The 143,088-nt window shown below is 50.9% G+C and overlaps 1 protein-coding gene and 1 long non-coding RNA gene across 3 annotated transcripts; one reads left to right on the top strand and one right to left on the bottom strand.

The window, feature by feature from the left end:
- Positions 1–41,775: 41,775 nt before the first annotated feature.
- On the bottom strand, positions 41,776–142,575 carry EPHX2 (epoxide hydrolase 2). Of its 2 annotated transcripts, XM_075923324.1 has the most exons (19): positions 142,409–142,575; positions 122,637–122,721; positions 121,928–122,087; positions 115,206–115,396; positions 114,322–114,444; positions 109,687–109,761; positions 109,069–109,164; positions 106,776–106,854; positions 102,147–102,181; positions 101,183–101,209; positions 75,519–75,604; positions 74,658–74,769; positions 60,306–60,380; positions 56,401–56,446; positions 54,099–54,201; positions 51,184–51,253; positions 50,078–50,158; positions 49,561–49,619; positions 41,776–42,230 (listed from the first exon to the last, which is right to left on the bottom strand). In XM_075923324.1, exons 1-19 carry the CDS (start codon positions 142,507–142,509, stop codon positions 42,146–42,148), a joined length of 1,689 nt encoding a protein of 562 aa, XP_075779439.1. In that variant the 5' UTR covers positions 142,510–142,575; the 3' UTR covers positions 41,776–42,145. The 2 variants fall into 2 exon arrangements, with proteins under 2 accessions (XP_075779439.1, XP_075779440.1); XM_075923325.1 differs by lacking the exons at positions 74,658–74,769; positions 75,519–75,604.
- Positions 112,960–121,920, top strand: LOC142827730 (uncharacterized). The gene is made up of 4 exons (XR_012902434.1): positions 112,960–113,255; positions 116,038–116,135; positions 116,702–116,823; positions 121,392–121,920. It is a non-coding gene; the product is annotated as an uncharacterized LOC142827730 (long non-coding RNA).
- Positions 142,576–143,088: the final 513 nt, after the last annotated feature.

Raw genomic sequence — 143,088 nt, 5'->3', positions numbered from 1 at the left:
TCTTTTGAAATAACAGGCACATGGTCAAGATGCGGAATAGCTATTTCAAGATCCTGGGAGTATCCCGAAATAGAGCTGCAGTGTAGATATACCCATACGACCTAAGATAAAAGAGTGTGCCGGGTTTAATTTGTAGCTCACTCGGACAAATTTTTGGGGGTCTAAGGCGGAACTAGTGTCTGCACTAAAGAAGCCCGTTTGCGCCATCTGCTTCTGGGTCACTTGTTCTTTTCTAACACCCAGGAATGCTCTAATAATACCTTCGGCTCTAGGAAACTGAAATCCCCTCCTACAGCGAGGCCACCCCCAATAATCATGTATACAACCATAACAGGCATTGAGGGTTTCGGCTCCCTCAGTAAGTGCTCTCAAAGGAAGCAACAATCAAGACAAAAGCAGGAAGTAGCGTCTACTGCTTTATTTCATGTTCTGGCAGTCTCTTAAACATTTCTTCCCTAGACAATCTGGTTCTGGACAACTCAGACTCATAGGCTATGTCTAGACTGAAAGCCTCTTTCGAAAGAGCGCGTCTAGACTACAATACGCGGATCGGAAAATCAATCTGCTTTTTCGAAAAAGAGCGTCCTGACTGCTGGACGCTCTTTCGAAATTAAAAGCCACCCGGAACCACTTCTGCCAGGGTATGGGGGCAGCATTTCCTTCCGGGTGCTGCTGCCTGCCTGCCCTTTGCAGAGACGCGTGGTTAAAGGGACGTCCCTGAACACCCGTTGCTCTGCTCCTGCAGCTGCCTTTGCTGTCCCTCTAGGAGGTAAGCAAGGCATTGCAGTGCTGGTTTGGAGTGCTCAGCTTCCTGGGACACCGCAGCAGGTTTTTTGTGTGGAGGTTTTTCTGTTTTAGACCCATTTTTTTTGGCATGGAGCCAGAGCTGCCCCTGGGCAGGCGATGGCCCCACGCCATCATACTGCAATTGTTGCTGCATCTGCATGACACAGTCATGAGGCTACTTCCCCATCTGGACCCAGACCAGAGGTACGAAGGGATCGTCCGTCATGCAGCCGCACTGCCCTTGCCTCCAAACTTCTTTGTGGACAGGCGTTTTTGGAGGCTTGACACCAACTCTGACTGGTGGGACCGGCTCGTTATACAGCTCTGGTATGACCAAGAGTGGCTACGCAACTTCCGGATGCAAAAGACCACTTTCCAGGAGCTGTGTACCTGGCTCGCCCCTGCTCTGCAATGGCAAGACACCCACCTGCGGCCCGCTATCCCCGTGGAAAAGAGGGTCGCCATTGCCCTCTGGAAGCTGGCAACCCCCGACAGCTACCGCTCCGTGGGACACCAATTTGGAGTGGGCAGGTCTACTGTTGGATCCATCCTGATGGAGGTAAGTCATTGTCTGGGGACAGTCACAGTTTGGGGTGGGGGGAAGGGAGACTGTCAGGAAGGGCAAAGTGGAGTGTGAGTGGGAGGGAGCTCCTCCACTCACCCTGAATTGTTGGGGGGGAGTTCTGAGGAAAGGATTCCCGGGGTGTTTGAGAGGGACGGTGGGTGGTGGGTTCTCCTCCTAAGAGATAAGGCACCCCTTCTAACATTTTGTTGTCTGTCTCGTTCTGCAGGTGGTGAGGGCCATCAATTCAGAGCTGCTCAACAGGCTCGTCTGTCTACCAGATCTGGACAGCGTCATGGCCGGCTTTGCTGCCCTTGGCTTCCCGAATTGTGGAGGAGCGCTCGATGGGACACACATTCCAATCCGTGCACCACCCCATCGAGCAGCCCAATTCATTAACAGACAGGGCTACTTTTCTATGGTCCTCCAGGCCCTGGTCGACCATCGTGGCCAGTTTTCTGACATTTGTGTTGGGTGGTCAGGGAGGGCACATGATGCCCGCATCTTCAGGAACTCGTACCTCTACCGGAGGCTTCAGGCAGCAACATTTTTCCCGCATCACAACTTTGCGGTTGGGGATGTGCACATGCCGGTGTGCATAGTGGCTGATGTGGCCTACCCCCTGATGCCGTGGCTGATGAAGCCCTACACCGGCCACCTGGATGCGAGCAAGGAGCAGTTTAATGCTCACCTTAACCGGGCTCGCAACCAGGTGGAATGTGCGTTCGGACGTTTAAAAGGCAGATTCCGGTGCTTGCTCACACGCCTAGACATGGGGGAGAGCAACATCCCTGAGGTGGTGGCGCATGTTGCGTTCTCCATAACCTGGTGGAGAGGAAAGGGGAGGCCTTCCTTGTTAACGGTTCTAAATCCTGCTGGAAAGGGATAACAAGTGGAGTTCCTCAAGGGTCTGTTTTGGGACCCGTACTGTTCAATATCTTCATCAATGATGTAGATATTGGGATAGAGAGTACGCTTATTAAGTTGGCAGATGATACCAAACCGGGTGGGGTTGCGACTTCTTTGGAGGATAGGGACATAATTCAAAATGACCTTAGCAAGTTAGAGAAATGGTCAGAGGTAAACAGGATGAGGTTTAATAAAGAGAAATGCAAAGTGCTCCACTTAGGAAGGAACAATCAGTTCCATACATACAAGATGGGAAGCAACTGTCTAGGCAGGAGCATGGCGGAAAGGGATCTAGGGGTCATTGTGGACCACAAGTTGAATATGAGTAGACACAGCCTTCAGGTATTTCATTTGCCTTTTGGCATAAGCTTTCCCTGTAATAGTCTCATAAGGATAGGATACCTGGTACATGCCACTATACATGGCTTCTTGATCGTTATTTACATCAGCTAACAGTTCATATGGCACATTAGAGAAATCTTCTGAAGTCATGCGTTCGCTTAGTAAGGTTACGAAATCATCATGAGTCATCTCAGGAGTTATTGAGGCTTCTGTTAATCAATTGAGCACAATTATCCTTATCGCATTCCCCAAACTGCTTCCTGTTACACTTTGGTTCTGTGATGTGATGGGATCCTCAAGGGTTCAAGCTGACTACCCAGTGAAAACTACTGGATGATGGTGAAACAAATTATTTTTATTAAGTGGAATGATTTTTTTTTAAATCAAAACTAACAATTAGCAAATGGGTTTTTTTTAAATTAGCAATTGCCCAATGCTTTTACAGGGTAGAAAACCCTAAACTTAGCTGTACTTAACTAATTACAAACTTCTTTGATTACAATTAACTATACCAAATCACTGTCTCTGATTTGCTTAACAAAAAATACAAAAACAAATACAATATAATGATAATAAAAACTTTGTCCAAAGCCAGCCCCTCTATGGTTATTTTAGGGCAGCTGGTGGAGTTAGTCATAAATCTACTTTTACAACTTAACAACTCCTGGGCTTCTATTTCTAACACTTATACTTAGCCTAAATACAACACTACTATACAACACAAGATTATACAATGTATACAATGTGGTTAACAGAACTTAGATACATTTTACAGAATTACACAGTGAAATTAACACAATTTAACTATTAATTAAACCAATAACTAATACATTTAAGCAATACTTACAAATCCAGAAACAATAACAACAGAAAGACACACTAGAACTCGGAGCATGCTCAGGACTTGTGCACCCCTATATTTGACTCGAAGGGTGGGGAGGCAGACTCAGGGTGATCAATCCTTTAGCCGGGCAAAAAATAGACACGTGCCCTCAATACACGGAACCTCCATCGAAGAAAGGGTAGAGGGTCTTTTATACAAAAATTCGGTGTCTGATGCCATGCTGGGGTCTGCATTTGGCAGGGCCTGATAGGCTAGTGATGAGGTAGTATGACAATACTGCCCTATAGGAATATTCGTGATGTATGCGTGATCCCCTCGTGGACAGGACCAGATGGGGCATAGTTAGTGTAAGACAACTGTGTTTTATTACCCTATGTTTACTTTTTCCCCTTGCCCCTAAGACTGGTCAAGCTACGGTCAAATAAGGCTTATCTGTAAATTCAGCTAGGCGTTATCTAGTTATGCTTACCTTCCTATTTTCTTGGTGCCTTTGAGTTCCAGGATGCCTATAAGGTCAAATTCCATTCACAAAAATTGCATTGTGCTTCCCATGCTCCTCTGAGTATCTGGGTTTTGTGGGAGGGGCCTTGTGTGGCAGGATGGGCTATACGCGAAGGCCGTGGACAGAAAAAGCCTGATTTACAACACTTCCCAAGTGTTTGAGCCTGATCAGGCCTCAGAGTCTTGTTTTCATGTTTTATTGTTGTCTTGTTGCTTTACCTCCTTGTAGCATGTGACTGAGGTAACCAGCAGTGAAAGTGGGAAGGCTTGCTGAGTTTCCACCTTTTGTGTATGCAAACCGGGGAGTTTGGGGGATATAATTTGGATTTTAGGCTCACTTAATCTGACCCCAGAAAGTTTACTAGGTTTGTCCCCCACCCCGGTCACAAAGTTAAGAGCTACCGAGTTCTACGTCAGTCGGGGAGTTTCGGGACCCACAACAGCCATGCTCAAAAGGTGTCTGGTGCAAACTTAAACCAGCCTTAGTTGCAATAAGTATTACAAATACACACAGTAAAATGCTTAAGGCAATAACTACATGCATTGATGCGATCAGCCCAGGTAGTACCATGAATACAGCCTGGCTACGTCTAGACTGGCATGATTTTCCGGAAATGCTTTTAATGGAAAAGTTTTCCGTTAAAAGCATTTTCGGAACACAGCATCTAGATTGGCATAGTATTTCTGCAAAAAGCACTGATTTCTTACAGTAGGAAGTCAGTACTTTTGTGGAAATTCAAGCTGCCAGTGTAGACAGCTGGCAAGTTTTTCCAGAAAAGCGGTCCTTCTGCGTGCTTGCCTACCTCACTGAGGGACAGCAAAGCCTTTCCTCTGTGTGCTTTGGTTGTCCTGTTTCAGGACACCTCAGTACTCCCTGCCATGGGCATGCGATGGCCCCTGACTGCCTTGCAGGTTATGAGGCAGTTTGTGCAAGCTGCCTTCATGGCCCTGCATGAGCTCGACTCTGAGCTCATCATTAGGGTTGCCAGGTGTCCGGTATTGACCAGGACAGTCCAGTATTTTCACCTCCTGTCCGGTAAAAAAAATTCAGAAAATACCAGACACCTAAAATGGCCACTATTTTCTGGGGTTTTTTCCCTGACAGGAGGCAAAAATACCGGACAACCCTACGACACACTCACCCAGCTCCCAGACCTCTCCCCTCCCCCATCCTGGGCCCCTGCCCCCGGATCCCTCTGCTTACCTATTTCCACAAGGAAGCTGCTTTCTGGCTTGACCAAGAAAACAAGATGGCCACCAGCAAAAAGCCTAAAGATCCCAAGCAAGGGGAAGCAATGCCTTCCCTGGGTCTTAGTGCTCAACCTCTCCCTATCCCTATTTTGACTCTGCACACACATAAAGGGGCCATGCTGTTTTATTTTTTTATTTATTTTCTTCTTTTTTTTTTTTTTTTGCTTAATTCGTGGGGTCCTTGTTTTTGTCTCTCCCTTTTTCCCCCCTCAACAGAATTTTTTCCCCAGTGTTTTTTTGGGGGGGGGGTTCAGTATTTTTGGTTAAACCATCTGGCAACCCTACTCATCATTAAGAGGGAGCAAGGCCTTTGTGACCACACCCCACAGTGGAGCAACACATCTAGAGATTGGACACCAGTTCCGACTGGTGGGACTGGCTGGTGATGCGGTGGCTCCAAAGCTTCCAAATGAGGCAGGATGTCACTCTTGACTTCTCTGCCGGCAGGTCTGTTAGAGCAGGGTTCTCAGCAGCAGTTAACTGGCTTTTCACTTCTTGGACCTGATGATTTTGTATTTTTAGTAAGGAGACATGCTGGTTTAATTCCCTGCTTATCATTGCTAACCCATAAAGGAAGGCACTTTGCTGGTCACTTTTCTTTGAGGAAAGCTTACTGATAGAATATCACTCCTATACGTTATTAAATTTATTCAGAGAGTCTACCTCTGACATAGACACTTGTGTCCTGGAGGTCTGGACTTTGCTGAATACTTTGAGCCATTTGTCCATGGTGTGTTTATTATACTGGTTCTCCCATCCATGCAGGTTGAACTTGGTCCGTGTCCATACCTGCAGGGCTGGCTTTAGGAAGTGCGGGGCCCAATTCGAACAACATCGACAGGTCCCCGCAGCAATTTTGGTTGACCCCCCCCAAAAAAACCCCGCAAAAAGCCCCGGAGGTAGCTAACACCCTCCACCTCCCACAGCGCAGAAAAACCCTGCGCTCAACTCACACCTCCTGTGATGCAGGCAGATGCCGCACTCCTCCTCCAGGGCCGACGCTCCCTCCCACGGCGCTCCCAGCACATTTCTGGATTCAGGGCGTGGGGCCCCTTCAGGCATGGGGCCTGATTCGGGGGAATTGGATGAGTTGGCCTAAGGCTGGCCCTGCATACCTGCCTAAGAACTGCTTACCTCACATCTTCAAAAGAAATGGAAAAGGCCTTTGTATGAGAGAAGGAAGAGTAAGAAGCACAGTTGGTGAGACAGAGACGGCTGATCCAGAGAGTGCCAGTCGGGTGGGAGTAGACTAGGACCAAAATCTAAGCGGTCAGTGCAGCTCCACCACCAATTTAAAACTGCAGCTCTCAGCACAATTTGACTTATGGCCGGCTACCCTCGTCCAGGCAGTTCCACAGCTTAGAGAATGACTGAGGCCAAATCATCCATAAAAGAAGCACCGCTCCACTCAAAATGGTGGTCACTCCCCCAAAGAGGCTGACACTAACAGCCCCGCTTGGGGTCAGCAGTTGCTGTGGCCTACTTCCGGCCTGGTGCGCCGGGTCAGTCACTTCTTCTTCTGTCTCCTCTTCATGGGCAAGGCGGAGAAAGTCAACCCCAGTTACAAGATATTCAACTACGCGTTCCGCTTACGGGAGCATGTCCACGCTTAGGCCATCCCCATGTAAGCCGCGTTGCGGCCCCCACACCCAGACTGAGCTCACAAAAATGGGGCGAAGGAGGGGGGAACCCAGAACCAGTCCCAGGCACTAGTGATGTTTGTGATGGACCGGGCCGTGTCTGGGCACAGCTGAGGGCGTCCGCTCAGGGCGAATTGCTCAAATCCGGGGCTCCTTACAGCCCCCAGACTGGTGACCTTTCCAAACAGGCCACAAACCAGTCCCACAGAGCGCTTCAGCAGCCTGCCTGAAGCCTCATGAGCAAAACCCCTCCGACACCCCAGCAATATCCGTGCCCCAGATGGCCCCGGGCCTATACACAGGTGGGGGGTCCTAGCACCCAATCCCACCTACCCCGAACAAGTTCTTTCCGGTTCCAAGAAACCAGCCACAGATCTCTGGCCAATTTATCCTCTGGACCTTGCCCACAAATCACGCTGGGCCAATCCTTTAGCATCTAACAACTAAAGGTTTATTAACATAAGAAAGAAAAGCATGAGAGTAAGGTTATTAAAGTACAGTACATTACATGCACCGAATCTCCTAGTTCTCGATGCAGGCTCTAGCAGAGATGTTGCAGCTGCTGGTTTAAAAGTTCTTATTGCACATCCTAAGATCAGGATGGGTTCACAGGTCTTCCGGGCTCTTCGATCCCTGCAATGCTGCCTCTGGGATGAAGTGCTGAGCTGAGAACAAAATGGCATCGACCTCATGGCCTCTTTATACCTCCTTCCTGGCCTCTTCTGGTATGCAGCAGATCACCTGGTCCTCAGCCTCTCTGTGTTCCCTGCTGGCTGCTCTCAGGTGACAGCCCCTATTCTTTGGGTGTGTCCATAGCCCATTGAGAGCCATTGTTCCACAGGGCCTCGGTAATTAGCATGTCCACAGGCTCGGCCCTGCCCAATGCTTAACCACATGCAGGGAAATCTTCAGTGTCCATACAAGTACATGCTCATAATTGCACACACAGACATTATACAAACACCAGAACAGCATACATAGGATTATCAGATAATAAGCTTCTATTCAATACCTCACATGGCCCCCTTCTATACCATTTTTGGGGCCAACCCCCCCACCTATGGGTGCATCAGGGATCTGGCTGCTCCCCTCAAGCTCCAGCAACGTGACAATGTTTTAATAATGTTCCCCACAGCATCAGTGGCAGAGATTGAGGGAGGCCCTATCAGGTGTCCCAAAGCCCAGCGGTCAGAGCGCTCCTCTTAGCGGTGGCAGAGCCCAGTTCAAACTCTTCTTCCCTCCGCTGAGGGATTTTTCCATCTGTCTCTCTGGCAGGCGCCAGAAATATAACGTTCGATGACAAGGAATTTATATCCCACCCGTGTCCAGCGCTCCCATTGCCTGAACTTGAAAGTGAACCAATCAGCATGAGGTTTCACTTCCCCTAGAGCAGGGGTGGAGAACTACAGGCCTGGGGGCCGAATGTGGCCCCTGGCTTGTCTGGATCCGGCCCCTGAGGCTCAGGGCTCCCTCCAGCATTGGGGAACCCATGTTGGTGCCCCAGCTCCCCCGCCATCCCCCCATGGGGCTGGAGCACATCTGATCTACTAGCCTGGCCCCCCTGTGTGAAGGGAATGAGGAGAGTGTTTTTCTCCTTCTCAGTCAGTCAGGGGGGTGGTTGTTTGTTGTTTTTTTCTTTGCTTCTCCCTTGTGTGTGGACCCTGTCTGAGTTTTTTGTGTGAGTCAGCAGCTGCCGACCCAGAAACGATTCCCCACCCCCACCCTAAAGTCACAGGCTGACTGACTGCTGGCGTGGCTCCTGGACTAGCTAGCTGGAGAAAGAGGAACAAGGGACTCAAGACCTATTGGCAGGTCCGGGACGTGCAATTGCTGCCAGGAGCACTGTGCAAACCGAGCCTAAGCAGAGACTGATTGCAGGCAAACAACTTAGCCTGCCTTGAGGGTTTGTAGCCAGCAGAGGGGGGCCACGTACCAGGAACGGCGCGTGTATGCACACAGCTGGCGGAGGCGAGGAGGAGCCCTGTGGCACCTTAGAGCAGCTGTTTTCAAACTTTTTCTCATGGGCCAATTGAAAATAATTGTTGCCCGTGACTCAACATCATTTGACTGGAGTGTGGGCTCCAGGGTGGGGCTGAGGAGAAGAGGGGTCACCAAACTAAATGAATAGGCAGCAGGTTTGAAACAAACAAAAGGAAGTTTTTCTTCACTCGGTGCACAGTTAACCTGTGGAACTCCTTGCCAGAGGATGTGGTGAAGGCTAGGACTTTAACAGGGCTCAAAAAAGAGCTAGATAGATTCATGGAGGTTAGGCCCATCAATGACTATTAGCCAAGATAGGTCGGAATGGTGTCCCTAGTCTCTGTTTGTCTGGAGTGGGTGACAGGGGAGGGATCACATGAGGATTCCCTGTTGTGTTTCCTCCCTCTGTGGGATCTGGTATTGGCCACTGTCAGCAGACAGGATACTGGGCTAGATGGACCTCAGAAGTGTAGTGTTGACAGGCCCTAAGATGCCACCGGACTCCTCCTTGGTTAACCTGGCTGCCCCTGTGAGACCTTTCCTCTGGCAGAGTGTCATGGAGCCTCTGGCTGCCCTCACACACACATTTCCCTGCATTTACAGCAGAGGGATGTAAAATGAGCCTGAGCCCTGTGAAGAGTGGCTAGCTGCGACTAGCACAAAATCCGTCTCTCGTCAGCTTTACAAACCCTTCCTATTAATGAGTGCTACATTTGTGCTCCGAGGTAAAGTGGCCAGCAGGAGGCGCTGTTTCCCCATGCCAGGTCTGGCCTCAGCAGAGGAAGCAATTCCAGTTGTGCGTATCCATAGAAAGTGATCGGCTGCTCCTAACCTTTGCCTCGCTAAGACTGGCGTCCTGGGCAGGGAAAGCCTATGATTCTATGATTCTATATTTAAGAACAGGTTAGATAGACATCTGTCAGGGATGGTGTAGACGGAGCTTGGTCCTGCCTTGAGGGCAGGGGGCTGGACTCGATGACCTCTCGAGGTCCCTTCCAGTCCTATGATTCTATGATTCTATGATTCTATGATTCTAAAGCCACTTTCTGCTGCTTCTGCCCAGGCGTGTCAAAGAGGTTCCTTTGAGCCAGGTCTAGGAAAAGTGTCAGGGAGTGCCACAACCTAGCTCCAGCCCCTCCGGCCTTGTACAATCAGACCTCTTTCACTGTGTGTCATAGGCCACATACTGCAGTGCTAAGCGAATCTCCTTTGGCTCACGTGGAATCTGCAGTTTGGAGGACCTGCTTGCTGAAAGCCTCCTTCCCCACTGAGATGTGCAAAAGTTTGTGCAGGGCTACAGAGTTTGGCACACAGCCCGAGCAGCTGTGGGATTGACCTTCTAGTTTCCCTTTGCCCAGCAAGCTCTTGAACAAGGGTTCTCCAAGGCCCTTTCGCTGCCCCTCACATCTGGGACCCATCCTCCATCAGCGAGGCACTGAGAGCTGACAGGCAGAGTTGCTCCTCTGTCAACATCCATGCCCTGCCCTCATCACCCACGCACAGCTGAACGGAAGCCAGTCCTACCCGGACTTCTGGCTTCTCACCCAGATTGCTCTGTATGTGAGTTTAGCCTTGATGAACGGGGCCTGATTAACAGCCTGAATCTTTTACTTGCCTCTCACGTGACCTTCTTCCAGTAAGGTGGGATGGATGGACTAGTAGTTAGAGCACTGGAGTGGGGCTCTAAAGATTTGGGTTGAATGCCTGGTTCTGCCACAGTTTCCCAGTACAGCCTTGGGCAAGTTTCTTAGTCTCTGTGTGCATCAGTCCCCAACCTAAAACAGAGATGATACCACCACCTTCCTGGGATGTGTGCGTGCGGCTAGGGGAAAATAAATCTTTTAATGATAGTAAGTGGCTCAGATAATATAGCGAAAGGCGCATAGGGGTGTAGCCTCAAGTCTCTAAACAGTAGATGACTCTCCAGTCTTGGGCTGTGTTTGAGGAGTCACCTAAGAGGAGGTTCAGTTGCAAGAAAGTTTTAAGGAAATATGAAAACCTGCTCATTAGGAAAAAGGCAGAAGCCCATTTTCCCTTCCATCTTGACCTGAACAGCAGCCAGGTGGCGCTAACGAGGCTCAGCAGGGTGAGCTCAGTAAATGTTGACACCTCGATTTTACGGCTCCCACACAAACTGATGACAAACATCTGTAAGATCTACAATTTATGTCTAGGCAACAGATGCAAAATGCTGTCTGAGCATTTTTGCATTGGACGTAAGGTGATTTACTTGGTATATTTGGACACGTGATGTTGACAGGTCACGTGTTAACAATTTAGAAAGCTGTAACTTTTTGAATCTCCGCATCTCCTGCCATTAAATTACTGTTTGATCCCTCACCCAGGACTTTCTAAACTGGGAACATTAAAAATGGATACAAATGTGAAGGAAAATGCTTAAAATAGACACGGATATTATCCATCAATTATTTAAAAAAAAGTATTGTGCCAAGCCTAGCAAAGGCTAAGCAAACAGAGCCCTATTTCAACCTTCTGCTAAAGTGTTGTGTGCTTTCTCGAGACCCTCCCTCCCTTCCAGCCCAGGAATCCGGACAAACTCTTTGGAAATTGCTTAAATGAGAAGGCTGCTGGTACTAGGGGTGCTGGAGGCTTCCTTCATGTGCAAGGTTTACAATTTAACATAAGAATGGCCGTACTGGGTCAGACCAAAGGTCCATCTAGCCCAGGAGCCTGTCTGCCGACAGTGGCCAGCACCAGGTGCCCCAGAGAGAGTGGACCGAAGACAATGATCAAGCGATTAGTCTCTTGCCATCCTTCTCCAGCCTCCGACAAACAGAGGCCAGGGACACCATTTCTATCCCCTGGCTAATAGCCTTTTATGGACCTAACCTCCATGAAATTATCTAGCTTCTCTTTAAACTCTGTTATAGTCCTATCCGTCACAGCCTCCTCTGGCAAGGAGTTCCACAGCTCTCAACACCAAGGTTCCATGGCTCTCAACACCTCCACTAAAAACACAGCCAGACTGGGCCAGGCCAAATGTCCATCTAGCCTAGTGTCCTGTCTTCTGACAGTGGCCAATGCCAGGTGGTTTGATGGTCAAAGCCAGGTGAAAGTGAACAGATCGGGTGATCCAAACCCTGTTTTCCCATTCCCAACTTCTGGCAAACAGAGGCTAGGGAGAGAGGCTAGTGGTAACACCAATGTTAACAAGGAGCACTCAAAGGCACTAATAAACCAGCAAGAAAATGTAAGGGACTGGCCCTTCCGTTGGCCGATCGGTTTTGACAGCTCTGGTCATTTGGAGCAGGAAGAGCTGCTGAGGCGAGCGGACAGAATTGACAGGGTGCTTTGAAAAATGAAATCGATACCACATCCTGTGTGTCACAAAGAGCGATGAGAGTGGCTCAGAAGATCTGAGCAGACGAGTGAGAGAGCGGGGAATGTGTATTACTAAACAGAAATCAATCGTCTCCTTTCTTCTCCCCCTGATTTTTGTATGTTGCCAGGGTGTGACGACAAATCTTTTATGTCTCCCGTTGCTGTGGGTTTTGTCACCTGCCTTGACTCCCAAATACGACCATGCTGCTGCAGAGCTGGAAAAGTCACCTAACAGGATGCTGATGTCCCAATTCCCCAGTGCGATGCTGTGACCAAGAGAGCAAATGTGCCCCTCATGCACCAACAGTTATCGAGCAAACTTGGGAGCGTCTTAAAAAATGCTTCCTTAATTTGGCAAGCCCTACTGCCCATAAACCCCATAGTCACTGATCAAGCCAAAAGGGACCACTGTGATCATCTCATTGGCCCTGCGTAGCACAGGCTGTGTAAGACGTCCCTGAATTTATTACTGTTTGAACTAGTGCCGCTCTTTGATAAAGGCATCCAGGCTTGATTTCCAATGAAGGAGGATCCTCCATAGCCCTTGGTAAGTTTTGAAATGCGTGCACCTTCTTTCTAGCCAGAGGAGGCTGTGAAGGCCAAGATTATAATGGAGTTCGAAAAAGACTTCGAAAAAATCAGGAAGGACGGGTAGAGTTGCCAGATACTCTCACAAAAAATCCCAAACATGGCAGGAAAAAAAATTGGTTGAGCAAAAAAAAAGGGGCGGAGGGAGCCAAAGTTGTTGAATTGTTGACATGTTACATGTCCGGTATTTTCTGTTTTGTTTTTTTTACTGGACAGGGACCAGAAATAATGGACTGTCTGGGCGAAAACCGGACACCTGGCAACCCTAAGGATGGCTATTAGCTAGGATGGGCAGAGATGGTGTCCCTAGGCTGCTGTTTGTCAAAAGCTGGGAATGAGCAACAGGGAATGGATCACTTGTTCCGTTCACTGCCTCTGTGGCTCTTAGTGCTGACTAGCTGGCAGACAGGACACTGGGAGTGTGTCTAGACAACTGGGTTTTGTCAACAGAAGTGGACTTTTGTCAACAAAACTATACCTGCGTCTACACTGCCACTGAGTTCTGTAGACATAATGTCGACAGAACTCGGCAGTTTTGTCAATGGCGGTAAACCTCATTCTACAAGGAATAACACCTTATATCGACAGAGTTCTGTCGACAGAAGGCGTTATTGCATCTCATAGACTCATAGGGTATGTCTACACTACCACCCTAGTTCGAACTAGGGTGGTTAATGTAGTCATACGAACTTGCAAATGACACCCGGGATTTGAATTTCCCGGGCTTCATTTGCATGTTGCCGGCTGCCGCCATTTTTAACTGTCCGCTAGTGCGGACTCCGTGCCCGCGGCTACACGCGGCACGAACTAGCTAGTTCAGACTAGGCTTCCTATTCCGAACTAGCTGTACGTCTCGTGCAACCCCTCCTACAATCCAGTCTGCGACGGCGACGGTTCACCCCCTCGCCCGGTACGTCAGGGTCTTGGATGGCAGATACCGCCGCTTGGGAGCGTCACGCGCTCGCTTTCGCAGCAGCCACGCCCTCGGTGCTCGGCGGTGGGTTCTCAGCCAAGGGAGGGAGTAGGGGGGCCCGCGCCCGCCCTCACTCACGGGCCCCAGCCCAGGGCCCTAGGAGCAGGTCCCACCAGACCCACTCAGCCGGCAGGGGAATCTAACCCTGAAACCCTCCGGCTCGCCGGGCCAACTCCAGCCCCTGCCCTGGGCTGCTTCCTACTCCCTACCTGCTCTGTTCCTCTGCCTCTGACTCTCCCTCTGTCTCTCCCTGCTCTCCTCCCTCCCCCTCTCCCCCCAGGGCTTTTCTCCTTCCCTTTTAAACTACCCGCCCTTGGCGCGCCCCTGATGTCATCCCCCCGACATCACTACGCTGGACCTGCCCCTGCGCTCGGCGGTGTGCTGCCCGGCAGGGGCTGTGCAAGCCACGCAGACCGGCCGCAGCTTCCCGGCGGCGCTGAGAAGCGCAAGCGCCACCACTGGCTCAGTGCGGGGTGGGTTCACCTCGGCTGGGCAGAGGCGTCCCGCCCCGTCACACAGGGCAAAGCCCAGCCTCCGACAAGCTGGGATGGGACGGGTTTGTGAGTCCTTTACGTCTCATGGATTTTAGCCCAGGGTTCCTGGAAATCAGTACCAAGTGGTAGTTGTATAGCAGACAATTAAAGAGCAGCACCAAGCCCTGAAGGCCGCCGGGGCTCACTTGTTCCGCACTCAGACCTGTAATTAAGATCCACAGGCCAAAGCCAGCTGTCAATATTGCTAATGACACCCAGGTCAAGCGGGATTCCTCCTCTGCAGTGCAGAATCCGGGAGCTGCGGACGTGAGCCTCAGAAGGGGACATTCCCGCAGTCAGTTCTCTGCTCAGAACTACATCCCAAGGGAGATAAGGGGTAATCCTCTTTCTGAGAGGAAGAAGCCTTTTTATGAAAGAGCTCTCTGGGAAAAAGGTGTGTGTGGTTGGGGAAGAGGGAGTTCTTTCGAAAGAAGAGGAAAGAGGAAAAAGCGCAGGTGCCCTGGTGGCCTCTCCATCCATAGTAATCCCAGCTTACATGGGAGAGAGTATCCAATCAGTGTGGACGCTATCTTTCCAAGGGAGCAGTGTGCATTTCTCTGGCCGGATTCTGAAGGCCTTCTCTCTGGTTCCTTAAAGGAGCAAAACTGCCTTTGATATGAGTAAAGCTTGGGCCAAGGCGACAGGAAAGAAGGAGTTCAAAGTGGGGCTCATTGGTTGTTGACTAAGGTAAATCACAGTCTCCTGGAACATGAGTGTGAGGTATCTCCTGCTCCTGCTTGGCCCCCGCAGCCTCAGTCTCTATCCAGCCATCAACAGGAGACATCTATGATTTAAGCTCACAACAGCAAACAAGCTAGATCTCCGGAGATCTGGGCCCAGAGTTCAAGAACTTATCCATCAGACAGGGAGCAACTAGTAATGCCTCCTTCTTGCCACTGGCCTGGCCTGCATTTCACTCAGCCTTTTGATTTTTCATGGCAAAATGGGTTTTGTTTCAACATTTCCTCCAATTCTAGTTTAAAAATTTTAAAGCACTAAAAAAAGTTCAGACCTGAAACAAAAATGTCACAGTTCAGGTCAAAGGAAACATTTTACTTTGACAAAAACTTTTTTTTTTTACATCCAGTTGTCAAAAATGCGGAAAATGTCGGTTTTCGTTTTGAGCCAAACTGGGCTTTCGGCAGCAATTGCCGGCAAACTGAGAAATCTGCTTTTTGCAACCTCTAGCAGGGGGCGCTGGGCAGTGCTACCTTCCTCTCACAGGGTATGCCAACACTAGAGAGTGTTGTCAGAAAAATAGCCGTTTTTCCGACAAAACCTGAGTTACATCCGCACTGCAATTGCATTCTTCCTCAAGTAAATCAAAAGGACAGAGGGGTTATTCCGGCATTGGTAATCCTTTTTCTGCGAGGAAGAAGCCTTCTTATGAAAGAGCTCTTTCTGGAAAAGGCGTGTGTGGATGGGCAAGAGGGAGGTCTTTCTAAAGAAGAGGAAAGAGGAAAAAGCACAAGTGCCCTGGTGGCCACTCCGTCCACAGCAATCACAGCTTAAATGCGACAGCGGGTCCATTCAGTGTGGACTTTTATCTTTCGAAAAAGCAGATTGCTTTTTCAATGCACTTTGGGGCTGTGTCTAGAGTGGCATGATTTTCCGGAAATGCTTTTAACAGAAAAGTTTTCCGTTAAAAGCATTTTCGGAACGGCGCATCTAGATCGGCACGGACACTTTTCCACAAAAACGCTTTTTGCGGAAAAGCGTCCGTGCCAATCTAGATGCACTTTTGCACAAAAAAGCCCCAATTGCCATTTTTGCGATCGGGGCTTTTTTGCGGAAAACAAATCTGAGCTGTCTACTCTGAGCTTTGCGCAAAAGGGACTTTTGCCCGAACGGGAGCAGCACAGTATTTCCACAAGAAGCACTGATTTCTTACATGAGATCGTCAGTGCTTTTGCGGAAATTCAAGCGGCCAGTGTAGACAGCTGGCAAGTTTTTCCGGAAAAGCGGCTGATTTTCTGGAAAAACTGGCCAGTCTAGACACAGCCTGGCAGTATGGACACTCTCTTTCAGAAGAAGTTTTTTTGGAAGATCCCTTCCGAAAAAAGGTTCTTCCCAAAGAAGCCTGCAGTCTAGACATAGCCCCAGTATTCCCAATGCAGGTCAGAGCTTCTACTACTGTCATCAAGGGTGTGCCTGGCCCGTGCTACACAAGAGGCACACGGCAAAGCATTCCCATGGGACAGATTTCCCTGTCAGTCTCCATAAACAGCCCTGCCCTGCCTGAATGGCGTACTGGGGGGAGAAATGCAATCAAAACAGCGTTCAGATAGACTGATAGTGGAAGCAATACAGGTACCTAGTAGGTAACTAAATCTAGCTCTCGGTCCCCAAAGCTGGGCACCCACATTTGAAGATACTGGCCAAGATACCCAGCGGGGTTCCCAGCTCATGTAAAGGACCAACCAGGAGCTTTCTCTTGGAGCAGCAGACTGCTGGTGTGAGGCCGTGATAAAGGAATCCCCTCCCCCCCGCCGCCCTACACAAAGCTCATTAAAGGACAAGCTATAACTCTCCATCATACCCCCAGGGAGCACTGAGCGCTGACCGCAGGAGGGGCGATAAATCTGGGCCAGGCCATTGTTAGGAAGTGGGGAGGGGGCGGGGGGGCTGATAAATGACTGATCTATGGCAAAATAAATGGCAGGTGTTGAAAGGGGTCTGGCTGCTCACAGGTCTGTCATTAACCTCGTAATCAGCCGCGCAGAGGCTGGAAGAAGAGCCAGCCAGCCACAGGAGTGCATGTGGGGTGTTCCTTAGGTGAATTTATGAAAGAGTGGGTCGGGGACAAGGGAATTGCTTTTAACTCTAGGCTGGGATGTATCTGTGTCACAGGGCAGAAGGGGCCAGCAGGTCATCTAGTGTATCACAGGCCAGCCACGCAGCCCAGATCCTACCTAAGAGACGACTCAGCTCCGGCACAGGCATCTCCTGCTGTCTGCTTCGCAGCCTGCTCAGAAATTTCTGCGTCCCAGGAGTTGCCAGCTTGTGCTGAGCCAGACCAGTTTGTTGGTAGCTAAGGGTGTGTCTACACTACAGGCATAGCTCGAGGTAAGCTACACAGCGCTACATTTCGAAACAGAGCGCTGTGCCGACAAGTCCCTTAATCCTCGTGGAATGAGGTTCGCCAGGATGTCGGAACAGCATGCCTGATATTTCAATTGCATTTCAAAATAACGGGCGTGCTGTTAAGATGCAGAAAATGCTATTTTGGGATACCTCTAAATAGCGCCACTGTCTAGACGTACCCTAACAGTCCCGCGTCTCTTTCCTGTATTAGGGATGAGAAGGGCAGTCAGTCTCGGAAGCTGACCAGTGGATGGGCTGCCAACAAAGGGTTAAACCGGCGTCCAATGTGATGGTGGCTTTTCTGAGCTAGAAACCTGCCTCCCAGGAATTGGACTGCAACTGGGATCATTTCTTGCTCCTTTCTTTTTGAATCCCTTCAGAGAGCCTGGGTCAATCATTGCAACATTGGCCTCTCTAACAACTCATCAGCTTGGGTTCTAAGCACCAGCTGGCAGGAGCAAAGGTCACGAGAAGCTACAAAACGTGCCCCTGGCATATCCTGGTGCATGATCACCAGGCTGAGGGCAAAGTGCGACCAACTGAAATCACGGGTTAAGAGAGGCTGGTTGATAGATTTGCAAAGCCCCAGTGAGTTAATTCTTGCATGGCTCCTTCCCAAATTGCCAAAGGCCTTCCAGGAGACTCAGCTGATGCAAATTCTCAGCTATGCATCAGACCCCTTGGCATTCCTAGAAGTGAACTTACTAAACAAGGTGAAGGCTGGTGACCACTCTCTTCTACTCACAGAGGGCACATGGCAGCAGTGGGATAGTTCCATGTGGACTATCATCCCTTATCAATGTCCTTCAGCCATCACCCAGAGGGACTCATGGGGAGAGACAATGGTTCAGAGTTTATGTTCTCTCAGCCCTGGGTAGACTGAAACATGACTGAGACCACCCCCTCATGTCACACAGGGTACTAAGCAGCCATGAGAAGGCAATCAACACCCCTGACCCTCCTGGTTGAACGGTCGGCATGTCAACATTTTAATTAAAACCTGTGACTAGCGTGTGCCAGCTGACAAGCTTGCTAGGCTGTTTAATTGCAGTGGAGCCTTTCCAGCTCTGGCTGGAGCCCACATATTGCTATGTCTATCCTCGCGGCTTCTTGCGTGAGTAATATGCAAATGAGGCTAAGCGTGGAATATCGCTGAGCTTCATTTACATACCTAATGAGCCACCATTTCTTTCAGAAGAGGCTCTTGCACAAGAAGGAGCATCTACACTGCCCCGTCTTGCGCAAGAAAAACCCTCTTGTGCAATGCCGTTACACCTATTACTTTTCAGGAAGAACGGCATTGCGCAAGAGGGTTTTTCTTGTGCAAGAAGGGGCAGTGTAGATGCTCCTTCTTGCACAAGAGCTTCTTCTGAAAAAATGGTGGCTCATTAGGTATGCAAATGAGGCTCAGCGATATTCCACGCTTAGCCTCATTTGCATATTACTCGCGCAAGAAGCCGCGCGTGTGGACATAGCCATTGAAACCTTGCCATGCAGTCAGCATCACGGTACCTATATTCCTTGTGGGTGTAGCTCTTAGTCGCTCTGGGCCTCAGTTTCCCCATCTCTACAGTAGGGATTATAGCATCACCCTGCCATGCAGGGGTGCTGTGTGGAGAAATACATCCAAGGTTGTGAGGAGCTGAAAAATGGGGCCCTGTCAGGACCAGCGAGAGCGAGAGAACACAGAGATGCCTTCCCCCAAACAGGAATTTTCCGTATCTCTGGGCAAAGCTTCCGTAACCGATCCCTGCTCTGTGCTCATTAGCCGCTGCCTGACATAACGACCTTTCCCACGTTCCACCCTTCCCCCGTGCTCATGCTTCTCCGGGCACAGCACACTTGACGCACGCAGCTCGCAGGAAAGGAAAACAAGAGATGGAGCTAAATTGGACAAAGGAGACGTCCTTGCTGCCCAGGGCCGGGCAGAGAGATAGGCCTCAGCGGGAGACAGGGCTTGTGCTGATCACCACGTCTGCGGATCAGGCCATGCCAAGGAGCGAATGAACCCAGCACATCCCTTCTGCGCTGCCGTTCTCTGGCATGACGGGGAAGCTGCTGCCTGAGCTCCAGCGCTGCCAGAGGTGCAGACTAGCAGCTCCCTTGGAGCGGTCACTTTACATGGTGACTCTCACCTCTCCGGGACCTTTGCGGTAGCTTCCTAGGCAGGCCTGGGCCGCACGGGCTCTTGCTATGGAAAGAGGCTGCAGAGCAGCATTGTGAGTGTACGGAGCCGGACTCTCTGGGGGTAAAAGCAGCCGAGTTCCATCAGTGTGACTGCAAGTGGGTGGATTTACCCCAGCTGAGGATCCGGCCCATTCTTAGCTGGCTGGGCAGTTGCTGGTTCTGATCCACATTCGCCTGGCAGGGAAGAGCATCTTGGCTCCACAGTGGCCACCGGTTGGGGGGCTTCTCCTTTCTCCACCCAGCTGAGATTCCAGCAGGCAGCAGCTGCTGTCGGGGCCATGTGGCGCTGTGGCTTACGTGTGACCAGCACCTCCGCCACTAGGCCAAAGACGCCTCAGGCTGGATGCCCAGAAACAGGAATGCCCACAAAGAGGGAGCTTGTGTGGGACATATAGGGCTGATGAGCTACCAGCCTGCTTCACAGAGGGGCTGAGCCCCTAGAATTCCTAGTCTGCCCCTGCCAAGGGAGCGGTCAGATGATGCCTTTCTTGTAGTTCAGCCACAGGTCAGAAGAGAGATGGGGCACTGGATGTTTGACTCGAGACCTCGATTGCCTCTCCACCTTGAAAAATTAGGCCCTTTTAAAGAGAGCCAGTCAGAGCCCTCAGCAAATGGAGGAATGGGAATGCCCAGAGAAGCAAAGAATTTGTCTACCCCTATAACACAACAGCACCATAGTGTCTACCCCAAAGCATCAACTACACCGCCAAGAGGGGTTCTCCTTCTGGCGAGTGTAACTGACCTAACTGTGTGGTGGCAGCTAGGCTGAGAGAATCTCTCTGCCATTGACCTAATACTGTCTACACAGGGACTTAGGTTGGCTTAACATTGTCACTGGAGATGCAGATTTTCCTGTTAGTCTGCCCTACTCTCCTAGGCTGTGTCTAGACTGGCAAGTTTTTCCACAAAATCATCTGCTTTTTGCGGAAAAACTTGCCAGCTGTCTACACTGGCCACTTGAATTTCCGCAAGAACACTGACGATCTCCTGTAAAATCATCAGTGTTCTTACGGAAATACTGTGCTGCTCCCGTTCGGGCAAACGCCCTCTTGCGCAAATTATTTGTGTAAGAGGGCCAGTGTAGACAGCACAGTGCTGTTTTGCGCAAAAAAGCCCCGATGGCTAAAATGGTGCTTTTGAGGAAAAGCGTCCGTGCCAATCTAGATGCTCTTTTCCGAAAATGCTTTTAACAGGAAACTTTTCCGTTAAAAGAATTTCCGGAAACTCATGCTGGTGTAGATGTAGCCCTACTGTGGATCAGGCTTCACGACCTGCCCAAAATTATCCAGGGTACCTGGTAGAACAGAGACCTGAACCTTAAAACTCCTGGGCTAGTGCTGTAACCACTGGGCCATCTTTCCCCTCATTAATAAGCCTCTTAAATCCACTGCCCACCCTCAGGCAGCCCTGGTATCTGCGTCAGCCCTGCAGCATCCTGGGAAACAGGCCTCTGTCTTTGGAAGGAGTTTATCTTTGCCAGACTTTCCTCCATAGAGACTGCCCATGTCCCCTCCTCCCCCTGCTGTAGCTGGCAGCTCAGGCTGGTGGGCTGAGAACGTGCCTGGTTCACAGAGAGGATTTCCCAGTGGGATCCTGCCAGGGAGGGAGTTCTGCTCTGAGGAAAGCAGGCAGGAGTGTGGCTTTGATTGAAGTTAATGGAAATAATTAGCTAATTGCAGAATGCCCTGCAGGTCACCATAGTTGGGTTTTTTTCTACCCAAGTTTATCTGCTAATTACCCCCTGCTGCTTATCTCTGGGGCCGCAGGCACAGATCAATGGGCATTATTCTATTTATGTAATAAAATGCAGGGACAGACACATACACAGCAAAGCACCATCTTGTCCTCCAGCATGCACAGACCCCCAGCAAGGAGTTTCAGGGAAGCCATTTGAAGTTCCCACTCTGCCGGCCAGTAAGCCGGAGTTTTGCTTCACAGCCCCCTATCTCTAGCCTCAGAGAAGGCTGCAAGAGCAGCACTTAGTGAGGCAGTGTTGTGGAGTGGTTAGAGCAGCAGCCTGAGAGTCGCATCCCCTGGGTTCTCTTCCCAGGGCTGCATTTTTTCTACTCTCAGCTATGTACATTTTGAACAGTGAAGGTAATGAACCACTGGAACAATTCACCCCGGGTGGATTCTCCAGCACTGGGCGATTTTTTAACTCAAGATTGGAGGTGTGTCTAAGAACTCTGGGAGTTACTGTGGGGAAGTTCTTTGACAGGATTATACAGGCTGGCTATGTCTAGACTGGCATGATTTTCCACAAATGCTTTTAACGGAAAAGTTTTTCCGTTAAAATCATTTGCGGAAAAGAGCATCTAGTTTGGCACGGATGCTTTTCCGCAAAAGCACTTTTTGCGGAAAAGCATCCGTGCCAATCTAGACACAGTTTTGCGCAAGAAAGCCCCGATCGCCATTTTCATGATTGAGGCTTTTTTGCACAAAACAAAAGCATTTGCGCAAGAGGGCTTTTGCCCGAACGGGAGCAGCATAGCATTTCCGCAAGAACACTCACAATCTTACATGAGATCGTCGGGTTTCTTGCGGAAATTCAAGCGGCCAGTGTAGACAGCTGGCAAGTTTTTCCACAAAAGCAGCTGCTTTTGTGGAAAAACTTGCCAGTCTAGATGCAGCTGCTGTGTCTACACTGGCGCAATCTCGCGCAAAAGCGGCCGCTCTTGCGCAAAAACTTGCTGCCTGTCTACACTGGCCACGTGTTCTTGCGCAAGTAAACTGATGTTCTAATGTATAAAATCAGGGCTTCTTGCGTCAGAACTCTGATGCTCCCGCTTAGGAAGAAGCCCTTTTATGCAAGAGCTCTTCCAGAAGAAGCCAGTGTAGACAGGCAAACATGCATTTCTTGCGCAAGAAAGCCATATGGTCAAAATGGCCATCAGAGCTCTCTTGCTCAGGAGAGCATCTACACTGGCATGGATGCTCTTGTGCAAAAGCCCATCTCTTGCACAAAAGTACGTGCCAGTGTAGACGCTCTCTTGTGGAAGAGTTTTTGCACAAGAACTCTTCCACAAAAGAGTTCTTGCGCAAGAAGCTGCCAGTGTAGCCGTAGCCAAGGTGAGCTTAGAAGATCCCTCTGACCCCTTCGAATCTACGGGTGTGTCTACACTGCACCATAACTCGAAATAAGATACACCATATGGGCTACTCAAATTGCGTATCTTCTTTCAATGCTCTTTCAAAATAGCTTATTTCATCATTTAGCGCTGCTTACAAAGCACTTATTTTGAAATAAAGCGCTATTCCAAAACGTCCTGTACTCCTCGTGGAATGAGGTTTTACAGGGATGTCGCAATAGCGAGCCTAAAATAACAGGCTTGCGGTGAAGACACTGGATAGTTATTTCGGGATACTCCGGCATCCCGAAATAGCATTGCAGAGTAGACATAGCTTATGAAACTGCTTTGAGGGCAGGAGTGACATTTCTTTCCAGCTGTAGTGGGAGGACAGGCAAGAGGGGAAGGGCCCAGGCAGAAGCTCCTTAGTGAAAGACAGAGCAGCTCAAGGGATTCTGCTGTTTTCTTTACCAGAACAAAAGTTCCTTGTTCAGTGTCAACACAAAGTGATTCCTTATCACCGGAGCTGTCCATGGTGCTGCTGCCCTTCCGCCCACAAGGAGCATTGTCTTCACTCCTCAGCCTCCTAGCAACAACTGACTGTAGGCCCCACAGCAACAGCCTGCAACCCTCTGATTGGCTATTCCCTTGCAGCCTCCCAGTGAGTGTTGGCTTCCTGTACATTTGCTCTAGGCCAGTGGTTTTTCAAACGTTTTCCCTCACGACCCAGTTGACGAAAACTGTTGATGCCCTTGCCCCAGTGTAATTATATCTTTTGACTTAGGTGGGCCATAAGAACGGCCATGCTAGGTCAAACCAAAGATCCATCTAGCCCAGTGTCCTGTCTGCCAACAGTGGCCAATGCCAGACACCCCAGAGGGAGACGGGTTAGTTTTGGGTGGGGAAGGGAGAGGGTTCCATCTGGGTGCACAGGCTCTAGGGTGGGGTAGGACAAGGGTTTTGGAGCATAATGGGAGGTTCCAGGCTGGGAGGCAGGGCAGAGGGGTTCAGGATGTGAGGAAGCACTGGGCTGGGGTGGGTTTCAGGATGGGTGAAACCCCATCAGGTTGTGCAGGTTCTGGAGTGGGATGGAACCGAGGTGGTTGGAGTGTAAGAGGGGACTCTGAATTTGGAGATGCTCAGGGTTGGGGCAGGGGGTTGGTGCTCAGGTTTTGGATAGGGGCCACCCCCTGCCAGTTCCCAGGTAGCAGCGCAGCAGGGATGCTAAGGCAATTTCCTGCCTGTCCAGGCACTAAGGACTGCAATGCACCCAGCAGCGGCCAGCCGCAGGCCTGGTTCATAGGCAGAGGTGCACCAGTGGCTCTGCACACTGCCTTTTCCCACAGGCTCTGGTCCCCAGAGCCAATGAAGGCCGTGCAGGAAGCCCCATCCAGCTTCGCCTAGAAGCTGGACCAGCATCTGGGGTGCAGTAGGGTTGACAGTGCCAGGACATGGAGGAAGCTGTTGTAGCACCCTGTGGGTCACCTGCTCCCCCTACAGCCAGGTGACCCAGTACCTGGCATTCCGCCACCCGGATCCTCATTGCAACCCTTAGTTTGAAAATCATGGCTCTAAGCATGATTGGCTCACTTAGCTCAGCTGCTCTATTCCTGGGACAGGTGTGGCAGGACCCTCAAGACTCCAGCTGGGGGGCGCTCTGGATCTACTCCCCCATCACAATAGCCCTGTGACGGCGCGTTGGGGTCCCCCGTCTCCTGCACCCCGAAATGGCACAAACAGACTGCACCAGCCGGTGGAACAGAGGAAGTTTATTGCCTCTCCAGGATACAGCACAGCACAGATGTTGTCTGGTCACAGAGCTGGGCTAGGATGCCTCAGGCCCCCTTGAGATGGGGGAGACTGGGCCCGTAAACTCCAGCCTCTTTCTCTAGGCTCTCCTCCATGCTCCCAGACAGTAACTAACTAAATTCCCTTCCAGCCCTGCCCCCCAGTCAGGGCAGCATTCCACCTTCCTTTGTTCCTCTCCATGGGGGGTGTCTGGCCACTGGTTCAACAAGTTTGGCATTACCTCTGCCTAGCGAGGTTTTCCCTGCTGGGTCTTGCTCCAGACAGCAGGGGTCACCACAGCCCAGCAAGTACCCCCACTACGTCACAGTTCTCCCCCCTCCGAGAGCGAACTGAGCAGGGTCACTCCGCTCGTGACCTAGGGAAGTTCGGGTCCTCTGCGTGGGAACCCGCCCTGGGGACATGGGTGCTCCCCTTGACTCGGGCCGACCGTGGCGAGGCCCCACATGAGCTGGCTTTCCTCCGTCCACTCGCCACCCCACTCCAGGGCGACTGGCCCAGGCCTGTCCTCGGGGGTCACACCCACCCTTCCGCTGGCCTTGATCTCTGGCCAGGGTCTCTCGGGCCGGGGCCATGAGCCCAGTGAGCCTTCTCTGGACAGCCAGGGGGGCTTCCACCCCCGAAGCTCCATCCAGGGAGGTCTTCCCCTCCCATAACTCTCTCAGCAAGCCCAGAGGGTCTATCTGGGGTAGAGACCCCCAAGCCGCTTTCCTCCTGTCTTGGGCCTTCCCGCCCCTCTGGCAGGAGTCGCAGGACCGGCAGTACCGCTGCACGGCTGTAAAGATTCCCGGCCAATAGAAGTGCTGGAGCAGCCTCAGCCGGGTGCTCCGGATCCCCCGGTGGCCCCCAACGGGGACATCGTGGGCCAAATACAGCAGCTTGAGGCGATACTTTCGGGGGACGACCAGCTGCCGCTGGACCCCCCCATGCCCTCGCCTTCGTGGGGGGAAGCCATTCACGGAACAGGAGTCCATGCCCCCGCAGGAATCTCTCCTGGCCACCTCTCCCCCGGGGCCGAGCTGCACGGAGGCCAGCCTGGTCCCTCAGCCTCTGCAAGGAGGGGTCTGCCTGCACCTCAGCCTGGAATTCAGCTGCTGAGGCAGGGATCGGGACCTGTTCCCCACCTTTGCCTAGGTCCGGAGTCCCAGCCTGGCTGGACCCCGTGTCCACTGGGATGGGACCCTGAGGACACTGCCAGGAGTCCTTCCCTGGACCCAGGTTGTCAGCCCCCTGCTGGCTCTGGCGCCGGGTAGTGACTAGAGCCCGCTGGGATTCATGGGGCCACTCCTCTAGGTCATTCCCCATCAGCACCTCGGTGGGCAAGTGCGGGTGCACCCCCACTTCCTTGAGGCCCTCCTTGGCCCCCCATTTCAGATGCACCCTGGCTACAGGCACCTTAAACGGGGACCCGTCTATGCCCTTCAGGGTCAGCTGCGCGTGGGGTAGTATCCGCTCCGGGGCCACTATGTCGGATCGGGCCAGAGTCACCTCCGCCCCCGTGTCCCAGAAGCCCGTCACCTTCCTACCATCCACCTCCAGGGGTATGAGGCACTCGCTCCGCAGGGGCCGCCCTGCCCCCACCCGGTACACGGAGAAATCCGCCTCCCGAGGGTCAGACCTCCCAGGGGAGGTGCACTGAGCATCCTTCCCCTCTCTCTGAGCTGAGGTTTGCCTGCCAGCCCCTGCCTCTGGGGCAGCCTGCCCTTCCTCCCGCCCCAGCCAGTTAACCCTGGAAAGTCCCCGGTCCTGGGACCTGGTGCACTGAGCCCTCTTGTGGCCTTTTTGCCCACAGCGATGGCAAGTTAGGCTTTGGGCTGTCTCTGTCCAGGCCCTGGCTGGTTCTCTGGGGCGCAGACGACCTGTTCCTTGGTCTCGCCCCGTAGTTGACTCCCTCCGTCGCTCAGCCGAGATCCGGTCTCTGCGCGATTCCCTTTCTCTCCGGGACTCCCGTTCACACCCGGACCGGCTCTCCGTGAACTCATCCGCCAGTCTCCCGGCCTCCTGGGGGTTCTCTGGTCTCCGGTCCTTGAGCCACAGCCTCAGTTTGGGTGGGCACACTTCATAGAACTGCTCCATCATGACCAGCTTGAGCAGCTCCTCTGCGGTCTGGGCTCCGACTCCAGACACCCACTTGCGGCAGTATTGCACCAGGCGGGAGACCAGATCCACATAGGTCTCCCGTGGCCCTTTCTGTACCCCCCGGAACTTCTTCCTGTACATCTCGGGGGTCAGCCCGAACTTGTGCAGCAGGGCCTCCTTGACTCGGTTGTAATCCCCTGGCTGTAGGTCCTCCAGCTGACTGAGCACTCCGGCCGCCTCCTGGCTCAGTGCGGGGACGAGCTCCTGCAGCCAGTCAGCTGGGGGAACCCGTTGCAGTCCACAGGCCCTCTCAAAGGAGCTGAGGAACCCGTCTATGTCGCCCATGTCCTTCAGTTGGGCCACCACAAGCCTCTCCAAGCGCCTGGCAGTCCCGGGACCCTGGGGCCCATCCGCACTTGGCGCAGCCGGTACCCCGCCGGTTCTCCGCTCTGCCATGGCCAGCTCATGCTGTCGCTGCCTCTCTCGATCTTGGCGCTCCTTCTCTCGGTCCTGGCGTTCCTTCTCTCGGTCCTCTACTTCCAATTCCCTGATCCGCAGCTGGATCTCCAGCCACCGCAGCTCCGCTGGGCTGGCCCCTGCCCTAGATGGGCTACAGCTTGCAGGCCTCCCGGGAGACGCTGTCTCATCTCTCCGGTGGGTTCCAGCGCTCCTCCCCCTCTCTGAGCCTGACACACTCTCGGGGGGGGGGTCTGGCTGCTTCCCCTGGGGACAAGATCCTGGCCCTGTGGCTGGTCATTCTCTTCCAGCTGGGCAATCAGCTGGGCCTTGGTTGCTTTCTGCACAGGCAAGCCCCTCTCTCTGCACAGCCCCACCAGCTCTGCCTTCAAGAGTCGGGCGTAGGCCATCTGCCCGCTGGGTCCCTCGGTGCAGACTCACCAGTCTAGTGCTGCAGCGCCCCACGATTCCCAGGAACCGCTTCGCTCTGTCTCCAGCACGCCTGGCTCCAGGGCTCTTGCTTCTACTGCGCCTTGTAGCTTGCTGCTGGAAGCTCCATCCACAGGGTGCAGTGCATCCTACTCCTGACACCAGTGTGACGGCGCGTTGGGGTCCCCTGTCTCCTGCACCCCGAAATGGCACAAACAGACTGCACCAGCCGGTGGAACAGAGGAAGTTTATTGCCTCTCCAGGATACAGCACAGCACAGATGTTGTCTGGTCACAGAGCTGGGCTAGGATGCCTCAGGCCCCCTTGAGATGGGGGAGACTGGGCCCGTAAACTCCAGCCTCTTTCTCTAGGCTCTCCTCCATGCTCCCAGACAGTAACTAACTAAATTCCCTTCCAGCCCTGCCCCCCAGTCAGGGCAGCATTCCACCTTCCTTTGTTCCTCTCCATGGGGGGTGTCTGGCCACTGGTTCAACAAGTTTGGCATTACCTCTGCCTAGCGAGGTTTTCCCTGCTGGGTCTTGCTCCAGACAGCAGGGGTCACCACAGCCCAGCAAGTACCCCCACTACGTCACAAGCCCTTTGAAAACATCAGCTCTGTGTGCAGCAGCAATAAAACAAAAGCTAGCTAAATGTTAGGAAGCATGGGGATGTCTACACTTGCACTCTCTTTCAAGAGAGGGATGCAAAAGAAGACATTCAAAATTGCACATGAAGCTGGGATTTAAATACCCAGTGCTTCATTTGCATATTCACGTTATGGCGCTATTTCGAAATAACAGACGCTGTTAAGATGCGGTTATTTCGAGAGAAAACTCTTCTCTCAAAATAACCCTTATTCCTCATACAATGAGATTTAACAGTTATTTCTAGAGAAGGGTTATCTCTTGAAATAACCATGTATTAACAGCGTCTGTTATTTCGAAATAGCGTCATAATGTGAATGTGCAAATGAAGCGGGATATTTAAATCCTGGCTTCACTTGCAATTTCAAATGTCTTCATTTACATCCCTCTCACAAAAGAGGGTGCAAGTGTAGACATACCCCACTGGTAAAGGCATAGAGAATAAAACAACAGATACAATGCCACTCCATAAATCCATGGTACACCCACACCTTGGATACTGCGTGCAGTTTTGGTCACCCCATCTCAGAAAAGATACATTAGAATTGGAAAAGGTACAGAGAAGGGCAACAAAAATGACTAGGAGTGTGGAACGGCTTTGTATGAAGAGAGATGAAAAGCCTGGAGCTTTTCAGCTTGGAAAGGAGATGAAGAAGAGGGGATATCATCGAGATCTATACAATGCTGACTGGTGTGGAGAAAGGGCACAAGGCAGTGTTTTGCCAATCCCTCCACACAGCGCACGAACCAATGACATTCATAGGACACAGGCTCAAAGCAAACAAAAGGAAGCATCTCTTCATACCACACGCAGCCAGCCAGCAGAAGTCACTGTCAGAGACTGATGCGGAGATCAAAACTGTAGCAGGGTTCAAACTATAATTAGATACATTCCTGGAGGGTAGGCCCATCCTCACAATGGTGAGGAACACGACCCCACCTGCTGCCCAGGACTGGGGAGGTGACGAGACCCTTCCAGAAGGGAGCTTGCAGCCTCAATGTGCATTATGCCTCACTTTACCTTCCCCAATTAATCAGGATGTTATCTGAACAACTCTTACTCCTTAATAAAGTGATGTTCCCCCACTCGTTAGATGGGGATAATAATTCTTCCCTATTTCATAGCTGGGGAAACTGAGGCACAGATCACCACCTCCATCATGGAGCATCAGCAGAGATAAAACTGAGGGTGGTGTCACCAGGGCCAGCCAGAGCCATTGCATGGCACCTGATTGACGTGTACAGGGCGCCACGCTCCTGGACACATGGCACATGCATGGCCCTGCCCCCAGGCAGCAACCTATGAGTGGCACCTGATGCGGCACCCCTTACCACTTCAATCAGGCACCCCCCCCCCATAGGTTGGCACCCCAGGCAGTTGTCTGGCCACCTCCCCCCTTAATCCGGCCCTGGGTGGCACTAAAAGCACAATCCTCTGCCACTTGAGCTAAAAGAGTGACTCCATTAGGTGGTAGCAGTAGTAGGCTGTTGCCCTTCATATGAGCCAGCTGTGTGACACACTTATAGCCAGTGCATTAGGAACGGTGAGGGTAAATGACTTGCTTGAGGCAGACTGGTTTGGGTTCCTTTGGGAGGCGAGACATGAGTTATTGTTACTATTATAGCTGGCAAGCAACATCTCCTATGAATAATGTCACCAACTAGTGTAACAAATCTGGCAACAATTTTCCAGCTGAGTGGGCAGGAAGAAGCCCTGGGCAATGGAAGAAGACAGGACTGGAAGGAGCAGCAAACAAATCAGAAATACCAGCGCAGTTCGCCACTGTCTGCTCCTAGAATGATCAATGCTGGGGGATACTATTGGGGCACACACTTGACATTTCAAAGAGAAACGTCCGAAGAAGAGCAGTGGGGCATGGCAGCTGATGTACGGTGTCAAAGAAGGTGGAAACCAGAGGGATGATGGACGAGCGAGGGAACTGGATCACAGAGCCTTTGGCTTCTGCATTCAGATCTGGCCCAGGCTGAAAAGGGTAGTCATTTGGTATCTGCAATTGTTTCAGTGAAGCTCTTTGGTGCTTTTGAATCGCTTCCTCTTGGCCCCCTCCCAGTCTCCCTCTCAGCACGAGCATGCATGGAAAGGATAATTGTGCCATGAGCACGTAGGGTGGAGAACCAGGACTCTAGGGGGGGCTACTCCTGGCAGTGCTACAGGTTGCCGGGATACCCTTTGCCAACTCACTAGCACTGTCATTTTCAAAAGCAAACTTGGCTTTTCAACTCCTCTGTGTCTTGGTGCCCAACTTCACACCCAGGGCCAGAAGCTTCAGAAGAGTTCCGCACGGCAAGAAGTTTCCAGATTTTCCTAGCGTGTGGCACTTTGGGAGCTCAGCTCCTTTGCAAACTCAGGATGCTAGGGGCTGATTCTCAGAAAGGCTAAAGAACCCCAGGCTCCACTGACATCAGTTGGGGACCATCCGCACCTCTGACAATCCAGCCTTTAACCTAGAGTTACTTGGCCTGTGGCCCATGAGTATGTGGCCCGTGGTGCTGTTTAGTTTGGTTTGGCTTTACGTGGGGCTCAACAAAAAAGTAGGCGATAGGATGGTCTTCTGTTGGTATGCGTTTTAGTAGTTAAATTCCTGGACTATCGTTGCTCATTAAAAGTGCTGTCATATGGGTGGAAATTGGGTAAATATTGCATTTTATTAATATCAGCAGAACTGACTTAAATGGGGCCTGTGTGTTATATAGTCTTGCCTTTATCTTTGTATGCATGCCATCAGTGTGAAAGACGCTATTTGCATATATTTGCATATATATGCAACCACACTTCAGCTGCAGCCTTCTGCATGTGTTAAGTACTGGGATGGGCTCCCTAGGGAGGGGGTGGAATCTCCATCCCTAGAGGTTTTTAAGTCCTGGCTTGACAAAGCCCTGGCTGGGATGATTGAGTTGGGGTTGGTCCTGCTTTGGGCAGGGGGTTGGAGTCAGTGACCTCCTGAGGTCTCTTCCCACCCTAGGCCCCGGAGGCTTCCACAGTTGAGTAGCCCTGCTTTAACTCCTAAAACTGGCCACACTATTACCTCCAATGGATGCCCTTGGTTACACCTGCAGAGCTCCAAGAATCTCCAACTGCAGGAATTTCAGGGGGCATAATTTCACCCCCGCCACGTTAATTCTTCTGAATCAGGCATGACAAGCAAAGAACCCAGCTTGGTTCTGAACCCTGGGGGGGGTATTTGCAGGGCATCACCGAGGGACAGCGCTGAGACACCATGCCACAGCCCTAGACACCTGGCAAAGCTGAGTGAACACCACAGCGATCCTACTCCCCGAGTCTTGGGCTCTGTTTCACATTGGCTCCTACAGGCTCAAACCCACTCCTGGGCACCTGTGGCTCCTTGAGAAGTCTGCAGGGAGGTTGTGACAGCAGATGGCAGCTACCGGAGACCGCCTGGGCAGGGAAGTGCGCAAAACACACAGAGCAGGGACACAGAAAGCTCTGTGTGGCCCCTCTCCTGCCTGCCTGTTAGGAGGGGAGAGAAGCGAGAGCTCCTTTCGAATGGAGAGGAGGCGAGGCACTCTTTAGGGGCACAGGGGAGAGTGTGGCGGGGTTGTCTACAACTGGAATGCTCCAGCTACAGCTCAGAGGAAGCCTGAGTTGGACTGCCCGGAGGGGCGACAGTGACACTACAAAGACAAGGGCAACACCTCTCTGGACAGGTGACAGGGTGAGGAGTACCACGTCTGTAAGCCAGAAGGCCTTGTCCAGCTTTGTCTCGTTGGCTGTACGCACCCCATGGCGCCATCGCTGAATGGGTGCTGATAGGCTATTCATCTAAGCTGGATTTTGCAATTAGACAAAATCCACCCTCGCAAGGGAAAGGTTTAAAACAAACATGAAAAGAGCTTAGTCCACTTGCATGCAATGGCTTGCAGCAAGCAAAGGTCAGGACCTGCAAAGACTCACAGACACAAGATGGAAACCTTGGAAATAACCTTCAATCATTTGAAAGAAGTTCACGGCCTTGTGTCACTTTGGGCAGGCCTCTGGCGACCTGTTCAGAAGCAAGGAGCTGTTGGAAGTTACAGAATCACCCACATTCTTGTTCTTCCTGGCTGTTAGGAGAATGAGTTTCAAAGTCATTGTGTTCCTGTGAACAGTTACCTTCCCCCTCTGAGGTGTCATCTCGCCACTTGATTTGAAAGATGCATGTGATGACGTATCAATATTCAGATGCGCCAATCAAAAGAACTAAAGTTCAGTTCTCAAAATTTCAAATTCCATGGTCATTGAGCACGTACAAAAGTGTACATGAGCTGCAGTAGTTCCAGACTTAACATGACTTGATGGAAGAAACCAGTGATGGACAAAACCAGGGGGGAAAGGATAGCTCAGTGGTTTGAGCATTGGCTTTCTAACCCCAGGATTATGAATTCAACCCTTGCAGAGTCTCTTTAGGGATTTGGGGCAAATATTTGTCAGGGATGGTATTTGGTCCTGCTATGAAGGCAGGGGACTGGACTTGATGACCTTTCAAGGTCCCTTCTAGTTCTAGGAGATAGGCAATCTCCATTATTATTATTATAAAAGAGGGTGATTGGGTTTTTTTCCTCTGAGAACTCCAAGCAATCTATTCCACCAGCCCTCTGAGAATACATCTAGATTATGTTCTTCTTTCAAAAGGAGATATACAAATTCAGCGCTAATTTGCATATCTTCTTCCGATCGCTTTTTCAAAAGCATTTTTTTTTCGAAAAAGAAAGCAGTTTAGATGCAGTTCTTTCGGGGAAAAACAACCTTTTTCGAACGAACCCTGCACACCTCATATTTCGAGGAAGAAGGGTTCTTTCGAAAAAGGGGTTTTTCGAAAGAACCATGTCTAAACTGCTTTCTTTTTTGAAAAAAAAAACACTTGCAAAAAAGCGATGGGAAGAAGATATGCAAATTTGCATAATTTTCATATCTCCTTTGAAAAAAGAACGTAGTCTAGACGTACCCTGAAAGTCTTGAAACTGGAATCACTGGGTGCTTGGATTGGTTTGCTTAGGTTCCATATTAAGAGGATGAAAGTTGAAATAGCTGTATTTAAACCATTGGCAGATAAGAGAAATGGGAAAGACTCAGAAGACATTCTAGATGCATCCAAAGAATCAAAAGAGGCTTTCCTCTCTGCATTTTTTACTTTATGTCTATGGTGGTCTTGATCTTTGGAGCACCAGCTTCAGCTTGTGAGCTCTCCTTTTCCTGTTTGGAAAGAATATTATCACGCCACCGAGTGATCATGACCCAGGAGAGAAAGGGAAACTGTGTTCTCCTGTCACATGAAAGCGATTTAGCTTCAAAACGGAACCGGGATGTCGCCTTTGTGGAGGAGTTCAGGGGGCCATCATCCAAGACGACCAGTTTTAGATCTTACCATGAAAGGGCCGTGTAGCAAAGACTGCTCACAAAACTTGACTCCAATGGTTCTGAAGCTCTGAATTTTTGGAATGCTTGAATAGTTGTTCTACTGAACAATCGCAGGCATTGGTATCGTCGTTCTTCTCGTTTCATAAAAATAAAGTTTAAAAGCTTCTGACTAAGGAAGTACATGCATTTCTGAAGGCAAGACCCCTGTTGATGTCCTAGTTACAGGGCTGAAGTTCCTGGGCTTGATTACAAACAAGGGTCTCTCTAGGAAAGCATGTGATCAGAATCAGTCTGCAACTTGCCAGCCTAGAGTAAGGCAAAGTGAGTTGGGCCTCCCTCTTTTACAGAGCAGCCTGCTTTCTCTCCTTCTGGTTTGGGGTGCCTGCGCATTATCATTCTCAAGTCTAAGAAATAAGATTGTGCAACCTTCCAGCAAGGATATTGTGAGCATGCTGTGAACAGAAGAGAGTCTGACCTGAAAAGAGGGCTCCCAACAACACGGAGTACCTAGATTGTGCTCGACAACCTCTAGCTCACAGGCTCAGATAAGTTCCTGGATTAATTGAGCTATAAAAAGGTGTCATGTTACTGGATTCTGATATGAACATGCAAAAACATTGTTGCAACCACTGTTATATGTTGACACCAAATCTTGGGCAATATGGGCCAAGTGAGATGTCTACAGAAAGCTTATGATTTGCTGATTCGGTTGATGTTGCTTGTATGCCTGTATGATTATTGTATTTAAAGTGAATAGCCGCATTTGACTGACAATGTACCTCCAGTGGTGCCAATCCACGTCTGAGGAGCTTTGCTGTGAGCGTTCACACCAGCATGTAAGTGATGGCTGCTAAGGACTGAGTCAGGCCTGGACAGGTGACTTGCTCATGTGACAAACTCCATCTGGGGCTGACTGTCACACAAGGAGAGCAACGGGATTCCCTCCACATGGGCAAAGGTATAAAGAGGGCCCTGAAGGTTCCGCCATCTTTGTTTTCATTCCAGCTCATCACTTCAGGGCAACTTTGCTATGACCTGCACCTAAAAGGACTGATGACCCATCCTAATGGACAAAGTAGTGCAAAGACTTATAAAACAGGAGACTAATCCATCTCTGCTACAAACCTGCAGCAAGGATTTTGCATTGGTGTATGTTAGGGGTGGCCAACCAGCATGCGGCTCTTCACCCCTGGAAGTGTGGCTCGCGAAGCTGCCCCATGCACCCCCTACAAATGGTGTGGCAAAATGGAGTCTTTTTAAAGGGGCAGCTTTTTTTTTTTTTTTTTTTTTTTTTTTTGTTTAAACCCAACAATTCTGGTGCATCTCTTCGCATTTTTTCCGACACTGTTCTGGCTCTCTTCTTTTAATGGGTTGGCCATCCCGGTGTATGTCACTTAATTCCTTTAATATTTTACTGTCATCTTCTCTCTCTTTTTCTGTCTCCCTCTTTCTTTTGCTTTCTTAATAAACTTTTAGATGTTAGATTCTAAAGGACTGGCACAGCGGGCTCTTTTGGGTAAGATCTGAGGTATAAGCTGACCCGGGACTGTGGCTGGTCCTTTGGGAGTGGGAGAACCTGTTTGGAGTTGATGAGATTGGTTTTCAGAACCTCCCATCTGTGTAGAGCGATGCTGATCTTGGCACAGGAGAAGCGGGAGTGTCTAAGCGGATTGCTTGGGTGACTTCTTGCTGGCCAATGTGGCAAACAGAAGAGCTCTCTGTAGCAGGTTTGGTGCTTTACAGTGGAGGAGCCCCAGTCCTGGGCTGTACATAGCCCTGTCTTTACACAATTTGCCCTGATTTGATCCTCTCGGTGGTGCCTCCAGAACCCTGCCATGTTACAAGAGATTAGCAATTCCTGGCTCATTCCTGAATATTCCTGGCCCAGATCCAAGGGGACCACAAGGCTAAGACTTAACCATCCTTGTCAGATTTCTGCCAGGCATAATGGCGTCACATGGGCTACTATGGACTCGCCCTCAAATTGGGACAAATCAGAGGCAGCAGAATAACGTACTGGTGGCCGCGTTGCTGCGGGACTGGCCCTATAATGCTAATGCCATAAGAAGAGTCTTCGCTGCAGCTAGGAACCGAGTGGGTGTGTAAATGAAGCCCTAACGGCTCTTTCCTTGGTCACTGAGCCAAGCTAATCCATCCTACAAGTATCAGGCTGGGTAGCTATTGACATATGCACTAGGGATAAATGCTTTGCAGCGGGGGAGGGACGTATGAACAGGATTCATCTGTCTAGCTCCGGCTCCTTGGCTGCACTTCCTAGTTTGGATGCTGCAGCACAGGAGTTGCTGTCGAGTGTCCAGGAGAGATTCACCCTCAGGATCTGCTCCTCTGAGGAATCAACTCCAGGCCACAGAACTTGGGCTTGGGGAGTCTTGGGAGACTTTGGAGATGGGCGCCTGTCATAGAATCATAGAACCATAGAGCTAGAAGAGACCTCAGAAGGTCATCAAGTCCAGCCTCCTGCTCTAGGCAGGACCAATCCCAACTAAATCAACCCGGCCAGGGCTCTGTCAAGCCGAGACTTAAACACCTGTAGGGATGGAGACTCCACTACTCCCTAGGGAACCCATCCCAGTGCTTCATCACCCTCCTAGTGAAATAGCTTTTCCTAATATCCAACCTGGACCTCTCCCACCACAACTTGAGACCATTGCTCCTTGTTCTGCCATCTGTCACTACTGAGAACAGCCTGTCTCCATCCTCTTTGGAACCTCCCTTCAGGAAGTCGATGGCTACTATCAAACCCCCCTCTCTTCACTTCTGCAGACTCAACCGACCCAAGTCCCTCAGCCTCTCCTCATAAGTCATATGCTCCAGCCCCCTAATCATTTTGGTTGCCCTCCGCTGGACCCTCTCCAATGCGTCCGCATCCTTTTTGTAGTGGGGGGCCCAGAACTGGACACAATACTCCAGATGTGGCCTCACCAGTACCGAATAAAGGGGACTAATGACATCTCTGGATCTGCTGGCAATGCTCCTCTTAATGCAACCTAATATGCCATTAGCCTTCTTGGCTACAAGGGCACACTGTTGACTCATATCCAGCTTCTCATCCACTGGAATCCTCAGGACCTTTTCTGCAGAACTACTACTTAACTGGTTGGTCCCCAGCTTGTAAGTATGCTTGGGATTCTTCCGTCCCAAGTGCAGGACTCTGCACTTGTCCTTGTTGAACCTCATCAGATTTCTTGTGGCCCAATCCTCCAATTAGTCTAAGTCACTCTGGACCCTCTCTCTGCCCTCAAGTCTATCTACCTCTCCCCCTAGCTTAGTGTCATCCGCAACCTTGCTGAGGGTGCAATCTATCCCCTCATCCAGGTCATTAATAAAGATATTGAACAAAACCGGTCCTAGAACCGAACCTTGACCGCCATCCTGACATCGAGCCGTTGATCACTACCTGCTGGGCCCGGCCTTCTATCCATCTTACAGTCCATTTATCCAATCCACATTTGCTTAACTTGCTGGCAAGAATATCGTGGGAGACCGTATCAAAAGCCTTGCTAAAGTCAAGGTATATCAAAGGAGAGCCTGTGCTCTCCTTCGGGCAGTGACGCCAAACCGGTACCTGGTCCTGGTAGTTCTAATGGTGCAGCTCTTGGTTTTCACCTCAGCCCCAAATCCAAGCTAGGTTGGAAATGACAAACTCAACTGCATCCAGTGGCTTCTCTGACATTGGCTGGCAGCTTTGGATCCAGCAAGGGGTTGTCAAAAAACCCACAGAACCCAGCTAGCACTGAGCGGCCATCACAGCAGAAGCCATGGAAAGGGAGCTCAACTCCAAAGTTATTCTCCCTTTTGGGGGAAGAGGTGCAGGACTCTCTCCTGGGCACACCAGCATGGAGCAATTCCTCCAGGTCTTCTGAACATCCAGCCCCACTCACTGGTTTGAATTAAAGCTGGGCAGGCCCTTGCCAGATGGGGAACCCGGGAAGTATGGATTGAGCAGGAAAAATCCCCTTCAAATTAAGGCTTCTTTCACTTACAATGTGGCAGTCACGGTGCTGGCCTTCTCCATGAGCCCGACACACTATAGAGCTTTGCGGCAGCCCAGGAATGTCAGAAAGAAGCCCTTCTCTCGCCTCTCCACCCCTTTGGCACTGCTGTATCTTGTCTTTCTTTGGGCAGGTGCTTGGGGCCTACAGCCTCAAGCAAATTTAGGTTCCCTACTTCCAGCGAAATCAGTAGCAATGAGGGGCTTAAGCATTATGTCTACACTGCAAGGCTGTTCCGGGATACCGGGGGTACATTGAAATAGCAACTCTGCGTCCAAGGAACGTGCCCGTTATTTCAAAATATTCTTCAAAATAACAGACACGACCAAGTAAACCTTGTTGCAGGAGGATTAAGGGATGGCTCAAAATAGTGCAGGGGGGAGGGATAGCTCAGTGGTTTGAGCATTAGCCTGTTAAACCCAGCGTTGTAAGTTCAATCCTTATGGAGGCCATTTAGGAATTTGGGGCAAAAATTCATCAGGGATGGTACTTGGTCCTGCTGTGTAGGCAGGGGACTGGACTTGATGACCTTTCAAGGTCCCTTCCAGTTCTAGGAGATAGGCAATCTCCATTAATAAATTAAATTTCAAAATTTGGTGTCATGTAGACACACCAACCTATTTCAATATAAAGTAGAAATAAGATACATCATTTGCACTATGCCAATGATGTATCTTATTTCAAGCTAAGGGTGCAGTGTAAACGCACCCTAAATGTCTTGGAGGAATTGAACCTTGACATCTGAAGTCACCCTGCAGTGACCCGGTCTGCCGAAGAGGTTTTTCCCCTCCAGACTACTTCAAGTCAAGTCTCCATCTGGATCAGAGACCAGGGCTGCCAATCACGACGTGTAATGTATTTCTGGCAGGTGCTTCAATACCCTAACGATGAGGAGCGTAGACAAGGAGGAGAGGAGAAAGCATGTGGGAAATGGTTTTGCAGTCAGTTATTAAACATGTGGCATTCAACAGCAAGTGGGTTGGAAAAGATAAGGGAGGGGGAAGGGAAGAGACAAAGAACTGAGCTCAAACTCCAGGGACCCTGTACGAGTTGGCATCATGCAATGGAAAAAAATTACTTCCCCGCGATGGGAGGCCATCAGCCCACGCCGCCCCCGGCTCCGACTCTACAGAACGGGTCACTTGTCTGCAGCTTACCATGAACAGCCCATCCTGTCGCCTGCCCACCATCCCCCTGCACTGATGCTAACGAAACGCAGGCTCAGTGAACCCTGGGTCTGCCTTTGCTAACGAGCTGTACATAGAAGTGAACAGCAGACGAACGAAGCCTGCAGATGTTGCGAGGCACAGCACAGGTCTTGGGGGCGAAGGCATTCAAGAGACAGGGGGGTGCCTAGAGTGGGTAGAAATGGGCAGAAGAGAGGCATCTCTCCACCTGGTGGAACAGACCCGGTGAACAGGGGCAGAGCTAGTAACCAGTCATGCTGGCGAGAGCTGGGTAGTGGATTTCTTTTACTCTTGCGCCCTAGTGAAAACAGAGGGCTCTGGATATTTCTCCACTGCAATTGGCCATGCCTAAAAGCACAGCAAGACAGACTTGCATTAGTTTTGCTCAAGCAAATGGGCTAAAAATGGCAGAATGGACGTAGTGGCTCTGGCAGAGGTTCATGCTAGCACCCATCCCAAGCCCAAAACCCACCCCACCCACCCCCTTGGTCTGAGCTTGGCTGGCTAACCCGAGTCTATGCCAGAGAGGCAGAGCACGTGTATGTTTAGCACACTAGCGCAAGTCTCTCTACCATACGGCGAGGCTTGCTTGCAGCTTCAGTGTAAACACCCCCCTCTGCAGTTGTGTGGTGCACAAACTCACAGGAACAGCAGGGGTGCGTAGCTGTGAGTGTGCCGCAGATGACCAGAGGAGGTGGTGTGATTACAGGACAGGCAGCAGGTTTAAAACAAACAAAAGCACAGCTTTTTCCACACAACCTGTGGAACTCCTTGCCAGAGGATGTTGGGAAGGTCAAGACTATAACAGGGTTAAAAAAAAGAAATCGATAAGTTCATGGAAAACAGGTCTAATGAATGGCTATTATCCAGGATGGGCAGGTTTGGTGTCCCTTATCTCTGTTTTTTGGAAGCTGGGAATGGGTGTCAAGATGGATCACATGGGCTATGTCTAGACTGCAGGCTTCTTTCGAAAGATCACGTCTAGACTGCAGGCAGATCTTTCGAAAGAGCAATCCGCTTTTTCGAAAGAGAGCACCCAGCGAGTCTGGATGCTCTCTTTCGAGGAAGCCCTATTTACATTGAAGAACGCCTTCTTTCGAAAGAGGAACTTTCGAAAGAAGGCATTCTTCCTCGTGAAACGAGGTTTACCGCCATCGAAAGAAAAGCCGCGTTCTTTCGAAATAATTTCGAAAGAACGCGGCTTGAGTCTGGACGCAGGGGAAGTTTTTTCGGCAAAAGGCTACTTTTCCCGAAAAAAACCCTGAGTCTGGACACAGCCTTAGTGATTCCCAGTTTTGTTCATTCTCTCTGGGGTACCTGGAATTAGCCTCCTTTGGCAGACAGGACACAAGGCTAGATGGACCTTTGGTCTGACCCAGTCTGGTTGCTAGGAAGGAGCTCTAGATTCCAGATCTAGATTCTAGTCAAAATCTTGTATAGTCCCTCATTTTCAGAGCACACTTACCTTGGGAGAACAGCTCTCCGCATTTTTGGCTTGCAGTGAGGCTTCCTTCTAAGAAGGATATCTCAGGATCTGGGGGGCGGGGGAAGGGGTTCTCTGTCTGCTTTCACTGTTAACCACATTGAGTGTCTTCCACAAGCACTCGGGTGACAATGCACTGCAAACACACCTTACAAAGAGTCTCTACCAGGATGAATGCAACCTGACCATATCCAGCTGCTGCCTGGAAATACATTGTAAGCTAAGTGCTTGGGCAGCTCCCCAGGAAAGACCCAAATGCCACCCAGCTGATTAACATCGCAGCCCACAGCTGTCACTATGTCTTTCTGCTGGTGGTGCACATCTGCACAGCCTCAGTGTACATAGCACAATTTATTCTGCACATGAATTGAAAAAATTAGAGGGAACATTGCTGGGTGTTGTAACATCGCTTCTATGATTTATTTCCATTCTTGATTTACAAAAGACTCTTGAAATGATAAAAGCAGAAGCTAGGTCCCCAAGCAGTTAAAAAAAAAGTTATTAGTACCCAGTAGGGAAGCGGATTCATCACAGTTAACTCAGGTGTTTAACTCAACAAAATCTAATTGCAGAGGGTCTGGGTGGTGAGCTGAGGCAGGCAATTAGGATGCAGGAGGGGGTGGGGTGCCAGGTGGAGGTCCTGGCCAGGAGGCGCTTACCTAGGTGGCTGCCAGCCAGCAGCCCAGCAGGTCCCTTAAGCAGGCTCCCTGCCTGCCACAATCACAGGCCACTCAAAGTGGCCAGCTGCCTCTTCACACGAGAGACGTCACACGCTGCCCCCAACCACAGCACAACCACAGCTCCCTTTGGCCGATTTCGATGCCTGTGCTGGGGGCGGGGCCATTGTGCAAAGCCCCTCCTTCCCCCCCCCCCCCGCAAGAGACACATGGTAGCTAGAGTCACATGACCACCTGAGGGTCATGGAGGCCGTGGGCAGGATCCACAGGCGTGGCAGGCCAGCTCTGGCCCACGGGCATATTGTGCCTTCCGCGGCTTAGGCATTTGCCAGGGGCCAAGGCTTGGGCGGGAGGCTATGTCAGAATGGACATCACCGCTCTCTAGTCTGAATGGCGGAAATCAAAGATGACTCGCTGCTTTCAGGCGATTTCAGGGGACAAAAGCTCCCTCCCTTGTCGCTTCTTGCAGAGGTGTGTGAGCTAGAAAACGGGCCGGTCTGGTTTGGGGGCCAAGTGGAACCAAACCCTGAGGAAGGCGTTTGCTAGAGGAGGAAAGTTACCACCACAAACTATTTACAGGGCTTTAGCTGGGCCGTTTGGTTGCATAACTCGTCAGCTGTGGATGCAGGCGACACTTGGGGAGTCACGCTTCCCCTCGGACTTGCATCCCCGTTTGAAATGTTCAGTCACTCCATGGGCAGTGGGTGAGGGTAGAGCAAGCCCTCAGCCCCGCCCCCAGCCCTGCCCTTTTGCCCAGGCCTGCCCCCACAGGTGCCAAGCTGCCCACCCCTGCTCCATGGGGAGGGAGGAGAGTGTGCGGCCCCAGACTCCCCGACCCCAGAGCGGGCTGGCGCTCGGGGGCAGCAATACTCCATCCCCAGTGCTCCTACAGTAGGTGTTCTGTGGGCAGAGAGTGGGCGGGGCCAGCCTGGTGGTTTGGGAAGACAATCTCTTCCCCCAGCTATGATACCCACTGCCCCTGAGTCTCTCGCTACCCAGGGAATTTTTTTTTTCTTTGCAGCTTCCATTACATGCTAAGGCTATGACAACACTCGCTTTACCGCCCCCTGCAGCTTTGAGATTTGGACCCGGCCTCTGCATTTGCCAGGATACACTGGTGTCCTCTGCATCACAACACACACAGGAAAACTGCCCAGAGTCTGAGTTAGATGCTAAAATCCCTCACAGCGATGTAAGGACAAAGGCGGGCCGTTATGCAGCTTGATGTGGCTAGCGGAGCCCAGCTTACCCTAACTTTCCCACTGGACACCTGGAAAACCAAACCCCAGAGGCAAAACCTAGCCCCTCCGGCGTGCAGCTGCACCCCGTCGGGCAAAACTGGCAGAGCCACCCTCACGCCCCAGCAGCAAGAGCGTCCAATGAAGCAGGAAGTCGAGGGGAAACTCAGAGTTTCGAAATCTTCTGCAGCAAAGAATTGTCGTGAACTTTCTCCAGCCACTCGATGAGGATGTGATTCAGAGCAGCCGGCCTGTAAAGAACAAAACAAAGCCACACGCTTCATTAAGCTGAGATGGCTCCTGCCTGCCTCGCTTTTACACCCCAAGGAAAATTCGGCTTCTGTCCATTTCCCAGCTGCGCAGTCTCACTTCTATGAAATGTATTTCATGTCCCATGAAAAGTTTAGAAGAAAATGATCCATGTTATGATTAAACGATGTGGTATTAACCTAGGGAAAATAGAGGCTGCCCGTTACAAGCTGAACATTTAACTCCAGGCCCACCAACGGGCCCGTTAGAATCACCGCCACCTGCTCCGGCTGGCTTTGAGGGTCTGTGGGGGAGGTGCCATGCTGACGTGGGACTGGCTGCCCTAGCCCCGCCCCTTCCGCCCCAGGTCCCACCCTTTCTGGGAGCAAGGAGTCCCCCACATTGTCCAGGTGCCCGGCCTTCCTGCCAGCGCCCCTGTTTGACTCCAAAATGCCTTTTTGGCTAAATAGAATGTTAATTATTTGATTGTTCTAATTTTTCAGTCCAAGCATGGTGCCAAGTCCAATGCCCTACAGAAGCTGAAGTCTATTGCATCAACACTCCTACTTTTATAAACAAAACTTGTAATCTAGTCCAAAACTCAAGTCTGACAACATCTCGTTTCCATCAATCCATGTCTGCCGACATTCATTGTCACCCTCCTTTAACTCTTCGCCTTTCCAGTCCTAAATCAGCCATTCCTTTGTTTTGCCCCAGATTGACATCAGGCTCATAGGTCTGAAACTGCTCCAACCACTAGGCCTGTCTCTTGGTCCTACCTACCAAGCAAAACCACATATATCCCTGTTCTCACACCCCACTGCTCCTTGGCCAGCTCTTCTACAACTCTTGGATGCAAATAATCTGACGCTGATAATGGAATGTGTCTAATGTTAGGGGCCTCTGTTTATCACCCTCCTGAGTTACTGCGGGACTAGAAAGCTGGGATATGAATCCATTATGTGGCTCTTTCCTAGAACAGAAAATACGGGCCAGCACTAACTCATTGACCTTTGTTTCCACTCATCCAAGGGGGCATACGCATGGGAGGGGGTCTGTCCCAATGCTCCAGCTACAACCCTGATAGAAATCTTCAAAGGGGAATGCTTAAGTGCCAGTGTTACGTTCTCCTCCTGTGCATTACCAGCCGATGTAGTTCTGCTCCTGTCCGTGCAGATACTTGATGTTTTATCCAACGGTGGGAACGGGAGTCATGCATGTGATGGACAAGAGGGTGGTAGGTTGTGTCTGCTTGGCTCCAGTGATTCCTGGCAACCAGGTGAGCTCAGCTGGCACGGGGAGAAAGCTTGCCCTGAAACTTTTCTCCACGGATTGAATGGTGAGGCTGGGAAGATGGTCGCCTCCCTGCTGGCTGTTAAAATAGTTCCATGGACTGTGTGTTGAAGGCTCCTTTAACTCCCCCTTTTAGAGACACCCATGATTCACGCTCAGAGAAGGAAAATATTTGCATGACTGGGTTGGTGCCCAGATACCACGGTGAGAGGTGCCGTGGATACACCTGAGATGGATCAAATCAGCCTGCCTTGTCCGGCGGGGGCTAACATCAGAGGAAAGCAACAAATTCCAGCTTGGGTGATTCCCTTCTGCTTCCCTGGGATGCTCCTGCCGAGGCATTTGGATACGGAATTCTTCATCCCCTCCCAATGCTACCGGCAGCTACAGCAACCCACGTTGCCTCAGGGCGGGGTGACCATCAGAGGATGGTGAAGAGGGTGGGAGTGAGAGTGGACAAGCCAGCATCTGTAAAGCACATGGAGATCTTTGAGTGAAGAGGGCCAAGTTCAGTAGCAGGATTAAGGGAAACCAGGATGGTGTAAACAAGAATAAAAGTTATTTACTGATTCCCACAATATAAGAACTGGGGGTCACCAAATGAAATTAATAGGCAGCAAGTTTAAAATAAACAAAAGGAAGTTTTTCTTCACTCACTGCAGTGTCAACTTGTGGAACTCCTTGCCACAGGATGTGGTGAAGGCTAGGACTTTAACAGGGTTCAAAAAAGAGCTAGATAGATTCATGGAGGTTAGGTCCATCAATGGCTATTAGCCAGGATGGGTAGGAATAGTGTCCCTAGCCTCTGTTTGTCTGCAGGTGGGTAACAGGGGAGGGATCACATGTTGTGTTCTTCCTCTCGCTCCCTCTGGGGCATCTGGTATTGGCCACTGTTGGCAGACAGGATACTGGGCTGGATGGACCATTGGCCTGACCCAGTCTGGCCGTTCTTACGTGTCTGTTTATTTGCTTCACCCACAATTCAGCAAGCAGCTCTTATTTTAAGCTGGGACACAAACGATCATCCACACTCTGGGTGCATCTTGACAGCCGTCAGTGAAAACAGCCTCCAAGAGACTACGTCACTGGTTACGTGACAGAGCGTCACCTCCGGCTGGAGCGAGCCCCAAATATTCATTTCCAGTGAAAGACACTGATGCTCACAGACATCCCTTTGCAGAGTTAGAGAACAAGTGAACTACAATGACAGCCCTTTGACAGATGCAAATATGTTAGAGTTACTCTCTGGCCCATGATCAAAAGGCTGCGTGCTGATTGGCTCAGAAGATCACTAGTTTTCTCTGCGTCAGCCAATCGCATCGCATATCATGATACCGAGGCGCAATATGCCACATGGGTGCATGTTAACATACATAAGTGAAATCCATTGGTCTGAGCAGAGAATTCTGCCAGGAAACCTGGAGTTCTAACATGATTATTAACCTGTGTCGGGCTCCACACAAGCCAATTAATCTCTCTGCTTCCGCTGCCGTGTCTGTGGAATGAAGATGCGGGTGTATATCACAGAGGGTGTTGGGAGGAGAGACTAATTAGTCTTTGAAAGAGAAGAAACGCTGGGTGAATGGCACTCTCTCATAATGCTTATGGGCCCAGTGCTCCTCTCCTATAGCTGAGCAGAGCTGCCTTGACTTGAATGACCCAAACAGGGCTGAAAAGACAAATAAGGCCCAGGGAAATCAGTTGGGACACTCAGATGGGACCCAAAGCCTCCCAAAATGCAGGGAGCATTTAGATCCGACAGCAGAGTAATTTAAACCACTTGTAAGGAGAGGGAAAGGCTCTTAAGCCATTCCAATAGTCTGGTAGGCAAATTACAAACCCTCTGCTGTTTCTTTTGAAGGTGATCGCTACTTAATAGGCTTCCTCTGCAACATCACAGCTCTCTGGGCCTGTCAATGGGCGGCACCCGATATAGCTTTGAATCATCTCCCAGACCAATTACTACATGATTTAATGCAAAACGCTACCCTCTAGCACCGCCTCAGCTCTGGCTGAGGAGTCGTGTCCATTACAAACCCGCAATGTCGGCGGCCCGTCCCCGCAGAGAGAGATGAGAGCCGGATGTTCTGTTCCTTTCCATGAGCACGTGTAACGTTATTCAGCAACGATCTCTCCCTAGTCGATGGCCTGTCTGATGGCTCTGTCCTTTACTGCACTAGTCACTCCTGGCACTCTCATTCGCATCCTCTAAAGCCAGGCGAGTACTCCGCCTCGCAATGTAGCTGGCGAGATTTGAGATGACGTTGTAGAAGAGCAGAAAGCGAGTTGGATTCCAAGCCGGGGTGCAGAGAGAGAGGCATCTCTCAGCCATTTGGACTTATCGTATTACACATGCACTTTGCAGAAATCCAATTGCTCCTGCTGGCTGACTTCGCTGCCTGGCAGCCTGGTTGCTTTTATTTTTTCTGCAGTAGCTCTATCACTCGGGCCCTCTGACACTCGGGCCCGGCCCGAGTGATTTAGTTCAAGGAGTCACGGATGAGCAGGCAGTGGGGAGTTATTTCGCCAGAAGCCTCCATGGAGAAGATGAAGTACGCGCTCTCAGAGGCGCAGACGTTTTGTGGCACGAAGGAGACAGAGGACGAATACTTTCTGTGGGCTGAGAACAGGAGGAAAATGGAACAGAGCTAGGAACTTATGGAGGGGGAGGGGGTTTACCCACTGGCCGATGGGCAAAGGTAAAGGAACGTCAGTGGTGTATTTTCCTTTCCAATAATATGAAGGTTTAATTTAAAGAAAGGGTGGAACCTTCTTTAATTTATACCTCCTCCCCCCCCCCCCCGCCCCCCCCACACACACTGCTGGCCCTTCCCAGGTACCTGAAACATCCTGCTCAAAGTCACAGCCAGCCTGGGGGAAGAAGGAACTCGCTGTTCGCGTGGGAGAGAATTGGGAATGTGGTTAGCACGTTCCTACACTTCCCAAGTGAGGATGTTCCCCCACTGCCCTGGGCAAATGGCTTCTTGATCTCCTTGGGAGGAAAGATGGGCCGGCAGCAGTCACAAGTCTCAGAAGGGACTTGAATTCCACTCCCTCCTCTGCTACTGACTGCCTAGGTAAGTCACTTAGCCGTGCCTCAGTTTCCCTGGCAGTAAAATTGAGATACTAGTCCTGCCCTCCCTCCCATGGACGTGTGAGGATAAATATGTTTGCAACAAAGTGAACTGTCTCATGGAGGGGGAGAGAGAAGAAAAAAGAAAATTATCCAATTATCCTGTCCCCTCAGACTGCTGGACATGTGGGGCGGCGGGGGAGGGGCAGGAGGTGTCTGGGCCTACATAAATCAGACCCAGCTCCTTGCAAGAGGGGAGAAGGATGCAGCTGGATGAGGAAGGATTCACTATGAGGAAGTACTTAGGGAAAACCAGGGCCTGAAAGGGGCAGAAGAGACCCACATCTGCTGGGGAAAACCTCCTGGGTTTGGGGCGCGCTGGGCGCAGGCTAGGGGCTGCCTCCCCTGGAAACTGAGGCCTTGCCACAGAGGTAAGAGAATTAGAGGCCTTGGGTGTAGAAGCAGCCGGTGGATAAGGATTAGTCCATTAATGCCCACTTTGCACTCCCTGGGGCCAGCCAGCAGCTTATAATGCTCGTGACTGAAGTACTCCGACATGCCAGGAAAAGGGGCCGTATTCTGCCCTTAGAAGGTACAGCACGAAGTACCCGCCCCCCAACCCCCATTACACCAGCTCCTGCCCACTTGCCTCCCTGGACCAGTTCCTCTCCCGCCTTCCCCTCGGAGATGCTGCTGGTACTCGCCTCTCAGCTCCACTCACTTAACTACGCTAATCGACTCTCGTGAGACGGCCCCTCCCAGCCTGACTCCTCTCTGGCTCTTTCGCTGATAATTCCTCGGGGCGAAATGCCAGCCAGCCGGCCGATGACGTGGGCTAAGCTCACGAGACTGCTTTACTAGAGCGAATTATAAAAGCACCCAATGGGCTGGGTCAGACGGTTCTTTACACCCAGGTTTCTCAGCCAGTGGTCTGAGTACCCTGAGAGGTACTCAAGAGAAGTCTAAGGGGTACGTCAACACAACTGAAATTTGGAGAAAACTATTATTTTTGTATTTTTTACACCCAAAAATTTCATCGCCTGCCCGGCTGGAGCATATGACTTATGAGGAGAGGCTGAGGGAGTTGGGTCTCTTTAGCCTGCAGAAGCAAAGAGCGAGGGGGGATTTGAGAGCAGCCTTCAACTTCCTGAAGGGGGGTTCCAAAGAGGATGGAGAGAGGCTGTTCTCAGTAGTAACAGATGGCAGAACTAGGAGCAATGGTCTCAAGTTGTGGTGGGAGAGGTCCAGGTTGGATATTAGGAAAACTATTTCACTAGGAGGGTGGTGAAGCACTGGAATGGGTTACCTAGGGAAGTAGTGGAGTCTCCATCCCTAGAGGTGTTTAAGTCTCGGCTTGACAAAGCCCTGGCCGGATTGATTTAGTTGGGATTGGTCCTGCCTAGAGCAGGGGGCTGGACTTGATGACCTTCTGAGGTCTCTTCCAGTTCTATGATTCTATGAAGTTGTTTAAGCAAATGTGTTGCAACGGTAGAAAAAAATTGTGCGTGTGTCTGAAAACAGTAGGTACTGGGGGTACTTATAATTTTTCTTTAAAGGGGTACTTTAAAAAAAATTTAAAGGGATAATTTATTTAAAAAATAGGTTGAGAAACACTGCTTTACACAGCTCCAAGCAGCCGGCAGAGTAATTCGGGTTACACATGCGTGCTGAGGATCACAGCTGGGATGATGCCACTGAGGCCTTCCCTTGTACCCGGGGGATTGTCCAGGGCTGGGGCTTTAATGAACTCCCTTGTCAGCACTCGCCATGGCTGGTGGGAGGGACATGTATTCGGGGTCAAATTCAACAGTCCCCATTGCGCTGGCTGAGCGGATGCCACCTCTCCGAACTCACGTGTTGGGCTTTGGTATGGAGATGCAGGCTTGTGGACAAGTCGGGCACCAGGTTGTGTCCCCAGGCAGTGATGCTGCCATCGAAGCAGGCTGGGTTATGCAAACAGCAGCCTAATCTGGCAGAACTCAGCACCCTCTGAAGTCAGTGGAAGTCCTAGCCTTTGCCACATCCTCTGGCAAGGAGTTCCACAGGTTGACTGTGCGCTGCAGGAAGAAAAACTTCCTTTTGTTTGTTTTAAACTTGCTGCCTATTAATTTCATTTGGTGAGCCCTAGTTCTTATGTTATGGGATCAAATAAACAACTAGCATTGATGCAACAGACTTCGACTTCTGTAGGGCACTGGACTTGGCACCCTGGTTTGATTGAAAAAATAGAACAATCAAATAATTAACATTCTATTTAGCCAAAAAGGCATTTTGGAGTCAAACAGGGGAGCTGACGGAAATGCTGGGCCCTTGGGCATGGGAGTGGGGAGAGGGGCAGAGCAGCTCCTTGCTCCCAGAAGGGGCGGGGCCAAGGTGCAAGGGGCGGGGCTAGGACAGCCATCCCCCACTTAATGTGGCACCTCCCCAAAAGACCCTCACAGCTGGCCAGAGCAGGTGACGTGGGGCTCTGGAGTGTGCCACTCCATGTTCTGGCGGTGAGTCTAAAGGGCCCATTGGCAGGTCTGGGGTCAATGTTCAGCCTGTAATTGGCAGCCAGTATTTTCTGGCCCATCCAAGCACAGGCCAGTGCTTGTGGTTGCAGAGGACATGTTAGAAATCACTAATCCCTTTGGCTAATTGCACGAGGCTTCATCATCAGTGGGGAATAATCCGGAGTGATCCCTGCAGGCAGATCAGGTCACGGACCAGAGCACGACAGCTGACCGCCCTTACCAGCTTCACTCGCAATGCTGCAAGCATTCCCGGCCATCAAACCCACCTGCCAGCAAACGCCAGCCCTGGACCTTGCCCTCGCGGCACATACTCAGGCTTGTCAAATGCGCTCTGAGCATTGGGGCACTGGAGCAAGAGCTGGCTTCCAGGCAGGGCTTATACTCAGGCCCCTTGTGGTTGCTGAATACAGGTCTTTAAAAGCTGCAGACCCACCCCAGCTGTGCATGCAGTACCTGTCCATCTGTGTCCAGTGTCCGCACTCTTCGATGTGGGCCCGGGTCAGCTGGGGAATCTGGAAAGAAATGCCCAAGACACTCCCAAGATGCTGCTGAGCCTCTGGGTACAGATCCGCCCCATCCGGCCAGGCCCCAGGAACCCAGCAGTGGCCAATTCTTGATGCCGGAGAGGACAGGCAACTCCCCGACCCTCGTGGACTTAGCCAGGTGTGGTGCTTCCCGCAGGACAGCATGCCGGCCTGGCCCATGCACGGGGCTGGAAGCATGAGTTTTGATCGCTCGTATCGACTTCTCAGCAGACATAGCTTGTGGGATCCAGGCAGCCGCTGGCTTTGACTCAAGGGCCTCCTGCTACAGGGAACTCCTGGCACTCACTTCCCATGAGCCCCTTACGAGGGCTGCACTCAGCTGGGATGGAGTATCGGGGAACGGGCGGCAGCCCAAGGACACAGGAAGGCATCACCAGGATGCCTCTGGGCAGGGTCTCATCCCGCCGGACAATGCGATCACTTACCCACTCCTCCATGCCCTTGCTCATATTCGGGTGGAGAACAAGGTCCTTCCCAGCAGTGACCATCAGAGCTGGCACCAGGATCTGCAGGGGGAGAGAGACGCGGGCACGAAATGAGCTACCCCTGGATCAAATCTTCCACTCTGTAAACACGCTCCTTCCCCAGCGATCACAGTGGTCACCCTGCCCGGAGCCGATTCATGGAGGATCCAGGGGAGCGGGTCGGCAGGGGCTGTGTAGACTAGAATGGTGGCTACCTAGCGGCTTCACCACCTCAGGAGCCCACGTCTGCAGGCCTAGGAACAGGGCCAGGAAAAGAGGGTTGCCTAAGTGCTGATCCCCAAGCACAGCCAATCCGGTGAGGTGGATCACAGGAAGGCACGAAGGAGCAGGACACCACCAGGCACTGCAGCAGGGCAGGCTGGCAAGTGCTGAAAGCAAGTTCTAGGACTATGAAGGTGAAGGGAAGCAGATGCTGAAAGCTACCTGGGTCCCTAAAGCAAACATCGCAATACCTTAAAAACCCGGCCCGGAGCCCATAGCTTGCCAATGGTGTCGTTCTACCTCCCAGCACAGAGCTATTGGATCACACCTGGCCAGCGGCGGACGGTGGAGTCCAGATGTTCTGTGCAGGTGGCAGGGGATTACAGCCCCTCCTCCATCCCGGGAAGCTTCTCCTTTCTTCTGCGAAAAGGATAGCCTGGGAGCTGGGTAGGAACCATTGTCAGCTCACTCTGGGGGGGGGAGGGTTGTACTGATTGGGGGAGCCCCTGTCAGTCTTAATCCCAAGTACAGGACAACCACAGCCAGGCTTCCTCAATGAGGGTACCACAAAGACTACCTGGCCCTCTGCCAACACTTCCTGGCGGAGAATCAAGGGGCTACCAGGCTTCCTGACGCCGGCGCCCGCGCCCGCCAGATAAGACAGGGCCAACAGCTGAGCCTAGCACCTGCTACCTAGCGACTCTTAATCCTGCTCCCGGGAAGGAAGGCACCACAGGCTGCGCTAGGCAAGTTCCCTCGGCCCAGGAATCGGGATGGAGAACTCTAACCTAGCTCCTTCCCTGGCTCAGCGCAGAGACAGCTGTGGCGCCAGGATGCGCGCTCACCTTCCTGTCTTTTGCAGAGAGGCTCCACAGCCAGTTGGCTTGCATGTTCCGGTACCAGTTCAGTGGCGCCCTACGGGTGAGACAAAGGGAGAGGCACTTACTTCATTCGTAGGGATCCTGGAAGTTCTCTGCTGCTGCATTCCCCAGGGAGCCGCAGCCAAAACCGCGGGCGGAATATTTTGCCAGAACTGGTATTTCCTTGCGATGCCAGGGCAGGCACTTCTCCACCCCCCACGCCCAAGCCCTCTAAGATGGGCTTTCTATAGCAGCTCATGGAATCAGTGGGTTGGAAGAGACCTCAGGAGGTCATCTGGTTTTGTTCAACATCTTTATGACTGAGCTGGATGAAGGGATGGATGGCACCATCAGCAAGTTGGCGGATGACACTAAGCTAGGCGGAGAGGTAGATACGTTGGAGGGCAGGGATAGGGTCCAGGGTGACCTAGACAGATTAGAGGATTGGGCCAAATGAACCTCATCAGATTTCTACAAGGACAAGTGTACAGTCCTGCACGTGGGACAGAAGAATCCCAACCACTGTTACAGGCTGGGGATCGACTGGCTAAGCAGCAGTTCTGTAGAGAAAGACGTGGGGATTCCAGTGGATGAGAAGCTGGATATGAGTCAACAGGGTGCTCTTGTAGCCAAGAAGGCTAATGGCATATTAGGTTGCATTAGGAGGAGCACTGCCAGCAGATCTAGAGAAGTGATTATTCCCCTTTATTCGGTTCTGGTGAGGCCACATCTGGAGTATTGTGTCCAGCTCTGAGCCCCCCACTATAGAAAGGATGTGGCCGCATTGGAGAGGGTCCACTGGAGGGTGACCAAAATGCTGAGGGGGCTGGAGTGCATGACCTATGAGGAGAGACTGAGGGATTTGGGTTTGTTTAGTCTGCAGTAGAGAAGAGTGAGGGGGGATTTGAGAGCAGCCTTCAACTCCCTGAAGGGAGGTTCCAAAGAGGATGGAGAGAGGCTGTTCTCAGTAGTGATGGATGGCAGAACAAGGAGCAACGGTCTCAAGTTACAGTGGGGGAGGTCTAGGCTGGATATTAGGAAAAACTATTTCCCTAGTAGGAGGGTGGTGAAGCACTGGAATGGGTTCCCTAGGGAGGTGGTGGAATCTCCATCCCTAGAGGTTTTTAAGTCTCAGCTTAACATGGCCCTGGCTGGATTGATTGAGTTGGGATTGGTCCTGCCTTGGGCAGGGGGCTGGACTTGATACCTCCTGAGGTCTCTTCCAGCTCGAGGAGTCTATGATCAAGTTCAACTCCTTGCTAAAAGCAAGACCAACTAAATCATCCCAGACGAGACTTAAAAACCTGTAGGGATGGAGATTCCATCACTTCTCTGGGTAACCCATCCCAGTGCTTCCCCACCCTCCTAGTGAAATAGTTTTCCTAATATCCAACCTAGACCTCCCCCGCTGTAACTTGAGACCATTGCTCATCTCAGGATCCACACGTAAATATGGGCTATGCACCAGCCTGGCACTCCTACCTCAACTACCAGAAATATAATTTATGTTATCATGTGCCGAAAGTGTCCATCTGCTATGTACACTGGACAAACGTCTCAGACACTTTGCCAAAGGATTAATGCTCACAAAACAGATATCAGACAGGATCACAAAGAAGAAAATTTCTTGCCATTTCAACCAGAAAGGACACTGTCTCAACGACTTAACCACCTGCATTCTGCTACAAAGACCTTTTACATCTGCACTTGAAAGGGAATCCTCTGAACTGTCATTCATGCTAAAATTTGACACTCTCCGGGGGGGATTGAACAAAGACCCCAACTACCTTACCCATTACAAAGATAGCTTCCCCAATTATCACCTCTAATACCATTAGCTCACAGACACTTACCTTCCTTCCCCCCCCCCCCCCCCCCCCGCATCCCCCTTCTGTTCTGAAATGTGATTTGTCCTTTTCATATGTGTTCATTTTTTTAAATTGTATCCTTTGGTATATATGGTTGTGACTACTTTCTTCCACTATTTGATCTGAGGAAGTGGGTCTGGCCCACGGAAGCTCATCATCTAATAAACCATCTTGTTAGTCTTTAAAGTGCTACATAGTCCTGTATTTTGCTTCAGCTACACCAGACTAACACGGCTACATTTCTATTACTATTCTAGAGGTTGAGAGACACTGAAAGATTTAAACCCAGGCAGGACTACCATGCCTCCAAGGAATTCAGGGCATGGGAGAGGGCTGAACAAAGAAAATGAGAAGTAAAAGGAAAAAGTGAATCCAGTCACGTTCAGGGTAATTTATTTTATTTTGTGGTTTGGTTTGAATTGCTCTGTGTGAATTTATGCCTCTCCTCCACACTGACTATCTTGCATCGTACCCACAGACTTTTCTCTGTTGTTTTTTTTTCATTTGTTTTTATTTGTAACATCTTGCAACCAAGTCTGCTTCCTCAAGTTTATCTTTTGTGTTGTAATAAAATCACTTTTTTGACAGTGATGAGTTGATTCTTGTGTCCTGGAAGATCTGTCTGTGTATGTGCATGCCTCCCACTGAGGGGTCAGCTACCAGAGACTGCAGATTGTTTTTCTCTTTTCCTTTTTCAAGCTCTTTTGGAGCAAAAGAGCTTGGGGTACCCTGGGGGAGATTTCAAGCGTTCACCCCTGGTTTTTAGGGATAAAAAGCACTTCATGGTGCCAGTGATTTCCCAGAATCTGTGGATTATGATTCTGGGGGGAAGGTTTTGTAGCCCGTGCCTGTAGAGGCGAGGTTTTGAAACCCTCTAGCAGGCCCTCACTTTCTGCACTTGGAGTGCCAGAGTGGGGAACAGGCCTGACACAAATAAACAGCCACTGGCCTTATCACAGCCTCCATGTGAACATCCAAGGCAATCTCTCTCTCCGGCACCAGACTCTTACTTCCTTCTTCAGCTTAGCTTACCTGAAGCCACACTTTTTATACTGCTGGATGAAGTACTGGAGATCTGCTTCCGCTAGGATCTGGCTTGGAGCTGGGTCTTCTGGCAAGCCAGCCAGAAGCCCTCCTGCAGAGAGAGAGAGGAGGGTGAGAACATCGACTACGCAACCTCATGGGCAGGACCGGCTGCCAATGACCCCGCATCTGAGGCTCCAAAGGCCTTATGGTTTGCAAAGCGCCTCTGCAGATGCCGTGCTGAGTTTCAAAACCAGGTGATGCTTGATTAATGGGATTTAGGCCGAGATGGGGGAACCAGAGCTAGGGAAGTGATTAGCCCTTTTTATTCCACACTGGTGAGGCCACATCTGGAGTATTGCATCCAGTTCTGGGCCCACTATTACAGAAAGGGTGTGGACACATTGGAGAGAGTCCAGCAGAGGGGAACAAAAACAATTAGAGGGCTGGCACATGTGATTTATGAGGGGAGGCTGAGGGATTTGGGCTTAGAAGAGTGAGGGGGGATTTGATAGCAGCCTTCAACTACCTGAAGGGGGGTTCCTACGAGGATGGAGAGAGGCTGTTCACAGTAGTGACAGATGGCAGATCCAGGAGCAATGGTCTCAAGTTGCAGTGGGGGAGGTCTAGGTTGGATATTAGGAAAATCTATTTCCCTAGGAGGGCACGGAAGCACTGGGATGGGTTCTCTAGGGAGGGGTGGAATCTCCATCTCTAGAGGTTTTTAAGTCCTGGCTTGACAAAGCCCTGGCTGGGATGATTTAGTTGGGGTTGATCCTGCTACGGGCAGGGGGTTGGACTCAATGACCTCCCGAGGTCTCTTCCAGCCCTATAACGCTATGAGCCCTGTGGCAGTGGGTGTTTCATACCAGCCCAGGAGTTCAGGCTCTTAACCCCAAACTTAAGCAGCTAAAAGAGCATCCTCGTCTGTGGAAGCACCATTGAGACCTGCGGGTGCTCAGTGCTTGTGACAGCATCACTGCTTATTTAGGCACTTCCACCTCACACACCGGAGCTTGTGACTGTCGGCCTAGGTGGCCGTGTGACAGAGGCCCACTGGTGCCAGCTGGCCAGGGGGTTTCTGGTCTGTAACAGCAATGCCTACTGGGCCTGACAAACTCACTACACCTTCCAGCCTGCTGTCCTGGTACTTATCCCTGCCCAGGGTCACATGCAGCCCAGGCAGGTCTAACACGACACTGGTAGAACACAGAGTGGAATTTACACCGAGACAGTCAAACTGATCCCAAAGGAGGGTCCGACAGTCCCATTTCCCTGCGTGTCTGCTTTCTTTCAGTGTCAAATGCCTGTATTTCAGCGTCGGGGCTCGAGAACAGGTTTCAGCTGAACCCAGCTAAGCTGCTCACTTGAAATCCACACAGGTTTGCTCCAGGCTGGTTTCTAAGCCAACTGTAAGTCCGACCAAGGCATTGGTCTCCTTTAGATGGCCCTCTGCCCCTCCAGTTCTCCTGGGGGTTGCTGCAGGCATCTGCCTCCCCTTTTCGAGGATGCAGCTCCAGCTGAAACAGTGGAACGAATGCTTAGCACGGCTGCTATTCATAGCATCCGTCTCCAGTGCGCGTCGGTGGGCGAGTTGATTACAAAGCGCTGCCTAAGTGGATTTTTAAGAAAGGGCAGACACCCAAGGAAGAAGATTGGAGTTTCAAAGAGATGGCCTCAGGAGCTCTAGTGAAGATCCAGCCGCTTCTCTCCATCCCGCTGGCTCGGGCCTCCCTCCTGCTGCCCGGCTTTTAATTAAAGAGACAGCATCCAGGGTGACTCTAAGAATGGCTAATATATTTCACCACCCCCACCCTCGCCTAGTGTATGATCTACCCAGCGCTGCCTGCAAAGAAAAGCTGTTTCTGCCTTGAGGCTAATCTCTCTCCTCCCTGCCCCCACGCTGGGCAGTTTGTCATTGCAGGGTCTCCTCCATGCTGGTGTTATTGTAGGGTTGCATTATTGTAGGACAATTCAACGCTTCTTTCTGTCCACCCCCCTCTCTGTACACCCTTAGTCTCTCCTGCTTCTCTTTTCCTGGGCTTCCTTTCATCCACTGAACAGCCCTACAACAGGACAGCTCACACAACCCAACCCTCACAAGCAGCCCAACCCTTTGTTATTGTAGGGCTGCTCGTGAGGTTGCAGCAGGGGAAAGGGAGCCCCCAGAATTGCTCAGCAGCTCCCCCCCTCTGGCAAGTATCTGAAGCATCACTAAAGAAAGAGTCACCGGAGCCACTAATGACAAGGCTGGTGGACGATGGGAACTGGTAACAAATCCCGTCCCATCTGCCCAGTTTCATATTCTTACCTCGCTCTTGGACATTGGTGACATTGAGTGGAACAGGCATGTGGTCCTGAAAGAGAAGTGGCTCTAATTAACGGGACATGATTAACTCCCAGGGCAGCTGGCCAGAGGGGAGCGCAGAGAAAACCCATGGGAACAATGACACAGCTCCACGGACTGGTGCAGTCAAAGAGCTGCGTGCATATAGCTTGGCTGAGCAGTAATTAAGGGGCGAGGGTCTGGGGAGGGGGTGTAGGGGCATGAGAGCAAGTCATAGACAGCTCAAGTGATCCAAAAGGCATGCTGGGAGTGGGTGGGGCCATAGGGAGGATGCAGGTCCGGTCTGTCCCCTGACAGGCTGATATTAAATATAGGGCCTGGCTCATCAGTGGATCAAACACCAGCCGGCACCTTTCACCGGCATGAAATTTACTAGGTGGACAAATCCTCACATTTCCTTTTCCCAGTGATTCCACCCCTGTATCTGCCCCATGCGGGGGTTGGGTTACTTCGCAAGCTCCCTGTGAAAGCCGTTGCCTCCATTTCCGATGAAGGCTGCACCAGGACAGGAAGCTAACAAGGCTTGAAACGCGCGGTCATTGGTTAAACACCGAGAAGTCCTGTGGCACCTTATAGGCTGACATTTACTGGTGCATAGAATCATAGAATCATAGGACTGGAAGGGACCTCAAGAGGTCATCGAGTCCAGCCCCCCGCCCTCAAGGCAGGACCAAGCTCCGTCTACACCATCCCTGACAGATGTCTATCTAACCTGTTCTTAAATATCTCCAGAGAGGGAGATTCCACCACCTCCCTTGGCAATTTATTCCAATATTTGACCACCCTGACAGTTAGGAATTTTTTCCTAATGTCCAATCTAAACCTCCCCTGCTGCACTTTAAGCCCATTACTCCTTGTCCTGTCCTCAGAAACCAAGAGGAACAAATTTTCTCCTTCCTCCTTGTGACACCCTTTTAGATATTTGAAAACCGCTACCATGTCCCCCCTTAATCTTCTTTTTTCCAAACTAAACAAGCCCAGTTCATGAAGCCTGGCTTCATAGATCATGTTCTCTAAACCTTTAATCATTCTTGTCGCTCTTCTCTGTACCCTTTCCAATTTCTCCACATCTTTCTTGAAATGTGGCGCCCAGAACTGGACACAGTACTCCAGCTGAGGCCTAACTAGTGCAGAGTAGAGCGGCAGAATGACTTCACGAGTTTTGCTTACAACACACCTGTTGATACAACCTAGAATCATATTTGCTTTTTTTGCAACAGCATCACACTGTTGACTCATATTCAACTTGTGATCCACGATGACCCCTAGATCCCTTTCTGCCATGCTCCTTCCTAGACAGTCGCTTCCCATCTTGTATGTATGGAACTGATTGTTCCTTCCTAAGTGGAGCACTTTGCATTTCTCTTTATTAAACCTCATCCTGTTTACCTCTGACCATAAGCTTTCGTGGGCAAAGAGCCACTTTGTGGAGCTCCCGACTGGCACATCCCTCTGGCAGCAGTTCCCTATGTGGCCAGGACCTGACATGCATCTGACAAAGTGGGTCTTTGCCCATGAAAGCTCATGCTCCAATACATCTGTTAGTTCAGTGGTCCCCAACGTGGTGCCCGCAGGCGCCACGGCACCCACCAGGCCAATTCTGTGTGCCCGCCGAGTGATCGGGGCCAGCCCTGCCCCCGGGCACGCAGTACAGGGACGGTGCCAGCCCCGGGTGTGCAGCACATGGGTGGCCCTGCCCCTGGGCATGCAGTGCATGGGCTGTTCCGGCCCCGGGCACACGGCGTATGGGCAGCCCCACCCCTGGGTGTTCGGCACCGGAGAGGCGCTGGCCCAGGGAGTGCAGCGCATGGGTGGCGCTGGCACCAGGCATGCAGTGTATGGGTGGCCCCGCCCCCAGGTGCGTGTGTAGCCCCACCCCCAGGCGCCCGGCAGCCCCAAAAGATTGGGGACCACTGTGTTAGTCTATAAGGTGCCACAGGACTTCTTGTTGTTTATGCAGATTCAGACTAACACAGCTACCCCTCTGGTACCTGTCATTGGTTAATTGCCCAGCCACGCAGGGAGTGGCTCATCCCGCTGACTTGGCGTGGTGGGACGGCTGCAGGGAACCCACGGGACATGCTGTGGAACCGTTCTCCAAAGCTCCATAGCAGGGGCTTTTGTGATGTCTTGAGTCCTCGCTGCGCTCTGCTACCAAACAGCTGCCCCCGCTCTGGCGCAAGGGGCCAGGGACCGGCAGACCAAAGCAGCAGGATTCGCTCTGAGCACCCAGGCGCTGTAATGAGGCTGCTTGGATTTTAGGAGCTGGCCCAGTCCTACCCAGGACTTCGCTCACCCGCCTGGCTCAGAACAGGCATGACGGCGATCTCGAAGCCAGCCAGCCCAAGCCGTGCGTGATCAGTGCCGGATTCACGCACAAACTAAGAAAGCGGCAGGTTAGGGCCTTGGATTCTGAGGGACCTCAATAAAAAAAAAAAAAATCACGAAATTTCGTGTGGTAATGCTCTGGAGCCTCAAACTTGGCATCACTTAGGGCCCCCACTTGTGTGAATCTGGCCCTGAGCACAACACTGTTTGGGGCAAAGGGGGATCCCAGTGACTCACGAGCTGGCCCCCATCACCCCACACTGCTGCTGGACCACCCTCGCTCTCCTCTAGGATGGAAAACTCCCCACTGGGCTCCTCAGACCCCCACACTCCCGTGGGAGAGTTTCGGTCAAGCCCAGAGCTATCAGGGATGGAGTATTATTCCACTGGCACTGCAAAGGCCTGGAAGCCAAGCCAAGCCAAGGAACAGCCGTGATCAGCCGCTTGTCCCTGCTTGAAGCATGTGGCTCCCTGGCATCCCCCCGAATTTACGCTGTATCCTAGGTAAATACCAGTATCCCTGCATTATGAATGACGATGGACAAACTGCAGTCAGGCAAACCGCCCCAGGCTGCACAGTGAGTGAATAGCCGAGCCGGAATTAAAAACCCTTAACTATGAATCTTCTGCTGCCCAGACTTGGATATGGTTGAAATGATAAAACTCTATAAGGGGTTTTTGCCCTGCAGCAGCTGATAAATATTTACTGCCTTCATTCTAGGTTAATGAAGTTCTTTGTATTGTGCTCAGTGAAGGAGAGGAAGTCATGCTGTAACCCCTGTCGAGTGTTCATATGATCATGGCCCTGGGACCGCCACTCAATCATTCTCAGCCCCATGGCATGGGGCAGAATTGGACTATGTTTCTTTAAAGTACATCCCAAGCACTTACAAATGAGTACACAGTCTTTCGAACTTGAAATGGGTGTAAACCAAGGCTCTGCCTGAATCTGCAGACAGCCCAGAATACTGGGTTTAAAGGAGGTGTGAACTAACACCGTGTTCATCTCAAAGTGTCACGTTAACTCTGAAACCTACTGACGATGTAAATGCCAGCAGTGTTCTCCAAACATCCAGCAGGCCTAGCATCATTGGATGGAAGAGCAAATATCAGGGCAGAGGGCTACTACAATGGGCAATGGAGAACTCAAGCCCTGTATTAACATTTCAAATCCCTGCCCTGTGAGGTGAGGAGCCAGAGGGAAGAGCAAAGTGGGATGCTAAGTAATGAGGATAGGTACCAAACTTCCATCTGAGTCTGGCTGCCAAACCTTTCCCCCAGCCCCAAATTTTCAGCCTGGCTTCTCCAGGTAAGAGAGATGGGAGCAGAGAGTTAAGCTTGTGTACCTTCGTGTTCAGGGTTATAAGGCCACCTCTTCAGGGTTTTACAACTCCCTGGCCACAAACACCACAGCTGTTTGGGTTCAGTGCTGGGTACAGGCAGGGGCCATATCACCAGCCTCTGTGTCTCCTCCTGAGGACCCCAGCTATGGTGCAAAGATCACACACAGTCACCGGCCGAGCCACATGCCCCACCCCTACCTCCTTCCGGATGGATCGGATCATGATCCTGAACGTCCTGCTCAGGTCCTTCTCCAGCTCGGCCTCAGCCACGCCCTGAAAAAGAAACAGCAACAGCCGTTTTCACGCGCTTTCTCCCAAGAGGACCTGGCGGGCGGCTCGGGCACAGAGGCCTGCAGGGCAGCATGATGCCGGTTTCCCAGGAATGGGGTGTTTCGGTCCTCACCAGCCCTGCAAGGAGGGGGACATTCCTCCTATGATCAGGGCACCGGAGAGATCAGGGGCCACGAGCCCTTTTACTTCTAGTCACCCAGAGCAGAACGCAGCCCAGAGGGCTGTACGTGAAACGGAGCATGAGGCAGAAGCAGCACAACATCCCCAGGCTTTCCTAGTGCCCCTGGTCCAGGCCCTCCACCCCTCCCTGCAGATGGTCTCGCCCAGGCCTGGCAAAACAGCTGACACACCCGCTTTGCAGGGCGTTAACACTGAGAACCCATGAGGAGCGACGTTAAATCCGGGGCAGAGCAGAAATCAGCACCCAAGCGGCCAACAAGAATGCCATCCCCGCTACCAGACAGGACAAGTGGTTTTGTAATACACACCAAGCTGCTATGGGCTAGATTAAGACCCCCCCCCCCCAAAAAAAAAAAACACTTATTTAATGTTGGGACTACTGAACAGACATCAGTTGTGAAAACTTCTGGTCACCATCCAAATGAGCTGCACTCCAGTTGGTTACGTAAAAGATGAAAGGCTCCAATAACACATTAGCAATCCCCTTCCTGCCACCAACACAGGCAGGATCTGAACCAACACCCTAAAGAGAGGAGGGACTGTGACATTTAAAGATGCTTTAAGACCCTGCAGAAGCCTGCCAGTAGTTCTGGACACCAGCTTTTTGGGCTGGTTATTTGCTGACTAGCCCGAGCTGTCGGCCGGGACTAATTGAATGGCCCTGCTTTTATTTCAGTTCTGTTTTCACTCTCTCAAGCTGTCGATTAAAATGAAGCACCTATTTAAAAAAGAATTCATTGGGGTGAAAGCCAGATGCTCTTAGGAACAGATCAATCAGCTTTGGAGCTGGGTGATTTTTTACCAGTTCTCCACAGCTTCATCAGTGCTGACAACTCGTAGGGCCTTCAGGCAAGGGTTGCCTACCTAGTCCAGTAAGGAAAGTCACACTTGCTGGCTGTGTCTAGACTGGCAAGTTTTTCCGCAAAATCATCTGCTTTTGTGGAAAAACTTGCCAGCTGTCTACACTGGCCGCTTGAATTTCCGCAAAAGCACTGACGATCTCATGTAAGATTGTCAGTGCTTTTCCGGAAATACTATGCTGCTCCTGTTCGGGCAAAAGTCTTTTTCTGAAAAACTTTTGCGCAAAAGGGCCAATGTAGACAGCAGAGATTTGTTTTCTGCAAAAGCCCCAATCGTGAAAATGGTGATCGGAGCTTTTTTGCAGAAAAGCGCGTCTAGATTGGCCACGGATGCTTTTCTGCAAAAAATGCTTTTGCGGAAAAGCGTCCTGCCAATCTAGGCACGCTTTTCCGAAAATGCTTTTAACGGAAAACTTTTCCGTTAAAAGCATTTCCGGAAAATCATGCCAGTGTAGACGTAGCCGCTGTGACTCAACATGTACTGCAAAAAGGAGGAAAGAGGGTTAAAGCAATGAGAGGATCTGTCCTGCTGCGTGCAGTGAATGACTTGAGTTTATCCATTACTGTGTGACATTATGATTAATCAACAGAACATATATTCCTTGTATGTTAATTAGAATAAAGCTGTAGGATTATTAAAGCGTCAGACTGCTCTGTATGTAGAAAACTCCTGTATAAGATGTAAGGAAGAAAAACTGGAACACAAGGTCTGTAAGGCTGAGGCCTGCCCGCTTTTAGTTTAACTATTTTAGTGTTAGAGACACGAAATGACGACACAAATGCCCCAATCCCATGGGAAAAGAGGTACCAAATGGCATTACTGTGCAAAATTCCCAGATTATTATTAAATCATAAAAATACTCATTTTTCACCACAGGATACAGGTTGTGGAGCAGTGCTAATGAGAACAAAGGGAATTTACCCAGCCTATAGAAAATGGGGGGCCCCTTAAGTTTCCAGGGGACTCAGACCAATGAGAGAAAAGAGGGTTGACCCTTTTATGATCGCACGCAGAATGAAGGTATGAACAGAATCATTTAAGGTGATGCCCAGAATGGGGACACTTAGCTTCCCATGGGACACTCCAAAGCAGTGTTTCTTAAACTTTTTAAGACCAAGGAACACCAAACAATTTTTTTTAATGAGGTACACCAAGGATTTTTTGTTGAGGCCCCCCCCCAAAAAAAGTTTGTGTTGCTGGGGGGGGAGGGGGGAGAGAGAAGAGAAGGGAAGGGGACCGAGGAAAATTTAGGGTATGTCTACACTACCCCGCTAGTTCGAACTAGCGGGGTAATGTATGCATACCGCACTTGCTAATGAAGCCCGGGATTTGAATTTCCCGGGCTTCATTAGCATAAGCGGGGAGCCGCCATTTTTAAATCCCCGCTGCTTCGAACCCCGTGTAGCGCGGCTACACGGGGCTCGAACTAGGTAGTTCGGACTAGGGTGCCTATTCCGAACTACCGGTACACCTCGTTTCACGAGGAGTACCGGTAGTTCGGAATAGGACCCTAGTCCGAACTACCTAGTTCGAGCCCCGTGTAGCCGCGCTACACGGGGTTCGAAGCAGCGGGGATTTAAAAATGGCGGCTCCCCGCTTATGCTAATGAAGCCCGGGAAATTCAAATCCCGGGCTTCATTAGCAAGTGCGGTATGCATACATTACCCCGCTAGTTCGAACTAGCGGGGTAGTGTAGACATACCCTTATTGACCAAAAAGATCGGGGGAAAGTTACGGAGGAAAAAAAAAGGTCGGCTGCCCCTTTAAGGGAGGCCATTTTGAACTGTTTTTCTCCACGGCACACCTCCGACTGCTTCGTGGCTCACTGGTGTGCTGCGGAACACAGTTTAAGAAACACTGCTCCAAAGGGAACCATCCCTCTACAAATGCTCAAGCCATGAGAGACCACCAGACCTTAGTAGTGCCAAGGACGTGAGTATGTTTGTAACTTGTGCAAAGGGCTGTACCGCATTTCCATATGCTTGGGCAATCGTAACAGTCATCAAACCTGTAAAGCCGACTAGACCTTAGGTATGTGACTGCTCGTGTGGTCACGACCTTTGGTCTGTGTGTGCTCCCAGGGACAAGGGTGTGCATCTGAGGCAAGCAGCAGAGGTGACTTCCATTCTGATCAGTGTGGAACTGGACACACCAGAGCCAAACCCACAGTGGGGTCATGCAACATTACGGAAATCACTTTACATACGACAGGCTACAAGAGCCAGCCTGCAATGGAGGAGGAAGAGGCTGTAGTTGCGAGCAATGCCAGGGACAACACTGGAACGTTACTCTTCATATTAAAAAAGAAACCCACTTTTCAACCAGAGAGGGAGAGATGCATGTGCTTCTCTCTAGTGAGATTGGGGGGGTGGGGGTCTGGAGGATCCTCTGTACTAGGCTGTTTATTGCACTGAATTCCCAGGAGAAGAACTTTATGGCCTGTAGAAGCCGCTTCCAAAGCAATCATTTTGGCCCGCTCTGAAATGTAGCCAGGGCTGGGATGGAAAGAGGCAGCACGCCGCGCCGATGCACCGGAATCGCGGTAGGACATGGAGAATCCTGTAAGGGGGTCAATGCCAGGAGGCAGAACGCAATTCCCTAGCATGGAGGTTGCCCAGGGCAAAGGGGGTAACTGCTCAGCTGTTGGGAAAAGCCCAGCGAGCGCTTTGATCACCACAACTGCCGTGGGTTTCCGTCTCATCTGAGCTGGATCATGCTGCCGTTGACACGCATGGCAACCCTGAGCTATCTGCTCCCACCTGCGAGAAAGCCATCGGCACCCTCTTCTCAGAGCGGTCGCTACCGATGGAAGTGCAGTGGGGGGGAGGAAGGAGACCCGGCACGAGCCGGACAGCTGATTCCCAGTTCATGCTGGGTCACACGCTGGGTCACCCTACTGTACCCCAGCCTTTTTGCATTTAAGGCTGGTGTACAGTGGGGGGACCCGGTGGAAGTCGGGAATCAGCTGTTCCAGCTCGCACAGGGTTTCCCCCTGCTGCGCGTCAGCCTTTTAAATGTATTCAGAGCCAGCAGGCTCTAAATATATTTAAAAGGCAGAGCCGCAGCGGGGTTAGCTCCATTGACTAGTTGATTTGCTGATTAAACAAAATGTAACGTCCCTAATTCTGAGCTGCTTTACGCTATTGCTTAAGCCGCTGTCACATCATTTGCTCAGGGGAGAGGGAAAGACACATCCCTGAGCGACAGACGTTGATCTAAGCGCTGGCCACACTGGGGCTAAGCTGGCCGAGACGCTTTCCTGTGTCCGCAGTGCAGTGGCGCCGATGCAGTGTAGACGTGCCCTCGGAAACCTGGAGCCTCCAATCCGGAATGGGAGCCATCAAATAAGCCTGATCAGCCACTCCCAGGAGAAGCTCCGCTTTGGGGACACATTCGTGTGTGTGCTCGGGTGGCCCTGAGTGGCTCAGACACGGGCCAAAGGCTTATAGCCTCAGGGCCTGATGCTACAAGCACACGTACCTCTGTCCCTGCACGTCCGGGATTCAGCAGCACGACTCCAGTGCCTAAGCTCCTCCCGATGCTGCTTATGGAAAGCTGGACCCATCAGGCAGTCCTAAGCGCGATCAGCATCTGAATCCCAACTCCCCACAGCGTATCTGCTCCCCAGAGAAGCTGCGCCGGCAGCCGCAGCGGGGTGCATGCGGAGCTGAGCGCTGATGCAGGCTTTCCAGGGAAGGCGCAGTAATTTAATTTAGCTTTGGAATCATTCTTCGAGGAGAAATAAATAATCAGCGACAGGCCCTCGCCCTCCAGCTGCTTGGCAGCAAGCCAGAATGTAAACGGTCTGGCTGACGCAGCCTCGCCCGGCAAGGAACAATCAATCCCGCCTGTCACAGCCCTATTTGCATTTGTTTCAGGCTGGAGGTGTTATTTTAGCAAGCAGCGGGTGCAGGGATATTTGGCATGTGGGTGGGGTGTTTACTGACACTGGCGCGGCTGTGCCTCCTGCAGGGGGCAAAGTGCACAGCTGGCTTTGGTGAAGGACGGCTGGCAAGGCAAGTCCTTAATTCTTTCAAGGCTCAGCTGAGCCTCAGAGGAAGCTTGGCATGTATCGCGCTGAAGAGCACCAGGGACTCAGCCTGTGAGCTGGGTCTTGCTACCCTCACTTCACAGCAGGGGAAACTGAGGCACAGGCCAAGTGACTCAGCGACAGCGCCAAGAACTCGATGGAAAACTCTGGCTCCCAGGCCCACATGCTAGCCACTAGATCACTAGATACAGAAGCAGTAGCAGGGCAGGGAGCTGTGTATAACCATGCACATTAACCAATGAGCCCAGGCTTATCAGTTAACCGTGTAAACAGTTACACTTTCACATCCCTACTGTACATATGCACAAGAGACATCACGCTCCAAACTACTTCCAATCTAAACAGGCAGGATAGACAGACGCTGGTAGAAAAAGTTCTTATGTCCATTTTACAGGAGAAAGACCATGTCCAAGGTCACCCAGGGAATCAGTGATAGAGCCAGGAATTCAACCATGATCACAGCACCCTGCCTTAACCACCAGGCCATCTTTCCTTCTCCCGTGAAGACACAGCCTCATTTCTGTTGCTCTTCACTGGATTCCCACAGTTATTGGCATGATCAGAACTCAGGCACGAGGATAGAAGAGGGAGATCAGAGAAGAGCAACCAAGATGGTTATGAGGACAGACCTGGACTACTACAAGGTGAAAGTCTGGCAGCTCACTAACTACTGTGGGGAAAACAGAGCAGCCACCTGCCAAAATCTGAAACAAATGCAGGAGAGAAAGTGGCTTGAGTGACCCATTACTGTGGAGTCTATACCTACGAGTAAGGGATAAAACTAAACTAGAGGCTTATGATCAGAAAACAATGCCTACTGTGAAACCTATTAGCCCAGGAAATAGTCACACAAGAGGCTATTTAGAAAGAAAGTTTATAAGAGATAAATGTGTTGAGATATTCTAAAGGTGCGCACTTGTGGTCTAGTATTCGAGCACCATATGGCTGTGTGTTACAGAGAGTGCAGCCAGTGCATGGATCCTGGTCAACAAGGCTGGAACTCAAGTTGTGTGGACAACATGCTGTTTCACATATAACTAAAGAGACGGCTAAGTGCCAGTCATTCAGACACTTAGATAAGAGGCTGAAATCAGCTGAAAAATTAGAAAAACTAAACTGTATGATGACAGTGGAGCTGCTTTGTACTAATGTATGAAAGATGACACGCTGAGTACATCTGCCCGATTGTTGTAAGCGAAGTGACTGTGTGAATTTATGGCACTAATTCAAGAGGAAGGTGGCTGCACAAAGGCAGGGAAAAGCAAAGCATTCACCTACTAACAAGGAACAACACAAGAACCACTTGCTTTGATGTTCTACAGCCGACCTCCTGCAGGGCTCACCAAACCACTTTTGGAGAGCAGGTCAAAAGAGCCCTGGAGGAGAAGACTAAGGATTTCTGGCTGACTAACACTTACTTTCTGTAAGGAGGGGGATGGTTCTGTTTGGGGGAACAGACAGAGCCTTGATGGGGGTCTGAAGATGTCAGGCCTTCCTTGGGGTGTGTTTTAAAATCCTGCGAGCCTTCCATTACATTTTGCTTGTCTGGCCAGTCTATTCATCACTGGTCACAGGCGCCCACGGGGAAGAAGAGCAGGGGCCGGACCTGCTGCATAAGCACAGGGAATCCCAGGATGCTGCACCCTGGGGTCTGGAAAACTGTAGGATCCCACCCAAAGAGAGGTAAAAACCCATGGCCTGATGCCAGATTGGGTGCATTAGAAGAGAGCACAGATGGGACAGAGGTGCAGCTAGCCCTGGGACTATGTCACCTGCATCCAGAAATCCTATTTATACAGGATCTCAGTGACCCTGTAGCCTCTGGACTGGTCTAGGGTTTTATAGCGCTACCCAGCCCTGTAATATGTAGATGTCCAGTCTGCTCTCCTGGCTGACACAGGCCAGAGAGAACCTCACTCCACAATGACTTTGTAATGTGTCCTGTACTGCAGGACTGGCAGGAGCCTGTCAGAGGGGAGCAAGTAACATATGTGCATATTCATTTGAAGCGGAGATGCTGGTGCTGCATTTCCTGAGACTGTATCCTGCCCCTTTTGAGGTTTTGCTTTCTTGTTAAATGCTCCCTCCTTCTGTTGCTAAGTTTGCCTGAGGGATCGACCCTCAGCCTCGCCTGGGGGTGGCAGCCACACCACAAAGCCGGACCCACGCTCCTGCGATCCACTGCTGCTGTGTCCCTCCACGTGTGTGCTGCTCGGACGTGGAGGGAGGGGTGTTTTCCATGTGCTTTCTGTGCTGCCCTAAACTGAGGAGTCTTTCCCAGTGAATTGTGGGAGAGCTTGCCTGGCCCTCTGGGCACACACAAGGGGAATTGTGGGAAGGCACTGGAAGGCTATCAGCATTGAGCGGTTTAGCCTACATCCTCCCCTGGGCTACCAGGCCAAGCAAAAGTCAGGTGCAGGTTTAGGATTGCCAGGTGTCCGGTTTTTGCGCAGACAGTACCGTAATTGCACCTTCTGAGCAGTAAAGAAAACCCAGAAAATACTGGACATTTCTCCCCTGCCATGTTTGGCGGGGGTGCAGGGAGCAGGAAGTATGGGAATTTAAAGGCACAGCGAATTTTTTTTTTTGGCTCAACTAAATGTTTTCTCCGCCATGTTTGGGATTTTTTTGTGAAAGTATCTGGCAACCCTACACAAGTTCCGACCAACACCTGCGAGGGGGACCACTATCCCGAGCAGAAACAACCCTGGCATTCATAGGGAAGGTAGTTTGGGGTGACCCCCAACAAAGAGCTTGGGCTATCTGTACTGAAGATGTGTTACCTCCTCGCTTTGTTACCAGAGTTTTGCTGGGGGTGAGACGTGTCAAACCAGGGATCTCAAACTCACAGTGCACGGGCCATCGACGGCCCGAACAGTTTCACAATCCAGCTCGGGAGTCCCTGTGGCCTGGAGTGTGTGTCCCTGTCCTGTACCCCAAACTCCACCCCTTTCTGCCCGTCCCCCTTCTTCTGAACACCCTCCCCCAAGGAATGTGGCCTCAGGGATTATCGGGGGGGGGAGGGTCTGGCACAGGAAGGCAGCAGAGGTTGGGAGACAGGGACGGACACACACACCAGGCCACAGGGACTCCCAACCCAGACTGAGACCACTCGGGCTGTAGATGGCCCGTGGGCCATGAGTTTGAGACTCCTGTGCTAGACTCACAAGCCCTAGAACCCCCCCCCCCCCATTTCTCACCCTCAGAAGGGAGCCAGCACCGACCACGTCCCCCCGGCAGCTCCAGCTGCAATCGGGGCACCCTTCCCAGCACAGCAGGCAGCTACACATTTGGGGGCGCTCCTGCTAGGCGCCAGCTAGGCCCATGTGCCCGCACAGGAGTACTGAGCCTGCCTAGCAAACGCAGGGCCAGGCTCGGGACCAGAGCGGGGGGTGGGGGAGGGAAGCAGGGAGAAGGATTAGCGAGCGCGAAGCGAGCTCTGTGAAAGGTTGGCGCCGCATGCGTCCTGCCAGCACCATCCATCTGTCCCTTTCATGAGCCCCGATAAAACAAATTCACTCCCAGCCACCTCAAAGGGAGCGCGTTGGCTCGCCAGCCGCTCTGCCGCGCTCCTCGTTCCGGTCACTGCCTGGCGGGACCCGACTTCAAAGCGCGTTCTCTGCCCCTCCAGATTGCAAGCTGCCTTCAGAAGGAACGGCTGCCCGGAGCCACCCACCCGGAAGGCGCACGCGGAGGCCGCAGCGGCAATGCAATTCCCCGCAGCCGGTGACCATCAGCTGGCGCTCACGCCATGCTCTGCCCAGAGCGGCTGCTCCCCCCACCCGGCGCTCTGCGATGAGCAGCCAGCGGTCAGCCTGTCCCGACTGCAGATCTCGTGCTAACCTCATGGTCCTGCCCCCTGGCCTGCTGCCTTGCCGGCCCTCAGCTTCCCTCTACCCATGGACCCCTTGCACGCTGGGGTGGGAAAAGGAAAGCCCCCCCCTTGCCCCTCAGCGGGGGAACCCTGCAGCCTGTGATCTCACACAGCCCTCATCTGACCTGCAGGCCGGTGCATAACTCCTGTGAAAATCCCAGCCTGACTTGCCCGGGGGCTCTTTCAAAAACTGCAGCTTAACTTGGGAGCCATGAGCAATTTGCCAGATTGTCCGACTCCCAGCCTTGTGCCCGTAGACCATACAGCACCCAGGGTCACTGGGACACGGACACACCGATTTCCCCCATTCCCAGGGGGAAGCTTGATCCTCGCACTCTGCCCCACATCCCACTCCCCTCCACTCCTTCCCCCATTCTCCCACTCCAACTCTTCCCCCCCCATGCCTTCCCCGTGCTGCTGAACAGCTGATTGCAGTGGGCAGGAGGCACTGGGAGGGAGGGTAAGTAGCTCATCTGCAGGACCCACCAGTGGGTGGGAGGGCTGTGAGGCTGGGTTGGAGGAGGAGCTAATTCTGTGGAGTTGCTGATGGGTGCTGAGCATCCACTATTTTTTCCAGAGGTGTTCCAGCTCCAGATCCCGTGGAGTCGGTGCCTGTGCGGGTCCAGCTTTGGGGTGCAGGGAGAGATGGGGCAGGCCAGGGCTAGAATAGCAAGGGGGTTGTGCATCAAGGGCCATGAGCTGTCACCTGTGCAGGGAACCCCCATCCGAATATCAGAAGGTCGGCAGAAATGCGGGGGGCGGGTTGGAATCTTATTGGCTGCAGGACTGAGCTGCATTGGCAGAGCCGGGAGGCCTGGTTCTGCCAAGACTGCCACAACAAGGGGGTGCTGCAGGCCCGAAAGGGGGGGTGCTGCAGGCCCGAAGGGAGGGGTGCTCCCTCAGAGCTGTGCACTCTGCTCATGCCTCATGCCAGGGATTTGCCCATCGCTCTGCTAAAGCGAACACTCAGCTCAATTTCCATCCCTGCCCACTGCAGCGAGGCCTCACAGCAAGGCCCCCCACTTTTTAAAAAAAGGAGCCAACAGAACTACTGCTCTGTCTGGACCTGCTCCACCCTGGCTCGTTTGGTGTCACGCCCGCAGAAGGGCTGAAATAGGAGCGGGGACCACACATCGGCACCAGCTCGATACGGAGACTGAACTCCGGGAGGCAGACCGCATGCGGGCGGAGTTTATTACAAAGGCCAGGCTGCGATTTCCGCTCAAACCTGAGATTTGCTGGACTAGAACTCGGCCCACTTGCAGCCACTTACGGCAGAGGAAGGTTACACCGTGCTAGCTGGCTTGGTGAGCTGCTCCCTGCCAGACATCCGAGCTTGAAAGAGGACGGTTGGTCTTGAATTGTAACACCGGAGGATGCCAGATGGGGCTCCTCGCGCCAGGCGTGGACTGATCACGTGGCTAACGACTATTCATTAAGCCATGTGGACATCCTGGGATTTTGGGGAACATGGCGCTCGCTGCTGTTCACAATTCCGGTCGGGAGAACGGCCTTCGTTTGTATGAATGGAAAAGGGAGCACTCTGCAGGCCAGGTGCAAATGCAGAGTCAGATGCTTCGTTACCTACGCAGGCATCCCACTTGCATGTGCGGAAGCAGCCGGGACGCGGCGTCCGCACTCCACTTGTGCACCCCGTCTCCACCACTCAAGCCCAGCGAAGAGGAGCTCACGGGAAACCCACCGGGGACAGCGCACGGCTTCATCTGCCTGGCTCAGAAAGATGACTCAGAGCTTCAGGGGACTCAGGGGTTTCAAACCGGGGGCCTATGCAGCCCAGCTACTGCTCTGTGCAGATCCCACTGGTGCACGCTAGAAAGGCACTGTTTAAAACCCCATTCCGCAAAGCAGCTCCCAACTAATCACAGGTCAGTCATGTCCCGAAATGGTCGTTCCCAGGCCGGCCAGCCCTCCGCTTCTGACCCAAAGCACCCTGGAAGATTTCCTTAATCCTCCAGGGAAACGAGGCAGCATTATAACCTCCCCACAGTCATAGGTGCTGGAACTAGGGGGGTGGGAGGAGCTGTATACAGGGTTTCCAGTTTGAGTCAATGGCTCTCAGCACCCTCACTTTAGACATTGCTCCAGCCTCCCTGTACCGTCACCTCCCATTGCTGCGGGACTCAACACCATAGCCATAGCCTCCCCCTCCTCAAATTCCATCCCGGGTCCCTTGCGAGAGATCCAACTCTGTAATCTCATCGGCAAGGCCCCATGCAGCTGAGCCACTCCCGATGGCTCAGAACATCCCCTTTCAGCCCCTCCGCCAAGGCCTCTTGGCTCAGGGCAGGAGCGGCTTCGTATCTTGACAGCACCAGACAGCCGGCCTGTTCTTCCTTTGTCTCCTCGCCTGCCTGCCGAGCGTGGCGAGCAAAGCCCAGCGCGGCAACTTGGGCGGAAAACCCAGCCAGGAGCCATCTGCCTAATTATCATTTAAAAGGCAAAGTGAGAAGGGAATAGGCTTGGCCGGGATGGCATTCAGGCTGGAAAACTTGCCACGCACCAGCAGTTTAAGTCAGTTAATTGGATTTCCTCCACGCTCTCAACAATGCGTGGCGCGGCCTTCTGCCTCCGCCAGCGGAGACACACACGCCAGTCTCCGCCCAGCCCAGACGCCGGGCCCCTAGCAACGAGAGGCGTGTGCGAATGGGTTTTTAGCCGCTGTCGAGAGAGGCTGCACCCTAGGGATGCGCCGAGGCCGGACGAAGCTAGCGGCCATCTCCCCTGCTCCAAACAGAGGGCAGGTCTACACGGCTACTCAAGTCACTCTAACTGACGTCGGCTCAGGGATGTGAGAACGCGACGCAAGTCCCAGAGACCTGGGCGCTGTCCTGGCTGGCGCTCTATCGGCAGGAGACGCTCACCGGTTGGTATCCAGTGTCCTCACAGGACGCGCTGCGCCAATGTACCGCTTCTAATGCCGACCTGCCCAGAGTAGAGCCAAACCGCTCTCCCCCTCCCTGGGGGTTGTAACTCCCATCAAAGGGAGCTGCTCTTTGACTGTCCCGGCAGGACTTCTGCTCCCAGCCCGTCCTTCTCCCAGCCCCCAAGAGGTACCAAACCCCTTTCACCCTGGGGCTAGCTATTAAGACCCACTTGCCAGCAATTGACTCCACCCCCTCCAGCTCTCCCACCAATCAGAGCCTCCCACTCTCCCCCAATGCCTACTGCCCGCCCCATCAGCTCCTCCCCCTCCAGCCCTCCCACCAATCAGAGCCTCCCACTCTCCCCCAATGCCTACTGCCCGCCCCATCAGCTCCTCCCCCTCCAGCCCTCCCACCAATCAGAGCCTCCCACTCTCCCCCAATGCCTACTGCCCGCCCCATCAGCTCCTCCCCCTCCAGCCCTCCCACCAATCAGAGCTTCCCGCTCTCTCCCAGCGCCTACTGCCCGCCCCAATCAGGTGTGCAGGAGGTGCTGGGGCAGAGAGGGAGGAACAGGGGCAGGAAGAGGCAGGGCAGGTGGGAACATGGGGAAAGAGGGAAAAGGGGTGGAACATCACCCAGGAACTCAGGAAGTCCATGCCACTGGTGGAGACTGTGGAAAAACTGGGGGACAGGGGATCTTTCCAGGATACAGGAGTCACAATAATGGAGCAGATGCCGATTCGACAGCCACGGCCATGCCAGGGCCTTTCGGGTCATGGAGGAGTGGGCGTCACCCCAGCAGCACGCATGGGCTTGGGGAGGGGCAAGCCCCCTGCCCACTCCTGGCTCAGCAGCTGCCAACGGCATGTTCACACGGCCCCTAGCAGGGGGCACGTGGCAAGTGAGAGCTCAGCTCCCTCTGATTGGAGGATGAGCTGCGCTCACCCAGCCATGTGGCAAAGGCCACCGGGAAGCCCCCCACTGGTGCAGCAGCACAGTGAGCTCCATGCTGGGTGCCGTTCCCAGATGGGGACTCGCTGCCCGTGCCCTGGGAGGCAGGAGGGTGCAGCTGTCAGCCAGAACAGCCAGGCACTCCGGCGCACAGCCAGAGGGAGACAATCCCGCCTTGCCCTTGGCAGATCCCGCTCCGGATTTGCTCCATGGCAGCTTGTGAAACTTCCCAGGCTTTGGTTGTGCTTGAGAAGGCCAATTGGAGTCCTGTCTTGCCAGGGCCAGCGGCCTTTGCTCGTGACCACAGCACACGCCCATTACTGCTGCATGCGTCTACCCGCCTTAACCTGACTCCGCCCACACCCAGTGCCTGGAGCGCCGGGAACAAGCCTCTTCACATGCCACCGCTGAGGAGGCAGGCGCAGGACTGTTATGCAGGGTGCGTGAATCCTGCAGCATCTTCTGAGTCCACTGACCTTTCTAGACACTAAGGGTACGTCTACACTAGCTCAGTAGTTCGAGCTAGGTAGGCAAATGAAGGCAACCGGAGTTGCAAATGAAGCCCGGGATTTAAATATCCCGGGCTTCATTTGCATCTTCCCAGGTGCCGCCATTTTTAAATCCCCCTTAGTCCGAACTCCGTGCCCGCGGCTACACGCGGCACGGAGTAGGTAGTTCGAATTAGGATCTCCCGTGGAACGAGGAGTACCGGTAGTTCGAATTAGAGATCCTAATTCGAACTACCTACTCCGTGCCGCGTGTAGCCGAGGGCACGGAGTTTGGACTAAGGGGGATTTAAAAATGGCGGCGCCCGGGAAGATGCAAATGAAGCCCGGGGTATTTAAATCCCGGGCTTCATTTGCAACTCCGGTTGCCCTCATTTGCCTACCTAGCTCGAACTACTGAGCTAGTGTAAACGTACCCTAAGACACCCCAATGGGATTCTCCAGAGGTTGAGACGTCCCAGGAAGGGAGCTAGGGGATCTTTAAGCCCCTGCCTTCGCCGGTAAGAAATACAGGCAGTTTAACGTCTCGTCGGGTGCACAGCGCACACCCGTGGGGTCACTCCACACCCTAGTGGTGGCATACAGCCAAGAGCGGATGTCTTATGAATAGGACAGCAAGCATTGCCAATGAAATTTTCTCTATCAGAAAATGTCTCTACCCCTGCTGATTCATTACCATGTGCACACTCCCTCTGCTCAATCCCACTTACGGCACTATGGAGCTAGATCTTCCAGTGCAAACCACCAAGAGCTGGACGGAGATCAGTCTAGTTCCATGGATTTGCAGTGGCTCCGAATCTGACCCGTTCACCAGAGCCACCTTTTCCATTTCCTCAGGCAGCGCTGCCTATCGATGCATTAACATCGCGGGCCCGGTAGGCAGGAGGACAGAGCCCCTGGACTGTGTGCACTCAGCCCAGTGGGAACAGAACATCTCCGGCTCGCACTCACCGGCTCCTGGAAATAGAGCTGATAGTCAAACACCGGACGGGCTTTGAGCATCTCCATGACATCCACTTTGGGGTTCGCGGGTTTGTAGGGCGTGTTCAGGCCAGCCACCGCTCTGAGACACCAGCGGCAGGATTCAGAGAGGAAGAAACCAAAAGACCTGGTTTACAACCATGAATGATACGCTCTGATTTAAACAGCAGACTCTGAACTCGCAGGCTGGCTTTGGGTGGCGAACACGTGGGAGCATTTACACGGGACGGGTAAGTGCCCATGAGCAGGCTTGAGACCAAAATGAGAGTTCCAGGTGCTCCCTCTAAGCTTCAAGCACATGCAGCTTTAACACCACCTGGAAGGAGCCGGGGGGAAGCAGAGCCATTGTTTCTGGGATGGGTGGGTAGCGGGAGCTGTACATGGTGAACTGGAGCAGGGCAGGGGGATAATAGAGACACTCACTCCTCTTACACTCCAGGGCCAGGAGCAGCATGACTCTCCAGGAGTAAAAAGTGGTAAGGAAAACAATCGTTTGCCCTTACAAGCCGCTCTGACTGACACTCACAACAGGCGAGTCAGCGGAGTCCACTTTGCACAGGGTCACTTTTCAGAGTAGCGCCTCACTTCTAGGGACATTTTGAGCAATTAAATATTTTCAAGCACCAAGCCGGCGATTGTGCTGATTGTTTATGTGGCAAAAAAAAAAAAAGTCTTCTGGTCACATTAGTGGGACTCGGGAGCATTTTCTCAGCACTTTTTCTCCCTAAAAAGTTCTCATTTCAGGGCAGAATAAAAGCCAACTAAGTCAGAAAGCTCAGTCCATGCTAACCTCTCCCCACTTTTGGAGAGTGGATTAGAGGAGAGACGTACCTGACTCGCTCTGGGTAGAAGAGGGACATGTTCCACACCACCACGCCGCCCCAGTCATGGCCAATGAACGTTGCCTGGGAAATGCCCTAGAGCAGCATGGGGAAAAAAAACGTGTCATTGAAAGTGTGGCAACAGGCTAGTGATTCCTGGGAACACAGGCAGTTTTCAGGATAGAAGGAACACACGATGCTCTGGCTAAGAACACGGCTCGGGGGTAGGGGGTGATCCAGCACTCCCCAGAAGGCACAGAGACAAGGAGACATTTGGAAGCTCTCCACCAGGCAGCGTGAGAGGGCCTCCCAGCTTACAAGCATAGCAAGGCCTCTTCTCCCCCACCTCTGCTTCCCCAGCTATTCAGAAGGTGCTACACTAGTCCAGGGGGATGTCCATCAGGGAGGGGCGAGCCAGGGCAACGTGCATGGATCCCCAGCCCTGGGAGGATGGGGGGGGCGAGACAGCCAGAGGAGCTGTATTTTCACAGCCCCCTTTCTGGGGCAGGAACACTCTACCCGCAAATACGCTGGCAGTGGCTCCAATGGGACCGCAAAGCGAGGGAGAGTTCGGTCTCCCGTCCCCGCCTAGCAGAGCCAGGACGCCGAGCTCTTTGCTTCCACTTGGTTCCTTGTCCAGCAGACTGAGTAGCCCACTCAGAGCGAAACCGGTCTAGTGAGCTCGTAAACCCCTGAGCACTCGATCCAGCACATCCGTCTGTTCTGGCCAAGGATAAATTTCCATTCGCCGTGCCCCGGACTCCGCACAGAGCCTGGCTCCCTATCCTCCCACAGCTGACACGCAGGCTGCCAACTGCAATTCAATGAGCCGTTGGCTGGAGTTTTGCTGGGTCTTTTCGTCGGTTGCTCTCCTGATTCCCGCTGGCTGGGAAAATTAAGGCCAAAGGCGGGATTCCAAGGGGACACAGAATGTGGTGTCAGCTGGACTCTGAGCCGTTCCCTCCTCCCCCCCTTGACACTGCCCTGCCAGTGTGTGAAGGAGCAGCCACTGACATAACTTACGAAGGAGCTGGGGACAGGGTTTCTTCGAGTAGCGCAGTAGCTGCTTTAACTCAAGCCTCTTTACACCGCCTGAGAGCTGTGTTTCTTGGGACTCTTGGCACCGAGCATACAGGAATTTAGCCTCCTTTACATTTACATCCGGCACCAAGTTTGAAGCGGGGATAAGGAGCAGTTATAGAGGTGAGCGGATACAAATCGACGGCCAGGCAAGAAAATTTGCAGCAGCATAAATAATCGATGTAAAGAGGGTGAACCCTGAGTGTAACCACACACAAACCAATTTCAGCCTCCCTTAAGCTTAGCTCAGTAAGGCCTGGTCTATACACAGAGCAGCACGGTCTAAGCAGAGGGTGAATTTAAACCGATTTAGTTCAAGCAGTTCAAAGGAGTACAAGGGACACCGTGGTCGGAAAGGGGTTACTGCAGGTTGGGCCAAACAGATCCCTAACAGACTTAGCACAAGGCACTAGAACAAGTCAGAGAGAGCCTGGATTCTATTCCCAGCGCTGCTACTGATCTTGGCAACGCACTTCCCTGCCATGTCCCTCAGTTTGCCCATCTATATAATGGGGATATAGCTACTTGCCTTTCTTTGAAGAGCTACAGCAGGACAGTGCTACATGAGAGCGAAGCATGGCTGTGATCCACCACATCCCAAAAGAGGGGATCAGCAGCCCCTTGTCATAGCAGGCACAACCATGCCAAGTAATGCCTTGGCAGAAGGTCAGAGGGAAAGGGGACCTGGCTCCATGGAGACGCCACTAAATGAACTGAAAAACTGCAGCAAGAAGAGGAAAGTCATTAGCTCCAGTTCTGATTGGCCAGGCCCTGCATTACTGTAAAAGGATCACTGCCGTCTGCCGGCCTTGAAGCAGCTTCTGTTTTAACAAGATATGGCTCAATCCCTGGCGCTCCCTGATTAGAAGTTATTTGTGTGTCCTGATAGCAGCTGAGTCTGGTCAGAATCTCTCTCCTCCTTTGCATGTCCAGCTAGCACAGCACCCACTTAGAGAACTGAGCCCCCTAGCAGGGATGGGGAGAGCAGAGCCGGATTTCACAAATACTTCCACTTGTGTTTCACCAGAGCACTGTTACCTCCAGACGGGAAAGAGGGGAAGTGATTCACTCAAGGTCACACAGTCAATCAGTGGCAGAGGTGGGAAGTGCATGAAGCCCCGGGCATGAAGCCAGGCAGCTGGTGTGCCTCCTGCCCCATCTCTGCTAGTTTAACATACTTACATGACCTCCATCACACTGAAGTATCTCAATCTATGCCTTGATCCTCCCAACTCTTCCCCCTCCCCTCTCCCTGCCCCACATGGCAGGGCAGAGCCATTAGCCCCATAGTACAGAAGGGAAACAGGCACAAAGGTCCAATGGTATTTCGGTGCTTCACCCTGATTGAATCAACAGGAGTTAGGCCCAGCGTCTCAGAAGTATATAGGCACTTAAGTGACTTGCCCAAGGATATGCCGGACATCTGTGGCAGAGCCAGGACTTGAAACCCGGTCTCCCCAGACTGTGCCTTAACCACCCACCTTTATGTCTGCTGGGGGGTAGGGGTGGATGTGAAATGAATTGGTGGGTCTCATTCTAATTCCCTGGAGAACAGACACACCAGAGTTCCCCAGTGGCACCTGGCGAGTACACAGCTGTGAGTTTACAAACTGGGGGGGGGTGTCACAGAGACAGGCTTCCCCTCTCACCGCTAAGGGGGGGACCCACAGGTCAGAGATGCTTAGGACCTCCCGGGTGACCATTTGAATGGTTTCTAGTGCTAGCTTGGCCCCCTCCAGGCAGGGAAGACCACAGAGCTATGTGGCTACAGCAGGACGCTGAATCCAGCAGACAGGTAGGGAACAGCTTTTGATTTAAAACCAGGCTCCCTGGCTCAGCAATTTTTTCCAAGCTGGGCAGCTGCTCAGGCGTCAGCTGCTGCCGCAGCAATAAAGAAAGATCGAGGGCTCGTTGAAAGGTTTTGTAACCCGCAGTGGCCACCGGGGTCCATGAAAAAGTACCAGGTTGGGGCTGCAGAAAGGGAAAAAAAAATCGATCGGGAAACAGCAGGGCTTCTGGGCAAAGGCTCCTTAGTGTTCCCTAACCAGAGAGGAGCAAGTAGCTCCCGAAAAGGTTCAGAGCAGAGCTGCTCCATCTGGAACCGCTGGCTCGCAGCGGCCCGGGCCTGCGTATCATTCGCACACAATTGACATTGCAGAGTAAGGCCCAGTCCCCCATCCCATAGGACAGGAGCTGGAGAGGGCTTAGGGGGCCGATATCCAGTCCCTACTGCAGCGTGGTACGTGCATAGAGAGATCCCCACGCCGGGCAGGCAGGGAGGCAGCTCAGGGAACCCCTTCCGTTCCCAGGGCATCCTGCAGGGGGCAGGCAGCCAAGCTGGAATACAAGGTACCGCCCAGCACTATGTGCATTACTCACAGCCCCTGCCGGTGGGGCCAAGGGAGGAGGTATGAGATATGGAGGGGGACAGACAGAGCAAGGTTGCTGAAGGGTCTCACAGCCTGGGGATCAGAAGGGCTAATGGAGGGGCAGAGAGCTGAATGGTAATGGGGATGCAGGGACACATGGGGACAGGGACAGATGTGCCTGGCAGACAAGGAGAAGCCAGGACGTAGCCTGGGTCTGCATGGGGGAGGCTGCCCAGCTCTCTAATAATCCCTCCCCGTCCCAAAACATTCCATACTTCTCCTGCCTCTCCAGCTTCTCTCGCAGGCTCCTTCCCAGCAATTGCTTCCCTCTCCCTCAGCTCCTCCATCACCCAGTTCCCCCCCCCCCCCACACACCCCTTTTTGAGGGCATAGGAGATTCAGCTCTGTGCTGTAGTTTGAATTAATTATCACCCACGTTCTGTATTAACAGGTCTAGTCAGCAACCAGTTTCTCAAAACACACTCCCTGAACCTTGTGTGTCTGGCTGGCTGTGGACTTACCTGCTGACAGGTATTTTGAAGTAAATGACCAAGCTAACTGAAGCTGGCGTGGGGATGTTGTGTTGTTTTGACTAAAATATGGAGAATTCGGCAGAATGTTTAGGCCAGAATTCCCCCAGGTGCACCAGGGAGGTTGCAGGTTACTGAAATCGGTCCTTGGACTTGGCTACCAGATAGTGAACAGCATCAGCAATCCGGCCAATACCAAGCCACCCGCGGGCACCTCTCTCACATGCAGCCCCACCCGAACAAACCAAACCCGCAGGCAGCTCTGCGATCATGTACGAACCTACCACAAATTGCAAGCAAGCCCACTTGCTCATCTGGGCATGCACAACAAAGAGAAAGAGCCTCCTTACAGCACCCAGATGCAGCTCTCTCCCCTCCCCCACCGGGCTACAAAAGAGCAGAGTAAGGTGTGGTCATAACAATTGCCTGTCCCTTGTTCAAATCAAATGAATTGAATTAGGGAGCACTCAAGTCTGTAACAAACCTTGTATGCTCGCCCACGTTTGAATAACGAAGTGGACGTGAATAATGTCCTTGGACAGAGATGAAGAGCCTCTGAAATCAGCAGGCAGCGGATGGGACGGGGAGATTAACATCTGAGCAGTTATAAACAGGAAACGCGTTAGACTGCGGTGTGACAGGGCCGTCCGAAGAGCCCCCTAGCCATTCCCAGCCTTGGAACAAGACAGGGCCCAATGGAAGAGGAGGACTTCCAGTCCCCTGGAGAACTTAGAAATGCACTCGTAGGGGGCGTCTACACAGCAGCGTTACTTCGGAATAACGGCCATTATTCCGAAATAACAATGCGAGTGTCTACACAGTCATTCCGTGATTTCGAAATAATGGATGGCTTATTCCAACCTCTGTAAACCTCATTCCATGAGTTATAACGCCTGTCCCAAAATAGCTATTTCAAAATAGCTGGGGTGTGAATGCTCCACCGCTGCTATTTCAAAATAGCTCCTTCCCAGGGCCATTCAAAGTAATTACTCCCTAGTGTTTCCTGGGGCTCTAAATCAAGGTAGTGAGTCCACATTAGGGGAGCCTGCCTCAGACTAATGTCAAGGCTTCACTGTAGTGTAAATGTGCTATTTCAAAATAAGCTATTTCAGAGTATTTCTTCCGGAATAGCTTATTCCTAAATAAATGTGCAGTGTAGACGTGCCCTTAATTACATAGCTGGAGTGGATATACTTTGATTTGAGTTTCCCCACAGCAGGAGGCCAATGGGACCAAACACTCATAAGCATCCCTTACTCCTCACAGGAGCAGAAATTCCGGCCACAAGGGGGGCACACTCTGGGTTCAATTTAGCAGGTCTTTAATAGACCCGCTAAAGCAAACCCCGGAAGATCAATTGCGGCAGCATCGATTTTCCCCAGAGTGAAGACATGGCCGATGATTCTGATCTGCCCTCAGCAAGGCTCGATTCTCCATGCACCGTCTCATATACCTCCTAACAGAGCAAGTGTAGGACAAGGTACAGGGGTTAATGACAAAACAGCTTGCATTGCGGCGAAGGTTCAGGGGTCCGCAGTTTTAAGCACAGTGGCGTTTCAACATCACACGGGCACGCGATCAGCTGCCGGAAATACCGGTCACTCCAAAGATGGAGAACATTCCATCCTGAGGTGATTTACCCATCCCTTTCTGGCCTCCGCTTGCCATGGGAACCCCATGCCATAAAGAACACGTCCCCTTCTGTAAAGCGCCAGATGGAACGATGTTCATCTGTCCCAGTCCAGACCAGCCACCAACCAAGAAGAGGCCACCCCGCGCGGAGAAGCCGATCGACTCCGCAGACAGCACCCGGGCCTGCCACAACAGGCTCGTCAAGGCTAAGCAAGAGAGGTTGGCTCCATGTGACATTTCATTTACAAAAGCCCTTCGCGGTGCTTTGTGCACACCGCCACTGAAAGGAAATGTTAATTGGATTTCTCACGGGCTGCGGCCCTGTCAGAGAAGGGCTGAAATGTAAGATCTGACTTATCAGCCCAGCAACCTTAATGCCGCAGTTTAGGCGGCGCATCAATAGGACGAACTCAATTCCTCCGTCTTATCTTCCTAATTATTTTTCTTTCACCCTGTCCTTTTTCACTGCCCCAGACAAATGCATTAAATGGGTCATCATGGACACTTACAAAGCTGGGGAACAGACGGAGCCAAACTTCCAGGCTTATAGGAACTGAAGGTTGAAAAGTTTATGCGTAGGTCACAACTTTGTCCTTGATGTTTAGAGGATTTTCATGGGCTTGGGCTTAGCTAGGCTTTGAACTTCCTCCTATTAGCAGTGAGGTAGCTCTGATCTCTTAGGCTACGTCTACACTGCACGCTTATTTCAAAATAAGCTATTCCAAAATAGCTATTCCGAAATAGCTTATTTCAAAATAGCACGTCTACACTGCAGGGAAGCCTCAAAATGAGTCTGAGGCAGGCTTCCCTAATGTAGACATCCTATCTTGATTTACAGCCCCAGGAGGCACTGGGGAGGGATAACTTAGATTGGCCCTGGTGAGGGGCTATTTCGAAATAGCAGCAGTGGAGCGTCTACACACACACACCTTATTTTGAAATAGGTGTTATTTCTCATAGAATGAGGTTTACAGATTTTGGAATGAGCTTCCCGTTATTTTGAAATTATTTCAAAATAACAGAATGGCTGTGTAGACGCTCATGTTGTTATTTCAAAATAACGCTAGTTATCTCAAAATAACAGTGCAATGTAGAGGTAAAAGCAGGAGCGGCCCGAGGTCGGCTGCGGCAGCTGGCGCCCTAGGCGGAAAGCGCGATCAGCGCTCCTGCCTGCACGGCCGTCAATGGCCATGATGTAACCATGGGGCACCCCGGCACCCTGTGACATCATCATCAGGTGCCCGGGCCAGCGGCGCCCTAGGTAACTGCCTAGTTTGCCTAGGTTCATGGGCCGCCCCTGGTAACAAGTCTTTCTTATCAGCCAGCCAGATGCCAGGCAAGCTTTGCCTTCAAACCTCAGGACTGGTAGCAGGCCCCCCCTAACAGTCCGAACCTTGGAAAGAGAAGGATGCTGGACAGAACCCACACCCGACCTGCAAAGCTCAGATCGTAATACCTAGAGCTTTCACAGGGAAAGCCAACAGTGTGACTAGAAGGGGGTTCCAAAGAGGATGGAGAGAGGCTGTTCTCAGTAGTGACGGATGACAGAACGACGAGCAACGGTCTCAAGTTACAGTGGGGGAGGTCTAGGTTGGATATTAGGAAAAACTATTTCCCTAGGCGGGTGGGGAAGCACTGGGATGGGTTCCCTAGGGAGGTGGTGGAATCTCCATCCCTAGAGGTTTTTAAGTCCCAGCTTGACAGAGCCCTGGCTGGGTTGATTGAGTTGGGATTGGTCCTGCTTTGGGCAGGGGGCTGGATTCGATGACATTCTGAGGTCTCTTCCAGCCCTATGTGTAGCCCAAGGTCCAGTGGGCTTCAACAGCAGCCCTGGGAACTACAAGACATGGACTACACACTGCAGCATGTTGGGAGAACACCCTGGTTTCCGCCAGGATGTGCCCTCTGCCCCCCGCAGGGACCAAGCTGGAGGTTGCACACAGGCTGCATGCAGAGAGGAGGGGCTGCTGACCTGTGAGCCTGTCCTGTTTTTTGTTTTTTTTTACAGAATAGAGCCTGTTCCTGGTGGTTTGCCTGAGGGGGTCTGGTCTGAGGTGCTCACACACAATACACAACGCAGAGCACCCCAAGCAGCCTCAGGCCTAGCCTCCCACAGTTGTGTGAAAGGTCAGCAGGCTTCCCTACGCTGAATAACCTCACCCCGGGGTAGTGAACTGGAGGGGTCACATATGGAGCACAGAGGAGTCAGAGACCACATTCACTAGGCAGGCTGAATCACCCTGGACCAGTGGAAACTTTCCTTGCTGGGCTTACCTTTCTAGGTACACTACATTGCAGCAAGCCAACCCACGGGTCACAGGAGCAAATGGTAACCCCACTAACACCTTTAGGAGGCATCCCCAGACTGGGGGAAACTGAGGCAGGCTTGCCAGGAGTGAGTCACTCAAGCTAGAAGTCAATTTGTGGCATTCCTGGCTGCTCTTTCTGAACTTGAACCACGTGGCAGCCCCACAGGTTACACAGTGGCCGGGAGCTCATCAGAAACTGGATCAATGACACCGGAGTGTAGCTTGCAGCTACCTGCACGCAGCGGGGACGGGCGATACGAAAGCATCACAGCAATCCTGCTGCCCGCTCCTTCCTCCACGCCCCCCGTACCTGACAGCAACAGGGTACCTCGCACCTTGCGCTCAGCTCCCAAAAGCCAGAACCCAAAAAGGAACCAACGCAGGCAGTAGAGCGAAGAGCCAAGGAAGCTAATAGCAGGCGGGAGGGGTTGAGTTAGGAAGGAAGATTGAGCAGTAAGTAGCTATTGCTTGGTCCTGGCGGCACCTGTGGCAGGAGCCAGGCAAGTCAAATATTTGGGGGGTAAATAGCAAGCCCGGGAAGTAATAACCAGTGTGTGGGTGTCATGCCCCTCCATTGTACCGCCTGTAAAGAGACCCCAGCAAGGAGGGTGGCAGAAATGACTCTGTGGCAGATTCACCCAATGCCATTGGCCTTTTAGGTCTGTGCCCTAGCCTCCTCCCAAGGTGTAGTTCTGCTGAACTAGGGACGGTCAGGGGCCTCTGTGACTTAGGACATATAAGAGAGGCCACACAGTTACATGGAAAGGAAACCGCAGACCTGGGTTCTAATCCCACCTCTGTCATGGCGCAACTAAGAAAGCCTTGGCACATATAATGTAGACTATAAGCTCTTAGAGCTAGGGGCTATTATACACACTGCACCTAACACCATGGGCCCAAATGAGATTGAGGTGCTATGTATGCAAACCACAAATAGTCTTGCAGCACCTTAGGGTAGGTCTACACACAATGTTTATTTCGGGAGAAGGATACAAATAGCATTTGCATACTTCCTCCAGGTTTTTTTCCCTGAAGATGCTCTTCTGGTATTTACCCGCGTCTACATGGGTCTACATGCGTCTATACCCTTATTTCAAAAGGCCCCTGTAAATCTCATTGTAGTAGGAATAAGGGATCTTTCGAAATAGGGGTTTATTTTGAAATTCGGCCGTGTGTAGACGCAGGTAAATACCGGAGCGTCTTCCGAAAAACCCCCGGAGGAAGCATGCAAATGCGTAGCGCTGTTTGCATCCTTCTCCCGAAATAAAAATTGTGTGCAGACAGCCTTAGAGACTAACAAAACATGCAGATGGTTATCATGAGCTCTCGTGGGCACAGCCCACTTCGTCAAATGAATGGAGTTATTCAAGGTCCCGTTTCTAAATAAATAGGGAGTGTGGAGTGGGGGGAGAGGAAAAAAAGGAAATAGTAAATTAGAATCTCCACACTACATGTTTTGTTAGTCTTTGAGGTGCTGCAAGACTATTTTTTTTTTAATTTCCAGTTACAGACTAACCCGGCTACCCCTCTGAAGCTTTTGATCATGTATAACAGGCTGACATAAGTCTTAAAAATCATACAGTAGGGAACAATCCTGTGTTAACTGGAGAAGAGAGACACAGTCTGCCTCCTCCATTTCCCGAATCATGCCATTCTTACAGGGCTCCTACTTTTTTTTTTAAACACACACACACACACACACACACACACACACCTCTCAATGCTGTGCTTTTACGAGCAGTCACTCATACTTTAAAAAAAGCAGCCAAGACACACACACACACCTCTCAATGCTGTGCTTTTACGCGCAGTCACTCATACTTTAAAAAAAGCAGCCAACACACACACACACACACACACACACCCCTCTCAAAGCTGTGCTTTCACGAGCAGTCACTCATACTTTAAAAAAAGCAGCCAACACACACACACACACACACACACACACACACACACCCCTCTCAAAGCTGTGCTTTCACGAGCAGTCACTCATACTTTAAAAAAAAGCAGCCAAGAGCTCCCTAGACACACAATGCGCAATTAATTAAACCTGCTCAATGCTTTTCCAGCCACTGCTAATGTGGCAGAGAATGCCAGGCCAGGCCGCTGGGATCTAGGCAGCCAGCTGGAGGAACTAAGCACACAAACTGCATCCCCATCAGTCACAGCGATTAAGGAGGAAAAAAGAGTTGGCTTTTGGGGACGGTTCTCACCAAAGAGCACATGGCTGCTTGTTTTTTCAAAAAGCGAATGTTACCCGGTGATCAAGCGAAGTTAATTGCTTTAAGTACCTGGGGCCACACTCAAGCAAGGCAGATTGATTCTATCTCCTGCAAACGTTCTTTAGATTTACTTCTCTCCTGGGATCGGCAGCCGAGCTCTTACACCCCAGCCCCAACACACTTCTCAGCTGAGCAGCAGATGGCGCAGAGAACGTTTCCTCGGTGAGCGAATTAAGTGAATCGCAAAGCGTGCCCCTCCGCAACTGGGTCAGCGGCAGAGATTTGGCAGGGAGCGGCTCTCTAGCGCATGCATGTTTAATTCCATTTCAGGCGCTCGCTGCTGCAGCCGCTGGATCGTGACAAAGGGGCGGCTGAGAAAGGGCCATTAGAGCAGGCCGCTCTGAACAGTTTGGCTCATCCGTGCTGTCGGGACTACAGAGTAACCAGTCAGGACAAGGCTTGGGAGGGAAGTAAAAATCCCATTTAATTAGTTAATTGGTTAAATGTTAAGTTTAATCAATTAACTGATTAAATAAGGGAGGGCTGGAGTGGCCTCCTCCCCGTGCCACAGGCAGGGGCTGCTCCAGTCTGGCTGCTTCTAGCCCTGCTCTGGGCTGCTGACTCCCGGCCCAGCCGGGGCTGCTCCTGGGTATTGCTCCTATGCCAATTAAAGCTGGGGAACCGTTTGTGGGTCCCACAGAAAAATCAGCCAGGGGCCGCACACAAGTGAGAAGCCAAAAAAACCCCTCACTGCCATGGTATCCAACTGCGAAGGAGAGAAAGACGCTCCCCACATCAGAGACAGGCTAGTCGGGGGGAGGGCTGGAGGGCTCCCCAATGCTGGGGGGGGGCCTTAAGTCTGAGGACCGGATCCAGGAAAGCTGAGGGCCTGAGGTTCCCCACCCCTGAATTAAAGGAAAAAGTGCTTGATAACGACACCTTTTCCTGCAGCACACAGCGGGGGGGAAAACAAGAGGGGCTTAAAAACTGCATATCCGGCCTAGCTGCCGAGTTCTTGGGAGGTAAAGGGTTAACCACGTAACCTAACTGCCACTGGGAAGCCAGCTTAGAAGGGTCCAAAAAGGGAGGGGGGGGTGTCGCTGTAGTGAGGTTAGAGATCTCTGATTCCACAGATGCGTTTCCCATCTCTTTACAAAGCGGCTCAGGCATTGTTTAAAAATGATGTAGCAGAAGGCTCCCAATTAGCCAGCTGGTATTTAAGATGCAATTAAAGTTCCCCTTCAAGCAGCAAGGCAAAAAAGCCATCGCGGCCCTGGAAAGAGCCTGCTGACAGCAACGTGGTTTTAATCCTGCCTGGTGCTTTGCGCTGGGATCGTTTGCAGCAGCGCCCGTTTCCTGGGAGGGAAGCTGGCGGGTGCACAAAGAATGAGAGCAAGGAGCAGAGGTGGCCAGCTGGCGGCTACTCTCCTTTGGGCCACTGTGGAATTCCGGACAGCTAAGTCCGCCAGCAGAGACCACCACCGCGGGCCAGAGCAATTAGAAATACGGAGCCTGTGTCAGGCTGTCGCTGCATATAATGCTGTACGGTACCCGTGTCTGGCTGCACATAGAGAGGGGAAGCGGACAGGAGTGGAGCCTCAACTAGCAGACGCAGATCCAATAGGGCATGTCCCAACCCCCAAGCGTACAGGAGTCAATCTCCATGACTTTAGGGCGTGGGGAAGAGCACCACACAATGCAGCATGCTTCAGACTGTGGGTATGTATCAGCAGATGCGGCTTCCCTTCCAGGCCTTCTCCAGACTGGTGGCATCAGTCAGGATACAGGTCAAGCCCAACTCTGCCAGTACTTATGGTGCAAAATGCTTGCGTGACGGGTACCAGGTTCCATCTCAGATTTGACATTGGTGAGGCATATGCAGAGAGAGCAAGATTTGTATCACAGCGCACGTCAGGACAAGCAGAGTCCTAATGCGTCGGAGGCATGAAAAGTAAAACAGAACAACCCACGTCGCCCGTAATCACACATCTAACGGGGATGGGAAATGAAATCGCTCCCCCTTCGGTTTGGGCTTTGCCTCTTTTCTACCCCTTTCCGCCACCATATCAGATTAAGACTCAGCCCTGGCCTGTCTGGCATTCGGCGGGACAAGTTTTAGGGTTTCAACAGCTTGTACGGCCATGCCATGTCAATGCACAATGGCACCCGGATCTCAAGTGGTAACAGCTAATGCCGATCCAATTGTTTTGTATACAGAGTGAGGATTCTTTTTTCCCCCCCAACGTGCATTGTTTGGCATTGCTCACTACTGAATTTCATCTGCTATTCTCTTGCCTAGTCACTCTGTTTAGAGAAATCCCTTTGTAACTCTTTGCCGTCAGGCTAGGACATAACTATCTTGAATAATTTTGCAGCATCTGCGCACTTTGCCACCTCCGTGGTCAGCTCCTTTTCCCAGATCCGGTATGAATATACGGAAAAGCCGTGGTCCCCACACAGCATGTTGGGCAGAGAACACTGCGGAGTCCTGCTTAGGAACCATGCAGGACCCCACTGTGTCTGGCACAGGACAAATTCAGAACAGAAAGACGCTCCCTGCCCCCAAAGATTTTACAATCCAAGTAAAAAGGCTTCAGTTGTGAATACCAATGCCCCGTTAGCACCAAGGGATAGGGGTGTAATGCGCCTCTAAGAAGTTTGAAGGTGCTCAGCCAAGACAAACCAAGCAGGCAGGTTGTCGGCATCACCAAAATCATCGCTGCTCTTGATGCCTTTAGTGGGTGGCCTGAGGGAGGTGTCTGGGATGGACTAGGCCAGGGCGAGTGAATCAGTCTCGTGGCCAGAGAAGTGGTCCCTCCCGGTGAGCGTCGAAAGTCTCTAGCCCAGGGATCTCCAACCTTTTTAAGCACGAGATCGCTTTTTGAATTTAAGTGCAATCTAGGATCTACCTCCATCCCAAACACCCTGGCCCCGCCTCCTTTGTGTCCCTTCTCTGAGGTCCCACCCCTGCTCACTCCAGCCTCCCTCACTTTCACCAGGCAAAGGCAGCGGGTTGGGGTGCAGGCTCTGGTCTTGCATTAAGGGATTTGGAGTGTGAGGGGGGACTCTGAGCTGAGCTTGGGGCAGGCAGTTGGGGTGCAGGAGGGGTTCTAGGTGCAAGCTCTGGGGGGGGGTTGGATGCAGGAGTGCTCGGAGCGAGGACAGGGGTTTGGGGTGCAAGAGGGGGGATTCATGACTGGGGTAAGGTTTCGGGGTGTGGGCTCCAACTGGACACTGCTCACCTCAGTGTGGGGGTGCAGGCTCCCCCTGACCTGGCCCTGCACTGCTCCCAAAAGCGGCCAGCAAACTCCATCCCAAGCCCTGTTGTGACCACCAACCCCGCTGCGTGGAGATAGGCTACAGAGTGGTAGAGGGGGCATCTGGACATCAGCACCCGCCTCTCCCTTCCCTGCACTGCAAGGAGGCGGCTCCGGAGGGGACAGCTCTAAGGCAAAGGGCAGGATCTGCACAGCAGTGGTGGGAGGGGCAGCTGAAGTGCTGCACATGATAATAGCCTCTTGGCCAAACCGGTCAGGATCACCTGTCAGAGGCTCCAAGATCTACCAGTCGATCCCGATCTACCGGTGAGTGACCCCTGCTCGAGAGTGATGTGTTAATGAACATTAAACATAGCGCCACCTTGTGCTGCCTAATCTGAGTCCCTCCCCCTGAGATCTTACCAGGAAAGAGGCACAGGCCTGAGTCACTGGACCACACCACTTCCTGCCAAACCGGCACCACTCCAGCCCATGCTGTCCCTGTGCTACAGGGACCCTCCACCTCCAGGACCATCTTCCCAGCATGGGAGGCTTCACCCGCCTTGCATTCACTAAGAGAAGCCACGAAGCACCTGGTATTTCAGTCGGACAAAGCGTTCGGCCGGACAGAATTCTCAAGTACGCGCACAGAGGCAGCTCTGCTCCCCAGACCCACCTGCCTCTCCGCCTCTCCTACCCTGCCACAAGCCACGCAGCTCCTCCAGACAGCACTGGGTTGATTGAAGATTTTCCTTCCCCTTCCCCCACACTCGGTTACATCCGGGGGGTGCGTGGCTCCTGCAGGACAGAATCAGCTGCCCCTGTTCCTCCCTTTCATTGGGAGCTTTGTTCAGTGACATTTGGGCTCTTGATTCATGTGTACATCACCACCACCAGAACACAGAAGGGGCTTGGGGTCCTAACAGGTCTCCCTGCAGTCCCCTTTTCAGCTACAATCACCTCCTTCTGGCCATCTTTTGGCATTCTGCGAGAGAGCGGGCACTCCAGGGCTCAAGACAGACTGACCCCGGATTTCTCCTCTCCCTTACATTTTTGGATCACCGGGATCGAAGGGGTTTAGTCCCATTCCTTACCCCTTTGTGGTAATGGCACCGTTAGTCCCTTTGCTGTTTCAATCAGGCCAAGGGAAACAAACAGAACAGTTCAGCAGCCAGACAGTCAGACCATGGGAATGAGGGGGATCAAGTCCAAAGCCAGCCTAGAGCTTTTATGTTTGGAGAAGGAAATTCTGATCAATTGGCCCAACAGACGAAGTGACAGCTCAGCCCGATAAGCACTTGTGCGGGACCAAAAAACTCTCCAAGTTAAGGCTGCCAACAAACAAAGCAATCAGCCCCCCAGAGTGGTAAGCATCAGCATTAAAATACAGCAGCTACGAGCAGTCCAACGAGTAGGGATTTATCTGAGTTAGCTTAAAACGTTAGCTTAAAAAGTCTAAGCAGCTCATAGCGAGAGGAATAGTCCAGTAGTGAGGGCACTAACCTAGGAATTAAGAGAACCAAGGTTCAATTCCTTGTTCTGCCAATTCTTTGGGTCAAGTGTCTCCATAGCTGAGGGTATGACTACAGACCAACAAGACACTTGTAGCTGGTTTGTGTCAGCTGATGGAGCTGTTCCATTGCTGGTAAGACTTCTGGGCTCCAACTGGAGTCCAAGCTCTCAGACCTTTTCACCTTGCATGGGCCTGTCCAGATGCCAACTCATGCCTGGAAGTCTATACAGCAATGAAATGGCAATGTAGAGTGAGCAGGCTGGCACAGAAACTGAAAGTGTGTAGTTGCTGTGTAGTCATATGCTTACTTTCCTAACTATATTAGAAGGATAACAGCCTGCCTTATCTCACATGGGTGCTGTGAGGATGAATACATTAAGATTGTGAAGCACTTGCTACTATGATAATAGGGGGACATAAAAGATAAATATCAAAGAAACACCTTAACTCTGACCCCTTCTTTCCCCTCCCCCAAACAATTGCCATCCCAGCGCTTTGCTTTTTGAACTACACCAAATCTCCCACAAACTTAAGACTTTCACCTAGGAAGAATTTGAATCTAGATCTGCTGTATCTCAAAGAGCTGGAGGAACCGATTCATTTCCACCTTTAGGACTGGTAAGATTCACAGAGCTGATGGCCAAGGGAGAGCATGCGCTCATCTAGTCTGTCCACCTGTCTGGCACAGGCCACCCCATTTCACCCAGACAACCCTGTATTGAACCCAATCACTTGTCAAGTGAAGATAATGGTTCTTGCTTTGTCAAGCACTTAGAAATCTGCCGGTGAAATAAATGCTATACAAGAATTACATCGAATAATATTGTTTTTGGTTAAAGCAAATCTCTCAGAAAGGCAGCAGAGTCTTGATAAGAATAGTTCAAGAAACAGGGACCCCACCATGTCCCTTGGTAGTTTGCACTAGGGATGTTAAATATCGGGTAATTGAATAGTCGAGTAACCTCATGGATTCTTATTGGTTAGCCGACTATTCTATAGTCCCCGGGGGCGGGGCCAGCAGCCAGCGCGCTCCAGCCTTACTCCTGAGCAGCCCCCTGCCACTCTGTGCTGCTGCCTCTGATACAGAAGCAGCAGCACAAGGTGGCAGGTGGGAGCTGGTCCGCAAGGGGATCCAGTTTAAAAACCAGCTCTCCTCGCGGACTGGCTGCCTGTCGCCCCACACTGCTAGCTCTGATAAAGAGACAGCAGCTCTTCTCTAGGGGAGGTGTCTGAGCTCCTGGACCCGGTGCAGGCTGGAACTGAGCCAAGCTGCCTGCTCACCCGGATCCTAATATACTTTAAATGCAGAGCCACCGCCGGGGTAGGTCCCAGATCCAGCGTGAGCCAGGACTGAGCCAGGATACTGGCCAGCCTGCCAAAAAATTTACTGGCGGTGGGGAGGGAAATTCATCCGATCTATAGCATTAACATATAAGCTTTTGCTTATTGATTAATCGACTACACTATTACATCCCTAGTTTGTACCACTTGCAGTGGTAAAAAATCTGCCTCATTTCCAACTGGAAAAGGTCTGGTTTCAACAACCAGCTCTGCCTCTCTCAGCTAGATTAAACATCCTTTCAGGACCTGATATTTTCTCCCCAAGGCGGTACTTACACTGTAATCAAGTGGTCATGCCCCCCGTCATCCCGCTTTATGGAAATTGGCTTATGAATATGAATAAGCATATCTCGAAGATACTTTAGACAAAATATCTCATGTAACCTATCAATTTTAATGTTACAAGCTGCTCAATGTATGTATCCTAATTTTGTGCATGGATCATTCTTGTATGTGAAGTCAGACATGTGAAGTGTGAATCTGTTTATAGTTCTCAGTGTGTTAACGAGGGCCATTAGTGATACTTCAGGTAATTAATGGCTCAGTACTCAAACCAACAACTGACTTGTGAATGGTCCTGTCTGTCCTGTACGCCTGAACTGTGGTTGGCTCTAGCAAGACACATGACCATACCACCTGATCGTGGAATCCATCTTGAACCTGGTATTTTCCCCTGGGGACAGGGGTGCCAAAAGGATTCCCGCCCTGGAGGAAAGTCTATTTAAGCCATGGGAAGCAATCAGCCTTTGTCTTCAGGGCAGCCTTTGAAACCGCCTGGCCCATTTGAAGGGGATATAGAAGGCCCCCAACTTGCGATGTGATTGATTCCGGAGGAAGCGCCACAAGTCGGGGTCGTTGTAACTCGAACCCGCATTTCTGGTAGGCGTCATGCGCCGTCGTAAATGCGGGTGGAGGACGTACGTCGGGGGTTTCCAGCCCCCTCCGCACTTACAAAAATGATTGTAAGTGAGGGGGGGTCGGAACTCAGGTGGCCGCATCTCGGGGACCTCCTGTACAAAGAACTTTGAAGACGCCAAGAAAGGCAGCTACTTGTCCAGCCAGGAGTGCACACCGATCAACAACCCGTTGGGCTTCAAACAAACAACGCTCATCCCCGGAGGATCACGGGCAGGTCTGAACGAGTGACTGTCACTTTTTACTGCCAACCCCTCGATCAGCCCTTCAGCGTCCATTTCCAGTTCGCCAGCAAGAAATTTCATAAGAACATAAGAACGGCCGTACTGGGTCAGACCAAAGGTCCATCTAGCCCAGTAGCCTGTCTGCCGACAGTGGCCAGCACCAGGTGCCCCAGAGAGGGTGGACCGAAGACAATGATCAAGCGATTTGTCTCCTGCCATCCCTCTCCAGTCTCTGACAAACAGAGGCCAGGGACACCATTACCGCCATCTCCTGGCTAATAGCCTTTTATGGTCCTAACCTCCATGACATTATCTAGCGTCTCTTTAAACTCAACAATCACAAACTGTGATTGTTCCCTGCAACTATGTGGAAAGTGCTACACATCCAGCCGTGGCTGCCTGCATCTCAGGCCAGCTTTTAAGAGCCGACCTTTTCCACTCAGTTATATTTTTTGTTTTCAAGTGGAAGGAAAAATATAGGTTGCCGGGAACCCTGCAGCGAAGGTATAGCACTTCTGGAATGCTACACTCACAGTGGGGAAACCAAATCAGCAATTTCTTCCCCAGTGTTAATGAGATTCCTGATCAAAGATTAAATAAACCTTCATGCCTGCCGAGTTCAGACCTTCGCAGGTTTCTTCCGATCCCATGTTTACCCCCCCTTCCCCCCCAAGGCAGGGGCTGACCACCTTGAATGCAGAGCATTCCAAATTTCGGGGTAGGTTTCTCAGAGACCTTTCCCTGCATTCCTAGCTCTCCCCCATTAAGAAATAAGAAGCCAATAAAGCAGCTCTGTGATTGGGCAACGTGCAATCCCCCGCTGTGGGGGAGCCTGGACTACCCTGCCTTGGCAATAAATGGTGATCTGGCTTGTCCAAAGTGGATTTCTGGCCTGTTTCAAGTCTGGTACGCCAAAGCACGCAGGCAGGGCCCGAGAGTCAGGAATTGTTTTGCATCATAATGCAGATTAAGCATGGTACGCGAGACCACATCAAAAACACAAGACAAGCAGCCTGGTACTGGTATTTCTGTTTCTGATCAGCAAAAAGTACAGATGCAGCCATGAAACTCTCAACTATGCACACAGCAGCAACATCCTGAGCAGCAGGATGTACCCCAAATAGGGACATTTTATGTATCATACATGATGGCTGTGTCTAGACTGGCTAGTTTTTCCAGAAAATCAGCCACTTTTCCAGAAAAACTTGCCAGCTGTCTACACTGGCCGCTTGAATTTCTACAAAAGCACTGACGATGTCATGTAAGATTGTCAGTGTTTTTGTGGAAATACTATGCTGCTCCCATTCAGGCAAAAGTCTTTTTCCGAAAAGCTTTTGCGCAAAAGGGCCAGTGTAGACAGCTGAGATTTGTTTTCCGCAAAAAAAGCCCCAATTGCGACAATGGCGATTGGGGCTTTTTCGCGGAAAAGCGTGCTGCCAATCTAGACACGCTTTTCCGAAAATGCTTTTAACAGAAAACTTTTCCGTTAAAAGCATTTCCGGAAAATCATGCCAGTCTAGACGTAGCTGATATGTAATCAATTTGTAAATATTATTAGAATGACCAAGTCTCGCTTCGCTATAAATTGGGCTTAGTAAGAACAATCAATAGACAGGATTGCCCCACACATCCGCTCAATGTAACTAGAAGTAATTAGGCCCTTCACACCGGCGGCCCAGTGCATGGCATTCCTATGCATGGGAAGAAATGGAACCACAACCTCCTGCCTGGCACTGTAGGTAGCATACGGGTAAAGTGTAAGTGAAGTAGGCTTCATTATTGTAAATCGTAAATCTTTTTGTAATTGCTTTTGCATTGCCTTGTGCTGTATGAATTGCTTTAGAATGTAGAGTATTTAAGGTTTAAATTGTAGAGTCATTGTTCTTAAGGCTTGTAAAACTTAAACAACTGTATTAACTGCTTAAAGCTTGCAATAAATAAGAAAGTGGTTAAGTAGCCCTGGCGTGTCCTGGTTTCCCTTGGATCTAAAATAAATCGAACCACACGACACCCGCCGGTTCAAACGAGCAGTCAGAACTCATCGCGCTGCAAGGAAATTTTGAACTCTGTTCTGTATGGCACACCTCTGATTGTCTTGCAGTACACAGAACACAGTTTAAGAAACACTGCTCTAGCAGCATGAGACGCCAGCGCCTCGTAGGCACTTGGGAGATCATGGAAGTGTTTGGAGGAAGCCAAGAGCTTTTAAGAGCCAGCCGATTGGGGTGATACCATCATAGCGCCTCTCACAAAACAAGCAGGGAGGCTGGGCCGGTACCCTGATGGGAAGCCGGAAGGAAACAGCTCCATTCCACAGGCGGCTATATCCCGTCCGGCTTAGTGTTGGGCTCACACGCCCTATCCTGCACTGGGAGATGCTATTCTATGGGCATTTCGACACTAGGAAGTTATTTCAAAATAACTAACTCCCAAAATAACTATTCTGAAATAATCTTATTCCCCAAGGAAAGGAGGAGTACAGATTTCAAAAGAACCAGCCTGTTATTTCAAAATAATAGGTGTGGTAGTGTGGACGATCCACTTATTATTTTGAAAAAAAGAGGGGTTATTTTGAAATAATTTCCTAGTGTAGATGAGGGTGTGGAGGCTTAGAGACGGCTTCCTGTTACCCACACACCTTCTGACACTGAGACCACAAGAGAAAGAACAGGTTTGCTCTACAGCCTTAGCGGAGAGGCAGCTGGCTTTTAGCACATGCTGTAGAGACACATGCACTAAGCTCCAGAGGGCCCAGCTTGGGTTCCACCTTTTCCACCAACTCAGTGGTCTGCATCCCACATATGGGTTCTGAAGCTCTGATGGGCATTGGTACCAGAGTATATAAGCTGGCTAGTAGGAAGTTTAGATTTTAGATTAGACGAAGGTTTCTAACCATTAGAGGAGTGAGGTTCTGGAACGGCCTTCCAAGGGAAGTAGTGGGGGCAAAAGATCTATCTGGCTTCAAGATTAAACTAGATGGGTTTATGAAGAGGATGGTTTGATGAGATAACATGATCTTGGTAACTAATTGACTATTCATTATCAGTGGGAAATAGGTCAATGGAGGGATGATAGGAGTTACTATAGAGAACTTTCTGGGTGTCTGGCTGGTGAGTCTTGCCCACATGCTCAGGGTTTAGCTGATCGCCATATTTGGGGTCAGGAAGGAATTTTCCTCCAGGGTAGATTGGCAGAGACCCTGGAGGTTTTTCGCCTTCCTCTGTAGCATGGGGCACAGATCACAGCTGGAGGATTCTCTGCATCTTGGGGCCTTCAAAGTATTTGAAGGCTTCAATATCTGAGATATAGGTGAGAGGATTATTCTAAGAGGGGTGGGTGAGATTCTGTGGTCTGCACTGTGCAGGGGGTCAGACTAGATGATCATAATGGTCCCTTCTGACCTTAAAGTCTTTGAGTCTTGCTATTTACTGAGCCCCTGGAGTCAGATTCTCCACTGGGGTGAATTAGTAGAACTCTACTTCCCGTACTGAAGCTCTGCTGATTGACTCCGTAGGGCTCTGATCTTGGTTGCATACAAGACAGCACAAGATGTGAAGGGGACCCGGTCAGGGCATTCACAGCACTCCAGCCAGACATCTCCTGGAGCCTGCTGAGTGATGCCAGCGTCCTGCCACGGCTGACGGGACCATGTGCCCATGTTCTCTCAGCAAGTCAACTGCAAGCAGCAGCTGTGTTTTCCTCTCCTTTTCTTTAGCTCCTGCTTTGGGCGTGGTCAACTCATTCTATTCGGAACCAGGCCCATAGCAGAAGATGGGAGCCATGCCACTAAAGACTGACTGGCCTTTTGCCCATCTGACGTCAAATCCAGGTGTCTTCCCATTTATTAAAAGGCTGCCCAAGCAGAGGGGAAGGGAATCAGAATACTAGGGCTGGAAAAGACCTCGGGAGGTCATCAAGTCCTGCCCCCTGTCCAAAGCAGGACCAACCCCAACTAAATCAACCCAACCAAGGCCCTGTCAAGATGAGACTTAAAAACCTCCAGGGATGAAGATTCCACCACCTCCCTAGGGAACCATTCCAGTGCTTCACCACCCTCCTAGGGATATCGTTTTTCCTAAAGTCCAACCTGGACCTCCACTGTAACTTGAGACCATTGCTCCTTGTTCTGCCATCTGTCACTACTGTGAACAGCCTCTCTCCAGCCTCTTTGGAATCCCCCCCTTTAGGAAGTTGAAGGCTGCTCTCAAATCCCCCCTCACTCTTCTCTTCTGCAGACTAAACAAACCCAAATCCCTCAGCCTCTCCTCATACACCATGCGCTCCAGCCCCCTAATCATTTTGGTTGCCCTCTGCTAGACCCTCTCCAATGCATCCACATCCTTTCTGTAGTGGGGGGCCCAGAAGTGGACACAGTACTCCAGGTCATGGCCTCACCAGAGCCAAATAAAGGGGAATAATCTCTTCTCTAGATCTGCTGGCAATGGTCCCCCTAATGCAACCTAATATGCCATTAGCCTTCTTGGCTACAAGGGCACCCTGTTACTCATATCCAGCTTCTCATCCTCTAATCTCCAGGTCCTTTTCTGCAGAACTGCTACTTAATGATTCAGTCCCCAGCCTGTAACAATGCTTGGGATTCTTCCATCCCACGTGCAGGACTCTACACTTGTCCTTGTTGAACCTCATCAGATTTCTTTTGGCCCAAACCTCTAATCAGTCTAAGTCACTCTGGACCCTATCCCTGCCCTCCAGTGTATCTGCCTCTCCCCCTAGCTTAGTGTCATCCACGAACTTGCTGAGGGTGCCATCCATCCCCTCATCTAGATCATTAATAAAACTGTTGAACAAAACCAGCCCTAGAACCGAACCGTGGGGCACTCCGCTAGAAACCGACCGACAACCTGACATCGAGCCGTTGATCGCTACCCGTAGGGCCTGACAATGTAGACAACTTTCTATCCATCTCGCAGTCCATTTATCCAATCCATACTCCCTTAACTTGCTGGCAAGAATATGAAGGAGCAAAGCAAGAAGCACTGTCCTTCGGGTCAGCTATGGTGCTAATACCAACATATGCAGGGCGCAGAGATGCTGAAGAGGGGCCTTTTGGACAGTCACTTCAAACAGCAGGACAGAGCTTCAAGCTGGGCCAGTTCTCTTGGAAGAGGTTTTAGGATATAGGGGAAAAAACTCTACAGATACAGACATTTGCCTGTCTCACCTCGCCCCTCACCTCCAACTCTGCCCCAACTCACACACTGTTCATCTCATTTAAAGGAGTAGAGACTGATCCTATTCTTTCAATGCAATGGAAGCCACTGAGCACTGTCTTAATTATATTGTCATGGCAGATGAAGAGCCCCAGAGGTTGAAGGAGGGTCTATTATTTCATGCAGGAGGTGACCTTGTCATTTGCTGATTTGCTGCGTACCCACTCAGGTGCCAAAGGAAAATGTTCTCTATCTCCGAAGGTTTAGCAAGAGCGGGTTTACTCAAAAAGAGAAGATGAATCAATCTACTGGCTGAAGACATAGGAATGCCCACACTCCGATTGGGCCCATCTGTCCTGTCCTTAGTGTCCAGTAACAAATGTTTCAGGAAAAATGTGCAAGGGCCCCTTCATGTTTCTTATCTCATGGCAGCAAGCGGGTGGCTTGACAAGGCCTGACAATTTATATCCCTTCTTCTTTTCACATTATCCATCCTGACTTGTGATGTCTCTTCCAAATGCGATTCCATGTTTGGTTTTAACTGACGCCTAGTTACAGCAAGTTCTGCCAGGTAATTGTGTGAAAAGGCATTTCCTTTCATCAAGTTTTAAATGTTTGCCTCGAGTTTCTTTGCCCCTTTCTCAAGGGGAGGAAAAACAGGAGCACTCATTCACTGTTTGGTTAACCACAATCATGTTCCCCTCTTATTCAATTTCCTCTAGAGATCAGTGTGTCCTGATTTTATTGGGCCACGGGACCCTTTTCAGCTTAAAATAATTTCAAGGAACCCTTAGGGTTCCCAGAGTAAAATTTGGCAAGTGCAAAAAAAAAAACTGTAAAATACTCTGTCTCTTTAAGAGGGGGTGGAGCAATGCTGCGTTCTCGCGGAACCCTTACTTTCGCTTTGCGGAACCCTGGGCTTCCACGGAGCACCAATTGGGAAACACTGCTATAGATGAATCGACCCCCGTCTTGTCCATTTTTCTCCATTCAGTACCCTTCTCATGCCTCCACTCTCTGGCATCCTCTCCCTAGTGATCTGAAAGAAGGCCGTTATTCTAGGTTCTAGAGAAGAGGTGGGCAATAAAACGGTAGAGTTCACCCGGGTTAGCCCCTGATAGGCCGCTGCTGCTATAGTTACCTGCACCTCTGCAGGTACGGGCCAGCACAGCTCCCATTGGCCAGGAACAGGCGATCTGCAGCCAATGGGAGCGGTGAGCCCTCGTACCTGTGGAGGCACAGCAGCATGGGGGCCCGCAGATGGAATCCGGCCCACAGGCCGGTATTTGCCCGTCCTTGTTCTAGAGAAGAACGCCGCCAAATTACAATGAACTCTTCCAAATGGCACAAGGGTATTGAGCATCCTTCATCCAAGCAGTGGTGCAAGCCGAGGGCAAACCAGCCCAGAACCCCTGGGTACATACTTAGCCGGCTAGTTCAACCCACCAGCCACGACACACCCAGCTGTACCACTGTTTTGACAGAACAAAGCTAGTGTGTCTGCCTACTTAAGCTGGGAATCCCTCCCCCCCCCAGATGAACCCACCTGCAAATCTTTGCATGTCCTCTACAACACAGGAACATCCTTCCCTTCATAGATACTGCCCGTGATAGATGAACGCACCTCCCTCCTCTCTCCTTCGGTGCAGGGAATTGTATATCCCCACAGTTAGTAAAAAGCTAAGCCCAAGGACTTGTGCTGAGCTAGACGAAGGCAACAATTATACGGGTTAATTGCTATACAAAGAGAAGAGACTGCAATGACTGATTTCATCTCTTAGATGAAGCCCAGCAGTCTCATCCCTCTGCCAATACCAGATCCGATCTTAGCAAAAAGGCAGAATTCATTAAACCATCCACTCCAGCTGCTCAGTGAGTCACCAGGGATCTGCCTTTCGTCTTCTCTCCCTCGCTTAATTCATGAGCACGCAGGCTAAAGCTCTGCAAGACATTTCCCGCTCCCGCCTGCAACTGCTGTTCCCAGCAAGTCCGGGGTAGCATTGTGCAAAGAGGCATGGGTGGCCCCCGTAAGCTGAGCATTTGTACAGCCGCTCAGGAGGGATTCAAACGTCGCCCCGCTGAGTAGCACAGTGCGCACAGCTAGGTTTTTGTTTCTACTGGTGGTGCGCATTTGCACATCTCTTGGCGCACAGATATTTATTCTGCACATGGATGGGAAAGATGAAAAGAAACATTGGCAGGTAGCTCTAAATTACACATCTTTTAAAGACAGGCTTCAGAGAGGTAGCCGTGTTAGTCGGTTTCAGCAAAAACAAGGAACCCAATGGCACTAAGACGAACAAATCTATTACACTGTTAGTTCATAAGCTCTTGTGAGCTACAACTAGGGATGGAAAATTCCATGTAATTGATTAAATGGCTACACGTAATGCACACACTACATTTAACCTATTAAAGAGGGGTGGGCATAGGAGGTTGCTTCAGTGAGGCTGGAGCAGCCTCCCCGCCCACTGGGGTCAGGCTAGAGTGGCTCCCACTGCAGGCAGGGGCTAGTCCAACCCAGGTGCTCGCAGCACCCCCCACTGGGGCTGCTGCAGCTGCCCTTGCTCCCAGGTACTGTGTTAACCATTCCCTGGTAACTACAGCTCACTTCCTCAGACACTGAAGAGAAAAAGAAGGGGAATACAGAGACGGAAGTGACACACCAGTGCTAATTACATCAGATTGCATGTGGCTCGCCAACAGCAAGGAGAAGGTGAGTGTGCCGGATTGGGAACCTTTACCTCTACCGTAATGCAAGAACCACTCCATGTGTCCACTGAAACCTTGGCTTAAGGGGCCAAATTTGCCTGTGAATTCCAGCTCGGCAGTTTCGTTCTCATCACTGTTGGCAATAAACCACACCCACTTTGATTTCATTAGCACTGATGTCACACTCCCATCTCTGTATCCCCTTCCCCCCCCTTCAGCATCTGAGGAAGTGAACTGTAGCTCGCAAATGCTTACAGCTTAGAATGCTTCCCCCCCCCACCCCCCACCCCCAGGATCTCCGGGTGTGCCGTTCTCCTGTGGCCCAAACCAATCTCACCACTTGGATTCGTACATCTCTGCACACAAAGGAAAAACGTAAAGTCATGAGGGATCTCTCACCAGCTTGTCCAGGAAAACCACAAGATCCTGTGAGGGGAGAAAAAGAAACAATCAAATTTCTTAGCCATGAACATGCCACTATCTTAAGTGCCAGCAGGTTACTGAAGGCTGTTTGCCCTCTCTAAGGGTATGTCTATACTGCCACCCTAGTTCGAACTAGGGTGGCTAATGTAGACATTCGAACTTGCAAATGAAGCCCAGGATTTAAATATCCCAGGCTTCATTTGCATGTTGCCAGGTGGACGCCATTTTTAAATGCCCGTAGTTCGAACTACCTGCCGCTACACACGGCACGGACCAGGTAGTTTGAATTAAAGCTCCAATTCAAACTACCGTTATTCCTCCTGCAAGGAGGTTTATATGGAGTGTCGATATGGAGCCCTAATCTTTGTCCCTGGGTGCTACTGTGACTACTAATGAAGTTCATGTAACAAGGAGACCTCTTCCTGCATTATTCTCCTGGGTGGGAACTGCGATCTTGCAGGTAGCCTCAGACAAGAAGCACGCTTCACCGTTCCATACAGAAGAGCCTGGTGATTCACGGAAACACCATTTATGCTCCCATGTATCCACCAGGGACGGGGGAGGTCCCCTGGCCTGTAGGAGGAGGAAGGGGGGAGAACAGTTCCCAGCCCCCGCAGGGAGTTCAGGAGCCACGGCTCCCAGTACTCACAAATTTCACCATTCACGGTGGCGCCAGGAAGTACATCCACCGCGAATGATGAGGGTTTCCTGGACTGCAAACTGCTAACTGCACAGTCGGATTTACACAGCACCCCTTGCCTAAACTGTCACTCAAGCAGCAAAGACCAGCCCTGGGACAGCCGCTCTGCTCCCACCCAGTCTCATAACCGCTTCTGCCACCGGCAGGGACACACGGGTTAGAACCTTATCACGGGAGCTCGGACCATGGTTCCATAATACACCCAGACCTAGGTCACACCCAGAACGAGGAGTCTCCTACCTTGCATATTGCTTCCTGGGAATATTCTTCTATGTCTGCAAACAACAACAACAATTAATTATTTAGGTCACTTAAATGTCCTTCCATTTAATTTTTTAACACTTTAAATCTGCCGTCTACCAGGCTGCAAACCCCCGGCTCCCAGCAGCTCTGCAAAAGTTCAATACACACCACGATTCATTTCATCAGCCAAGCAGTGGTGGGGCAGGATTTTCCCTAGGATTGCGATAGGCCTGCTCTGGAACATTGATGAAGTGTGGTGGCTGGGATCAGGGCCGGCCCGAGCCATTCGTATGCCCGGCGCATGCGCGGCCCCGCCCCCGCCCGGTTCGGCAGCCCCACACAGCGCCCCCTACAATGGGGCGCCCCAGGCGGTAGCCCGGTCAGCCAGTAGCTTGGGCCAGCTCTGGCTAGGTTTAACCCCAGAGGTGGGTGCATGTTAGTGGTGGGAGAGCAGGTGAGGAGGGGAATGATCCTTCCATGGCAGGAGGTCAAGTGCTTTGGGGTTCAGGTTCTTCATTAAATTTGCCCTCCCGGCAAGTGTTCGGAATCATCCTGCTAGAAGCCCTGCTGCGGAGAAGCAGGGAGGAACCACCGGGGAATTTAAGGTGACAGCAAGTGCTGTAGCTTCCCAAGGTGGAACGTGGCCAGGACACCAACAGTCAGAGCCACTCGGCCCCTAGAGCGATGGACGGTGCTGCTAGGAACTAGGTAGATGAAAAAGATTAGAAAGTCTTGCAAACAAAGCCCCCAGGAGCTTTCATGACAAGTGGCTCAGGGCTAATCTAGCCCAGTGTTTCTCAATTTTTAAAAAAAATAAAGTATCCCTTTAAAAAAAATTGTAAATACCCCCAGTACCTTCAGTTTTCAGACACAACATTTTTTGCTACTATTGCCACACATTTGTTTAAACAACTTAATTGTAGCCGGGCAAGCGATGACATTTTTGGGTGTAAAAAGTACAAAAGTAATAAAATACTGTAAAACTTAGAACAAAAATTCAGTTTTCTCCAAATTTCAGTGGTGTTGACGTACCCCCCAGACATTTCTCGAGTACCTCTAAGGGTATTGTACCACTGGTTGAGAAACACTGAGCTAGCTCATCAAGAGCAGAGCTCACATCCGTGCACCAAGACGTATCAACAGCGTCCTCTGGTCCCCAGCCCCGGCCTGCGATCCTAGGCAAACCGAGGCCTTTGTACTCACTACCGGAAAGAAGTGAACTGCAGTGGCCTTACAGCAGGGGTTGGTTCCCTCACACTCATGCTGTCTGGGCAAAGCCCTTTTGAAAAAGTGCCCCTGTTGTGCTCAACCCGTTCCCAAGCCAGCAGCTCAGATGGGCTGGCCCGGTTTAAATAACGTCGGGAGCGCCGGGACACTTTACCACAGGAAGTAAATGAGTATTTTCAACTGTATTCACGAGGAACAACCACCTGTTCTCGGGCTTGAGGAGGGAACCAGCCAACTGGCGAGAGTCTACAGCTGGTACCGGGGAGAGGTTAGAGGATCAACACCGTCCCGTCTGGCCTTAGAGCTACCAGTGCATCAATGAACATGGCAGTGGGTGTAACTCAAGGAGCAGATGAAAGGGGACCAGGACACAAATGGAAGGAAATCATAGAATATTGGAACTGGAAGGGACCTTGAAAGGTCATCAAGTCCAGTCCCCTGCCCTCACAGCAGGACCAAGCACCGTCTAGATCATCCCTGATAGATGTCTATCCAGCCTGCGCTTAAATATCTCCAGAGATGGAGATTCCACAACTTCCCTAGGCAATTTATTCCCGTGCTTAACCACCCTGGCAGGCAGGAAATTTTTCCTAATGTCCAACCTAAACCTCCCTTGCTGCAGTTTAAGCCCATTGCTTCTTGTTCTATCCTCAAAGGCCAAGAAGAACAAGTTTTCTCCCTCCTCATCACATCCTTTGAGATAGCAGTTTTCACATATGCTCCCTCTCAGTCTTCTCTTTTCTAAACAAAACAAGCCCAAATTATTGCAGTCTTCCCTCATCGCTCCTATTTTCTAAATGTCTATCAGGGATGGTCTAGACAGTATTTGGTCCTGCCATGGGGGCAGGGGACTGGACTCGATGACCTCTCGAGGTCCCTTCCAGTCCTAGTATTCTATGATTCCAGACCTTCAATCATTTTTGTTGCTCTTCTCTGGATCTTCTCCCATTTTTCCACATCGTTCCTGAAATGTGGTGCCCAGACCTGGACACAATACTCCAACCGAGGCCTAATCAGCGAATGATTCCTCATGCCTTGCTCACAACACTCCTGTTAATGCATCCTAGAATCACGTTTGTTTTTTCTGCAACAGTGTCACACCGTTGACTCATATTTAGCTTGTGGTCCACTGTGATCCCTAGAAATGGGCTCAGGGTAATCGTTAGAAAGGACAAGGGGCACTGAGAGTACTTAGGTAAAGGCACCGGCAAAGTTTAGAGAAAAGGGAATTGACACTGCACACACCGATCACGTGTAGCTATTACCCCTTTTCTTCCTTCTCTCTCTAGCCTGCAAGTTCCTTGGGCTGACGTCCGTCTGTATTTTGTTAGATCTAACGAGCACCCAGGGCTGGAGCGAGGGGCCTGATGATACAAAGAGGGGCCAAGCAGGACTTCCAAAATTGCCTACGTGACTTAGATGCCCCCTCATCTTTAGGTACCTAAACACCGTCCTCAATCTGGCCTCTGCGCCATGGTGGGCGCCACGGCAACGTTCATAATGAAACGGTGTCGCATGAACAATGTGCTCAGCAGCAAGGGCTGCTGCTCTGATCAGCCCTCAAGATTACCACTGGCATTTCACAAGGCCTGGCACCACCCACTCTCCAGCCCCGCTTCATGCTCAGAGTCAGGAGCAAGTGCGCTGAAGCAGAAAGGAAGATGCACGGTACAAGAGAAAGCTATTTGGCTTGGCACAGCTCTTGCATAACGATGCAGTTACAGCCTCCCTCCGAGCCCGGCTAGAACTAGCAACCTCTGCACTAGAGCCACCCGGGGAGAAGACCTGGGGCAGCAGGGTGGGCATGGGGTGAGTAACCAACGCCCTCTACCAGCGAGGATGCCACTCGGCTCCTGCTGCCTCGGGATGCAGGCATGTGCTACACTGCTACTGCTATCCATAGGGTGAGGATGGGGAGGGGGCCCTGCTGTCTGAGAGCTGGCACACAGTGCGGGCTGCAGTGATGGACCAGCAGCCGACCGTGCACCCTGCATCTTTCCCCACCATCAGCCACGCACGTCGGCCACTGAACCCCTCCAGCCCACTCCGTGCCGATGGGCTAGCAAGCAAGGATCCGGCCAATAGCAGGACCCACCAGTCCTGATGAGGGGGAGACAGAAAATATAGGGCAATCTGCCCATTTTGAAGAAGTCAGGACGCCTGCAGGAGGGCTTCAATATGGGACAGGTCCCTTTAAAAATGGGACCGCTGGTCACCCTCGCTACTGGAGCATGAATCGCAGCAAGGACTGCTCCTCCCCCAGGCTTCCAGCTGGCTCAGGGAATCAGTAACCGAGCCTCTCGCTCCCAATTTGCTAGTTCAAATCCAACCCGGACACATAGCGACTGAAAGTCACTGAGATCCAGCAACTGTTTGGTAGCCCATGCCAATCACCTTGTAGGGTGTTAGCTGCCAGTAGCCAGAGTGTTCTCTTGATGAGGGAACCAGCCAGCTAGCAAGAATCTCCAGCTGGCACCGGGGAGAGGCAAGAGGGTCGGTACTATCCCTTCTGGCCTTAGAGCTATCAGGAACATCATCACTTGTTGGCAGCAGAAGCCAAAGGTGAAACGGGTCAAGGAAGAACATCGGCGGCTGGATCATCACGTTGAATCTTTTTGGAAGGTCTCCCATTCAAGTACCGGCCAAGCCTGCCCAGCTTAGAAGCTAAAGAAACTTGGCTATCTCTAGCCAAGTCACCTCTCCAAGCTACTGTCCCCAGGCATCCTGCAGGCAAGTTCACGGGAAGATTGTGGCCGGAGCGGAAAGAGATGGGAAATTAAATGGAGAAGCTGATGGCTCGTGTTGGGAGCAGAACCAGTAGAATGTATGCACCAGGCGGTTTCCACTGACACCATGTAAAACACCAGGAGACTTTGTATTTACTTGCCTTGCTTCAGGTGGGTTTCAGATCCACTCAGACACACTAGAAGGAACAGCCTCAGCACACATCACACCAGGAGACTTTCAGAACCCAAGCAGACCCCAAGCGCGTGCCAAGTCTGCTGTTGTTTGTGCCACGTCACAGACTTAGACGCTGGTGCAGTGGAAGAGCCATGCCAGACTATCCGGGTCATCTCCCTGCAAGGGTGCAATTCTTCCCTACGGTCCCTATATTCCCAGGGACTTTAGTAAAGGATGGGACATTCTCCCAAGAATCAGGACTTTCACCAACTCCCCTGGGAGACTCCTGCACAGCTTGGACAGTTCTCACCAAGAATGAATTCTGCCCGATATTCAGCCTCAACTTCTCCTGGCTCAACTTCACCATAGTACAACCCAACACCGACCCGGAGACACAGACACGCCAGAAGGGCCTTGCACCACCAGCAATTTAGCTCTGCCCTCTGCTGTGTACCCCTTCTGAGGGGACAGGAGGAGAGGAAGGGAAACCCAACTGACCTGGGGGGCTGGTGGAATCTCCATAGCCTTTCATATCCAAAGCAAGGACCCGGAAGCCAGCCTCAGCCAATGCAGGGATCTAGAACAGAAACAAAGAAACATGTGACCTTGGGAACTAGATCTGTGTTCACTGTAGCTCAGCCCACAGCTGGGAAGCGGACTTACATTGACTGGAACTGTCCCCTTTGAGCATCTGTCACGTCATACGGCACGTCAGTCATGAAAGCTAAGATGCCACATCAATTCCACATGCCAGACCAGAAGGGGCACAAGAAATAGAGGCACCGTTCCAGCAAATTACTGTAGCCAGCCAAACACTCGGCCAGGCAATCCAAACCAGGTAAGAACATAGAATCACAGAACACTACAACTGGAAGGGACCTCAAGAGGTCATCGAGTCCAGTCCCCTGCCCTCGCAGCAGGACCAGGGACTGCCTAGAAAATCCCTGATAGATGTCTCGGGACAAGACAACAAGAAGCGAGTCAACTACTAATGAACACACTGGCATTTAGACTGCGGCTGGGGCAAATTCCAGAGGCCAGACTGAAAGAATAAACCTTGTATCAGTGCAGAGATTCCTTGGGCGCTGGAAAGGGCACATGAACTTCATGCTAGACATTCAATCAGCGAGGGGGCCACAGGGATGGAGCGCAGAGCTCGGTCGTGCGCAATCCTCTCTTGGACGCGGGTTCAAAAACGGACAGCCTGGCCCTAGTTCGGAGTGAGGGGAGTGGATTCACTGGATGCCTTGCAGGTCACAAGGGCCGGGGGAGATCTTCTTCGAGGGGTGGAGCTCAGTCACAGGCCACAACAGGACTGAGGTGCAGCTACAAGTTGGTTCGGCCCTTCAGGGCTGGAGGCCTGGTGCCAGCCAACCCTGCTCACTCACGGCCGTGCTGGGTCAGACCGGATAACTCCCTGTCCAAGGCAGCAAGTAGCTGCAGCGAAGGGCGAACAGCAGGAAGTAACAGAGGCCCCAGCAGGGAAGATCCCAGTATCAAGTGGTTTGGAAACCAGTGCCAAAAACTCGAGGCTTCTGGCAGTGGCCTGCCAAAGCAAGGGGGGCCCAAGCAGGCAGGCAGGATAGGTGTGGCTGAGTGAAGAAAACCAAGCCCCAGGCTGAGCTCCAGCTGCAGAGGTCTGGGACTGATGGGTTCAGGTGCAACAGCCAGAGACAGAGGTTGCTCCCTGCGTGGCTGACGAACAAGGGTGAGGTCTGACCTCATGGGTTATGATGGTTAATGGTCCCCGAGGACTGTGCGAATCACTTGGATTAAGCCAGCCCTGGCGGGGCGCTGGCAGCCACATGGGAGGGCGGGTGGAGTTCTAGGAGGCTCACAGAGGGTGCCTGCAATGCCACTGCTGGCCACCAGGGGCTGCTACAGGTGGCCCCGCGGAGCTGTGTGCAGGGCCCGGGCTGCAGGCCTGCAGAGAGGGGCAAAAGGGGACAACTGCCCCAAGGCCCAGCGATACAGAAGGGCCCGGAGTTCCTGGTGGCTGCTACTGCGGCAGCAGTCAGAGCCCTGGGCCCTTGACGCTGCTGCTGAAGCACTACACTGCCCGCTCCGGGCGGCTCTGAGGGCTGCCTTGGGGGGGAAGAAGGGCAGCCCAACCCCAGCCCCACCTCTTCTGCCTGAGGGTCCCCTGGAGCAGCTCTGCCACCCACCTTGCTACCAGGCTGGAAGAGCAGTGAGGGGAGGCAGGCAGGAGCGAGGTGCCAACTGCGGTGAGGATAAAGGGTGTGGCGAGCACCTACCGCTACACCTCACAGCCGACTTCGTGGGAAGCGGGCACCTCGCCCAACACCGGATGCTGTTACAAGACTCACTTCGCTGACCCCCTCAGGGCATCAGCCACTCAAGGGACCTCCCCTCAACACCCGGCGATTACCACCTGCCAGGGCAGTCTGCTACGGCGCCGAGTCTGCGAGGGCAGCTTCCTCGCTCCTCTGAAGAGACGAAGGGGGGGCTGCAGCTGCCATCGCAGCCCAGCCAGAGGCCCCGGCCATGTCGGCTGTTACAGCAGAGCAGAGGGGGCTGGGAGAGGAGCAAAGCAGGAGACAGAAGGGAGGAAGGAAGATGGTGGCAGAAAGCTGGAGGGCGAAACTCACGTATGAAGATGGTAGATGTACCGGGAACAAGGTGGAGTCACAGGTGGCACCCCCCAAATAGTCACACACCTCAGAGTCCCCGCACCCCCACTTCCTCCCACACTGCTGCACAACAGACTACACAGAGAGGGGTGACCATACCCGAGAACACTCTGCCAGCGTCTGGCCCGGCTTTGCATTACCTGGTACCGCCAGGAGAACCAGGATTCGGGGAAACCATGGCAGAGGCACACGACGGGGCCGTTCCCCATCTCGACAAAATGTAGCTGGGTTCCAGGCTAGAGGGAAGACACACTGCAAGTTTATTTCCCGACTCCCAGTCCTTCCTCTCCTTAGCAGTAACACCCACCCCTTGCGGTGCACTGGCGTACGGCAGTCAGCCACAGGGCCTGGCACTACGACGCTTGGGTCGTCAGCCCTCCAGCACCTGAAACCCTGGCTGCAAACATCCCTCCCCCCCTACTCCACACACCTTCCTGTAGCCTGGCTCACTCTGTGGTACAGACCAGACCAGTGCTGTCTCTGGCCCTGTTTGAAATGATTCAGCTTCTGGCCCAGCCTTCAGGAAACAGCCTCACGCAGTCAGAAAACCTCCCTCCACAGTAAAGTCTTCATTGGCTTGATGTTCAGCCCATTCCCGTGAAGCACTGTACACTGTACCCCCACCCTTCATACCGCTCCTCTTCCTCACAGATGCACGGAGAGAGCCATCACTGGCTACGCAGGGCCCTTGCCACCACAGAACGGGGATACTGCGCTATCCAGATCGCTTTCCTCGCACACCGTTAGCTATAACCTACCTTGATTGGCACATAACCATGGGTCACGTTCACGGGGTCACACGCAACTGGCAGAGCGTCTTCATGGTCAAGCAGCTACGAGGCAAAGAAAGAAAGTTCTCAGTTCTTTAACAGCCTCCCGCGGCCCAGCTGGCCACCGTCAGCACCAGACGAACTTTCTACTGCTCAGCCAGCCTTCTAAACCAGCCCCCCCCCTCCCCTTGGGAAAGCTTCCTCCACTCAGAATGGCCAGGGCTCATTAGGCCTTTAGCTCGGAGAGCCCAGCTGTTTGCCCACATTGTGGAAACCCCGTGTGATTTAGCAAGACTGGCAAAATGTGCAGCAGAGAGAACCCGGGTTGGCTAAGACAACCATCGGTGAGGCTGCATGACAGAGTCCAGGATCAGGCTAGCAGCACCGGCGTGCTCTCTCACAGCTGAGGAAAGAGGAATAGGCCTCTCTCCCCATTATTCCTTCACAGTTCTGCATAGAAATGTGCCAGCGCAGTCTTCATCCACCCTTGGACAGCAGCTGGTAGAAGCAGACACTCCTAGAACCCGATCACTAACCACAGGGGCAATCCAGGAGGTGAGTATCAGAGGGGTAGCCGTGTTAGTCTGAATCTGCATAAACAACGAGAAGACCTGTGGCACCTTATAGACTAACAGATGTATTGGAGTATAAGCTTTCGCAGGCAAAGACCCACTTCGTCAAATGCATGTCATCCATCTGGCAAAGTGGATCTTTGCCCACGAAAGCTTATGCTCCAATACATCTGTTAGTCTATAAGGTGCCACAGGACTTCTCGTTGTTTAGACAGGAGAGAGTTTCAGTTCCTCTCTGATTAAGGGTATTAAATGTCTTCACGACTAAAGGTAAATACTCACACTAAGGGGAAAGTGCGGGAAGGAAGACTGCATGTATCTCTAGGTGTAACGTGCACCTTGAAGAACGCAAGATGCATGTGTTAGAGCACCCAAACCTCTGTCAAGGTGAGGATTCCCTGAGACTGGTGTGGTGAAATCAGTCAAGGAAGCAACAAAACAGGATTCCCATGCCATTCTAGTACACCAAGAATACTGCTTGGGACACCATCAATGAAGAGAGCCAAATTAGCATTCACTGTGATGGTGATTTGCATGCCACGGGCACATGCCACGCAGAAAACCAAATGATACACCTTTTGGTTTTTATAGAAATCCAAGGCTATGTCTACACTCGCGGCTTCTTGCATGAGTAATATGCAAATGAGGCTAAGCGTGGACTATCACTGAGCCTCATTTGCATACCTAATTAGCCACCATTTTTTTTGCAGAAGAGGCTCTTGCGCAAGAAGGAGCTGTCTACACTGCCCTTAGGCATGAAGAATTTGGGCACCTAGAGCCATATTTAGGCAGCAGGGTTGGGATTTTCCAAAGATCCATTACTTCTTTAGCAGGCCAAGTCCCATGACTGTCAGCAGGATACTTCTATGTCACTGGGATGCTGCTAACATCTTACCTCTACCACCCCAATACCAGGCACTCCTATAGCTTTCAGCCACATTACACAGACTAAAAATCATCTACTATTTATTTTAGAGGGTTTGTCTTTTTGATCAAGAACTCCTCCTAAATGGTAGGAGCTCAGACCACCAGCTTCCTCTTATCATAACTTAAATCAAAATCAGAGTTTGATCGTGCCAGGATAATGGGAAGTGCCTAGAATGGGGCTGCTTGCTCATAAAACCAAACAGAAAAAGAGACACAGAATCATCAAATCAAGTACAGTCCTCAAAAGTGACATAACTGAGCAAAGGTGGAAAGAAACTGAACCATGATGAGCCAGAAAAATAGGATGAGCTTGGAACAAGATTGCTTCTCAATAAAACAGAGAAATGTGGAGTAGTGCTCTGTTTTGGCACAGCTAAATCAATGCTTAAAGTTTGGAAGCTAGAAGAAAATGTTATTGGAAAACAAATTAACTGTAGCCTTTCTTGTTAAAACACAGCAAATGATGAGAGTTTACAGAGATGCAGAAAAAAACTGGCTGGAATCCCCATTTTTTAAAAATTTACTAAAAATTCAACAGGAATTTTTTTTTCAGATTTCTTTTAAAAAGGAACTTCATAAAAAGACTATATTCTTGAAAAATACAAGCATTTAAATCAAGCATGTACATTTTCCTTTTCCAAAGGAAGAGAAACCTTAATTGAGTTAAAGACCTGAGCAATGCCAGGTATAGCTACTGGTTTAAATTGTAATCACTGCTTGGCATTAATTGCAGTGCCTGGAATCCCTAAGCATAGACCACCCCCCTCCTGCATTAGGTGTGGTACAAACACATATACATACTGGCTGTGTCTACACTGGCATGAATTTCCGGAAATGCTTAAAACGGAATACTATTCCGTTTTCAGTTTTTCCGGAAAAGGAGCGTCTACATTGGCAGGCTGCTTTTCCGGAAAAGCCCTTTTTCCGGAAAAGCGTCTGTGGCCAATGTAGACGCGCTTTTCCAGAAAAGAGCTCCGATCGCCATTTTCACGATTGGGGCTTTTTTCCGGAAAAGACTACTGGGCTGTCTACACTGGCCCTTTTCCGGAACAGTGTTCTGGAATAAGGACTTATGCCCGAGCGGGAGCAGAATAGTTTTTCCGGAATAGCGGCTGATTTTGTACAGTAGAGCATCGTTGCTTTTCCGGAAATTCAAGGGCCAGTGTAGACAGCTTGCAGCTTATTCCGGAAAAGCGGCTGATTTTCCAGAATAAGTGGCCCAGTGTAGACACAGCCCACTGAAACAAAATACAGGACTATGTAGCACTTTAAAGACTAACGAGATTGTTCTCTGGGGAAGGGATCAAATTTAAGATAAGAGACAACAGGCAAACGCAGCAAAGATGTAGTGGCGAGAACCAGGAAAAAACGAGATGATACTGACCACTGTTTGACAAGCACACCTATACCTTAACTTTTGGCATTTAAAATATGCCAGTTTTCATCAAAGAATTTGCATTCCCAATATGGATTTTTGTATCAACATGGATTTAAGCTAAACGATCACGTATGTGATTTTTTTTCTACCAGAGATCTCAAAGCATCTTATAAGTGATAAGTACTTTCACACATCAAGAACAGCCTTAAAAATAACATGTGCAGCATTGTAGCTGTGTTGGTTACAATATATGAGAGAAACACAAGGTGGGTGAGGCAATATCTTGACCGGACCAACTTCTGTGGGTGCAAGAAACAAGCTTTTGCGCTCAAAACGCTTGTCTCTTTCACCCACACAAGCTGGCCCAATAAAATATGACCTCGCCTCCCCTTATCTGTCTCATATATTAAAGGTCAGGATCACAAAGTACACTTCTGCATAGCAAAGTCCAGTAATTGTTAACATAGCTGGGTGAACCATTAATCCCAATAGAGAACAGAGAGAAAGGGTAGTAGCTATAAGGAAACCAGACGGGAGGGTGAAGAGAAAGGAGTGCTGGCAGACAGCAGGCAAGAGGCAAGATATTAACGGATGAGCAAGGGAAACTTGGACTCTTCAGATGGTAACACGATGCGCTTCTGATTAAATAAATCAACATGAGTCAATCAATCGCGGCAAAGGTGAGAAATGCTTCCTTCAGATTCTCAGGGCACCACACTATTAACCTTGTTCCATGCTCGTTAAAGCCTTATTCCCGTTCCTGACAGTTACTAATTCATTACCGGACTTTGCCTCCTCCTCAGCTCCACATACAGGATTTTTTAAATGAATTTTATCTGCCCAATCTTTCCACATCCAACTTTATTTTGCTACCTCTTCTACAGAACTCTAACAGATGAGCAAGGCAGGGTTTACCCTGGTGGGCTGAGCTGCTTTGTTCCCATTGTATTACACTCGCCACGGTGCTTTGTACCGGAACCAAGTTCTACATTCATGTATCCCACTGTTAATCCAGAGCAACTAAATCACTACTACTGAATTATTTTGGAAGGACAGCAGTGAAACTGCCAGCCCCATTTGGCCCTCCATCAGCAAGATGGACACTTTTCGCTTAGGCAGCCTTATTTTTCTGGGTTTCATTTGGCAAAGCCAGGAGCAATCTGAACCGGAGCTGTATTTGACCTGCACGCTTAAATGTCAAGCAGATAAAATTTTAGCCCAAGGATGCAATTTGAGAGGGATTTTAAATAAAACTACCATCACAGCCACACCTAGAGCAGCACTCAAAGACGCTCTAAAGGTCATGATCAAAAGAATAGTAATAGAGATGTAACCATGTTAGTCTGGTCTAGCCTGAAACAAAAAACAGGACTATGTCACACTTTAAAGACTAACAAGATGGTTTATTAGATGATGAGCTTTCGTGGGCCAGACCCACTTCCTCAGATCAAATAGCGGAAGAAAATTCACTTCCACTATTTGATCTGAGGAAGTGGGTCTGGCTCACGAAAGCTCATCATCGAATAAACCATCTTGTTAGTCTTTAAAGTGCTGCATAGTCCTATTTTATGATCAAAAGAGAATCTGTGGAAATTTCACTGTATTTTACGGTATGCTAGGCAAGAGCAGAAGTCCCAATCTTGTATTTCTACAGGACCCAGCTGTGTGGAATCCCAAGGCTGAAGTCTGTCTCCAGAGGGAGGGGATGGTAAATGCAGATTCCTATAGTGCTTTGCCACTGGATACCTGAACGCCGCTCAGATCCTGCAGCTCCTTCAGGGCAACATTAGTGTCCCGGACAAGGATGGTGGCTATTCCCATTTCTCGGGCAGGCTTTAAGTTCGCGCCGATGTCATCCAGAAAAATAACCTGGGTTCAGGAGAGAGTCAGAACTCAGGGCAGTCAGGGGAAGGAGAGTTGGGGAGTTGTGTGTGGCTAGCTGGGCACCCAAACGCCACGTGTCGCTTTTGGCAAGCTTTGCCATTTGCCACGGGCAGAGGGTGTAAGGGGAGGCTGAGCCTCTCCAAACAGCCCAGCACGGCCTTTGGAGCGCTGCCGCTAAAAGCGCACCCGTGGCCCTACCTGTGCTTCGCCCCCACTCATCAGCTTCCCTCCCCAGGCTCCATCCCCTCTCGTGACTTTTGCCAGCCCTTCTGGCACCTCTCTGCCATTGGGGCTGCCACGCTCATTCACGACCCTATGAGGCTATGCCCCGCCTCAAGAGTGAGTGAGCGATGGGGGAAGGGATGGAGAAGCATGAGCAGCAGGTAGGGGAGGGGCGGAGAGACCAGACTGGCCAATGGGCGGAGTGCCTCAGTGGAAGGGGCGGAGAGACCAGACCGGCCAATGGACGGAGTGCCTCGGTGGAAGGGGCGGAGAGTCATGACCACCGGTGGGTGTGGCCTCGGGAGAAGTGGCTGAACACGAGGGCAGGAACTTACGGTGGGAAGTGGCTGAACAGGAGCCAAGCATGAGGGTAGGATCACAGTCCAGACACCAGCACCCCTCCCCAACCCACACATATCCCTGTCTAATGAGCTTCTGGCGCTCGCACCCGGCCTCCCCCCAAAGCAGGCGTCACGCGCCGCCCAAGCCACGTGCCCTTAGCTAGAAGTCAATTGTTCCTGCACCTCCTGCGGTTTCGCCTTCAGCAGGCCCAGCGTGTACTCGTAAATTTGAGGGTCCGGCTTCTTCAGACCGATGCGGCAAGACTCGATGACCTCGTCGAAATGCCGTCTCAGCAGAGAGCGCGCCAGAGCCATGATGTGTTTCTGAGGGCCATCATCGATCCAGTTATTCGTGAGCACACACGTCTTGAACCCTGGAACAGGACAGATCACTAAATGGGTCAAGGGGCTACCCAGACGGGGAACAGTTAAGGAAAATCCTTCCCCTTCCATAACCCGGCTGGCCCAGCAGTAATTACACCTCTTATAGCTATATGTCCACTTTAACCACGGACAACCTCAAGGGGCTTTACAAACAAAAGGCTCAGCTTTGCAGGGCTCTCCTCATGCAAGTTGTCTTTCCTCCTGAAGTTAAGGGAGGGCTCCTTGTTGAACAAAGCTTACCACTATCGAGATCTTTTAACACCACCCTGTCACGTAATTCTATTTAGAAACTTTTCAAGCTCCGTCAAACTTGGGTCGGTTTGTTAGATTAAGTGCACACCGCTTCTGTCATACAACGGTTTGGGACAGGAAGTGAAGAAGAACCCCATGTCCCACTGAGATGGAATTGAGGCAGGCAGAATGGAACCTGGCCCCGAGCAGCGGTTTCCGTTTCTAGCCACTGGGTTGAAGAAACTGGCAGGACTTCGTTTTGAGACACAGTCATTATCCAAGGCAGTCACTCCTTGTGGATTTGCAGTCTCTCTATAGGATGGTTGATCAGTCTCTCGGGTCTGTTTGGCCTAGTCCCAGTTCAGGGTTTTTGGGGTTTTTTTCATGTTTTTGTTTCCAGGAAATCCAGCTGCTCCCAGTATACATGCAAACCAGGTCAGACTCAAAGCCTATTTCAGTCAATGGAACTCTTTCCCCTGAATCCACAGCAAGCTTTGGGTGAGACTCATTGTAAACATAATTTCCCCCTCTTCTGAAGTTGTCTCAGTTAATACCTTGCTAGCGGACACCATTTTAAGGAACTTGCTAGATCATTTACTTAATAATCTCAGAGGGATAGCCATGTTAATCTGTAACTTTAAAATATATAACATGAGCAAAACCCACTTCTTAGAATCATAGAATCTTAGGGGTGGAAAAGACCTCAAGAGTCATCAAGTCCAACCCCCTGCCCAAGGCAGGACAATCCCAACTAAATCAACCCAGCCACGGCTCTGTCAAGCCAGGACTTAAAAAAAACTCTAGGGATGGAGATACCACCACCTCCCTAAGGAACCCATCCCAGTGCTTCCCCACCCTCCTAGGGAAATAGATAAGAGTGGAGGGAAAAAAGGAGGAACCTCACAATGTACAACAGAAAAAAGGGAGGGGGAGAAAAATATCTGTCAATAGTAGTACCAGTGCTAATGAGGCTATCAGAGTGGGCTGGAAGTGTCCCAGACTTAGCTTTTGATGTCAATTGGATGTTGACTATAATGGCCTCTCTAGTTCATATCTTTGTTCAGGCCATGAGAGAGAGTGTCAAATTTGCATATGAAGGCCCGTTCTGCAACTTCTCTCCATGGTTGGTTTCTGAAATGCCTTTGTAGAAGAATGGCCACTTTTAAACCCATGCATGAGTGCTCAGGTAGGTTAAAATGTGCTCCTGCCGTTTTCTGTATTGTCACTTCTGATAGCCAGCTTATGTCCATTTAACCTTTGTCGTAGAACAGGGGTCAGCAAACCCGGCACACATGCCAGAAGCAGCACGCGAGCCAATTTTTACTGGCACACAGGGCAGGAGCTCAGCCTTGCCCCTCCCAGACTCAGCTGCAGGCTGGAGCATCAGCTCCGGCTTCCTGCTGGGACGGAGGGGGGGGGGGGGGGGAGGCGTGAGAGGCACGTGCATGCATGTCCCTGGGACTGCCCCTGCCCTGCCTGGGCATGCAGCTCCCAGGAACTAAGGGGTTAACCGCCCTCTCCTGGCTATAGACTCTGCTTCTTGCTTTAGGAGGGGACAGAGCTGGGCTGCTCCACAGAGCTGGGGCTGAGCAGCAGGCACATGTGTTGTGCCGGGGCCCAGACCACCCTGCACTGCTCCCCGCGGGCAGTCTGTGGTGGCAGGGATGTGGGGGCAGAAGGAGAGGTGAAGGAGGATGCTGGGGCAGGATGGAAGGGGGAAGTGGTTTTGGAGGAGGGTTTTTTTGCTTCTCACTTGTGTGGTCCCCAACTGATTTTTCTGTAGGTCAATGACCCCCCCAGTCCAAAAAAAGGTTGCCCACCCCTGCCACAAATAAAGAAAACATTGAAACCTTTCGTGTTGGACCTAATATTTTACCTTAACTTTACTTTATTTAAAATAAATAACTAAAAAACCATATACCAGTTTGATAAACTAACATGAGTAAATTAAAATGCTTAATCTGTGTAATCATTTAAATTAAACCATTCTTCACAGCTGCAGCATGAGCAAAATGGCCCGGATGTAATTATGTAATTAATGGTGAGTTTCCATTAGCAAGTGGTAGTCCATGGAAAGGTCTGCATTGACCCAGATGGTCCACGGAGCACATGGTGGAGAGAACCTCCACCCTGACAACGCCATGACCCAACATGGGAGGGTGTTAGCTGACGGTTAGGGCAGTGTGTGTGTGTGTGTGTGTGTGTGTGTGTGTGTGTGTGTGTGTGTGTGTGTGTGTGTCTGTTGTGTTTGAGAAAAGGTTTAACGTTTGTGTTTTCACTGCTAGGACCGGGGTTTTGTTGCAGAGGGTAGCCAGCAGGCCAACAGACGTTCCTTTATAGGAAGAGCTTATTATACCTTAGATTTTAGCTGCTAGGATGCAGAATTTTTTTACAGCGGGCAGTCTGGGAAAGACTGAGAGATGCCCCAACGGATTTGTTATCTGGGAGTGACACAAATTTAAACGCCCAAGGTTTTTTTTAATACCTGTTTTTTATGACTGGCTGAAGTTTTTTTAATTGTGCTTGGTTTTGTTACAGCAACTGAAGGAGTTAGGTTAAAGCTTAAACAGTTACAGGTTTATTGAGGAAGCTTATAAATTATATGGTTACAATGGCTATTGCTTTGCTTGGTTTTGTTACAGCAACTGAAGGAGTTAGGTTAAAGCTTAAACAGTTACAGGTTTATTGAGGAAGCTTATAAAGTATATGGTTACAATGGCTATTGCTTTGCTTGGTTTTGTTACAGCAACTAAAGGAGTTAGGTTAAAGCTTAAACAGTTACAGGTTTATTGAGGAAGCTTATAAATTATATGGTTACAATGGCTATTGCTCTGTTTCTTAACTGCTAGCAAATATAGATTTAAAAAAATGGTTACAAAGAAAATAAAGATAGACAATAGAAATAATGGTACCAAATGACAGCTTAATTTTTAAAGAGCTCTATTCTATGCATGTACTAAAACAAAAGGACATATATGGGTACCATTTTTACCCCCTTCTGCATTGCTCGGTCCCAGTGTGTCAGGCCAGGATCGGTCCCTCAATTCCTCGGAAAGACAAAAATACGAGGTGGGCGTCCCCGTGAACCTCGGGAGGCCAAACACCTAAGCCGACCAGCAGGTAAATGGTAGATTGACACTCAGAGTAAGTGTGCTGCTGGACCCATCTTTATACCCATGGGGTCACGTATTTCTCTTTCTTATCTGTGATACCAAATGGTGCTGGCCTGTCTCTTGTGACGCCAGCTCTTACAAGGGAGTTGTGAACTTAATTTACACTTGTAAGAGAGAGAACTAAATTGGAAGTACTGAGGATTCTTTTCTCAGTGGGAGATTCCTCTCCCAGGGACGGTTCTGTGTGATCATATCAGCATTAGGTGCCAGCCCAGCAGTTCTTGCGGCCTCAAGGTCAGTTTATTGCCTTAATCGTTTTTCCCCATATCTATGTTTTCAGCTTACTTGGGGTTAAAGAGAGGTTCGCATATTCTGGTCTCGCATCAAAGCTTCCAAGGCTATGCTAATTTTATTGCTCCTTCTCTGCCCTGTGTACAGGCATCTTAAAGGGCAAGCAAAATTAATGTAACGGGGGGGGGGGGGCCATCTGGCTATAGAGGGTTAAATTTTGGCACGCCACTTCGGAAAGTTTGCTGACCCGTCATAGAGGCTGTCCAGTTTGGCCAAAATACATGGCAGAGGGGCATTGCTGGCACTTAGAATCATAGAATACTAGGACTGAAAGGGACCTTGAGAGGTCATTTAGCCCAGTCCCCCGCCCTCATGGCAGGACCAAATACTGTCTAGACCATCCCTGATAGACATTTCTCTAACCTACTCTGAAATATCTCCAGAGATGGAGATTCCACAACCTCCCTGGGCAATTTATTCCAGTGTTTAACGACCCTGACAGTTAGGAAGTTTTTTCTAATGTCCAACCTAAACCTCCCTGGCTGCAGTTTAAGCCCATTGCTTCTTGTTCAATCCTCAGAGGCCAAGATGAACAAGTTTTCTCCCTCCTCCTTATGACACCCTTTTAGATACCTGAAAACTGCTGTCATGTCCCCCCTCAATCTTCTCTTTTCTAAACTAAACAAACCCAATTCCTTCAGCCTTCCCTCATAGGTCATGTTCTCTAGACCTTTAATCATTCTTGTTGCTCTTCTCTGGACCCTCTCCAATTTTTCTACATCTTTCTTGAAATGCGGTGCCCAGAACTGGAGACAATACTCCAATTGAGGCCTAACCAGCACAGAGTAGAGCGGAACAATGACTTCTCGTGTCTTGCTCACAACACACCTATTAATACATCCCAGAATCATGTTTGCTTTCTTTGCAACAGCATCACACTGCTGACTCGTATTCAGCTTGTGGTCCACTATAACCCCTAGATCCCTTTCTGCCATACTTCTTCCTAGACAGTCACTTCCCATTCTGTATGTGTGAAACTGATTGTTCCTTCCTAAGTGGACCACTTTGCATTTGTCTTTAATAAACTTCATCCTATTTATCTCAGACCATTTCTCCTATTTGTCCAGGTCATTTTGAATTATGACCCTATCCCCCAGATTAGTCGCAACCCCTCCCAGCTTGCTATCATCTGCAAACTTAATAAGCGTACTTTCTATGGCAATATCTGAATTGTTGATGAAGATATTGAACAGAGCTGGTCCCAAAACAGACCCCTGCGGAACCCCACTTGTTATGACTTTCCAGCAGGATTGTGAACCATTAATAACTACTCTCTGAGTACGATTATTCAGCCAGTTATGCACCCACCTTATAGTAGCCCCATCTAAGTTGTATTTACCTAGTTTATTGATAAGAACATCATGTGAGACCGTATCAAACGCCTTACTAAAGTCTAGGTATACCACATCCACCACTTCTCCCTTATCCACAAGACTCGTTATCCTATTAAAGAAAGCTATCAGATTGGTTTGACATGATTTGTTCTTTACAAATCCATCCTGGCTGTTCCCTATCACCTTGCTACTTCCCAAGTGTTTACAGATTTCCTTAATTACTTGCCCCATTATCTTCCCTGGCACAGAAGTTAAACTAACTGGTCTGTAGTTTCCTGTGTTGTTCACTTGATGGCATTTCGTTGTTCCTTTAGTTAATAATCCTTGTTGGCTTGGTGACAGCATGCCTGATGTATTCAGTATTAACGCTCTGTGACACACTGTCATTAGTCAAGAGTTGGTAAGTAAATATCAGGGAAGCGCACTAAAAGATAAAAAGTCCCATCTACGCCCTAGGATTTTATTGGTTAGAGGATTAGGAATGGGTTAGTGATGAGTGACAGCTGTTTGCTACTGCCAGAGACCAAGGGCAATCCATGCTTTGGGAAGGGTACGCCGGGGGGCCAGAACAGAATGTTTTCACACAGCTGTGATCAGGCACGTCTCAAGCACAGTTCTCCATTGGTAGGGCACAGAGCACTACATAGAGGAGGGAAGCTGAGACAGACAAGACACAGAGCACAGAGGTAGGGTTATTCATTACGAGACAGAGGGTGGATTGCCGGAAGCAGCAAGTGTTCAGGAGGGATGCAGAGGAGAACCACCTGTGTGATGGCAGAGGAGGGCAGCATGGCAGAAAACCCCGGGAGGAAATGAAAGAAGTCAGTGAGGGGAATGGGAGACGCACAAGGAACAGGATGGGGTACAGTGTGAGGGGGGCGAGGGATGAGAGCAGAGATCCAGCTGGGACCAAGGTTGAGAAGACCATTTTCCAACATGGGTGTTTTCTATTGTAGTCAGGCGACACCCAAGACCCAGGAGGGATTGTGCTGGTCCAAACCCTCCAAAGGAGGGACCACCAGTTACCCTGCAGCACAGTTTCAGAGCCTGGCTGTCCCACCAGCTGGGAGGGACACCCAACAAATGACGGGCAAGCCACAGATCCTGCCTGCGCTGCATTCAAGCTGCAAGTCAAAGACTAACCACACTAGGCAGAGTCCTGGGAGAATTATTGGCAATCACACACAGAACAGGGAGTCTACAGAAGGAAGAAGACTGCGTCCAGTCTTCACTACAAATATTAGCCACTTATAAACATGGTTTCAATCCAGGCAATGCCTTCGGTCCACTGTGGCAAGAAGTAAACCTATTTCCTCTCCATGTTTTAACCTCAGGACAGTCCACGCTTGAGACGTGTCTCTATGAATGCATTTTTTCTGTTCACACAGGCAGAGAGAAACTAGCTGTAACAAAGATGGGCCAAGGTCACGTGTGGACGTGTTTACTCGTGTAGCCAAGCTGGGTGGGCAGAAATGCAAGTAGCCACGCTTACCGTTGTTCCTGAGAGTGACGGCTGCTTGCAATAGAGCAGTATTGAGCTTTCCGCCTTCCATGGTATCCTTAAAGACGTGTGCTACGGAGAACTTTTCTGGGAGAGACATCCCCAAGGAGGCAGCAAACTTCTTGCAATCCTCTTCCAGCTCAGAAACCAGCTGAAACACACAGCGTTCCCATCACCCAAAAGAGCAAGTTACCTCTCAACGCAGAACGAGGAAAAGTCACTCAAACTCCCATTCCCACCAATACACACACACAGCATTAACTATTGCCTAATGACTGCTAAGGTTTACCAATAAGTGACTATTAAGACCCCTCTTCTGCCAGAAAGCAGGAATGAAAGGACTTGCCCAGAAGGAACAAAGTAGGTGCATTGTGTTTTAGAGCTAATGCAATACCATTGGCCACAAGCCAACGAATTAACCTTCCATTGGCGGAGGCTATTTCTCATGGTGAAAGTGCCAAACTATAGAAGACTTAAGCCCATCCTGAGGCCAGACCAACTGTGAACCTACCCAGTACGCAAAATTCAAACCTAGCCACGTCTTTGCCCGATGGCAATAGCGTCACCCAATGAGTCAAGAAGAAACTCTCTCCCACCCAGCTCGGCACGGCATGTGCACAGCTTGTGTTCAACCCACACCACGCCCTACCCATCTGCTCCATTCCCACACTCGCAAGGCTCAGCGGAGATAATCGCTTACCTGAGATAAGGTGATTTCCCCTCTCATCGCTCTGGCATAGGGACCGCTGGGGCCCGCTCCAAGGATGACATTTTGCAAAAAGTTCCTAAAAATTAATGAACAAGTTACCATAAGGAACCAACAAGCAGCAGGATGCTGCTGTCCAATTACAACTTTCCGCAAGACAAGAACTGGCCATAGTCAATGCGCTGGGAGCCATTCAGTAATTTAGTTCTACTCTGAAGAGGGATGGACAAGAGAGAGTTTCCAAGTCCTCACGGATCTGAGTGATCTACTGGGGAAAGGTCTCAGAAGGGTAGCCATTTTATCTGTCTGCCAAAACAATGCGGAGTCCTGTGGCACCTTACAGACTAACAGATTTATTTGGCTTTCGTGGGTAAAGACCATGTCATCAGATGCATCGGACAAAGTGGTTTTTACCCATAAAAGCTTTTGCCCAAACAAACCTGTTAGTCTGTAGGATGCCACAGAACTCCTCCTTGTTTCCACTGGGGAAAACATGTATTCCTTTGTCTCCCGTTGACACTGGTGATTGCTGAGGAAGCTGGATTTTAGTCTCCTTACACAAGACAGGGAATAAAAGCCAGTAGGATGGAGGGAAAGCTATTTATGGAAAAGAAGTCATCTTACTTGAGAGCACACAGCCTCAATGTCAAACAGTGCAGATGAGTGTTTCTTAAACTTTTTAAGACTGAGGAACACCAAACATTTTTTTTTTATGGGGAACACAGAGGATTTTTTTTGTTGGGCGCAAAAAAAAAAAAGGTCACCTGCCCCTCTAAGGACAGCCATTTTGAATTATGTTGGTAAACATTGGTATAGATGAAAGTGACCATTTCAATTATGGGGCAAATTAACTTCTGGTGCAATTCCAGTCACGTCAAAGAATAAGTCTAGTCTATCCCCTTCCCACGGCAGTGTGGCTCACGATACTCACCCTGCTCTGCGGACCTCAAGTCCCCAAATCACCTATCACTTCTCCTAGGTTGTCTAGTACAGTGGTACGAGAACCTTTAGGGATACTTGAGAGAAGTCTCGGGTTACATCAACACAACTGAAGTTCTGAGAAAACTGAATTTTTGTTTTAACTTTTACAGCGTTTTATTATTTTTCTACGTTTTACACCCAAAAATTTCACCCCCCACCCAGCTACGATTAAGTTGTTTAAACAAATGGGTTGCAACGGTACAAAAAAAATGTTGTGTGTTTGAAAACTGTAGGTAGTGGGGGTACTTATAATTTATTTCGAAAAAAGGATACTTTATTAAAAAAAAGTTGAAAAACTTTATGCCGGGATCACTTTTGTGATGTTCATCTCAGATTTTTCCTTTGCTTCATTTTATCTCATCATGGATTTGTACTGGGAGCACGTGGCCTAGTGGACAGAGCATTAAACAGAGACTGCTGGGCAATCTTGGAAAATTCACGTCACCTCCCTATGCCTCAGTTTCCCCATATGCTTAAAAGGGATGGTGGTGACCCTCCTAAGTAAAGTGCCTTGAGATAGACATTAACTGTAGGTGTTTCAGGATTGGGGCCTCATCATCAGAGTCCTCAGTGGATACCAAATTTTCATAAGCATCCAATCCTCAAACAACCAGGGATATAGACCAGAGAGTCACAGATCTGGGGGCTCTATTCACTGTGACTATCTTAGTACATGTTGTACCTCCTTAGTCCGACATCCTTGGGTCCTGACCAGTGTCAAAACAGGGAATCTGATGGACCAGGGGAGGTCTGGAGCCACCCTGCCTCTTCCCCCAAGCATTCCCCCAAGCATTCCCCTGACCTCGCTCCGCCCCCTCACTCCCTGAGCTTGAGTAAGTGTCACAAGTGAGCTATTTGCGGTGCTCTGGAAGCCCTAGCATACCCCACTCCCCTGCTTTTCCCCAGACATGCTCCAGCCCAGGGCCACCCATGGAGATGCCGGACCACAGATGTTGCCAAACTACAGACGTCCAGGCGACAGAGGTCAAACCTGCACTTCTGTGGTCCCATTATCCTAGTATCTGAGCACCTCCCCAGGCACTACTGTCCCATAAAAAGTGGGGGAATGGAAAAAAACTAAGTGACTTGGCCAATGTCCCACAAGGGCTCTGTGGCAGAGCAGGAATCAATTCTTGGTCTGCTACAGCCCAGGCTGGTAATCTATCCAGTAGACTAGGGGTGGGCAAACTTTTTGGTCCAAGGGCTACATCAGGGTCTGGAAATTGTATGAAGGGCCATGAATTTTCACAACATTGGGTTTAGGGTGCAGAAGGGGATGAGGGCAGCAGCTGGGGGAAGGGACTCTGGAGTGGGGAAAAATGAAGAATTCAGGGAGCAGGAGGGGCCTCGGGGCTGGGGATGAGGATAAGGGGTTTGGAGGGCAAGAGGGTGCTTTGGGCTAGGAGCAAGGGGTTCAGAGAGTGGGAGGAGGGCCAAGGCTAAGGAAGGGAATTAGGGAATGAGGGGGGACTCCGGAGTGCAGGATCCTGACTGTGCTTACCTTCTCAAGCGGCTCCCCAAAGCAGTAACATGTCCCCCCACCCCCAGCCAGCTCCGACAGAGGCGTGGCCAGGTAGATGTGCGCGCTGGCTCCCTCTTGGCCCACAGGCACCGCCCCTCCAGCTCCCATTGGCTGAGGTGCCCATCCAATGACAGCTGCAGGGACAAAACTTGAGGGCAGGATTAAAATGGCGGCAGGCCACATGGGGCGTGTGGGCGCTAATTTGCCCCTCTCTGCTCTGACCATTCTTCCTCTTCCAGCTCTATGCACCACTCGGGGCAGCACTTTTGCCCTCTAGAGGGCAGTGCTGCTGCTCTTCCCCTTCCTCTAGGGGGCGCTCCAGCAGCAGGACCTCAGAGAGGGCACCCACAATGACTAAGCCAGCACCCACAATCCTATGATGCAGCAGTTCCCAACCGCCAGGGCATGGACCAGTGCCAGGCAGTGGCGGCTACCAGAGTTGAAGCCGGTTGTTCGGTCTATATTTGCATATTTCCATATTCATTATTTGCATAATGAATATGCAAATGTGTAAATAGAATGTTACCGGTCCACCAAAAGTTTGCCAATGAGTTTGCCAGTCCGTGCTATACAAAAGGTTAGGAACCAATGCGACACACTGAATGCCCTCAACTCCCATTGCCTGCCCACCAGCATCAACGTCTTGCCATGCACTGCAGAATAGATGTGCAGCTGGACAGCTCTGCTACCTAAACTCAATAGTTTGGGGCCACCCCAAACTAATCCTTTCCTCTCTCCCACAAATTATGCCCTTCAAACCGCTCAAGGAAGTGTCACAATCCCCATCCACTTTAGCAGCAGTTAAATTACAGTAGGGGTTTTCTTTTCATCTTCCCTCGTTAGCTTAATCCTTTCCAGCCCCTGAAGCCATTTTGAAGGACTTTGTTCTACCAAGGATTTGAACAACCGATACCTGGCTCCCGTCTTCCCAGGATGCAGCAGGTGGTGAAAGACAGACATCAGAAAAATCGGAAGTGACAGGACAAGTTAAAAGAACAAAGGCCTTTTGAATGTAAAGTTGCATCATTGATCAAGCAGGGCCACTCCAGTTACTTGCCAATGTTAAAACGGTCTAAATAATCTGATCCCGGACAACCCATCTCCTTGCCAAACCAACATAAACCTTCCTCCCCAGTGCATTTTCTAATGTACAGTCTACTCTGGCTGCCAGTAGGAATATTAATGTGTTTATTTTGGTAAACACGTACAATTTTCAGCAGGTACACATTTACATGCAGGGGCGAGGGGAGATGGCTCCATGGGACGAGCTGGCTTTAAGCCGGCTGCCACGTTTACACTATGGCATCCCTAATTGCCAGCATGCCGAACATAGGATCCAATGATCTCCTAAGTCACCTCCCTGTTGAGATGTTTCCTTCACGGATCTTCAGTTGAAAGGTCCCTGCAAAAGGGGCAGTTGCTCCCGGGCCCAGCAAGTCACTTAGAAGGATTTGATTGTTTTTAAAAAATTGGTAAATGTCAATTGCACCATGTGATGACGCATTGGGGTCCCCCGTCTCCTGCACCCCCGAAATGGCACGAACAGACTCCGCCAGCCAGTAGAATAGAGGTGGTTTATTGCTTCTCCAGTATACAGCACAGCACAGATGTCATCAGGTTACAGGGCAGGCCTAGGATGCCTCAGCCCCCCTTGATATGGGGCAGGGGTCTCGGCTTCTAAACCCCCCAGCCTGTTGCTGAGGCTGCTTCCTCCATGCTCCCAGACAGAAACTAAACTCACTCTCCTCCAGCCCTGCCCCCCAGCCAGGGCAGCATTCACCTTCCTTTATTCCTCTCCATGGGGGTTAGCTGGTCAGACTGGTTGAGAGATTCCTTTGCATAATGACCCATCCCTGTCCTTCTGGGCTGTGATACCGGCGGCAGCCAGTGGGGTTACCAAAGACCCATAGAAACCAGCAAGTTCCCCCCCACTACGTCACACACCTCACAAAAAAAGGGAAAATATTTCCACTGACACTAACTCAAATTCAGAGAGAGGAATAGTGCCCATCTTAATCCAGGAGATTTTACAGTCAGATTTTAGGGTATTTACTTTATATATTTTGATGAGCTGCGATGTTGACACTGTTAACAGTGTGTCTATCCTGTCAGGGATGATCTAGACGGTGCTTGGTCCTGCCATGAGGGCAAGGGACTGGACTCGACGACCTCTCGAGGTCCCTTCCTGTCCTATGATTCCATCCTTAAATAAATGTCTGATCCCCCACCCTGACCGTTTGAGCCGCTTGCAGCTCCTTGCAACTGGGAAAATCTAAATTGAAAAAAAAAAAAGCTTAAAAAGAAACCACATTATCAGTCAACGTGAAATAAAGGTGGCAAATTCTGCCCAGCATATGATGACGGCTTTAATGCTGCAATGCCGGGGCAGGACCAGAGCACTTGGACACTCTGTCCCTACGGAGGACAAAATGCCTCCTGGTGCACAGGCACGGCGACACTTTGTGGAAGGACGCGTTCACAAGCTGCCCAGTGCAAGGGACCATACCAAGAGCAAACCCATGGCTGCCCACCAATATCATGGGACACCAGCCCTGGCTCTGAGGGGGTTTTCCCAGGGAGCGACTGTGCACACAACCTGTGTGGGGAACACGCGGCTCAGCACAGCCTTAGCCTGGCGCGTGGACCCTCCAAACAACTGCGAGGTCATTGTGCCGCCTTTGGCACATTCAAGCCCTTGACTTTCAAGCAAAGATTAACGGCAGAGGAGGGGGGCTCGGGCTGCCTACAGCTTGACCCAATAGGCAGTAGGTTTAGAGCCATGACCCCTCAAAATTCTCAATTTTCAGAAGCCTACTCTAAGAAGCCAGCTAGCTCTCTGGAATTTTGGAGGCTACAGCGGCGGCTCCATCTTGCATCAGTCCTGGCAGACGTGCCGGGACAAGGATTTCCTGGGCACATGCTTTTCCAGCAGAGGGGAGTGCACATTACCAGGATCAGGGGTATCCAAGCAGGGATTAGACTTAAAACACAGTAACGGCTGAAGCCATGTTAGAACGTGTTCAACCTGGTTCGTTTCCCCGAGGATGGGGCAACAGAAGGAGACAGGGCAGGAGAATGCAAGGTGGCATGCATCATAGCCAAGCCGTGAGAGGAAAGACAGGCTTGTCGTAGCAAAATGGCTTTGCCCTGTAGCTTAGAAACTGGAGTGGGACTCAGGAGATCCAGATTTAATTCCTGGTTCTGCCAAGGACCCAAGGGCCATCTGTGAAATGGATACACTGCGTATCTTTCACCCTTTGTCTCATTTACTAAGCTTGCAAACTCATCAAGGTAAGAGCTTGCTATGTGTACAAGATGTCCCTGCTATAATTTGCTCTGGCATACATCCACCCCTCACAAAAGTCACTGACACTTGTAGGAACAGATGTGTTATAAATTCTCCCGTTCCCTGCTCTTAAGTCATGCAAAAAAAAAATAGCGCAAATGAAAGTCAGCCACGGGGAAACAATTCCCCGCTTTAAGTTGTTTCGCCAGAAGTCCACGTGTTTTGGAATGTATCTTGAACTTATAGCGAGGGACACAACAGGGATCTGAACAGCGCTGGGCTGTCTGGGACCAACTGGAATATGAAAAATAAAATAAATAAAAAACACGTCACAAAATGTTAGCAAGATCTGCCTCCCATTCCCAATTAGAGCTCCCACATGATGATTATTGAACCATAGCAGCGCATGAGGACAACTTAAAGTTAACACACACTTTGGAATCCATCAATATTAACCTGTGATTAGGTTCCCTTCACTTATTTCATAAGGGCATCTCACACTTATTTTTAAGGAAGCATCTTAATATGCATAAAGTAGGGATGTAATTGTGTAGTCGATTAACCGATTATCCAATAAGCAAAAGCGTATAGGTTAATGCTACAGACCAGTGTTTCTCAACCAGTGGTACAAACACCCTTAGAGGAACTCGAGAGAAGTCTGGGGGGGGTACGTAAACAACTGAAATTTGGAGAAAACTGAACTTTTGTTTTACATTTTACAGCATTTTTTTTGAATGTTTTACACTCAAAAAATTCATCCCCCACCTGGCTACAATTAAGTTGTTTAAACAAATGTGTTACAACGGTAGAAAAAAAATTGTGTGTGTCTGAAAACTGTAGGTATTGGGGGTACCAGCCCCATGCCCGGGAACTACAGAAATAGCTGACTAACTGATTAGAATTCATGAGGTTACTCGACTATTCAATTAACCGATATTTAACATCCCTAGCATAAAGCACAATGTTTTGCCAGGGAAAAGGATTCTTGAATTACCATGTTATTTTAAGAGTTCTTAGTTCTTCCACACACACAAAAAAGATTTAAATGACTGATAGATCTTTGCTATCTTGAATGAAGAAAAATTCAAACTTGCAGGCAATCTTGAAACACGATGAAATGCACTATTTCCAGGGCAATTGCTGTTTTCCAATTTAGTCTGACTAAGAAATGGTGATCAAAATCAGGTAAGTGTGATCTTTTCATTTAGAAACCCAAGTTAAGATCATTACCTTGTCCCTCTGACAGATAATTTTACAGCAAAAGATGCTTGGTTACCACAACCCGGATATAATTTCATACAACATGAATCCCCCTGAAGTTGCATCTGGATACAATAGTCTTTCTGTACTGATTGTTGGCACGCTGTAAATCAGCTGTTAAATCCATCTCAAGAGCTACCTACATTTTAGTGAAGAAGTATTCACTGGATGTACGTGCATACACATGCAGCTGGAAGCTTTGGCAGAAAGCAAGTAGGGAGGAAGAAAAAGACTTTGGAGCACTAAGCCTAGTTTAAGACTTGAGGCTCTAACCCTAATCAGCAAAGTCAAGCCACCTCATGCACCAAAGTCAGGCTATGTATGAAAGCAGATGCTGAGACATTTAGCATCCGATACATAACCTTAGAAAGGACGCTGCTAGCGTTGCTAAAACGGAGGCACTCCTAAGAACCAACAGATACTGGGATGCGGGTGAACACACTGAAAGATTAGCACAGATGCATCCTGCCATAACCCAAGAAAGGATAATCTGACAAATCACAAATAGGGATGTTTTGCTCATGGCTCCTGCAGCAAAACACAAAGGGGAGGGGAGGTAACTAGCAGAGATTAAGAAACAGGCAAGGTGGTGCGTAAGTTGTTTGTAGAAGAAGCTAGCCATGCCTATCTCCTACTCAGCGAATCTTACCACAGGGTTACACTCAGCAGTAAGGGTAACGTATAATATTGATGGATTAAACTGTATAATTAATGACAAGAAATGTGTATATGACTGCCTCATATGTGTGGTCATTAATCCAAAATGTTGTGTTCCTCCTCAGAAACAGAGCCTTGAGGAACACACCGTATTAATGAGTATCAAAGGGGTAGCTGTGTTAGTCTGAATCTTCATAAACAACGAGAAAATAAGGTGTGTCAGGACTTTTCGTTGTTACTGTAGTAATGGCCAACGGAGTGTTTCAGAACATTAAGCCTAAATCTTCTGAGGGTGCAGGTGTTAGCAACAATTTTCCTACTTGGACTATGCTATTTATTGTAGGTGTTATCAACTAAGGCAAAAATTACAGCAACAGATTGGAAAATGCTGATATATGGCTATGAATAAAATTGTAGTCAGACAAGATTTAGATATTTGCATTTACACAATTGTTGCAGCTTATTACATCATTTTGTTATTGAAAGTGCTTTTCTACGTTATGCTTGTGTAACCGCCACCGGGCGGGTTTTAACCTGGGACCTCAGGAGCTGACTATAGGAGCCTCTACCCTCTGAGCTAAAAGCCAGCTGGCTCCCAACCCGTGCTGTAGAGGTCTCTTGATCTTAGCTGTTGCTGGGGTCTAGGTGCCACTTGTACTGCTCAGAAACCACACCAGGTATGTGGGTTACACTTGTGTATGGCGTATCATTTATATCACACACATACTACTTACATACTAAGTAAAGTATTAATCCAGGAGTCAGGATCCAGATCCTGCTCTCAGCTTGCCTCGTTCTGGCTCATGAGACTTGGGGCTTTCCCCCACCCTTGCAGTGGCACAAGCTGTGGCTGAAGCACCAATGCTGACTCCCCAGCGCAGGGCAGAGGGAGGAACCCCAAGTCTCATGAGCCAGAACAAAGCAAGTCGTGAGCTGGCTCCAGCCCACCGGCTCTGCATAGCAGGGGGAGGAAGCAACTCAGCACACTGCCGGGAATCGCTCCTTGCAGGCACCAACCCCAATGCTCCCATTGGCGGGGAATCACAGCCAATGGGAGCAATGGGGAGGCGGTGCCTGCGGGGTGCGCAGACACCTGTCCCCCCACCACCACGAGTGGCACCAAGTAGTCGCCCCATCTGCACCCCACTCCCACCCAGATCTTGCACCTCCAGCCCACTCCTGTACGTTCCCTTCCTTCCAGACTCCCCTCCCCATGCCCTACATCTCACCCAGATCATACACCCCCACTCCTGCCAGCTCCCTCACAGCCCCCACCCCACACACTGGGGCCTCATTTTGGCCCCACCCCAGAGCCTAAGAGGCCTCACAAAATCCACTAACTCCAGGCCCCCAGAAGAGTTAATCCAGCTTTGGCTCCTCCCCACTCCACACTGCGGGGCTTAGGGTTGCCAGATGGTTTAACCAAAAATACTGAACACCCCCACCCAAAAAAAAAACCACACACACTGGGGGAAAAAATCTGTTGAGGGGGGGAAAAAAGAGGGGGGAGACCAAAGTTGTTGAGCAAAAAAAAAACACCAAGGACCCAGAGAGTTACGCAAAAACAAAAAACATTAAAAAAGTAAAACCGCATTAAAACAGCATGGTCTCTAAGTGCGTGCAGAGTCAGAACAGAGATAGGAAGAGGGAGAGGCTCAGCACTAAGACCCAGGGAAGGCATTGCTTCCCCTTGCATCAGATCTTTAAGCGTTTTGCTGGTGGCCATCTTGTTTTCTTGGTCAAGCCAGAAGGCAGCTTCCTCGTGGAACCAGGTAAACAGCAGATCCGGGGGCAGCGGTCCGGGAGGAGGTGGGGGGAGAGGTCTGGGGGCTGGGCCCAGTTGCTGAGTGTGTCACAGGGTTGTCCGGTATTTTCTCCTCCTGGCAGAGGAAAAAAACCCAGAAAATACCGGACATCTAAAATGTCTGATTTTTTTTTTTTTTACTGTGCAGGAGGTGAAAATACCGGACTGTCCAGGTCAATACTGGGCACCTAGCAACCCTAGTGGGGCTGAAGCTTAAGGGGAGTGTATTTTTTCCAACTTCTCAGTTGGGGGCGACATCTGGGAAGGTTGTGAAGGATTTTTGCTTTTCACCTGTGTCTGATCCCAACTGACCTTCCTGTGGGTCATTTGCCCCGACCCAAAAAAGATTCCCCACCCCTGCTTTGGTCCAACATTCCCAGGAGGGATGTTAAACTAATTCAACAGGAGCAGGCAGGGGGGCCACGCCTGCCTGTTGGGCTGCAGCAGCCTCCATTTGCCCACCACGACCAGGCTAGGTGATTCCCCCCCTCTGCAGGAGGGCTGGACTGCTCCAGCTAGGCTGGAGGGGTCCCACCTCTGGTGGGCCACACAGGGGCTGGAACAGCCCCCTTCCCACAGTGAGTGGGGTGGCTGCTCCACCCCCCATTGGTTAACCACTCCCAGTAAGGGTGATGCTTACCAGTTAACCAGTCACATCTCTAGTTCCCAGGTGCAATATGGGGGACGAAGAACAACTGGAAACTAAAATCTGTCCGTGGGTCATAGGTGGAAACATGCAGACCACGCGACAGAGCATCAGTGTGGATGATAACGGAAGATGGCCCACACAGCAGTGTTTAGCCCACAAGGCTACCTTCGATCCATGCATGATGCTTTTCTGAAGTGATGGGTCCACACCCTGCCAGCAAAAAGAAGGGGAACGCAGCAGGGCAATCAAGCCTGAAGCACTTGGCCTCAAGAAAGACCTGAGGTCTGAACCACAGTCAGCAAAGTCAGTACAGGTATTAGGGTAAGGGCTTGTAAGGTCACCATGTGATTCATAACATTAGCAATGGTGCTGGTAGAGTTGCGAAAACCCCAGCATTCCTAAGAAGCACGGGGCCTGCATGTGAATACTCAAAGAGCAGCACAGGAACATCTTCACCTAAGCCAAGAAACGAGGGTTTGACAGGAGCGTGAAGATGGATCCTCTCCCTGAGGCTCCTGGAACCAGATACAAAGGGAGGTAACTGGCAGATGTCATGAAACTCACAAATCAGAGTACCTCCTCTTAACCCTTTGTGCCGCCGAGGGAATGGCAGAGACTCTGTTCCTGAGCGAGTCGCTCCTCGCCACTGGGTTCTCATGTGCTAGCATACTTGTAGCCACAGAGCAAGGGTGCAAGATGAGCATCTGGCAGGCAAAAACCAGGCCAAATGTTACCAATCCACACCGGTCACCTCCCGAGATAGTGTTCTGGAGGTTTGCTCGCCAGGCATGCGTGCTGGGACAACATATGACCAGAGCACGCACGCCAACCGACAACCGGCTCCATTTTCAAGGGGGGTTATAGGGTTCCAGTCTGGTGACAGGAAACAATCTTTTGAAAATGAGCCACATCTGTTCACCCTAATAGGATATAGTCGCTAGGCTACAAACTACAGCATTTATAAAGGGGATTGAACCTGGATCTCCAACATCTTAGGCTGACGCTGCAATAGCCAAAGCACCCTTCTCTGGAGGAAGGTCACACAGAGAACGTGACAACTCCCCAGCTGTAGACAGCTCAACCTTACTTGTAATATGCTGCCTATCACCAGTGAGCTGTCAGCAACAGAAAGGATATAAAGTTGGGGAGGTGAAAGGAGAACAGACAGATTGCTGCTTGCTCACCAGTTCTCCCAGAGGAACTTCAGTCGGAAGGGAGATGTTCAAATCTCACGTTTCATGCCTTTTGCTGTCAGCTGGTGGTGTGTGTCCCAGCCCTGCACTGATAAGCTGACTCGACAAACCTCAGTAGCACTACCCAGGAAGACCTTTGGTGACAAAGGTGCTCGGCTGGGATTACGGTCTTCAAGGCACAATCCTAGTTTCCCTCAGGAGCTACAGGTACACTCACATGAGTGCTTTAGGGCAAAGAGGGGCTCAGTCAGCAACAAGCAATGCTGCTGTCCCCACCGCTACACAAAGGGTTACAGCAAAATACTGACATCTACAGATTGAGACACAACCTTCCTTGTTCCTTGGCATCTGCTTGTTACCTGCTTCAGCAGCCTTGAGCAAACATCTCAATTCATCTGTCAACTGTTTTCTTGGGTTAGGCCAGGAGACAATTTTTTGAACTGTGTTCACATGCATTCTAGTATCTGTTGCTTTTTAGGAGTGCCTGTGTTTTAGCAATGCTGGCAGGACTCTTGCCAAGGCCATGTATCGGACAGAAAACTTGTAAGCGTCTGCTTTAGTATGCTGTGCTTAAAAGAAGCACCTGGAATCTTTTTCAGGGGGATAAGGCAACACGCCACATTTATTGCACATACATAGGTCAATCAATACTTTATCATATGCATATGATATCATAAGCACACTCCGTCTTGTTGTTACCAATAGTTGCTCCCCCTAACTACGCTGGCCAGGTGAGTTAGATGGGGGAGGGGTGGAGCTGGGCTTCTGCCCATCTGGATCGATGCTCCGATGTTGACAAGATGAAAATCCGGGCTCCCTCTGCAAGATGCCTCCTATTTATCCCTCTCATGCAGCCAGTTAGTCATCATTTACATATGCACGGAGATACCTGTGACACCTTTTTTAATGTTGCTTCAAAGAGGGTCCTTCAAGCACTTGCTGTGACTCCCAAGGCCATCTATATGTCCAATCCTCTTTTCAATGAGCTTGCTTCACAAGTCTTATTGTCTTTCGATCTGGCACAGAACCCCTTCTCCACCCTTGCAACTGCTGCTGGAGGTGCTCACCTTTCAAGGCTTCTCCATTCACAACTCATTCATTCCAACAGGACAGTCCATGAAAGGGGAGATCTATTCTATTCTACTCCTAGAAAGACTTTTTTTTTTTTAACCTTAACTGTTCCTAAGACCTATAACATAAAAGGCTTCTCTTAATACAAGGGATTCTATAAGAAAGCGTAACAAAGATACATCTAAAAGGACACGATTATAGATTTAGATATAGATATAAAAGGACTTACAAAATTTCTCTTAATACAAAGTTATATTAGAATGATACATGGTTATATGCAGAACTCGACAAAGCATTGAATTTCAGCCGGGCACCCCGTTCGTTTGCGACACACGCATGCACAATACGGGTCTTGCACATGCACAGTGCGGGGCTGGCGAGCGGCTTTCGCCACCGTTCGTCAAGCCCTGGTGATATGAAAATGTTAGAGAGATTTATCCACAAATACATGGCCTGAGATGTTGCTATGGTTCAGGCCTTGAGTCTTGCACTAGGCACAGTGCTCTGAGCTCTCTCCCCCACTGGAGCTATGCGCCATTCATGGGTAAACCGTATGTGTTGACCTTACTATTAGCTACCCCAAAGAAGCCAACGTTCACCTCAGACACCGGGAGTAATGGTGGATGGACTAAGAGATTTTATAGGATCCATCCAACTAGAACAGGAATTTTAGGGGATGGGGTACAGCAGATCAACACTTGCTCCCAATGCTCCCCTAGACAAGCCATGAGAGGAACTCACACGCACACGTTTGCAAGTCAACAGCAAGGAGCATGGGACGGAGATGGCATCCCGGTTTTCATGGGACAAAACAGCATCCCAGTTCTGCTGCAGAACCAGCCAGAGGCAATTAACCCCCTGGCCAGATGAGGCTGCGAAGACAGAATTAAACTTCTAGAAAAGGGTTGAGGTCGAAGTTTCATCTAAGCTGTGACCGCGCAGCTATTTTCTGAGCCCAGCTCAGAGGCTCAGGCAGGGAGGTAAGCTGACAAGCAGGGGCCCAGGCATCTGTAAACAGCAGCTACAGGCTGATGCCTGCTGAATTGAAGAGCTCCCAGAGCAGAAAAGCAGATGAGGTAAGGAGGCAATAGGTGGCTGTGAGGAGGGAGTAATTAATGAATTGGCGTGGGGGAAGTCAGATGGGGTGGGGAATTTGGAGTCCCATCTGCTGAAGGAGAGAGAGACACGGACCAAGGCAGAAATCCAGCAGTCTCTTCATCCGCCTGGGCTGGGAAGGGGGAGGTAAGAGGCTGATTGCATGAGGTAGGTGGAGGGGAAGGGAGGTAGGTAGGTGCTGGCATCTGTGCAATGAGGCGGAGGCAAGGGGCAGTTTTTTTGGGGTGACCTGACTCGCTGTTAGGTTGAGTCGGAGGGAGGCTGCATGTGAGCGGGGGTTGTAGGAGAACATTTGCATGATTGCATTTCAAACAAAGTTTACATAGGTGTTAATGACTTAAAGAAAAAGATTATTTTTTTGGAGTGTTGCAGATATCTATAAACTCTGACCTGTATTGCATTAAGGCCAGATCTTTTCTATGTGGTAGAGTTCTGGCTCTTATGAGTCAAAAGTAGTAAGCACTAGGTGCGATGCTACTTGTGTAGGATGAAATCTTCTTTGCAAGCTCTTTGAAGCATGCATGTGTGTCTAGACTGGCCAGTTTTTCTGGAAAATCAGCCGCTTTTACGGAAAAACTTGCCAGCTGTCTACACTGGCCGCTTGAATTTCCGCAAAAGCACTGACTTCCTGCTGTAAGAAATCTGTGCTTCTTGCGGAAATACTATGCTGCTCCCGTTCAGGCAAAAGTCTCTTTTGCGCAAAGCTTTTGCGCAAAAGGGCCAGTGTAGACAGTTCAGATTTGTTTTCCGCAAAAAAGCCCCGATCGCAAAAATGGCTTTTGCGGAAAAGTGTCCGTGCCAATCTAGATGCTCTATTCCGAAAATGATTTAAAGGGAAAACTTTTCCGTTAAAAGCATTTCTGGAAAATCATGCCAATCTAGACCCAGCCCATCTGTCTACAAACCCTGTAGCCACGTGTAAATTTGTTCTAGGGCTTCTACTCTTCCTCACGTGGAAGAAGGCAAATTCCCCACCTTTGTACAGCACCTTTATAGTCAGTAAAGGTACCTCACAGCTAGGGTTGCCAGGTGTCCCGTATTGACACGGACAGTCCAGTATTTTCACCTCCTGTCCAGTAAAAAAAATTCAGAAAATACAGACACCTAAAATGTCCGGTATTTTCTGATTTTCTTCCCTGCCATGAGGCAAAAATACTGGACACCAGGCAACCCTACCACACATTCAGCAACCGGGCCCAGCCCCCGAGCCCTCCCCCGCTGCTTATCTGGTTCTGCAAGGGAGCTATCCTGTGGCTGGAGCAGAAAAACAAGATGGCCACCACCCTGTTTTATTTATTTATTGCTTAATTGCTGTCAGGGTCTTTTTTTTTTTTTTTGCTCAACAATTTTGGTCTCACCCCTCCCTCCACTCCCCCCAACAGAATTTTTTTTCCTGTTTTTTTTGGGGGGGAGGAGGGGTCGATATTTTTGGTTAAACCATCTGGCAACCCTACTCACAACAACTAGACACAGGTGTCTTGTTTTAATATATTTTCTTCCACAAGTATGGACTGCTTAAAATATATGGCTGTGTCTAGACTGGCCAGTTTTTCTGGAAAATCAGCCGCTTTTCCGGAAAATCTTGCCGGCTGTCTACACTGGCCGCTTGAATTTCCGCAAAAGCACTGACTTCCTACTGTAAGAAATCAGTGCTTTTTGCGGAAATACGATGCTGCTCCCGTTCGGGCAAAAGTCCCTTTTGCGCAAAACTTTTGCACAAAAGGGCCAGTGTAGACAGCTGAGATTTGTTTTCCGCAAAAAAGCCCCAATCGCGAAAATGGCGATTGGGGCTTTTTTGTGCAAAAGCGCGTCTAGATCAGCCAGAGACCCTTTTCCACAAAAAGTGCTTTTGCGGAAAAACATCCGTGCCAATCTAGACGCTCTTTTCTGAGAATGCTTTTAACGGAAAACTTTTCCGCTAAAAGCATTACTGGAAAATCATGCCAGTCTAGACATAGCACCTATGTATATGTGTGTGTGTTATACAGATATAGATATATAGACAGGGCTTGATAAACCGCTGTTTCTACTCGCCCATGCGATTTCATCCGGTCGCTCCCTGCACCCCATTCACTGGTGCTGCATGCATGCTCAGTGCCAGTCTGGCACATGCTCGGTGCGGGGCTGGTGAATAGCTCTCACCGCAGTTTGTCAAGCCCTGTATATAGATATATATAGATACACACACACACACACACAGCCCTGTATATAGATATATATAGATACACACACACACACACACACACACACACACACACACACACACACACGGCTCAACAAATTAGCCACACACAGGGCTCAACAAATTAGCCAATCTACTCACCCATGGCGAGTAGATTTTAGGCCGGTGGGGCCATGCAGCGCAGTCTGCGCATGCGCAGCGTGTGCTTCCGCACAGCTGGCAAGCGGAGGTTGCCACCGCGGCGAGCCCCGCTCACCGGCCGTGCGGAAGCGCACACTGTACATGAGCTGACTGTGCGGGCTTGTAATCTACTCACCACGGGCAAGGAGATTACATTAATTGTCGAGCCCTGTATAGATATAAAGTGTGTGTGTGTGTGTGTGTGTGTGTGTGTGTGTGTGTGTGTGTGTGTGTGTATTAGCGGTGCACATCCACACGCTACCTCAATGTCGGTGTTGCACATAAGAAAATTCCACCTGCCCAAAAGAAAATTCCACCTGCCCAAGGCTAGAAACTGTTAGAGGGTAGTCCCAGGCCACCCCAAGAGGGGCAGGGCCTAAACGGGAAGGGTGGGGCCTAAATGGGAAGGGGCAGGGCTACCCCACCCCCAGACCATGACTGGTCTTGGAGTGGAGGAGCCCCTTTGCCCCCCCTTCCCACTAAGCACCCATGCCTTGGAAGAGTCTTGGCACACTCCCCCACCCCCAAGCAATCAAGGCCTGGGGGTGGGGGAGTGTAGTAAAAACTAATTGTGCTTCTTCCCCTCCATTGCTTAAGCTCGAAACAGCACATATCACTTAGAAGCTGCTAAATGTTCTGCCAGGGAACTGAGTAAACTTGCAGCGACCAATCACGTTGTGACACGCTGGCCAGAAGGAATGTAGAATCCATAAACGTTTCAGCTCAGGAGATGCTCAAGGTCGACCTTGCTTTGAGCACTGAGCTCCTCGGCCGAACTTGTTTGCAAACAATTAAATAGAGTTGGACCCAGCCTGAAAGTGTGACTCTTCTTGAGGCCAATTGAACTAGCCTCCAGGGGACGAAACTAGCAATTTATGCAAGGAGCCTCCTCTGCTCTCCTCTCCCCCCTCCACCCTGTGAGCAGCACATGGCTCTTCAAAGTGCGGGGCAAGAAGAGGCTTCACACGCTCCCTCACCCCAATTGGCCTGGATCCAGCCCACAAAGGCCCTTTTGCCCACTCTTGCCTTCGGGGCGGGCATGATGCACTCAATTTCACCATGGAGCAAGGAAACAAATGACTCCCCTCTAGAAGACCAGAGCCCTGCAGTGAAAGTTATAACAGAGCTAACACCACTGCAGCAGGCAGGTGGAACAAGAGCAGTCAAGGTCCTGACTTTGAGAATGCAGAAGGAGTTCTAGAGCTTGGCAAATAAAGTGCCTTTGGGGGTAGATGCAATGGACACAAAGTAAATACAGCCAGCACCACTGTGGGGCAAGGAACATTTAAATACCTGAATAGCAAAATATCACCCTTTTCCCGGGAACAATGCTAGTGGTCTCTAAGGCAGCTGGTGGAAGACCATGTCCCGTGGCAGCGTTAGATTAGCATACTATTAAAATCAACACCTAGCTTCACTTATTAACACAGTTTACTTATTGTGTCTAACACCCTGCAAGAGAACCATCATGCACCGCTCTGCTTACACCTGTTTACTGAACAGAAGGCACATACAACCGTGTGGCAAACAGGGCTTTCAGCCAGGAGAGCAACAGGTCTCTTCTTGAAGGAATGAGTCACTTGAATATCCCTTGGACAATTCCTGGCATCACAGTAGATCAAGAGAGACACCAGGTCATTCGTCTCATGACAAAGAGAGCTGGAAGCACGTGCAGATGCTGCTCATTCAATACAGATCTGCAGGGCTTGGCAAGCGGCGGCAAGCCCCGCTCGCCAGCCGCGTGGTTTGGCGCGCTGTGCATGCGCTGACCGCGCTGTGCGGGCTTGTAATCTACTCGCCACCCAGTGTTTTCCTGTTCAATGTCAGTGAGGAACTTAACTGCTAAGGGAGTGCAGCCGGCATCCCAATAAACCACAGGGCTTGGGGTGAACCCTGTGGTCAGCTGCTCGTACACAACCTGGAGCCTCAATGGCAGCTAAGCAGCAGTTTTCTAATTAAGAACCAAAGCCATCATTACTGGGAGGAATCCTTCCAGCCCGACCAGCAGCGTCTCTACCTTCCGCAGCAAGTTCTCCACGAAGAAGGGTCAAGCTGAGCAGGAATTAGCACAAACCCCCAACCCTCACTAATGTGGCCCCAACTCTGCTTGTTGGAGCAGGGGACGTGGTACTGGGAAAGGGTATTAGTGGGTGCTGGGGACAGGGTGGCAGTGGGGGCAAGGGACAGGGTTCTGGGGTGGGGGCATGGTGCCAGAGTTCTGCAGAGGGGGGACAGGGTGCCAGTGGGAGCAGGGAGTCCCCTGCACACACTCTGCTGAACACCACGGCCAGCTGACCAGGCGGCTTCCCCTCTGCTCCATGTGGAGCGTGGTGCACCTGGGCTGGAAACCATGGCCAGCTGACTGGGCAGTCGCTCCTCTTTGCTCCACCCCAGCTGCACCGTGCTCAGCCCCTCAGCCCCGGGGAGGCTGCGCCTTGCTCCAGCTGGGCTGAAGCAAAGAGGAAAGGCTTCCCAGCCAGCAGGAGAGCGGCACAGCCTCTGCTTCTGCTGAACACCGCGGCCAGCTGACCAGGCAGCTTCCCCTGTGCTCCAGCCCAGGTAGAGCGTGGTACACCTGGGCTGAACACCATGGCTAGCTAGCCGGGCAGCCGCTCCTCTTTGCCCCATCCCAGCTGCACCATGCTCAGAGCAGACGGCGCTAAAGATCAACTCAGAGCCCCTGCTATCGACCGGGAGCTCACGATCCACCGGTTGGTGACCGTGGCCCTGGAGCCTTCACCCCAATTCCTTGCCCATGATCACATCCCCCTTCTTCACCCAAACTCCCTCTCAGACCCCACACCCTCGCCTTCACCCCAGTCCCCTACCCCGAGCTCCCCTCTGCACCCAACCTCCATCCCAGATCCCACACTCTCTCCATAGAGAAGTGCGGCACTTGACCCTTTACCAAAATCTTGGCGTGGCCCCCATCAAAAAGTATTGCCCATCCCTGCTCTGCATCCTTTCCATACAGCATTGACCACAACTGGACATGCTGCTCCTGCTGCTGAAGCCTAGGCAGTGGCAAGTAGGCGAGTAGAGCCGCACAATCACCTCCCGGGACTTGCAAACTAGGGGCTAATGCGACCTAAAATTGCACTAAAATTGCACTCCTTTTACATTGTAGCAGCAGCAGCATCCCATTGCTGTCCCGGGCTGACCCGGGCTGAAGTTGTGGCCCAACCCAACGCCCAGACCCTCCTCAGCAATGCTGCTGCCAAGCCAGTTCTTCCCCACTCTGTCTCCGTGTATGGGGCCCTGAATGTCCCCCCTCAAACCTCCCCAACACCCACACCTTAGGATGCACTAGGAGCCTGACCCTTCTGCTACATGCCCCCAACTCCCACCCCACAGTACATAGGGAGCCTGACCTTCCCCCACCAACACCCTGCAATCCCCACAACTCTGGGTACAGAGGGGCCTGAACCCCCCCACACACACACACCCTGCAACCCCTAGATCGTAAGGTAAGGTACTGAGGGCTGTAACTCCCCCCCATATACCTTGCAACCCCATATACCTTGCAACCTCTGCATCTGCACCTTAGGGTGGCAGGGACTGACCTTCCCTCCCCCACCTGCCCTGCACCTTAGGGTATGGGGGGGCTGAACCTCCCCCCATACACATGGCTTGCACCCCCTGCACCCCACGTTACCCTGCATCTTAGGGTACGGGCGGCTGAACTTCGCCCCAATACCCTGCAACCCTCCCTTCCCCCCCTCCAGAACACACAGACCTCCCCCTCCCCCGCGGAGCCGCGGTGCGGGTGGCCCCGTCACACACAAAATTAAATCGTTCATTTCTACGGTTCTCGCCCCGCCGGCAGCGGGAGAATTCTGCTCGGGCGGGCGGGGTCGGCGCCTACCTGGGCAGGGCCAGCGAGGCCTCGTAGCGGCCGCACCAGCTCTGCAGGCCGGGGGTGAAGAGCACCCCGCCCACATCGAACAGCACCACCCGCCGCGCCATGGCCGCCGCTCTGGGGAGCCGCGAGCCTCGCAGCCCCTCATTTAGAGCGCCGCCGCCCCGCCCCCTCCCGGGCCACGCCCCCCGGCCCGCCGGGCCACGCCCCTCCTGTCCTGCCCCGAGAGCCGGGCTCCGCTGGGTCCTAGAGCGAGTGAGGATCGCTGTGGCCCTGTCATTGGGACCTGGGGGGTGTTAAGGCCAAGAACAACCCCCCCCACCCCACACACACACACACACTCCAGACCATGAAGGATGGAGATTCCACCCCCTCCCTCATTAAACCACTCCAGTGCTTCACCACCCTCCTAGGCTGCGTCTACACTGGCATGATTTTCCGCAAATGCTTTTAACGGAAACGTTTTTCCGTTAAAAGCATTTGCGGAAAAGAGCGTCTAGATTGGCACGGACGCTTTTCCGCAAAAGCATTTTCTGCAGAAAAGCATCCGTGCCAATCTAGACGCAGTTTTGCGCAAGAAAGCCCCGATCGCTATTTTCGCCATCGGGGCTTTTTTGCACAAAACAATACCGCGTGGTCTACACTGGCCCTCTTGTGCAAAAGCATTTGTGCAAGAGGGCTTTTGC

The sequence above is a fragment of the Pelodiscus sinensis genome, chromosome 3, assembly GCF_049634645.1.
Source record: "Pelodiscus sinensis isolate JC-2024 chromosome 3, ASM4963464v1, whole genome shotgun sequence".
NCBI classification, from domain to species: domain Eukaryota; kingdom Metazoa; phylum Chordata; order Testudines; family Trionychidae; genus Pelodiscus; species Pelodiscus sinensis.
The sequence above is the reverse complement of the archived record's forward strand: the minus strand, read 5'-3'. Positions and strand labels throughout refer to the sequence as shown.

What these genes read in the sequence shown, in the direction of transcription:
- EPHX2 (XM_075923324.1), bottom strand. Translation starts at nt 142,509, where the DNA reads ATGGCGCGGCGGGTGGTGCTGTTCGATGTGGGCGGGGTGCTCTTCACC. An exon ending in GCCTCGCTGGCCCTGCCCAG is followed by an intron (nt 122,722 to 142,408) that starts GTAGGCGCCGAC and finishes ATTAATTTTTAG; the next exon opens with GAACTTTTTGCAAAATGTCA. An exon ending in ATGGTTATGTGCCAATCAAG is followed by an intron (nt 109,165 to 109,686) that starts GTAGGTTATAGC and finishes TCTTCCCTCTAG; the next exon opens with CCTGGAACCCAGCTACATTT.